The sequence below is a fragment of the Bos indicus x Bos taurus genome, chromosome 18 (genome assembly GCF_003369695.1).
Source record: "Bos indicus x Bos taurus breed Angus x Brahman F1 hybrid chromosome 18, Bos_hybrid_MaternalHap_v2.0, whole genome shotgun sequence".
NCBI lineage: Eukaryota > Metazoa > Chordata > Mammalia > Artiodactyla > Bovidae > Bos > Bos indicus x Bos taurus.
The window spans coordinates 14,764,967-14,871,665 of record NC_040093.1 but is presented as its reverse complement, the minus strand read 5'-3'; the positions used below and the strand labels follow the sequence as shown (position 1 = coordinate 14,871,665).

The 106,699-nt window shown below is 55.9% G+C and overlaps 7 protein-coding genes across 22 annotated transcripts; 4 read left to right on the top strand and 3 right to left on the bottom strand.

Moving 5' to 3' along the window:
* Positions 1 to 1,476: 1,476 nt before the first annotated feature.
* PRR19 (proline rich 19) lies at positions 1,477 to 5,178 on the bottom strand. 7 transcript variants are annotated; one of them, XM_027515684.1, is made up of 4 exons: positions 4,266 to 5,178; positions 3,618 to 3,809; positions 2,108 to 2,732; positions 1,477 to 2,021 (listed from the first exon to the last, which is right to left on the bottom strand). In XM_027515684.1, exons 3-4 carry the CDS (start codon positions 2,724 to 2,726, stop codon positions 1,549 to 1,551), a joined length of 1,092 nt encoding a protein of 363 aa, XP_027371485.1. In that variant the 5' UTR covers positions 2,727 to 2,732; positions 3,618 to 3,809; positions 4,266 to 5,178; the 3' UTR covers positions 1,477 to 1,548. The 7 variants fall into 7 exon arrangements, with proteins under 7 accessions (XP_027371485.1, XP_027371482.1, XP_027371483.1 ...); XM_027515681.1 differs by having other exon boundaries at positions 3,311 to 5,178; XM_027515682.1 differs by having other exon boundaries at positions 3,618 to 5,178.
* A 119-nt stretch (positions 5,179 to 5,297) lies between these two features.
* On the top strand, positions 5,298 to 8,170 carry PAFAH1B3 (platelet activating factor acetylhydrolase 1b catalytic subunit 3). Of its 6 annotated transcripts, none has more exons than XM_027515693.1 (6): positions 5,298 to 5,392; positions 5,781 to 5,878; positions 6,085 to 6,174; positions 6,850 to 6,966; positions 7,045 to 7,149; positions 7,839 to 8,170. In XM_027515693.1, the coding sequence occupies exons 2-6, from the start codon at positions 5,801 to 5,803 to the stop codon at positions 8,127 to 8,129; spliced, it is 681 nt and encodes a 226-aa protein (XP_027371494.1). In that variant the 5' UTR covers positions 5,298 to 5,392; positions 5,781 to 5,800; the 3' UTR covers positions 8,130 to 8,170. The 6 variants fall into 6 exon arrangements, with proteins under 6 accessions (XP_027371494.1, XP_027371493.1, XP_027371496.1 ...); XM_027515692.1 differs by having other exon boundaries at positions 5,300 to 5,392; positions 7,045 to 7,167; XM_027515690.1 differs by lacking the exon at positions 5,298 to 5,392 and adding an exon at positions 5,499 to 5,584.
* A 797-nt stretch (positions 8,171 to 8,967) lies between these two features.
* CIC (capicua transcriptional repressor) lies at positions 8,968 to 36,172 on the bottom strand. Of its 5 annotated transcripts, none has more exons than XM_027515677.1 (21): positions 36,075 to 36,172; positions 30,108 to 32,903; positions 18,226 to 18,375; positions 17,904 to 18,138; positions 17,671 to 17,800; positions 17,390 to 17,572; positions 17,144 to 17,309; positions 16,105 to 16,307; positions 15,791 to 16,016; positions 15,104 to 15,207; positions 13,635 to 14,850; positions 13,358 to 13,545; positions 12,860 to 12,981; positions 12,596 to 12,762; positions 12,205 to 12,495; positions 11,786 to 12,108; positions 11,250 to 11,503; positions 10,997 to 11,151; positions 10,771 to 10,902; positions 10,063 to 10,194; positions 8,968 to 9,959 (listed from the first exon to the last, which is right to left on the bottom strand). In XM_027515677.1, the coding sequence occupies exons 2-21, from the start codon at positions 32,890 to 32,892 to the stop codon at positions 9,592 to 9,594; spliced, it is 7,530 nt and encodes a 2,509-aa protein (XP_027371478.1). In that variant the 5' UTR covers positions 32,893 to 32,903; positions 36,075 to 36,172; the 3' UTR covers positions 8,968 to 9,591. The 5 variants fall into 5 exon arrangements, with proteins under 5 accessions (XP_027371478.1, XP_027371479.1, XP_027371477.1 ...); XM_027515678.1 differs by lacking the exon at positions 36,075 to 36,172 and adding an exon at positions 35,629 to 36,043; XM_027515676.1 differs by lacking the exon at positions 36,075 to 36,172 and adding an exon at positions 35,289 to 35,390.
* An 11,823-nt stretch (positions 36,173 to 47,995) lies between these two features.
* ERF (ETS2 repressor factor) lies at positions 47,996 to 55,441 on the top strand. The gene is made up of 4 exons (XM_027515675.1): positions 47,996 to 48,163; positions 52,565 to 52,799; positions 53,182 to 53,297; positions 53,432 to 55,441. Exons 1-4 carry the CDS (start codon positions 48,142 to 48,144, stop codon positions 54,715 to 54,717), a joined length of 1,659 nt encoding a protein of 552 aa, XP_027371476.1. The 5' UTR covers positions 47,996 to 48,141; the 3' UTR covers positions 54,718 to 55,441.
* A 3,459-nt stretch (positions 55,442 to 58,900) lies between these two features.
* On the top strand, positions 58,901 to 68,845 carry GSK3A (glycogen synthase kinase 3 alpha). The gene is made up of 11 exons (XM_027515673.1): positions 58,901 to 59,918; positions 61,653 to 61,840; positions 63,139 to 63,222; positions 63,386 to 63,496; positions 65,091 to 65,221; positions 65,316 to 65,422; positions 66,356 to 66,453; positions 66,532 to 66,627; positions 66,985 to 67,171; positions 67,484 to 67,576; positions 68,162 to 68,845. Exons 1-11 carry the CDS (start codon positions 59,636 to 59,638, stop codon positions 68,233 to 68,235), a joined length of 1,452 nt encoding a protein of 483 aa, XP_027371474.1. The 5' UTR covers positions 58,901 to 59,635; the 3' UTR covers positions 68,236 to 68,845.
* A 2,061-nt stretch (positions 68,846 to 70,906) lies between these two features.
* ZNF526 (zinc finger protein 526) lies at positions 70,907 to 75,914 on the bottom strand. Its single transcript, XM_027515672.1, has 3 exons — positions 75,828 to 75,914; positions 73,672 to 73,772; positions 70,907 to 73,582 (listed from the first exon to the last, which is right to left on the bottom strand). Exon 3 carries the CDS (start codon positions 73,563 to 73,565, stop codon positions 71,532 to 71,534), a length of 2,034 nt encoding a protein of 677 aa, XP_027371473.1. The 5' UTR covers positions 73,566 to 73,582; positions 73,672 to 73,772; positions 75,828 to 75,914; the 3' UTR covers positions 70,907 to 71,531.
* A 1,785-nt stretch (positions 75,915 to 77,699) lies between these two features.
* DEDD2 (death effector domain containing 2) lies at positions 77,700 to 92,985 on the top strand. The gene is made up of 5 exons (XM_027515671.1): positions 77,700 to 77,864; positions 78,473 to 78,839; positions 80,653 to 80,775; positions 83,872 to 84,012; positions 91,785 to 92,985. The coding sequence occupies exons 2-5, from the start codon at positions 78,512 to 78,514 to the stop codon at positions 92,174 to 92,176; spliced, it is 984 nt and encodes a 327-aa protein (XP_027371472.1). The 5' UTR covers positions 77,700 to 77,864; positions 78,473 to 78,511; the 3' UTR covers positions 92,177 to 92,985.
* The last annotated feature ends 13,714 nt before the right edge of the window (positions 92,986 to 106,699 follow it).

The window sequence follows — 106,699 nt, the reverse complement described above, 5'->3', positions numbered from 1 at the left end:
GACCCACAACCCCCAGGCCCCAGCTCTGTTCTGACCTCCCCTCAGTTTAGCTCCCAAATAGCTCTTTGATTACCCATCCCCGCCCCCATGACAGCCAACACCAGCTGTGGCCACTCCACATCCCATGCACCCTGTGAAGTTCCTACAGAAACACAGAGGCAGAGTGGGTAAACCACCAGTTCTGGGTCACACAACTCCGAGGTGGTAAAGAGCCCTCAGCCACAACCGCTACAGCCTGACCCTGTCCTGTCACTGCTTACCAGGGTGTGAAAATCAGTTGCCATGAGGCAGAGGGGGTGGTGTTACAAGAAACCCACAAGCAGACTCTGAAATCAATTGCTTGGGTTCAAATCCCAGCATTGCCATAAGCTTCCTAAAAGACCTCAACTGAGTCACACCTGTGTGATCTCCCAGCCAGTCCCCTACACCCTGGCACTGACTTTACGGTTTCCCTGTGGGCAATGGGGAGCCCTGGAAAAGCTTTACAGAGTACAGTCCAAGCCCCTCCGCTTCATTTTCCCAATCAGATTCCAACACATGTTTAGCTTCATCCCTCCCCCTCCACTGAAGAAAATTTGCTGCTCCTCAAAATACCATTTTAAAAAAATTTCCAAGTCAAGAGGCCAAGCAGGGAACATAAGCGGGTGAAATGCAGAGTGTTGACCCCACAAAAAAGGAGCCTCTGCAACTTAGCTTCAGCCAGTTTTTGACAGGAAGGAGAGTAAGTCTGATATGCCAGTTTCTCTGCTTTCATTCTGGGTTTTTTTTTTTTTTTTTTTTTGAGAGAGAAGCCAGAAAAAAATTTTTTTAAAAAGCTGATTTGTAACAGTAGATAATTGATTCAAAAATGTTAAATATATTGTAGACCAAAGAAAAAAGTCTGCCACTATACCCAGGCTTCATCTGTCATTCCTGCCCTGATCCTGCCCACACACTGTTCTTCTGCCCACCAGACCAGAAGCCTCTCATACGCAGAGCCCAGATGTGACTCATGCTAAGTCCCAGCATGGTCTAGGGATACAGGCAGAATGGGCCTTACACGTGCTGGTCCATAGAGGAGCATTTCTAGATTGCCTGGAATGTTCTGTTTCTCCTCTACTAGCAAATTTTTACCGAACTTGAAAAATACAAGGGTCTTTTGTCAACTCCTCGTCAGCAGAGTAGAGTCATCACTCCCTCCTTGGACTCCCCAGCCCCTGGACTTCTCTTTCAGATGCCACAAGGGCTGAAACTGTGTTCACCACTGTACTGGGAGTCCCCTGGAGGCACAGCCTCAGTCTCATTCACTCTGGAGCCCCAGCATCACCAGAGTCAAGCACAAAGTTGGCCTTAATGGGTGGATCTGTTAAGACTGACTGGAGGTCTCTGGGCCGAGGACGGTGACAAATGACAGTACCTTTCCTTCCACTTTGGACCCAGAACTCAAAGCTAGGGAAAGCTGCTGTCCTGAGCCAGCCACTCACTAAAAATCAAGACGACTGTGAAGAAGACACTTTATTGAGGTGATCAGAGTTGGAGATTCCTGCCCCCAACCCAGCCTCAGCCTGCTCAGTACAGTCTCATGGGTGGAAAGGACCAGGCCTCTGGGCTGCTCTGAGCCACCATCCAGGAGAGGCTGGGCAGCGGTGCTGGGGGGCTGGGGCTCCAGTCCAAGGCAGAGCTTCGGGGCAACAAGGGTGATGGTGGCTGGGGCAGGAGTTGTGGTGGGCCAATCCCCCAAGGCCGGGGAGGAGGCGGTGTGGCTACCAGCCAGATGCTTTTCAGTAGATCAAAGGCTGTTGGGGGGCCCCAGGCTGCCCCAGATGGCGAAGGCAACGAGGATAATGGGGGTGGCCAGGGACCTTTCGGTGGTGCCAGGCTCACTTGGTGCACAGTAGGAGTGCTGGAGGTGGGAGGCACAGCAAAGGTGAGCTCCTTTGTTCCCTGCCGCCTCCTCTGCCTCCCCTCCCCTGGGGCCTGCTCAGGACTGTTGATCCAGGAAGGTGTCATTCTTTGCCTCTTAAGGGCCCCAGGATCAGTCCCTGGCACAGAGGAAAGAAGCATGAGGGACAGCTGAACAAGAGCAGACAAAGAAAAAGGGAGTTTAGGAGGCAGGAGGTAAGCTCACCTGGCAAGTGTGGCTGGCAGCCCCGGAGCACCAGGGTAAGGTCAGGCACACAGCCATGGCAGGCCTGTAAAGTGCCCACAATAGCATCCCTGGCCTCTTGAACTAGGTTTCTCCTAGGGAAGGCTCGTGGCAGAATCAGCTGACATTGCAGCTCCCCCAGCAGCTGCTCCAAGTCAGGGAGCTGTGGGGGACTGGGGGGGCCTGGGCCCGAGCCTCCAGGCACCTGGTTTTCCTTGCCCCTTGACTGTAGGGATGGTTGTTGGCCCCTGCCTGGGCTTGGGGAGGACTTGGTGGTGAGTGCAGGGGTGCCCAACTCCAGAGACTCACTGCTAAGCAGCCGGGCCACGTCCAGAGATTTCACCTCATGGTTGAAGAGACCCCGGTGGTCCCGGCTCAGGCGGCCCTGGGTTATGACCACAAGCTTAGCAGCAGTAGGGGCAACAGAATTCCGCAATACCATATGTGGATCCCGACTGGCCACGGGAGGGTGCTGATAGGTCAGCGGCTGCCGACTGCCCGCCAGCGCCTCGTTACGCTCCCGCCTGGTCTTCCGACGGCGGACACGACCAGGCTTCTCAGGCTGCTGGAAAGGCTTGGGGGCTGGCTCCCCGGGATCCATGGTGCCCTGGAAGATAAGGACAGGATAGTCATATGAGAAGAGATGATTTAGGGTGAAGTGGGAGTACTATTTAGAGACTTAAAATGAGAGAAATGGATTGGTAGAGAGCAATCAAAAAAGGTTTGGTCAGGGAAAGATGAGGGAAAAGGCAGAGTCATAGGGGCAGGATGGGGTCAAGGGAGTCATGCTGAATGGGAAGATCTGTCAGAAGATAAAGGGTTAGATGGAACGAGAATGTGAGGAAATCATGGATGAGGGATGGGAAAAATGAGGGATGGGAAAGGGATCATGATACTGGAGAGATCTGGTGAACCAGATAGGGACTTTGGACAGAGGAGAAATCCAGGGGGAGAGGAAGTACTGGAGAATGCAGAAAGTGGAGAGACGGTAGCAAGAGAAAGGCAGCAAAGAGAAGAGAAGTTGGAGACACAGAGTAAGCCGGCAGGACAGAAAGGGCAGCAGAAGAGTTATCAGGGACTGGGGCCTGGTCATGGAAGGGGCGTAGACCTCAAGGCTGGGTGAGGCACGTGAGGTAGGGATGGGGGTACAGTTGATGAGGGTATAGCGGAGGAAGGGCACCTCACCTTCTCCTATCCCCAACGAACCCCGCCCCGCCCTGCCCACTCCACGTGGCTCTGGGGGACAATGGCTTCTTTTCCGCCGTGACCCCAGCTCTCTCGATGCGCCTGACGCTCTTCCGGGCCTCACACAAGGCCTCCTGCACGCACGCACGCACGCACGCACGCATGCGCGAGCCCCTCCCACGCCCTTTGGCATCCAGTTCCGGAGAGTCACAGGCCCAGAGGCACGTGCCAGCTGCCCGCGGTGCCGGTTATAGTCCCGCCCCTCCCAGCCTCACTTTCAGAAATCTCTTTCATTTGTCCTAAGCACCTTCTATCCACCTTCAATCTACCAATTGGCCTAGGTCCACTAGGCCCGCCCCCTTCCTCAGTGCTGATTGGTTTAGACATCTATTGGCGGATTTTCTCTGTAGAGCGGCAAGGTGCGGCGAAGCCAAAGGGGAGAAGGGCCGTTGCAGCCTCTATTCACAGCCAGTCCCCACGCAGTCAACAGGATTTATCCCTAGGGAATCAATATAGTGTCGTCATTTGGAGCTAGGCTTCAGAGCCACACTACCTAGGTTCCTATGCCCAGACTGGCACATTTGAGCTCTGTGACCTTGGCAAAGTATGCAACTGCTCAGAGCTTCAGTTTCCTAATCTGTAAAATGGAGTTGATAATCTTCTCCTTCTTATAACTGCTGTAAGTATGTTATAAGCGTCCAGCATCCAATTTGAAACAGCTCTTGTTGACTGGATGCCTCTAAACTTTCCCACTACACTTGTCCCCCTCAGTTCCCCCCCAACCCCACCCCGCTGCTTGCGGGATCTGTTCCCTGACCAGGGACAGAATCCCAGCCCGGGTTGTGAAAGCCTGGAGTCCTAACCACTAGTGCACCAGTGAACTCCCCCCTCAGACTCTCAAATCGAGCTATACCAGGGTTTTCCCCATACCCTAATAAGCTATATTGTGCATTACCTGGTAATATTGCTTGTCCAACCTTCATAATCTTACAAAGCCAAAAGCCTTAGGTACTACTCATAAGAAATCCTTCACCCTCAGAGTCCATCTCTTTCTCCTCCCACAAAGGTCCCCTGTACCTTTCTTAATCACAACCTTGATCCTTCCCTCAGTTGTGTGTCTGGAGTCTGCCTCCTCCAACATGGCTAGATGAAGGTCAGAATCAGACCTATTCCTTTAACACTCATTCAGCAAATACTTGTGAACAGCCACAGATAGTACTTGGTACTCTGAGTCAGGCTCTGTTCCAGGCAAGTGGATTGAGGCAAAACAAACATAATAAAATAAAATGCAATGCATCTCTGTATCTCAGCATCAACGTTCCTAGAAGGAATGAATAACTATGAAGGTCTCATTTGGGAGTGGAGCTACAGGAACATGATCAGGATTTTTAGGGGGTGGAACCCCGCCACCTGGTCCCCCAGAACAAGGAGATCTGGGAAGACTTGAGGTCTGAGATTAATTTGGGGCAGGAGGTGGGAGTCAGCGACCTTAGATGACCTTGGCTATGGATGTAGGTTTCAGAGCCCAGACACACCCAACTGAAGTCGGTCAGCCATAGGTTTAGGGAGGGGAGCGGAGGCCACAGATCTGTAAGGTGAGCTGCGCGGGAGGGGCGCCAAGCTAGACTTGGCCCTTGCAGCATCTCTAATTTCCCTTATCTTTCTGCATCTTCTACTACCCTCTCTGCAGGGTCAGTGATGTCTCTATTGCTAAAACATATAGTTTAGCTATTATGTCACAAAAACTGGTGGTTTTGAGCAGGGGAGGGCCATGAGCACAGAGGCTCACTAAAGTCCCAGCACTGCCTTACAGCTGAGCCGCTAATTTTCACATTTTGCCATCCTCCTTTTCTCTCCCCTACGTCTGAAGAAAATGGGCGCGTCCCTTCCTGGCCAGGTGCTTACGAGCCACCCCCTCAAGGGATCCAAGGAATGGACTCGTCCACTCCCCCACCACCACGTGAATGAGTGACACACATAACACCCCAACCCTGGCCCCTCCCCACACTTCTCGCCCTACAGCAAATGGTTTCTTCCCCCAGGACTGGCGCTAGATTTCCCCCGCCTACTCTCGGCCTTCAGGTATTTCGCTCCTCTCCGTGACCCCGGTAGGGTGGTGCCCCACCCCCCGCCCCCCCGGTATGCGGGATGGTCTCGCCTGCCCCCGCGCCCCCCGGTGCCTGGGTGCGCCAGCCGCCGCCGTGGCCCGAGAGACCGGCCGGAGCAGGAAGCGCCGGACGAGCCCACTGCGCGGTCGCCGTGGGGGAAGCGAAGGTTCCCAATTCCACCTCCCCGCCTAAGTGAAGGTTTCCGCCCCGGGAGAGGGGGCGGTGCCCGGGAATCCGTCGCGCCTTCCGCGGGAGTGCGGGCTTCGGCACCGTCCATTGTTGCCTGAGGGGTAGGGGTGGGCGTGGCGGCGCCACCTCCTCCCGGAACACTCTCCCGCCGACCGCGCTCGTTCGTCCTGCAGGAGCGGAGGCGAGTGGCAAGATGAGTGGAGACGAGAACCCAGCCAGCAAGCCCACGCCAGTGCAGGACGTGCAGGGTGACGGGCGCTGGATGTCCCTGGTGAGCGACCCCGCCCGCGATACTCCGGAGTCCGGGGCTGGGGGCGGGGAGGGCGGGGAGACGCTTGGGAGAGCTGCTGGTTCGCGCCGCTCTCGCTAGGAGATTGGGAAACTGAGGGCAGTTGGGGTGGTGCTGGCTAAGGAAGCGGGGTGGGGCGGGCACCGCAGCGTGCATGCCATTGACTCCCCTCCTTTACATCCCCAAAGCACCATCGGTTCGTAGCCGACAGCAAAGATAAGGAACCCGAAGTCGTCTTCATCGGTGACTCCTTGGTCCAGCTGATGCACCAGTGCGAGGTGAGGCCCGTCCCTCTCCTGCCCCACCCAGGCCTGTGCCTTCACCGACTCTCCTGAACCAGAGCCCGAGCCAGGCGGTGTGTGGGGTACTCAAAATACGTAGCACCGGACACCCAGAATTTCTGTATAATGTGCCACGTTCTACTGAGAAGGAAGTGTGTTGTATCCTGGCTTTTTGTCACATTGGGTTTGTGTATAGTGAGACTTAAAATGAGGCTTCTTGCAAGAAGATTGCCTACCATGAGGTTCTTTGTTTGCTTAAATTAGCGCACAGCCCTAATGGATTTCCAGAAAGCTATAGTTGTTTCCACAAAATGAAGGTCAGTAGGTCTCTACTAAGGGAGCTCAATTATTCTACCTATTCACTAAGAGATGTTAAACCATGACTTTCCTCAAAGTGAAGCTCAACTGGAATGCTGTTGGTTTGATGCCTGGCTCAAGCAGAATGAGTTTTCGTAGAAGGAGTCTTGCTTCTATGGGGATTCATGAAAGTGAGACTGTGATGGGTTTGCGTAAAGTGATGTTTGACCATATTGGGGTTTACTTAGGGTGAGATTTAACGAGACTGCTTTCATAAAACAAAGCTCTAACATGACGACATTTGGTTAAGTTTTGTATAGAGAGCGGTGGTCCGTGCTGATGATGCCCCTGTGCCCACACACTTCTTGCCCACAGATCTGGCGGGAGCTCTTTTCCCCTCTGCACGCACTTAACTTTGGCATTGGCGGTGACAGCACACAGCATGTGCTGTGGCGTCTGGAGAATGGAGAGCTGGAACACATCCGGCCCAAGGTGAGCACGGCTTGGGTGGGCAGCCAGAGCCCCCTCAGCCTGCCCCCCACACCACTGCTCCATCCTCTCTTTCCACAGATTGTGGTGGTCTGGGTTGGTACCAACAACCACGGGCACACTGCAGAGCAGGTGACTGGGGGCATCAAGGCCATAGTGCAGCTGGTGAACGAGCGGCAGCCCCAGGCACGGGTCGTGGTGCTGGTGAGAGAGGGGAGGGCAGGGGGAGGAAGAAGGGCTGTGGTCTGGGACCCCTTCGGGTGTAGCCACAGCTGCAGGGCTCTGGGCAGTTCAGCTCAGAGCAGTGGCTTTCAGGCAAAATCTCATGTTGAAGCTTTCTGTGCCCATCAGAAGTGCTGTGGCGAAGGACGTATTCGGGGGCAAATAGCCCCTTTTGTCCAAGGGACTGCTGGACACTCTGAAGGTCACTCAGTTGTGTCTGACTCTTTGCGACCCCATGGACTATACAGGGACTATACATTCACCAGGCCAGAATACTGGAGTGGGTAGCCTTTCCCTTCTCCAGGGGATCTTCCCGACCCAGGAATTGAACCAGGGTCTCCTGCATTACAGGAGGATTCTTTACCAACTGAGCTATCAGGCTGTTGAAAAACACAAAACACTTAAATAGCCAAGAGTGGTCAGACATTCCTAAGGTGAACCTAGCTTCCATTGCTTCTAAAAGGTTCCAAGTCTAGAATGAGGTGTCAGGACCATAGTTTGGAACCTGTGTTTCCAAAACCCCCATTTTCCCATCCCTAGTGTATTCTGGAGCTTAGGACTTCCTGATGGGGGACAGAGAAATCTGGCACAGAGGAACAGGACACCCAGATGCTGGTAGGATGCCTCCTCACAACCCCTTGTGCCTTCCTCAGGGCCTGCTTCCTCGGGGCCAGCACCCCAACCCACTTCGAGAGAAAAACCGACGGGTGAATGAGCTGGTACGGGCAGCACTGGCCGGCCACCCTCGGGCCCACTTCCTGGACGCAGACCCTGGCTTTGTGCACTCAGATGGTACCATCAGCCACCATGACATGTACGATTACCTGCACCTGAGCCGTCTGGGGTACACACCTGTTTGCCGGGCCCTGCACTCCTTGCTTCTGCGTCTGCTAACCCAAGACCAGGGACAGGGTGGTGCCCCCCTGCCGGAACCCAGCCCCTAAGCATCTGTCTTCCTACAACATTAAATTTTCATTTTTCAGTCTCCCATGTTCTGCTTTATGGCCAAGCCCATGTGGGTATCTAACTCCGACGTCTATCACCCTGCAGCTCTGCCCAAGGGAGGCCTCACCGATCCATCAAGGTATTCTGGTCCGTGTAGTCAGGCAGATTTCTGCCATCACAGTAGTGCTCCAAACAGGCACTGCCCATCAATAACCCACTAGGTGAAACTGGTTTGCTAACATGACCCTGTAGCATCAAGGTCAAGCGAGAATTCTGGGTGACCCAGCAGTCAAAGCCCACCCACTGCTGCACTCCAACCTGAGCTTACCTGTGACTTCCTGTGAAAGCTTTCTGACCTTCCCACCCCCGGCAGTCAGGCCTCCACAGTGTATGGGTCTTGTCTCCCCAGAGAAGCACTTTCCAAGGCTGTATGATAGAGCTGGAAACCAGGAGAGGATTCCTCTGCCTTGGCTGCAGTGCTGGCTCAGGCCACACAGGGGCAGCAGGGTTCACTGGGGACAGGGAGGTACTCTGATCCCACCAGCCTTCCCACCCAGTGCCCGCCCTGGTTCAGACCTTGAGAGTTCACCTGGAACATCAAGGGTGAACTGCCCTTCTCACAGCACCCAGTCAAAGGCCTTCCCCAACCATGCCTGGCCGAATGGCTGAGTAGGCATGACTCTGCCCACCAGGTCCCTCTGATGTAGGGGATGGTACTGGAATGGCACCCCGCTCCTCACAGTGGTTGGGGGCAAAGCCTGTAACCCCATGGCCACCTAGGGGCCAGACTGGTATGACCCACATCCCTTCTCCCTTGAGAACTAGCAGCCACACAGGTGTGTTAAACAGCTTTAATCTCGGTCATTGCGTCTTCTCAGCACAGTAAGAAATATTGCACATGATCAACATGTTTTGTTCTGGGGATGGGGACAAGGGTGGGGGAATCACCTTCTTAGAAAGTACAACCCAAGTTGGGAGGGCAGAGGGGGTGGGGAGAGAACCCTCCCCGTGCCTGTGGCAAAGTGCAGGAGCCCCCACCCCCAAGCTAACCTGAGTCCAGCCCCTCTGGGGAAAAAAGGGGTACATGAACTCCCCCCTACTTCACAGGCACCTCCCTGTGGCCCGAGGCCCACACTACCCTCCAGCTGGCAGCCCTCACACGAGCCATTTTGCATAAAGTACAAGTGAAAAGGTCTGAAGGTAACACACTCCAGGTTATATACAGGGGCTCGATGGAGGGAGACTGTGCCCCACTTCCCCTCAGTCGCCCCCGTCACAGGGAGGGAGCTGTCGGGGGAGGGGGTAGACAAGGGAGCAGGCCTCATTTCGCCCCCAACTGGAAAGGACGAAATGGCTTTACTGGGGAGGAGGCAACCATCCTGCCCCCCCATTCCTGCCACCTAACATACTGTCCATGTCCTGAGGGGGGTACTGTGGGTCTGGGGTCTTCTCAGGAGCCCCTCACCTGCCTGTGGCAGCTGTGGAGGAACCAGAGGCGGGTGGTGAGGGTTGGGGGGGCCCCTCCCAACCAGGCTGTCCAGGCCCCGGCTCTGGGGGTGGAGGCAGTGGCGGGGCAGCCGGGGCTGTGCCAGAGTCCGAGCCAGGTGAGGTGGGGTCGGGGCCCCCTGCGGGGCTGGGAGTGGGGACAGGGGCAGCAGCAGTGCCAGTGGGGGGCGGTCCAGGGAGGGGGGCCTCGGCTCCCGGGGGCTGTTCTGAGGGAGTGGCCGCCTGCATGATCTTCTGGCGCACCTCACGGATCTTCAGCTGCAGACAGACTTTGGAGGGGAAGATGTCCGCATAGCGGGCCTGGAAGGCTGCCGTGGCCTGGGCTGTGGGCAGCAGGGGCAGGCAGGGAGAGGAAGAAGGGCAGGGTGAGATGAGTAGGTAGGCCCCCTCCAAGTCCCTCGCCCTGAGACTCCCAGCTGTGCTCACCTGATGGGAAGAAGCCGTGGTCCTGGAAGAGCTGCATGACCAGGGCCCGGCGCTGGTCCAGGGTGCGCCGCAGCGACGAATAGGGCACTTTCTCGTACTCCAGCTCCCCAAGCACGTCCTCCGCTTCTGTGCCTGTGAGCAGTACAAGGAGCCCAGTCAAGCCTCCCGCCACCGTGCAAGCAGATCCACTCAGCCCTCACTGAATCCTGTTTCACACTGGAGTTCAGAGAGGGAACCTGCCCAAGGTCAGGTGGGAATTTAGGGGCCTGTGAAACTCCAGAACCGGGCTTCCCTGGTAACTCAGCAGTAAAGAATCCACTTGCCAATGCAGGGGACGTGGGTTCGAACTCTGATCTGGGGAGATCCCACATGTCCCGCGTGGAGCAACTAAGCCCTCAAGACACAACTACGGAAGCCGTTGCATCCTGAGTCTGTCCTCTGCCGCAAGCAAAGCTGCCACCGCAGTGAGAAGCCTGAGCACCTCAACTAGAGAGCAGACCCCGCCCGCCGCAACTAGACAAAAGCTGTGCAGCAATGGAGACCCAGCACAGACAACAGAGCAGAGCACCTCCAGAACCCACCCTTGGCCTGCTGTCCTCGCTCTCAGCGACTCCTGCTCACTCTCCCACCTTTAACCCTGTTCCTGAGACCCCACCCCTATTGGAGGCCCTGGGTCAGCCACAGCTCTGCCTGCCACCACGCCGGCACCTGTGCGGTCAAAGGTGAAGATGTCGCCCTCGCACTTGGCACTCTTGGGGGTGTTAGGCTCCGAGCTACAGCTGGAGCGCCGCCTCATCTTGCGCTTGGGCGAGGTGGGGTCCTCGGGGGCCGAGTCCAGGTCTGTTCAGACAGAAGCAGGCTCAGTGGCCGTGCTGAGGCCCCTGGGGGGCCTCATCTGTCCCCCACCTTCCCCGGGTACCTGGCGCTTGCCTACCAGTGGAATTCTTCCTCTTCTTGCGGTAGGAGCCCAGGATGGCCCGGGGTGAGGTGGCCAAAGACTGCAAGGTGGGCGAGGGCAGCACCTCCTCAGGCCGGAACTCAGGCAGCTCGGCAAAGCGCTCTTCGAAGTCCACCTCTGACAGGACCCTGCTGGAGAGCAGGCAGGGTCACCTCCTCTGCCCCCGCCTGCAGCTGCCCCCTCTCCCAGCAACCCGCACACTCCACCGGGTCCCCCAGCCCATGCTCACTTGTCCACAGAGTCAAAGGTCTTCTTCAGGGGCGGGGGCCGCACCTTCACCTTCTTGCCAGCACCAGCCGCCTCCTTGCGCTCGGGGGCGTCGCCGGCCGCCCTCCCACTGCTGCCCTCGCTGCTGCCGCTGCTGCTGCCAGGAGCTGGGGCTGGAGCCAGGGCCGGGCTGGGAGGGGTGGGAGGCTCCCCCCGGCTCTCCAAGCCCAGCCCGGGGACACGCCAGTCTGAAGACGAGCTGGGGAATTTGGTGGCCTGGAGGGTGGGGTGGGGAAGGAGATGGAGAACACTGGGGTCAGACTCACCAGGGCAAGACCCAGAAACAGAGAGGGATCACAGAGATGGATGCTGACCGCCGAGATACAGAACTGTGGGCAGGACCCAGTCATGCAGACATACTAGCCCAAGGCCAGAGGAGAACCCACGAGGGCATGGTTCAGATGGGTAGAGGGAAGAGCAGTGGGACAGAAGGGCAGACAGGAGACAGAGGAGCAGAGCCAAGCAGTGGTGGCCACCCCCAGGCTGCTGGGCACTCACCATGGTCTCAGGGCCCTTGGTGCTGGCCTGCTCCTCGGCAGGTGGGGGCAGCGGGGGACTGCTCCGGGCTGTGGGAGTCCAGGTCTCATGGGGCAGTGGAGGGGCTGGTGTTGCTGGCCGCCCCTCAAGCTCTGACTCGGACGCTGGGGGCTCACGGGCTGGGCCAGGCTCCAAGGGCTGCCGGGGTGCAGGGCCTGGCCGCCCAGGAGCACCAGCCTCGAAGGAGCCCACAGGAATGCTGGCGATGGCCGCCTTTACTTTCTGGGGGGCCTTAGGGGTGGGCCGCTGGGCCTTGGGGGCCACTAAACTGTAGGTCATGGAGCCTGCGGGTGTAGAGAATATTTGCTAAGCCAGGCTTGACAGGAACCCATCCCCTGGGTCCACCCAGTCAGCCCGTCTTCACCTAGCCTGACACCCACCTGTGGCACTAGGGAAAGGGCTGGCAGGGGCCGGGGTGGCAGCAGTGGGTGCCGGTGGGCCCTTGGGCAGGATGGGGGCAGCAGGTGGGGTGGTGCTGGTGGCCACAGTGTAGACCAGGCCTGGGGGAGCCTGGGATGGCTGGGCCAGGGGTGCTGAAGAGGTGGGTATGGGGCTGCCAGGGTAAAATGCTGTGATGACGGGACCACTGGCGGCTGCGCAGGTGGGAGGTAGCTGGGGGCTGGGCACAGGCGACACGCCCACCTGGCCAGGAGCCAGCAGTGGGGCTTGGCCTGTGGAGAGAGAGACGGCAGAGGCAGGGGACCAAGTTAGGGCCTGGGCTGCCTCGGTCCCACCCGTGGTCCCCAGATGCCAGCCAGGCCCACTCCTCACCTGAAAGCAGGGGCTGCACGAAGGCGGGGCCACTGGGCCCCAGTGAGGTGAAGCCAAGGGTGACCGAGCTCGTGGGTCCGTACGAGGTGACTGTTCCAGGCTGACTGGACGCAGGACTGGTGCCCAGGGGCAGTGCATGCCCACCTGCTGACTGCACATAGGTGATTCTGCCATAGGGAGAGGCAAGGGGAAGGTGTGAGGAGAGCCGGCCCCCCAGAAACCCTCCCCTGCGCTGACTCCCAGATGAGGGCTCAACTGCTGTACCTGGTGGAGGAGGGCAGCAGGACTTTCTGAGGCTGCGAGGCGGGGCCGGGGAGTGGGGCCGGGCTGAGGGGCGGCACCAGGCCGCTGGGTGTGCTCACAGGCACTGGAGTCAGCTGGATGATCTGTGGGCAAGGGAACCACAGGCAGAGCTGAGCTGGGGCCCCAGAGTGAGGCAGGGGAGGCCTGAGACCTTGGAGGCTGGATCTCAGCAGAGACATGGAAGAGAGACATCGGGCTGGGGCTAGGGAGGATGAAATCAAGGGAAAGACAGCAAGAGGCTGGAGACACAGAGAAGGGACAAGGGACAAACGATGAGAGCAGAATCAAGATGCTCAGAGACATCAAGCCAGACAGTGAGACAGAGGCCCAGACACCAAAGGGGACAAAAGGGAGAGCGCGAACAACAGGCAGACACAAAAACCACGGGACGCAGAGACCAACGCCCAGAAGGGAGGAGCAAGGGACAGGAGCAAGAGGCCGCCACCGAGGTGCCCTTACCTTGCTGGGTGGCTGAGCACCGTTCTGCACAGGTACTGAGAAGGGCGGGCTCACCAGGGGCAGTGGCTGGCCAGCCCCGCCTCCCCGCACTGACATGCTGGGGGTGGCCAAGGGCACGAGTACCTTCCCGGGCAGCAGCTGGGCTGAGCCACCTGGGGGCGGGGCCTGCACGGGAGACACTGACTGGGCTGCAAGTTAAGAGACAGGAGAGCAGGTGGTCACACAGGAGCGGAGGCAGCTGGGGCCCGCTCCTCGTGCTGCCCGGCCCGGGCCTCACCTTTGGGGGGCGGGGCGGAGGGTACGGACTGCAGGATGGGGATGCCAGGAGTGGGTGCGGTGGCAGCCAGGACTTTGCCGTTGGTGGAGGTGCCCGGCGGGAGGGTGAAACGGATGCTGGTGGTGGGGGCAGGGCCGCCGGGCGCCGCTGCCTTGGTCCCAGGGGCCGGTGCCACTTGCAGTTGCTGGGGCAGCGTGGGCAGAATGTACTGCACCTGGGTGATGCCCCCAGCCTTGCCCAGGGGACCCGGCTGCAGGATGCCCAGGGGCATTGGCCCATTGGGGCCACTCCCAGCACTGGCCCCCGAGCCTGCAGCCGCCCCACTGCCAGGGCCCCCCTGGGCAATGAACTGGACAGCAGGTGGCGCTGGGGCCCCGTAGCCTGGGGTGCCCACCAGCAAGTTGGTGACAGTGGCCGGCGCCTTCCCCACAGTGCCCAGGAGGGGCCCAGCCACCAGGTGTGGGGCCGTGGAGGTGGCAGCTCCTGACTTCTTGTCCGAGTACACTAAGCTGACGCCCAGCGGGGAGCCCCCCAGTGCTCGGGACCCAGTGGCCGCCTCAGTCCTGGCACCAGCTGTGTCACCAGGAGACGCTTCGGCCCGGCTCGGAGCGGGGAAAGGCTTGGAGGCGATGGGCACAGGAGTGCTGCTGACGGGCCGCACCACGTTGGTGACCATGGTGGCAGCCGGGCGGGACAGGGGGGTTGCTGGGGCCCCGTAGGCCAGCGAGGGTGCTGGGGCTGAGGGCACGCGAGCTCCGCTGCCCTCCCGTTCCTCCTTGTTTGAGGGCAGGACCAGTGTCTGCAGGACGCCTCCTCCCCCACTGGGAGGCGCCGCGATGACTGAGGGGCCTGGTGGCTCCAGGCCGCCCACGCTTTCAGGTCTCTTGCGACGGAAGGTGGCAGGATCCGTGGGGAGAAACCGGGTGGCCTTAGAAGGTGTTGCTGGGCCCCCAGTTCCAGGGGGTGGGGGACGGAGGGGGCCTGTGGTGCTGCCCTGACCTGACTCCTGGGCCTTGAAGGTCCCTGAGCCCAGTGGGAAGGAGGTGGTGGCTGAGGAGGAGGAGGCAGCGGGTGAGGATGCGGAGGAGGTGGGCCCATAGCCTTTGCCGAAGCCTGCAGGTGGATCTGGGGGCCCTGGAGGCTCAGGGTCCAGCGACGGACGGCAGTGAGTAAAGGAGGAACGGATCACAGGCGAGAACACCTTCCGGCCAAAGCCCTGTGTGGAAGGAAAAAGGAGACACAAGCACGTCAGGGGAGCCTGGATACCCACACCCTGCCCATCCCCATTTCCACGTCCTGCTGGCAGCCAGGCCAGTTGAAGGCCTCCACTCATCCAGGCTGAGACGCCCATGGGGCAAATAGCTCGCCCTCTCTGGGCCTTAATCTTCCCCACTTCTTGACACACAGAAAAGGAACATTCTCCCACCCAGGACATGTGGACCAGACAACAGCAAGTCCCAAGCCCTCACCTTGCTGCCCTCCGGGTCCTCCCCAGAGCTGTCTCCACTCTCGCTGTCAGTCACCCGCTCCTTGCACTTGAGGTCAATGTCAGTGGTGCCGAAGCCGTCATCAGCTGAGGGAACAGACGCGACAGTGTTGGCAAAAGGCTGGGCGCGGTGCTGCCCAGAATAGAGGGTCTGAAGTCTGGCTCTGGCCTCAGCTCTGCCCTGTGTTGGCTAAGTGTTGTCCGGGAATGCTGTTCCTCAGCCCAGGTGTGCCCAGCCTGCCACCAGACCCTGAGAGCAGGGAACGGCACCTGATCCTATGCCCCAGTGGCCCGGCCATGCTGCTGTCCTCAGGCTTCCTGTCTGGCCTGCAGCTTCTTCTTTTTTTTTTAACATTTATTCATTTGGCTGCACTGGGTCTCAGTCACGACACTTGGGATCTAGTTCCCTGACCAGGGATCAAACCTGGACCCCCTGCATTGGGAGGGTGGAGTCTTAGCCACTGGACCACCAGGGAAGTCCCTGACCTGGGGCTTCTCGAGGGCAGGGCTGGACTACCTCGGTAGGGCCTGAACTGAACAGGCCCAGGATCACAAACAAACGGGGAAGTGAAAAAAAAGGGGCCTAAGGACCTGAGCCAAATCTCCACCTACTTTCCCAACCTGAGCCTGCTGCTCCCCGGCTAGGACTCTGGGTCCTGAGACAGCTTACCAATGACATCGTCATCCCCCTCCTCCTCACAGATGACCATGCGTTCCTCATCACTGGTCATGTCCTCACTGGCTGCACGCTGGGAACGGGAGGCCCGGGTGGGGAGCAGTGGGGGCCGTCCACTGGCTGCCAGGGTGCCTCCCTCCCCGGGCGCCGCAAAGGGGCCTGGAGTCCCGTACTGGGTGGAGGGCTTTGGGCCAGCGTAGGACGCAGGGCCAGACACCATCTGCAGGGCAAGTGCAGGGAGAGTTCAGCCAGGGCAGTCACCTCCCTCCCTGCCCGTTGCCCCTACTCCTGCGGCCTGCCCTCCAGACCTGAGTCAGTTCCTGCAACGCCTGGCTGTCTACCTCCCCACCATCCAGGCTGTGGACCCCGCTGTGGGAGAAGGCGCGGGGCCGGGCTGAGCCAGGTCCCCCGACAGCGTGCAGACGCTCTGCCCCACAGGAGCTGCTCCCCGGAGCCTTGGTGTCCGAGCTCAAGAGTGTCTGGGCCGTGACAGACAGGAGCTCTGAAGACACTGCAGGGAGGGAAAAAGACAGGGTTACAGTCAGGAAGCCTGCTACCAGCACCTAGGCTGGCCAAAACGTCCACAGACACTTCTAGACACTGGGTGGAAGCAGGTGGGACTTCTTGGGCCACCAGGCAGAAGAGAGGCACCACCCACCAGCCCAGCATTTCCCACTACTTCCTGTCCTCTGGGGTTTCGAGGAATGAGCCCACTGCTCCCCGGGAGGCAGCCCTTCTGAGGGGAGAAAAGCCTGGAGACAGGTACGTGCAGCACCGCTTAACAGACAGCCACTGGACTGTCTTGAGCCTCTGTTCCCTGGTCTCAGAGCAAAAGGAACATCCCTCGCAGGGCTGTGGCCCAGAACCCAAGGGATCTCCAGAAAAGCGCCTCAGGGCAGTGCACTCTATAGACACCCTCCGTCAGTAGCAGTAGCCAATAAGAGCCTTTTCTGACTGCGGCCCTGAGAGCCAACAAGCTGGGGTTTAAATTCAGACTCGGCCACTTCCTAGTTTTTTGTGACTTCAAGTAAGTGATTCTGCCTCTCTGAGCCTCAGTTTCCTCATCTGGAAAACGGGCTTTGGTTTTGAATGCTAGACATTATGCTCTAAGAAGTGCCTGTCATGTAGTAAATGCTCAGTAAATGGCACTTGATGATGAGATTTCTGTTCGGATGTGTGACCTCCCTGGACCTCCCTGACTCCTTCACCACAGTTCAGTGTCAGGGCCTTTGCGGTGAGGGGCTCAAAAGCAATGAAGCCGAAAGGAGCTTCTGGGGAAGTGGGCTGAGCAAGCGAAGGGAAGACTGGTGGCCCACAGGAGGGAAGAGGCCAGAGGGGCTCACTGACCTCCGGGGGCAGCGGCAGTGCCTGTCTCTGACATGCTCCGCTCCCTCGGCTCCTTGTGCCCTCCTGCCAGCCCCAGGCTCGTGGGCTTAGCCTCTGAGCTGGACTTCTTCCGGTCCTTGTTGCACCACTTCCAATCTGGGTGGGCCTTAAAGTGGGCCTCTTTCACCTAGCAGGAAAGGGCAAGGAGACCCTTCACTCATCTGCCCGACAGGAAGAAGCTGAGGAGCCGAGAGGTGGCGGCGTTACCTGGAAGGCCAGGTCATGGTACTTCTGCTTCTCCTTGGGCCCCAGGGCGTACCACCACTCGCCCAGGATCTTACTGACAGTCCGGTTGTCCTGGTTGGGGTGGCGCTGGTGGACCAGGGCCCGGTGCCGCTTGCTGAAGATCATGAAGGCATTCATGGGCCGCCGGATATGGTCCTTCTCCCGCTGCAGAAGACACCGGCCCGCAAGGGATTATTAGAACCCAGAGGATGGCCTGGGTGGCCTTGGGGTGAGCTGGGGACGGACAGGTGGAGATGAGACACCTTGTTGGGGCTGCGTCCGTCCTTCTCTGAAGAGGAGTCCCGTTCCTTGGGCAGGGCGCTGAGGGACTGGGTCCGGCGTTTCCCGGGCGGCAGGGGCAACTGGATCTCAGGAGACATGATGGAGAGGAAGCTGTGGGGAATGAAATGTGATGGAGACAGAGCAGCGGGGACAGGGAGAGCTGAGTCTCCGGCCACGCCCCCTCCTCCCTGGTCCCAGGCCTCAGGGTACTCACGCATCATCGTGGTCACTCTCTGTCTCGCTGTCCAGCCGCGGCTCTCCTGGAGGTCCAGGGGCCTCATCCTCCGTGGTGGGAGGGGGGCCCTTCCCAGGTTCCACCACCCCCAAAGTGTGGGGGGGTCCAGGCCCTGGGCTCTCAGGGCATGTGGCTCCAGGGGGCCGCCCCGGGTCAGCATTCCCTGTCCCGCCCGGTGGCTGCTCGTGAGCAACGGCCGCCGACTCAGCAGGTTCTGGGGGCAGAGCGGCGGGCCAGTCAGAGGGCTCCGGGGCCATCCCGACCCCATCCCCAGGCCTCCCCACGGCCCCTCGCCCCTCACCTTTGCTCTGGTTGGAGGCCACGGGGTGGCTGGCAGGTTGCTGGGCCTCACTTGGCTGTACAGAGGGGTCAGGCTGGCTGGGGGCCAGGAAGGGGACTAAGGAGTGCCAGGGGAACACGGCCACAGAGCGAGGTTCCACATTTGTCCACACTGTGGGAAGGAGTCAGCTGAGTGGTGCGGCAGGAGAGCCGGGCCTTGACACCCCCCTCAACCCAAAGCAAGCTCTCTTCCACCCTGGACAAGGCGCCGCCCCCTCTTCTTTACACCCTCTTCCCTCATCCCAGAGCACCCTGGGCTCGGGCGTGCGACATCACTCAGGAAGAGCTCCTCGCTGACAGATTTCTAGATTTATAAGAACAAAAACAGAAGCAGGGAAAGAGCCCTCACACCCCACGCCCTCCCCCACCTCCACCAGCCTTGCCACCAGGGACCAGGCCAGAGGCACAACTGGCTCCTGTCACAAACCAGGCCATGTCTGCTTGCCATCTCACTCTCTGAAGACCTTAGCGAGGCTGGAGACCCTCCCCCAGTCGCGCCCATTCCCGTCACCACGCCTCATCTGACAGAGCCCCTCACCTTGGCCCCACATTCCCTTTCTCTTTTCTTGAAGCAGATGGCCCAACCTCCTCTCCCACTCCTCTCCTTCCCTCCTCTCCCCACTACCCACAGGGCATGGGATCTCAGGCCTTTCTCCTTGCCTCCCTCCCCCTACCACAGACCCCAGGGACCCAGACCTGCCCTTCCCAGGCTGGGCACTGGTGGCTCCAGAATCCTTCTCTTTTCTCCTCACAGAGAAGTCTACTAATTGTGAAGAGGCCTCCCCTCACTTGAAACTCCTGCGCTTCCCTCCAGTATAGTGGCCAGCCCTCTTGCCCAGAAAGATGGGAGGGTGTGGTAAGCTCCTCAGAAGAAAAGGCAGGGACAATAGAGCAGACAAGAGAATTGTTAAGAGACCCTGCCCAGGCAAGGCAACAGCGCCAGGTGTTTCCTTGAGAATATGCACAGGAAGGTACCTCCCGCACCAGGGGCCAACCTTCTGTTCCAGGAGCTGGGTGATAAGAGAGCCAGCCTGAGGCTGTGGCCCACCCCTGGCTAGACTCCTGGGGCTGGCCCAGGCTGGGAGTGGGTCTCCTTCTCACTGCCAGCTCCCTGGGGGAAGTGGAACCCACAGAAAAGGCCCCTGCTAGGGGAAGACCATGAAGACAGGAGGAAAACGCCCTAGCCCCGGTCCCCCTCACTCCAGGCTCCCCCTGATCTAGATCAATTTGACCTCAGCTGACCGCCCCCCCCCCCAACCAATGCCTTTGGAAGGCTAGCCTCGTGGAGCCCCTATGGGAGACACTGGCCTCAAGACCTGCTTCTGTGAGATGCTGCCAAAACAAGAAGTAGACATCAAGGCAACAGGAGACGGACAAAGAAGCCAACACTGGAGATGACTCTAGATACTATGAAAATCCCATCCCTACCACTGGGGCACTGGAGCCCCACAAGCCTGCTGGGCCTTCAAACCCACAAGAGCCTTTAGAGACCTGGACAGGTCCCACTCTTCACAAAGATCTTGCCTCCTGATCTGCTGGATGAGAAAGAAGAGGCCCAGCAGACAATGGGAGGACAGTCCTTTGGTCCTGTCCCTCCTGAACTCCTCTCCAGCGCACTACCCTCCAGGTTCCTAGGTCTCGCCCTCTCTCTGAAGAGCACACCACAAACACATCACTCTTGAGCAGACAGTGCCTCACTCACAAACCCAAGACCTGTCCTTAGCCCACTTCTCAATCACAGCCCCCAGCGCCTCCCCACTCTGTTTCACACCTGGAACCAGGTCTCACGCTGCTACGATTCTAACCCATGCTCTGGACCAAGGTACTCTGCACCCTTCACCTCCTATGACAACATACCTGTTCCACCCCGCACCTAAACCCCACAGCTGTCCCCAGCTACGCCCCACTCTGCACTCTTATCACTCTGCTACACTCCCACCTGCCGTCACTAACCACTTGGCCCAGCCGAGCTCTGTAACTTTCCCCTCTACTCTGCCGCCACCGTTCTCTTACTGTAACCCCATCACCATTACTCTGCACTCAACACCCCGACATCTTGACCCCTGCAGTCCCAGGGCCCAGGCGCTACTGACCGAACATGCCGAGGCCACGGGAGGCCGCGCCGGACGCGGGCACCAGGGGCCTGTGGGCTGAGTACATGGTCCGGCGCGGGGGGGCCCGGCCGGGGCTCGCGCCTCCTCAGCGGCCGTCGCCGTTCCGCCCGCCGCCGGCTCCTCGGCCGCCGCCACTCGGGCCCGGGGGGAGCTGGAGGCCGTTGCCACATGCCCCCCCCCACGCCGCCCCCCTCCGGCCGCCCCACGCGGGGGGTCTCTGCCGGGCGCGCCTGCGCACAACGCCGCCTGCCTCCCGCCGCCCGGGGGGCGGGGGGAGGTCAGAGCGCGCCGGCCCCGCCCCGCCCCCCAGCGCGCGCGGGGGCCGTCACGGGGCGCGCGGCACGGGGGCCATCGGCACCGCCCCCTCCTTCTCCCTCCTCCCGCGCGGAGCCGGGCGGGCGGGGCAGGTGGGGCGGGGCGCGGCGCGCGTGCGCGGGGGCGGCCCCCTCCCTTCCCCGTTCGCTGGCTCGCTCCCTCCCTCCCTCGCAGCTCCGGCGGGTAACGGCTCTGGCCCCGCGCGCCCCGGCTGCCGGCACCGCGCCCCGCCTTTCCGGGCCTGGGGCCCGCGGCTCAGCGCGGGGTCGGCCTCCGGCCCCGGACGGGCAGACGGACGAGCGTGCGTGCGTCCGTGCGCTCCGAGCGAGCCCCGCGCCGAACCACCGCCGCCTCCCCGCCCCGCCACTACTACGCGCTCCCCTCCCCCCGCCGCACCTCCCCCCGCCCCTTCCCCGCTTCCCCCGCGGCCTTCCGCGCAAGCCCGGCCCACCGCGCGCGAATCCATTGGCTGCCGCCGCCGCGCGCGGGTCAGGCCCCGCCGCGCCCGCCCCCATTGGCCGCCCCGGGGGAACGTCAGTCATATGCAAATAAGGGCAGGGCGGGGCGGGCTCCGGTTGGACCCAAGCCGGCCCGGGGCGGGACCGCGGGAGGAGGGCGGCAGGGAGGGCGCACTGCAGTAAAGGCACCGAGCCAGGGGGGCGGTTCGGGGCGCCGTGCTGCAGAGGCCCGGGGCTGTGGGTGGTACTTGTGTGTGTCCAGTCCGCGCGAGGAACACGCTCACGCGCGGCTCGGCCCACCTCCCTCACGCACACCTGGGGCGCGCACGGCCCCGCAAGGCAGACGAACTGCGTGTAGGGTTGGGCCAGCCACCCCTGAGCCCTCACCAACTCTCACAACAGCAGTCACAAACTCACACACACACACTCCTAGACAGACTTTCCTACCACACCCTTTACCTTATACACAGCCCAGGGTCACATGTACCCTCCCTCTTACACTCTCACACGAAGTCACACACCTAAAACACTTCCTCACATAATGTACTACCTCCCATACTAACCGTCCATCATGCCCCACCCACAGTCACACTCGTTCTCACCCATCCTCTTCACATCACCCATTTCATACATGCCCTGTCATACATGCTTCATCAAAGCATATCCTCACACATCCCTGTGAATCATACAAACACACGACATATTAAACAGGCAGAATTTTCTCCTACACCTCATCACAATCACTGTTTGTCCACTGCACATACCCTATGTCCCTCTAACACAACCAACACTCGTGGCCTTCCTGGCACTCCCAATCCCAACACAGGTAACTCTCACAAGTGCCATCATACTGACCCCACACACTATATAAACTTACCCCAGTGAGCACTACTTCAGTACCCTGGCTCATCAGGTATACAAAGTGCCATGGCTGTTCACCATCATTGAGCAACCCTACCTGACACTTAGCGGCCACCTGGGGCCCTCCACCTCACAGTGTAAGGCAGGAGGCCACCACTCTAGGTTGTGAGTCACTCTTTTCAGAAGAAGGAAGAGGGGAAACTAACACTGGGGCTGCTCCGTTTGGGGAGCTTGTATGTATGACCCTGTGCGTTGAATCCTCACAATCACTAGGAAAGTACACTTTATTATGCCCATTGTTCAGATGAGAAAGTGAGGCTCAGAGAAACAATAAATGGTGCAGATCATGCAGTTGGGACATAACAGCCCAGCACTCCAACTCAAGTGCTCTGTCCGCTACTGAAAATTCAACCTCAGGGTGGACACAGGCAGAGACTCCCAATCCAAAGGTCTGGGAATATGTTCAAAGATTCGGAGAGACTGATGAACTATAGAAAAGTCAGAGGGTACACAAAGAGTCACAGACAAGGTCTGGGGCCTACCAGGCAGAGAGGCAGTGGCCTTGGATCACGCAAGGGGGCCCTGAGGTCACATCCTGTGAAGGCAGAGGCCTGGGGTCACAACTGGGCAGATCAAGACTGCACAGGCTCAGATGGACCGAGACTGAGCTCCTACACAGGTAGGGTCAGTGACAGGCACAAACTCTTCCCAGCCTTCTGCACCTACAGAGATGAAGGCATGGAGAGGGGCAAAAACCAGGTAACCTGAGCCCAGAGGGAAAGGGGAGGTCTGTAGCCCTCTGACCTCCAGTGACTGCAGGGCCAGACTCTTGGCTGTGAGCCTGGAGAGACCAACAGAGGGACTATTAGGTGACCACCCCCTCCTCCCTATGCAGCCCCAGACTCAGACCCTCCATTACCTCACTGCCCCAGGGACTGCAATGTGAAGCAGAAATCAAGGCTGAAATCAATGTGGCCTGCTCTATCTCCCCATGGCTGCCCCCTCCTCTCCCCACCGGTGAGTCACCTCCTGGCAAGTTAACCCCTTCCCCACTGCAATGCAGCTCAGGGACTGAGCTCAGAGGAACCCTGCCCCCAGTACCCCCACTTCTGCTGCATGAGAAAAGGAGCTAAGCCTGGCACAGGAGGGAAAGAGGGCCCCAGACATCTGGGAGGGTTGCACATCTGGTAGAAGGCAGTGCCCACAGAGGAGGGATGGGAAGAGGCCCCTTACAGGGTAGGGGACAGCCAAGTGGGGGCCCAGCCTACCAGGGAGGGGCCGGAATCTGGGCGGGAAGGGCCCCCCTGCCCTGGGCACTGGGCCAGCCCTATACTTAGTTTCCATTGTTTGGAATGGAGGAACCCTGGGTGGGGGTGATTAGTAGAGAAGAGGGAGCAGTTCCGCGTCTTCAGCCATCCCCAACTCTAATTGGGGCCTCCCTGGTTGGAAAATGCTGAGGAGGTTCCCCAAACCAGGGCCTCAGCCCCATCTGAGAGGGAGTGCTTCACCACCCTTCACTCAGAGCAGGTAATGGGCAGAACCACAGTGCAGCTCACCCCTGCACTACCCTGTAACCAACTCCACAAAAGGTTTGGCCCCAAACAATCCCCAGGGCACCACCCCACCCCAGCCTGGGGACCAGGAGCCCAGACAGAGACAGCAACTGCCACCCAGGGTGGCACAGGCTGAGGCCTGCCCAGAGCCCTGGGGCGCACAGCCAGGGATGCTGACAGACTGAGGGACAGGCAGACATGCCCTGAACTCACGGGCCCCCGTTTATTGAGCCCGAGAGGCACCGCGCCCTGCCGCCTGCGGCTCCCCACCCTGCTCTCCAGGCCCGGGTCCCCGCCTCGGCTCACCACCCCGGTGTCCCCAGCTCCCCTCACCCGCTCTCCACATACACACCCACCCACCCACCCCGGGCGGAGTTGGCGACGGCCAGGGTTGCCTGGGGAACGAGCCCAGGATTGGGCTGGTGCTGCTCGGGAGGGATGGGGGCCTAAAAATAGCGCCGGGGTGAGTCAGTGTGAGTGGGGCTGGGGTAGGCAGGGGGACCAGAAGGGAAAGAGAGGCAAGCGAGAGGTGTGGGGGAGGCTCCCCAGGGATTGGGAGATGGGCGGGATAGGATGGAGAGAGGGATGTGGATTTGGGGGTAGAAAAAGGAGTCAAGGGGGAGTGTACAAGCGCCGGGGCTGAAAGGGCTGGTCCGCGCGGGCTGAGGGAGGCGCCACTGCCTGGGCGGAGGAGGGGGCGCCGCCCTGCGTTCTCCTCCCCAACCCCGCGCTCACGAGATTTTCCACTCGCCGCCTGGCCCCTAGCCAGCCCTTGGCGGGCCCCACAAAGCCGCTTTGTGCTGGGAGGGCGGGCGGGCGCCTGGCCGGCCTGACACCCACGCGGGCCGCGGCGAGGCGCGGGCCAGCTGGCACCCGAACTGTCTGCTGGGGGGGAGGTCCCCCACCCAGCCCGAGAACGCGGCCGCGCAAGGGTTAATGGCGCAGGGGCGGGGAAACAGATCTCGACCAATCGGCGTCGGCGGGAGCGACAGCGGCCAATGGGAAGACCCGAGGCCAGACGCCCCGGGCCTACCCCCTAGGGCGCGGGAATGGGCGCGGCCCTCACTGGGCGCAGGTCTGGATCCACAAAGCCCCCGATGCACCCTCCTTCCCTGGCTGCTTCGCGTAAAACAGGCTCAGAAGGGGGTAGGATCTTGCAGTCAGGAGGTGGCACGATCAAGATTTGAGCCCCGGTCTGCCTGGCTTCACGATTAGCTTTTCCACCGAAATGTGGAGACGGGGGTTCCCTGGCCAAGGCCCCCAAGCGGAGCGGGAACAGGGTACGGGGTGCGGGCGGAGGCGGCGGCGCGGCAGGCGAGGGTCCAGCCGCCTGCGGTGCAGCCGCTGCCGCCGGTGGTAATGGGAGCCAGACGCCGTCGTCGCCGCTAATGCGCCTCCCTCCCTGCCACTAATGGAGCCATTAATGCCCGGGCGCCGGGGGCTGCGGGCCACACACCACCGCGACGTTGCGCATGCGCGGGCCAGCAACCCCAGCCACCCGCCGCCACAAGGAGGCAGCCTGACCCCTTGCAGTGCCTGGCGCTCGGGGCTCTTCCAAGACATCTCCAAGACTCACTCCTGCTACCTCAAAAGAGCCTCTTCTCTCCTCTCTCCTGTAATTCACCCTCTTCTTCCCAGGCGAGGTCTCCTTCCTATCCAGGGGTCCTGGACAGCCTGATCCAACCCTTTCCCTCTGCTCTGAACCGTTTCTAGGCTCTTCACGGGGCTGACACTCAAGTGTGGCTCGGCTGTACCTGTCTTCCTTGGCACCCTTCTGCCAAGCCTAGGCCCCGTGTCAGCTCCAGCCTCAACTGGCCACTTCAAGGCCATGCACTTTCACCCCTCCTGGCCTTTGCTCCTGTGGTTGCCTATGCCTGGATGGACCTTCTCTTCTACTTCCCTGAAATCCACTCATTCTTCCTGTTTTAGCTCCAATGTCACCTCCAGTGAGAAGCCTACCTGAACCTCCCTCATCACCTCATTCATTAAGCCAGAGTTGCCTCTCTCCTCTGTCCTCCCCTGGCTCTGGGCCTCCCTCTGCTCATCCTTGCCTGTGCCTGCATCCACATATGCCTTTCTAACCCACTTTACCCCAGGGCTGCTCAGCCTGGGCCAGGGAGAGAGGTGAGGAGGGACTTCTGGTGGGAGAGAGGGGGGTTATTGTTTGAGACAAAACAGAAATTCTGGTTGGGCAGAGTCTGGATCTGCAGAGTCAGGAGGATTCCCCACTCCCACCCCGCCGCCCCCCTGGCTCTTCTTGGGGCCTCATTTTCCCAACGCACCCAAGCACAGTGGATGGATACTGCTTGGTCTCTGAGATTCTGCCTGTTGGGAAGGACTACTCGTGGGACTCAGTTAAATGGAGCTGGCACCAAAGTGTCTTCTGAAAGGTGATGGGGGTGGGGGTGGTAGGGGTGATCCGGATCATGCCCTCAAGCAGGTGGGTGGGCAGAGGAACTGCTTTCCTGCTGCTCCCCCACAGCCGGATCTCCTAGCTTGGCCCCCAAAGCCCCCGCCTTCCTGCCTGTCTTGGAAACAGGTGCTTGGGTGTTGATGGGTCTGTAGGATAGTTCCCGACAACTCTAAGCAGCTTTCAGGACAGGAGTGGACATTTAATTTGTCAAGGACCAAGAAGGGGCCTTCAGGCCTAGACATTATTCCAACATTCCCCAAAGAGGGAGCAAGAGACCTAGTGCTTAGCAACTCTCCAATGACTTAGAGGAACAGAGTTCCTGATGTGCACAGAGTGGAAGTGGGGACTAGGATAGGGAAAGCAGGTCTGTCTAAAGAATGGGAGGAGGAGGACCAGAGATAGAATCCCACAATTGGGGCGGGGGGTGGGGGGCAAAAGAGAAAGAGGGTGAAATGAAAGCTCCAACAAGAACTGGTATCCAAGGAGGTACAAACCAGGAAAGCTGTAGAGAGACTCAGGGAAAGCCAGACAGAAGTCCACAGAGGAGGACTCTGAAATGGAGACCTGGGCAGAGACAGACATAGGCACCCAAGGAAGAGACAGATACACAGTGGCTCAAACAGGCAGATGGGAAGACAGGCCCAGGAGAAGGGGCACTGCCTGTCAATACGGGGAACCCAGGCAGAAGCCAGGAGCTGGAAGGCAGGCCATGCCAAGTACAAGGCTGAGACATCTGGCCTCCTAGGCCAGGGCTGTAGGCCCTGGGGCGGCTTCCTCTCTGGGGGAGCAGGCGGGAAGAGTCAGAGGGAGGTGGCGATGGCAGCTGGCTGGCCCGGCCATGCACAGAATGCGGAGAATGCCGGCCCGCCTGCTCCAGCAAGTCCCCCAGCGGAAGCAAATGCCTGGCGGGGGGCAGAAGCAGGCAGGCTGCCCTGGGCCACCCCCTCACACCTGCTGTCCTGACGGAGGGTCAGGCCCTGGCATGGGCAGGCCAAAGGGTGATAGCTTCACTGTGCCCCTGGGCACGGTCTGCCCTGTCTGGGCCTCAAGACAGAGAAGGCCCCAAGGTGCCTACCTCCCAAGGCTTTAGGGAGGCCTCTGAGAGAACAAAAGGGCCCACTGGCTGGGAACCTGAGGGCAGCCTGGATACCTCAGCATGGGTGTAGTCAGGAAGGCGCGGCTCAGAACCGCCAGGACAGGCACTGGACAAGTTCTGACGATCAGGTGGCTTCCAGCAAGGGGCCTCCCCTCCCTGAACCTCAGTCCCCCTCCTGCTACCGACGACAGGGCTGGAAACTGGTAATCCCTATTTTGTAGTGTCAGGAAGTTTCAATCAGACAGCCCCATCCGTGAGGCTGGGCAGTGGTATATGCTCAATAAAGCGAGCTACTGTTACTGTTATCATTATCATTACTGAGAGTAACGGGCTCTGGCGCCAAATAGTCAGGGTTCAAATCCTGGCTCTCTCTGTTCCTAGCTGGGTGACCACAGGCAAGTCACTCTGCCTCTGGGACTGCAGTTTCCTCCTCTGTCCAGTGGAACTAATGGTCCTGCTGAGCTGGGGTGTGATCACGACTCAGTGAGTAAAAGTGCACTGAGCACTTACTGAGCAGTGTGCCAGGCACATGCATGAGTGGTACTCAATAAAGCATTATTACTCTTACTTCTGGTAGCAAGGGTCCTGTGATCTAGATCGAGAGATCTGATTCAAGACACAGTCCTGCCCCTCCCTGGCTGGGTGACCTCCATCAGGTGACCACCACCTTCTGTCAGGGCCTCACTTTTCCTCATCCGGAAAATGGTAGCAGGAACCCTGCCAGACCACCCTGGTAGGCCTCAGGTCACCCTCCCCACGCAGCTGCAGTGAGGGTCATGACCCTGAGGTGCTATATGTGAAGGCAGTGTCGGGGCTGCAGGAATGTGGGCGGTGGGGGGCTGAAGGGGATGGTTATAGAGTCCTTCTGCTTCAGTGTCTTCATCTGCCCAAGGACAGAAATCCCTGCTGTGCCCACTTTGTGGAATTTTGCTCATATCAGCTACAAAATAACAAATGTAACAAATGTTAGGGGCGAGCAAAAAACACCTCAGTAAATGAGCATGAGGGGAAAGCGCTATCCCTGTGTCCTCTGCCCTGGGTCTGGGCTGGAGCTGAGTGAGGGCAGGGCCTGGGCTCCTTCCTACACTAGTCTTTGCTCCAGCCCAAGACACAGCGGCTCCTACCAAGATCCACACGTCCACCTCCTTCCCTGGGCTCAGGGGCTGGAACTCACCCTATATGGTACAACCCTCCAGAGTTTCCTAGTGCCTTCAAGTCTTTGAAGGACCTTCTATGATCTGACTTTGATGTGCTGCTCACCTATGCAGCCACACATCCCAACACTCACCCACGGTCTAGAACCCTTGACTTTGCAGATTCAACTTCCTTTAAACTTTGGCTCTCGCCTCAAGGCCTTTACACAAACTCTTCCCTCTACCTGACGGTCCTCCTACCAGCCTTGCCAGGCTCCCTTCTGCACACCCTTCAGGCCTCACTTTAGAGGGCTTTCCTGGTGGCTCAGACGGTTAAGAATCCACCTGCAATGCAGGAGATCTGGGGGTTCAATCCCTGGGTTGGGAAGATACCCTGGAGAAGAGAATGGCTACCCACTCCAGTATCCTGGCCTGGAGAATCCCATGGATAGAGAGGAGCTGGCGGGCTATAGTCCACGGGGTCGCAAAGAGTCGGATATAACTAAGCAATTGAGCATGCACTCATGGCCCCTTCTCCAAGAAGTCCTCCCTGACCACCCCAGCCCTGACCACGCTGGACAGCCACTATCTGGGGACAGGTCTGTCTACTCCAGGAACCATGAGCCCTGTGAGGATGGGGCTGTGTCCTTAGCATCAACCAGCACAGGGCCAGGCACAGAGGGGGCCCTCAGTCGACAGTAAATGAATAGGTAAATAAGAAAAAGATGCTCGGGAAGGGGTGAGTGACGTGTTTGTCGCCCTCCATGAAAGTTCCTCTGACAAGGCCCAGGCCAGATGGCTCTCCAGCCCCATCTCAGAAATGCCTCACCCCCTACCCCTGGCCTCAGCCCTCTAGCCACACCGGCTGTCCTCAGCTGTGCTCCTTCTGACCTCAGAGCCCTCCCATCAGCCTCCCAGGAGGTTCTTCTGTCCCAGGGTTGCAGGTTCCAACTTCTCCTCCAACCCCTGGCCTACACGCCCTGTCCTGAGGGCAGCCAGACTAGGTTCACCTTGGGAGGCATGCCCGCCACACCCCCGGCTCCCCGCCAGGGCACTGACCACACCTGTGCTATTTACCAGGTACAGCAGCGAAGATGAGGTCTCCAGGCCTGGGCCTGCTACCACCTGGCAGAAGGACCCACTGGAGCCTCAGTCTTCCCATCTGTAACCAAGGACTGTGGCCAAGTGGTCATGAGCCAGCCAGCCTGGGTTTGAAGGCTGGCTCCGGGATTTACTAGCCCCGTGACCCTGGGCAAGTAACTAACCTGACCTCAGTTTCCTCTTTTTTTTTTTTTTGGCTGCACCATTCAGCAGCTTACAGGATCTTAGCTCCCTGATCGGAGATCAAACCAGGGTCCCCTGCAGTGGAAGCGTGGATTCCCAGCTACTGGATCATCGAGAAACTCCCAGTTTCCTCCATAGGAGCCTACTCACAGCAATATAGGAGCCTACTCACAGCAAGGTTCAGTATGCTGTGAGTGCTACGTTAAGGGGTGGGTGTGAGGTTAGGAGAGATAACCCACTCACAGTGCTTATCACGGTGATGCCCCTGTCATTTCTCAGGCCATGAGAGTTGTCATCATGATTACCATCTCTGTTACCCCATCAGCTCTATTGGGGGCTGGGGGGGGCGGGTGCTGGCTTTGAGCCTGCACTCTCAGGAAAGTTCTGCTGACTGGTAGACCCCAACCAGGAGGCCTCTGGAAACACTGCACTGAGCCTTCGAAGTCCACATGCTCAGCCTGACACAGGAATTCCCATGGGAACTTCTGTGCAGATGGGAGGGCAGCCTCCCCTTGAATGCCCCCTGGGGTGGGGAGTTCACCTTTCTCGAGAGCCACTTTGCCAGTCACCTAGTACAAAATGAGCCCTCACCCAGCCCCTCCAGCAAAACCTCTTACCTGTCCCAGGCCGGCCCATGATGACTTCCTTTTTGGGGGCAGGATGGCTGGTATAGCTGCTGGGCACCAGGACAGGCAACAGAGCAGCAGGTGAGGGGTGGAAGGCCACCGGCTGGAAGGGTGAGGAAGCCAGGCCAAAGGTGGGCATTGGCTGGGCCACGGCAGTCGGCGCAGCTGGAGGCACAGTGATGGGTACGGGGGCCGGCAGAGGTGGGGGCAGACCAGGCTTCCCACTGGCCACCCCTGGGGGCACTGGGGTCTCTCGGCAGCCCCGCCCGGGTCCCCCGGCCCGGGCCTCACTGCCAGTGCCCACCTCCCCGGGGAACTTGGAGGGCAGCGGCACGTCCGGGTTACGGACGATGACAGGTGAGTCCCGCTGCACGGCAGGCACCCGGCGCACGGAGGGCCCAGGGTCCGAGGTCAGGCCAGCAGGTGGGGGCAACAGCAGCAACGGTGAGGGCTGGCGGGAGCGGGAGAAGGGCATGGCGGGCGACACGGCTCGGAAGCCAGCTGGCGCGGAGGGTGCAGGTGTGTGGGACACCGAGTCCACGCCAGCGTCTAAGCTGTCATTCTTGGGGAAGTCTGGGGCGGCTCCTCCACCCGCTGCGCCGGGAGCCCCCAACGCCCCTGGGTGGGGCAGCAGCTCTGTCTTCCGTCGCCCAGGGCTGATGGGCACAGTAAAGGTCAGGTTGGTCTGGAAGGTGGGGAGGATGCCAGAGGAATGGCGCTCTCGGGGGGCAGGTGGCGGCGGGTGGGGGCCCAGGTCTGGTGGCGTCAGCACGCCCGCCTTAGGGGTGCTGGCGCTCAAGTGGCGGCTGCGGACAGCGGTACGCTGGATGACGGGCGAGGCGTTGATGGGGCTGAAGTTGGCAGGGCGGAAGCCGAAGAGTGGCGAGGGCGAGGGCGACGGGGCTGGCGAGAAGGGTGACTGCGTAGACACGGGGGAGAAGGAGGGTGTGCCCGAGCGAGAACTGCCCAGGGACACCAGCATCACCGCTGCTTCGCACTCGTCAAACTCAAAACGAGACAGGTCGGCGGGGGCCACCAGGCGTGGACGGGAGTCTCCGCGGGCTGCCACGCTGCTGGCCTCACTGTCCCGCGACGTCTCATCCCCCCAGTCGAACTCGGTGCTGCCCTCACGGGCCGCCACGCCCGCCGGCCGCCCGGCCCCACCCGGGCCACTGTCTGCCAGGCCCTCCATCTCCTTGGTTCGCATGGACAGGTGACGGGAGCAGTAGCCCCGCCGCTGTGACTCCTTCATGCAGCCATCTCTCGAGCACAGCCGTCTCCACTGCTTGCCGTTGAACTTCTTTCGGATTCCATTGGGCGTGCAGACCACGTCGCCCTTCTTGTACTTCTGCTGGGCTGCTGTCAGGGGTGTGCGGGCCCGGGCGGCCGGCGCAGCCCCTTTCTCCAGTGAGGCCACGCTGCTGCTCCGGCTGCCACCCTGGCTCCCCTCCTGGCACGGGGAGGGCTGCTCACCCGGGCGGCCTGGGCCTGCGAAGGCAGGGGACTTGGGTGGTGGTGACAGGAGCTGGGGCGGCAGTGGGAGCAGAGCCGGGGTGCCCAGGGCGGGCGGGTGCTTCTCCTCACCCTCCTCACAAGCCCCAAGGTTGCCACCGAAGCTGATCTTGGAGACCTCAGCATCCTCAGGCTGCTTGGGGTCCAGGGCAGCAGGGCAGGGGGGCAGGGTGGCCCCGGGCTCGGCCTGCTCCTCCTCAGGGCCTGCCGGGGGCTTCCTTGGCAGGGCTTCGGGCTCCCAGGGGGGCCGCAGCAAGCGGAGGCTGGAGCGGGCCACCCATACCGCATCCTCGGGCTCCCGGTGTGGTGGCTGAGGTGGCTGCGGCAGGGCGGCTGGGCCCAGCTGGGAGCTGGGGCCAGGGCCGAAGCGGACCTTGTAGGCGGCGGGCTTGGTGGCCACCTCCACCACCACACCCTCCCGGTAGGCCGCCATGCCGGGCTCCACGCAGGTACAGACTGCTGTGCCCACCGCCAGCGCCCCCGGTGGGGGCGTGGCATCCAGAACCACATCCACACCCCCGCCAGGCACCCCCTCATAGAAAGTCAGGGCCCGGTCCCCGTGGAACTGCACACCCAGGTCCTGGCTTCGGCGCACCTGGCGCACCACAGCCGGCAGGAAGAGGCCATCCCCGCGCCGAGCCAGGACTCGCTGGGACCGCAGCTGCCGCAGGTCGTAGCCCCCGCTGGTGCTGCCAGGGGTCCAGGGGCCCAGACCACAGGCTTCAGCCGGCTCATCCTCCAGGTCGGCTGAGTGCTCGCTGGCTGTGTCGGTGGAGGAGGAGCGCGTGGAGGTGGGTGGCCGTGGAGGCACCCCCAGGGCGCCGGCTTCCTCGGGGGTCCGTGCCTGCTCTTCAGGGGCACCCACCGCTGCACTGCTGCCACTGCCGGCGCCGTGCTCCTCCACATACTTCTTCTTGGGCGCTCGTGACTTGAACGTGGCCGTCTTTCGGCTGAGTGATGGCTCCCAGCGGCCCGCCTCCCCCTCCACCTTGGGTTCTTCAGCTGGGCCTGGGGCCGGGTCATCAGCTTGCAGCTCCGGGGGCAGCCCCTCGGCCCGCGGGCCCTGCTCAGCTTCCTCCTCCTCACCCTCCTCAGCCTCTTCTGGCCCCGGCTGTTGCTGCTGCGCCTCGTCGTCTTCCTCCTCTGGCTTGTCCCCCTCCCCAGCCCCTCGCCGCCTCAGGGCCTTGGCCCTGGTGGCTGGTGGGGACTTGCCACTGCTGCCAGAACCTGGAAGGCTGGTGCACGCCTTTTTCATGGGCTTCATCTTTTGTCCACCTGCCGGGTGAGAGGACAGACAGGGATCATTGGGAGCAACCTCAGGAACACCCCCCAGACCCAGTGTCCCCCAAGACTTCCCACTTGCTGGGGCTACTGCCTCAACTCCATGATCCCCAAGGTCTCCCCAAGGTCTCCCGCCTGGCTGTGTTCCTGTGGGCCCTGGCCGGCACCCAGACACAGACTGGCACCCATATGCCCTGAGCTATACGCTCTGGTTCCTTGGGAACCCTCACATACTCTGCTTTCTCTGCAGAGGACAGTAGGTGCAGGCACACACTCTGACTGCCTCAAGGGAACCACGACTAAAAGTAACAGTTCACACCTATGGAGCACTCACTCTGTGCCAAGCCCTGGGCTAAACTTGCCTTTATTAACCCATTGCATCCTCACCACAGCCCTAAGAAGCGGATGCTACCATCAGCCGCATTTACACAGGAGGAAATTGGGGCACAGAGAGATCAAGCCACTTGTCCACATCCATCCGGCTGGGAAATGGCAGAGCTGAGATCTGGACCCAGGTAATCTGGCCCCAGAGTCTGTGCTCCTAACCATTTCAGTGTGCTGCCTGTCACATGATCCAGAGGGCACGCTTCCTTGCACTGTCACTGCCCAGAGAACACACGCACTCACACACACAAATGTACAAGCACACAGTCACAGAAAAGGAGGTGACTGGGCTGCGATGTGAGCCTCTCTCTACCACCCCCACCCCAGCCCCGGGCAGCCTGGAATGGCCGGGCATTGTGGGAAGGAGTGGGCAGCTGCAAGGCCCAAGGGACAGCTGCCCACTCTGTTCTGCACCCCAGGCCTGGCAGGTACAGCCATCTCCCCAGATCCTGGCGGAGAACAGGCAGGGGCACGTCTGGGGCAAGAGCTCATACCCAGTGCTACCACAGGGCTGTACATAAGCGCGCGCGCACACACACACACACAGAGCACACACACACAGAGACACAGACATCACACAGTGGGACACAGGGCTACACCCCAGGGTTTCACGGTCCCTCTGGATGGGAGCCTGCCCCTCCCCCCACAGCACCCAACGTGATACCCGAAAGCCCAGCCACCCCCCTTCTGGCCTGCTTGCATCCCCGCCCTGCCCGGGCTGGCTCTGGCAGGGTGGCTGAGCCGACTAGGCCCCCCTGGTCCCCAAATATGCCCTCGGACTCCAGGTGGGGGTAAGTGGGAGAAGGTCAAAGACGGCAGGACAAGCCCAGCAAGCCAACCTCACCCACTTCCTGAACAGTCATTACTGCCCGCCCCCTTTCAGGCTGCCCTGAGAGAAGAGAAGGGAAAAAACTTTACTCTGAAGTGACTAAAAGAACCTGAGAGGCCAAAAGGGGGGCCCCCGGGAGGGTTGGGGGACGCAGGACCATAAGCCAAAGAAGATCCGAGGCACCCCTGACTCAGCCTTCAGGCTCCTACGGGACCCGGACCTCATGCTCTCCCACTTGGGGCCTGCTGCTGCTTAGGAGCCTGCAGTCCCAGGCTGCCCCTTCTCTGAGCCAATCCTGGGGTCCTCTCGGGCAGAGGCTGGGGGCCCTGGGGCTTCTCATAATGAGGCAGGCACCCAAGTATCCAGGAGTTGGACAGCCACCACCACCTTCTCCCACTGACCCGCTGGGCCACCATCCTGGGCACTGAGACCGGGCCCAACACAAACCTTTGCATACCCCACCCAGGGCTTACAACCACACTGCCTGGTCCAAGTTCTTCACACCAGAAACCAAGCCTCTTTTTTTCCCCTGGGGCCTACTCTCTTCCTGTCCACCCTCTCAGGATAACTCCCACCCAAGGCCCTCTTGGGCCCTCACCTCCCTCAGAATCTAAGCAATAACTCCTGAAGCCCAGGCTGGCCCAGGCTTCTCAGGGTCTCATGTCCTCTGCTCCCATCAGGCCTCCTGACACCAGCGTCTCTGCCACTCTCTTTCCCATCCTGTCACCATCTCTATCTCCACCTCTCTCTTCGCAGGCCCTAGGCCCCCTCCTCTGTCACTCCCTCCTTGTCACCCTCATCTATCTCTGTCACCCCCTCCTCCCAGTCACTCTCATGTCAGCCATCTCTGGACCTGTCACCTTCTCCCCCCATCACCTCTCCTTGTCACCCCCCTCCAACTCTGTCCCCTCTCTCTCCCTGTCACCCTGATCTAGTCCTGTCACCCCTCCATTCCTGTTACCAATTCTCTGCCCACCACCCCCTCCTTGTCACCCTTTTTCTGTCACTCCTTCTCCCCACCACTTCCTCTACTCCGTCCCACCTTCCCACCATCCCACTCACCTCTTTTCCCCTGTACCCCTTCCCCGTCCCTGCCACCTGTCCCCTCTCGGCCCCCAGCACCCCAAATCCCCCCTGCCTGTGTCAGCCCTGGCCCCGCCCCTCACCTCGGGCTCAGCGGGGTTTCGGGGCGGGGGGCCGTGGCCCCGGCTCGGTCCGGTCCGGTCCCTCCCCGCCCCCCCTCCGGCTCTCCCTCTCGATTCTCCCTTTTTTTTTTACTCCAACACACAAAATGGTGAATGGACCTGCAACAGCTGGAGCAGTCAGCCAATCAGCGGCCACAACCCCGCTGACCGGCGCCGTCCTAGGCCAATAGATACTCAGAGCCTGGTCGGCTCCGCCTCTCAATGACGAGCGACGCTTGCCACAGCCAATCGTGCCCACCCGGCAGCGCGAGGGGGAGGGGCCAAAGTCCAAGATCGGCCTCCCTCTGGGACCGACACCAACCTGAGCCTACGATCGCCCGATCAGCCTAGGGTCCTGCCCTACGACAAGTGATGGACATCAACGCTGACCAACCGTAGTCTGTCTTAGTTCAGAATGACGAATACAGTACCCAGTCGTCTTGCACTCTAGGCCGGAACCCAGCCTTTATGAAGGACAGTAGCCAATGAAATGCAGGAAGGCGGGGCTAAGGGACCGGCTCTCCAATGAGCAGGCTTAGAAGGCGTGGCCTGAGCGTTTGTTGACCGGCTGATCGCAATTCCTGCTGGGAATGGTAGTCTTCTTACGTCTCTGGCCCATAGTCGACAGTACATGGCAGACTACAACTCCCATGTGACAGAGTGCCTGGAGCTCTGAAGAACCCGTGCGAGGAGAAAAAGTCGAAAGGGCAATTCCTCGTGAGTCTCACTGGACGCCAGGAGCATCTTAGACCCAGGGCCCCGACTCACCCGGACTCCCGGCTCTGGCGTCGCTGCTGGCTCCTCTCAGTGGCGGCGGTAGCGGCACAAGGGGGAGGTGCGAGGAGCAGCCAACCGCCACCCTCGAGCCCCGTAGCCAATCAGCAGCAGTCGGGGCGGTGCAATGACCTCACCGGGTTCTACTCTCTTACCCCTCCCCCACGTGGTTGTTGCTGCTGGTAGCTGGGAGTAGGGAAGTTTGCGGGGGGGAGGGAAGGAGAATAAGTGATGTCACCTTTCCCCCGTTTGATTGGCCGCCGGGTGGCCGCGACTACAACCAATCAACAGTCTCAGAAAGTCTGGCGCGGCCCCGCGGAAAGCCCTGTTGCCATCGGGAGGGTAGAGAACTATCACTTGTGTGGTGGCGCGCGCTGCGGAGTAGTCTCCGCGCGTGGCCTGGGGCTTGGTGACCCTGGGGACAGGCCACCTTCCCCAAGACTTTGACATTTAGGGCGGCTCAGTTTTCTGATAGCCCCCCTGGGCGTAGGGTGAGAGGAAGGCTTGAGATGGGGAAATACAGCACTTCATGGAGCATCACACTGCATTCCGTGAAGAGCTTACACTTTGTAGGTGTTCACACCTGGTGGGGGGCGGATCACACTGGGGTTGGGAGGAGAGGGATATGCCCTGTTGGTAGTAGATTCCTGCTGCCCAGATGCGGGGTTCACACCAGGTGTGAAGAAAATGCACCCAGACTATTGCAGGGCCGTATGCCTGTAACATTCACACTACAAGTGAGAGAGTGTATTGTGACGTGGTCAGTCCACTTTGAGCTATAAGCAAATATCAGTTGTCCAATGGGATTCACTGAATATGAAGGAGATTGACATTATCCATGACATTCACATTATCAACTGTCCACAGATTTGCCTTGAGAGTGGCGCAAATTTCACTGTCTGCAAGAAGTTCACACTGGGAAAGAAGCTTACACTATTTCTTATGCTATTACATTACAGGGTTTCCCATGTGGCTCAGTGGTAAAGAATCCGCCTGCCAATGCAGGCGATGTGAGTTCAGTCCCTGGGTCAGGAAGATGCCCTGGAGAAGGGAATGGCAACCCACTCCGGTATTCTTGGAACATCCCATGAACAGAGGAGCCTGGCGGGCTACAGTCCATGGAGCTGCAAAGGGTCGGAGGCAGCTTAGCAACTGAGCACACTATATTATGTTATGACTTATACTACCTTATACCGTCATATTATTACTGCTATTTTAATATCATTCCAAAAGAGAGTTTGCACTTCCATATTGAGTGGGCCCATACTGAGTAGTCCCATATTGAGTCCCTGAGTTGAGGAAAGTTTTACAGAGCTGTTTATACTGTACCCATAGGGTAGACATTAGTTCAGTTCAGTCGCTCAGTCATGTCCAACTCTTTGCAACGCCATGAACCACAGCATGCCAGGCTTCCCTGTCCATCACCAACTCCCGGAGTCCACCCAAACCCATGTCCATTGAGTTGGTGATGGCATTCAACCATCTCATCCTCTGTTGTCCCCTTCTCCTCCTGCCCTCAAATCTTTCCCAGCATCAGGGTCTTTTCAAATGAGTCAACTCTTCACATCAGGTGGCCAAAGTATTGGAGTTTCAGCTTCAACATTAGTCCTTCCAATGAACAGCCAGGACTGGTCTCCTTTAGGATGGACTGGTTGGATCTCCTTGCAGTCCAAGGGACTCTCAAGAGTCTTCTCCAACACCACAGTTCAAAAGCATCAATTCTTCGGCACTCAACTTTCTTTATAGTCCAACTCTCACATCCATACATGACCACTGGAAAAGCGATAGCCTTGAGTAGATGGACCTTTGTTGACAAAGTAATGTCTCTGCTTTTTAATATGCTGTCTAGGTTGGTCATAACTCTCCTTCCAAGGAGTAAGCATCTTTTAATTTCATGGCTGCAATCACCATCTGCAGTGATTTTGGAGCCCAGAAAAATAAAGTCAGCCACTGTTTCCACTGTTTCCCCATCTATTTGCCATGAAATGATGGGACCGGATGCCATGATGTTAGTTTTCTGAATGTTGAGCTTTAAGCCAACTTTTTCACTCTCCTCTTTCACTTTCATTAAGAGGCTCTTTAGTTCTTCTTCACTTTCTGCCATAAGGGTGGTGTCATCTGCATCTCTGAGTATGGGTGGGTCTGAACAAACTTACATTCATCAGAGAGTTCCCACAGCCCATTTAGGTAGACCCTTGGAAAATTGTTCATGCTGTCCCACAGGGGTTCACAGCAGCCACAGAAAGTTCCCCATGCTTAGTGATGTTCACTGTCTTTGTTAACTTTGTCACAGATATGAAAGAGATTAAGTATACTGTCCATGGGGAGGTGCGTATTGGGCCGAAGTTCACATAGCCCATGGGAGCTTACGTGGTGTTGAGGACGGGAGGATTTCCATTGACTGGGATGGCGTTTCATGCTCCACAATCAGTCTGCATCAGGCATGAGGGAGAATTAGACTCAATGAGATCTGCAGTCTCCACAAAGAAATTCACCCTGCCTAGGGAGCACAATGCTACAGTGACAGGGGTTCTCTCCTGCCCAGGCTTCCCAGCTGGCTCGGTGGTGAAGAACCAACCCACTTGCAGGAGACAAACATTCCATCCCTGGGTCAGGAAGATCCCCTGGAAAGAAGGAAGGAAATGACAATCCACTCCAGTATTCTTGCTGGGAAAATTCCATGGACGGAGGAGCTTAGTGGGCTACAGCCCATGGGGTCACAAAGAGTTGGACAGGACTCAACGACTGCGTAACAACATCAACTGGCTGTTCAAGATTGTCTCTGAGTGTGGTATGTGTTTAATGTCCACAGAGGAACCTCCACTGCTTATTCTGGTTACACCATGCATAGAGGAGACCCGTCTGTGACAGTTCACACAGTCCAAGGCCTATTTCACATGTCCCTGGAAGAATTACATAAAATGTAGTTAACTTAGTTACACAGTTCATCAAAATTCCACTGTCCTGTGGAGTTGGGGGAAGTGGTGCTATAGGAAGTGGGATATCAGGCTTAGCCAGGTTGCTCAGGGTGGAACCGAGCTGGGCTTCTTCTCAGCTGTATGGGCAAGTCATGAATCCCTTGTGCCTCAGTGTCTACATCTGTTATGGGATAATTTTTTCCCAATCCTATGGCATAAGGTTGCTGCTGCTGCTGCTGCTGCTGCTAAGTCGCTTCAGTCATGTCTGACTCTGTGCAACCCCATAGACGGCAGCCCACCAGGCTCCCCCGTCCCTGGGATTCTCCAGGCAAGAACACTGGAGTGGGTTGCCATTTCCTTCTCCAATGCAGGAAAGTGAAAAGTGAAAGTGAAGTCGCTCAGTCGTGTCCAACTCTTCGAAACCCCATGGACTGCAGCCTACCAGGCTCCTCCATCCATGGGATTTTCCAGGCAAGGGCACTGGAGTGGGGTGCCATTGCCTTCTCCGATAAGGTTGCTACGGAAATGTAAAGAATTAAGATGTGCAAAGCTGAAATTAAAACCTGATATAGCCAAATAAATAAATATTTTTTTTAAAAAAAGGATGTGCAAAGTATTTTTTTGTCTCCTCATGTCTTTTGAGGGTAAATCCTCAGAAATGTCAAGTATTGGACTTCCCTGGTGGTGCAGTGGGTAAGGATCCACCTGCCAATGCAGGGGACGTAGAATCAATCCCTGGTCCAGGAAGATTTCATATGTTGGGAGATTCCGCAGGCTGTGGAGTGCCACAGCTATTGAGCCATGTGCTGCATCTCCTGAAGCCCGCGGGCTTAGGACCTGTGCTCCACCGCCACAGGAGAAGCCACCGCAGTGAGAAGCCTGTACTTCACATGGAAGAGTAGCTCCGGCTCACAGCAACCGGAGAAAGCCTGTGCCCAGCAATGAAGACCCAGCCCAACCAAATAAAATTAATTTTAAACATATTAACTCCTGTGGTGATTATTCTTATTCAGAAGGAACTTATCACCACCTGAAGAGTTTATGTTCTCACAGCCTTACTGGTGACCTTGTCCATAGTTTGTGCGTGTTGTGGTGCTGTGGTAGTGCTTTCTGAAAGAATTCCAGGGTGCAGCGTATCTGTGGGGCATTTATCAGTCCATCAGGAGGCATTACGGTCTAGTGCTTGAGGTCCCTTTGTAACGATTTTTAGCTGTGTAGCCTTGGGCCTGGAACCTCTCTCAAGTCTCACTCTCCTAATCTGAAAAATGGGAATCATTCAAGTATCTATCTCATTAAGTTGAGCTGAGGATGAAACAAGATGGTGAGTCTAGGGCCTTGCGTATAATAAGTGCTCAGTAAATGGGAGCAGTGATTTTTATGTGCTCTGTGCTACACTAGACTCTGGGAATCCCTGCTTTTCAGGAATTCACTGGGGACTTACCTGATGGTTCTGTGCCTAAGACTCCATGCTTCCAATGCAGGGGGCCCACGGTTCAATCCCTGATCTGGATACTAGATCCCACATGTGCATCCTGTCCCTAAACATTTCATGTGCTACAACTAAAAAAAGATCCCACGTGCTGCAGCTAAGACTGGTGCAGCCAAATAAATTTTTAAAAAGAATTCATCATTTCTTGGCCTTTATTTGAGGCCTATTCTCGGTGATGGGTTACACCACACCTTAGGGAGTCATACTGTTAACACAAGTCATAACACCTTGTGTTGAAGGAGAGTTGGGTAAATTTCATTGGAGAGTTAAGGCTTTCAGGCTTGGGAGGATATGTGAAGTTGTATGAAAATTACACGGGCTTCCAAGGGGGTGCAGGTATAAAGAATCCACCTGCCAATGCAGGAGATGCAAGAGCATGCATTCGATCCCTACGTTGGGAAGATCCCCTGGAAGAGGAAATGGCAACTCCAATATCCTTGCCTGGAGAACCCCATGGACAGAGAAACCTGGCGGCTGTAGTCCATCGGGGTCACAAAGAATCAGAAACGACTGAGCAACTGAGCTCATTTCATGCGCACACACATGAAAATTACAGAAGCCCAGAGGGATTTTAAAATGTTAATAGTCTTTCAACTTTATTGAATTTTTTAAAAGAACTATTATCAGTAGATTTAAGTCCAGACACAAGCAATAGAAATCCAAACAACAGTGGCTTAAACAAAACAGAGAGGTGCTTTTCTCTGTCCTCTAAAGAGATTGAATCACCTTAGGCTGTCTTTTCAGTCACACTTAGTTCTTCTACCTCAGTGGCTGCTGAAGCTCTTGCCGTCGGCTCCAAGTTCCAAGCAGGGATATGGGATGTAGGGGGTTGACACTGAGTCTTTTAACAGCTTTTGTGGAAGCCCCAGTCTATCCATATGTCTTGTATCTTATTTGTCAGATGTATTCGGCCACCTCTATTTGAGCCCAGAGGGTTTGAATGGAATAGGCAGTTTCCACCTGTCTGTGGGAGAGGGTTACATTATCCATGACTTGGTGAGACTGACAGTGACAGGACTTCCCTGGTGGTTCAGTGGCTAAGATTTTGGTGCTCCCAGTGCAGGGGACCATATTCAGTCCCTGGCCGGGGAACTAGATCCTGTATGCTGCAACTAAAGATCTCACATACCTCAACGAAGATCAAAGATTCCACAGGCTACAACTAAGACCCCGCAGAGCCAGATACATAAATATGTTCTAAAAACCTGACAGTGATATTGGTGTTTACTGCACCTGTTGGTTGCGTGTTAGTCACTCAGTCACGTCTGACTCTTTGCCACCCCATGGGCTCCCCACCGGGCTCCTCTGTCCTTGGGATTTTCCAGGCAAGAATACTGGAACGGGCAGCCATTCCCTTCTCCAGGGGATCTTCCCAACCCAGGGATGGAACCAGCGTCTCCTGCACTGCAGGCACATTCTTTACCAGCTGAGCCACCAGGGTTGAGGCTACACTGTCCACAGAGTGGTCCGCCTAATCCGTGGCAGTGTCCACATGGGGACACGTGGTAGGTTACCCTGCCTGAGGCCATACTATGGGGCCACGCTGTTCACATGAAGACTCCCGCTGCTGCTTGAGGTGACCCTGTTTACATGCTTACCTGCACCATACATGTGAGGTTTACCCTGGGGTGGGAACTGACCCTACCGCTAGAGGCATTCACACCATGTTAAGCAGGTGATGCTGCCTCTGTGGCAGCACACACTGAAAAGGGAACAATTCATTTGTACGGAGAACATCATCCATATTTATTTGTTATTTATTTGTTTTCTCACCATCTGTATGGGGCTCATACTGTTTATGAGGGTTATACTACCTCCGTGGGGTTTATACCATTTACGTGGGTTGCCCTGCTATATGGGTCCACCCGGTTTACAAAGTTTGAATGGAGCTGTTCAAATGGAGCTCGGATCACTTTATGAAGGTGAGCATATCTGGACAAGGCTAAAAAGGGCCATGCTGTTTAAACTGGAGTTCATACTGTTTTTGAGCATTACAATGTTTATTGGGGCTTTACACTGTCCATGCAACCATACTGTATATGGGCTTTACATCCGTCACAGACACTCTGTATGGGTTCTGACTGTCACCTTATCCCAGCTGTTTTCAGACTCAGTTCACTTCAGCAAGTACATATTACCAGCCTACTCTATGACTACAGCCTACGCTATCTATGGCTACAGCCTACTCTTTAACGGTGACCAGAGCCATGAAATTAACAGACGCTTACTCCTCGGAAGGAAAGCTATGACAAGCCAAGACAGTGTATTAAAAAGCAGAGACATCACTTTGCCGACAAAGGTCTGTACAGTTAAAGCTATGATTTTTCCAATAGTCATGTATACATGTGAGAGTTGGATCATAAAGAAGGCTGAGCGCCGAAGATTTGATGCTTTTGAATTGTGGTGTTGGAGGAGACTCTTGAGAGTCCCTTGGACTGCAAGGAGATCCAACCACTCCATTCTAAAGGAAATCAATTCTGAATATTCATTGGAAGGACTGATGCTGAAGCTGGAGAGCTAACGCTTTGGCCAGGTGATGCGAAGAGCTGACTGATTGGAAAAGACCCTGATGCTGGGGAAAACTGAAGGCAGGAGGAGAAGGGAACGACAGAGGATGAGATGGATAGACAGCATCACCAACTCAATGGACATGAATTTAAGCAAACTCCAGGACACAGTAGATGACAGAGGAGCCTGACCTGCTATAGTCTATGAGGTCAAAAAGAGGTGGACATGACTTGGCGACTGAACAACAGCTCTATGACAGACCCTGGTCTAGGCACTGGCTTAAGACTTCATGCTTCCCATGCAGGGGGGTGGGCGTTGATCCCTGGTGGGAGAAATAAGATCTCACATGCTGGATGGCACAGCAAAAAAATAAAAGGAACCCATGGGGTCTAGGAAGGGGCTTCCAATATAATAGTGGTCAGGGACTTCCCTGGCAGTCTAGTGGTTGAGAATCCATGCTTCCACTGCAGGGGGAGTGGGTTCAATCCCTTGTGGGAGAACTGAGATCTTGCATGCCACACAGTGTGGCCAAAGTATATAGACATACATATAGGTATATATCTGGGTTTCCCAGGTGGCGCTAGTGGTAAAGAATCTGTCCACTAGTGCAGAAGATGCCAGAGGCGCAGATTCAATCCCTGGGTCAGGAAGATCCTCTGGAGTAGGAAGTGGCAACACACTTCAGTTTCCAGGCAACTTTTGCCTGGAAAAATCCCATGGACAGAGGAACTTCGTGGGCCACAATCCATGGGGTCACAGAATCGGACACAACTGAGTGCACACACACAGATAGTTATATATCTATTTCTACATAGTGGTCAGGCATAGTACTGGGAAGATGGTGTTTGTTTTTTAATATTTTGTTTTATTTTAAAATTTTTGGCCATGCTGCGTGACTTGCAGGATCTTAGTTCCCTGACTCACCCTCAGCAGTGAAAGCTCAGAATCCTAAACACTGGACCACCAGGGAACTCTTGAGAAGGTGGTTTTGGCGCAGAAACCTAAAGGGAATGAGGGACAGAGCTATGCAGACTTCTGGTGGAAAAGCCTTCAAGGCAGATAGAATAGCATGGGCAAAAGCCCTGAGGGAGGAATACGCCTGGCAAATTCAAGAAATAGCAAAGAGGCTGGAATGCACTTGGAGGAAAAATGAAGTGGGGAAGGTGGGAAGTGAGGTCAGGAGGGAAAAAGGGCATTGCAGGCAAGGAGTTGAAGCCTCCCAGGGAGTGGAGGGGCTGATGGAGGGTTTGGGGGCAGAGAAGGGATGTCATTTGGTTGACTGGAGCACTTCTACCTGCCAGTGGAGCACAGACTATGGGGACAAGGCAGCAAGGAGTCCAGTGAGGAGTCATCAGACCAGGGTGGTGGTGGGGGATGTGTGTGTGGGGAGGGTGACTGAGTCTGAAAAAGCTGAAGGAAGACCTGATGGGAGGAGTTCCCTTCAAACTGGATGTCAGAGAAGAGAAAGGAGTCAAGGATGACTCCGAGGTATTCTACCTGTGCAACCAGGAAAATGGTGCTGCAATTTCCAGAGATGGGGAAGATTGGGGGTGAGGTCACTTTGGGGGAGCTCTAAGAGATCTTTTTTACTTGGAAAACTTGAGAAATCTAAATGGAGATACCGGTGAGGTGGTTCAATGTGTGAGATTGGAGTTTGGGGTAGAGTCCTGAGATGGAGACAGAAATTTGGGTGTAATCAGCATAGTATATGGTGTATAAAACCATGGGCCTGGTGGAGATTGTCAAAGGAATGTGTGTAGATGGAGAAGAGAAGAGGACCTAGGACTGAGTCCTTGAATCCTTCAGCATTTCAAATCAGAGAGACCAGCAAGGGTGATAATCTAATGGAGTTACATTTTCTGTTTGGCAATGGTTACACAGTTTAGGTGGCTTCAGTCTCTAAATCAGGGGTCTCCTACCTCTGGGATCTAACGCCTGATGATCTAGGAGCTGATGTAATAATCACAGAAAAAAGTGCCCAATAAATGTAATGCACTTTAATCATTCAGAAACCACCCCCCTCTCCCCCATCCGTGGAAAAAATTGTCTTCCATGAAACCCATCCCTGATGCCAAAAGGGTTGGGGACTGCTGCTCTGAACAGTGTGGGTGGGTCCCGCTATTTCTCAGGGAACGGCAGTGCTCGTAGAGCAGTAGTGGTTCGTCACTGTTCATAGGGGCGATGGGCAGGCGATGATTATGATTTTTATCGTCCACACAGTCTCCTTTCTAGGCGTGACTCTGTGAAGAGTTGTGACTTCTGTAGGGGTAGGTTTTGTAGGTTCTGTCCATGCCTTTGCCTGACAACGATAGGATAACTGTTTTATCTGTGTCAGGACAGTAAACTGGAACAAGAACTACTAGGGCCATGGGAGTGGGGGGGGTCTCCTCACTGTCCAGACAGAGATGTTTTCTCCACGGAGTGTTACACTGTTCATCCCAAGCACCTCTGAGGTCTGGGAGAGGCTGGGCTTTTTACTAGCCTCAGGGGCATTTGTGAAGGCTTTCTGGGGCGAGTTGGGGGGGGGGTTGGATCCTTGCCCACTGGAGTTCACATGGTCTTGGTTGCATAGTATGTCTTCAAGGATTGACCAGCGGTGAGAGTTCTCATCACAAGTTCACAACCTCTGGGTGTTTCACACAGTAATTGTGGGGTTCACCGTTCCTGGGGTGGTTTCCAGTGTTCACAAGGCAACTGAACTGTCCAACACAGTCCACACTTCCATGATGCAGTCATGTTAAAATATCTGTGGACATGTCATTTTCACCAGCGGTTCCCATTCTCTGTGGATGGTTGAAAGTCTCCCCTGAGGCACGCCCACCAATCCATGACTGTTTCACAGAAACTGTGGGATTGAATTATCCAGCTGAGTCAGGGTAGAATTCTGCCATTAACAGGCGATTTCACTGTCCATACTTGTGTGTTTGCTGCCTACAGTTGGAATCTCTAGGCTTATATTGTCCACAGGTTATGCCGCTCACTTCTGCTAATAATCACCAGTATTTATTGCCTACTTATCTCAAATCTCTGATTTCTCATAACAACCTAATCATTAATATCCCCATTTTACAGATGATGAAGCTGAGGCTTAAAAAAATCAATTCACTTGCTCTATACAATCTCACTCACATACAGGAAATAGCAGTTTGGGTTGCCACCCTGGTCTCCATCTTCTGATGGGAGTAGAGAGGTCTTTGAGGCTGTAGTATGGATCTATTATCTTTTAAACTTGGCATCATCTTTTTCTGAGGGGTGGGGCAGTAAAAGACATAATAAACTATACTGGTTAAGGGTGGTGGTTTTGAATTGGATAGATTGGATTTGAATCCCGGCTCTGACAGTTTCTGAGCCTTGCTTTATTAATCTGTAAAGGGGGCTAACAATAGGAATTCCCTTCTTTGGGGTTTTGTGAGGCTTCAGTAAGAAGCTGTCCCGACAACGCTTGGCCCAGCGCCGGGCACATAGTGAGCGCTAGCAGTTCGGGAGCTGTTATGATAACAGTGATGATGGTTATTATTGCTGGACCACACTGCTCCCAGAGGGTTACAATATCCGTGGGGGAGCTGCACTGTCCGTAGGCAAGGTTACATAATTCCTCAAGGGGGAGCTGCTTCCTGGGAGGCCCTGGTCTCCCCGAGGAAGAGGCCCGAGAATTCTTCTGAGGACTGCTTAGGGACTGCCCTAAGGCCTCTAGGAACACACCAAAGGAGGGTGGGCTTGAAGCCCTAAGCACCCAGAGCCTAACCCTTCAGGCCTTTCGTCTCTGTGGCCCGTTCACTTCTCCCTATCTTCTTGGTTTCATTCTCTCTGAGCATCTCCTCCCCACCCCCTTTCCTCTCCTTCGGTACCTCAGAGTCTTTTCTGAGATTGTTTCCAGGATCAGCCTGTGAATATAACTGCTATTTGCCCTCTACTGTTGGCCATCTGATCATTGCTGATTTCCTGTTTCCCAAAGCCTCAGGCTCTGTCCATTCCTCCCAGCTGCAGAAAGAGACTTAACACATCCCTACGCACTGGCCTTCATCCTTAAGCCCTGTCTTCCTCTCTCCTGGCGACCCCCTAGTGTCCCTCGGGAGCACATTTGTTCAGACTTTGGTCACCCCCTCGCATCCTGGCTCCACCCCCGGAACCCCCCTGCCCTGGAGGTGGAAGTGGGGGTACCTCCGGCGCCAGCCGTGTTCCCAAGACAGCTGCAGTCTGCGGATGGGGGGGCGGCTCTTGCGTGCTTTCTCTCTGGTCACTTCCTCCCCAGATGGGACTGGGGCTATCTGGAAGGCCAAGACCCTATCCCTGGAGGAGCGGAGGAGGCAGCCGCCTCCCCATTTCCGACGCAGGGAAATGCTTCCCACCCATTCCACCCCACCCCTGGACAGCTGCCCCTAGTCAGGCTCAGGGTTGGGGGGGGCGGCGCATGGTAAGGCCAGCCTGGGAAATGTTGTGGTCTGGATCATCCTCCGACCCGACCCCCACCCCGCGCCCCCCGCTCCTGCAGAGAAAGTTCTGCCTCTTCCGAAAAGGTCCATACTCCTCACAGAAGTTTCTGACACTCATCATAAGGTATCCCTCAAACCCTCTTACAGGCTTCCAAAGAAAATGTGGACCCCGCAGTGGGCAGGAGAGGAGGAGGAGGGGCGGCAAGTCGCGGATCCTGAGGACTTAAAGTTATCTTCAGACTTGAAGCCTCAGAGAAAGGTCATGACCCCCAGGACCCCATCCTATCCCAGCCCCTCCTTCTCTCCTCCCCCGTCGCGCGGCCCCTTTAAGCCTAGTGCCGGCCGGTCCTCAGTGGCAGCGCGCCGGCGAGTGTGTGTGTGTGTGTGTGTGTGTGTGCGTGTGCGCGCGCGCGCCCGCGCGCGTGTGTGTATGTATGTGTGCCTGTGTGTGTCTGTGTGAGTGCGCGGGGAGGGGGCGGGCACAGTGTCTCCATGGCGACGCGGCGGTGACGTCGCCGGCCGGGGGGCGTGGGCGTCCCGGCCCCGGAGTGCGATATTAACCCGGGAGGCGGCGGCGGGGAGGGGAGAGGCTCTGAGAGGCGAGGCCGGGTGAATCGGCGAGGGCGGCCCGACGTGCTCGGGACGGGACGGGGCAGCGCGGGCGCCGGGAGCTGCGGCCCGGAGTCGGGGCGCCTCGCCCCGGGCCCCCCAGCATGAAGACCCCGGCGGACACAGGTGGGGGCGGGGGCAGCACGTGTGGGGGAGACTTGTTGCCCCGGGAAACCAGGCGGAGAAACTTTGGGGGGGCTGAAGGGTTCTGGGGGAGCCCGAGTGTTCCCCAGTTGCGGGGGACCCCCCAAGCACTCGAGACCTGTTGCTTCTTGTGGTGCGAGCGGGGGTGTGCACCGAGCCCCCAATTCCTGGTTCTGGGCGCAGTGGTTGGGTGCTGCGAGTCTTGGTTCTTTCCTTGCCTGGACCCCAAAACCTGGGCTCTCCCTGACACCCGGGATCACGGGGGTGGCTGGGTTCCTCCCAGCCGCTCTGTCACGTTGCACTCTGGGGGCCGGGACGTGTGCGGGGTGTGTGTGGGGGGGGCGCTGTCCACAGGGCCCGCTATTCCCGGTTCCGCGCTGCACGGTCCGGCCCGTGACCTTCACCGCGATGCGTGCCCCGCACCGGCTTAGAGGGGGATACGGGATGGCCTCTAGGAGGAGGGCGTGAGTGGGGAGCCCGGGAGTCGGGGTCCGGGCTGCGCCGCCCCTCCCCCGCCCGTCTCCGCCGGCTCCTCGCTCCCCCGCCCGCGCCGAGTCGCAAAGTTCCAAAGCGCAGCCCGAACGTTCGAAAAAGGAACTTTTTGTTTCCGACCTTAGAACGCGCGGCTTTAAGGTCGCTCCGGAGAGACCTGGGAACTCTCCTCCCTCGCCGCCGGGGACCTGGGGTTGAGGAGGGTGGGGAAGGTGGGGGGGACGCGGAGGCTGCCCCCCTTGTTCCCCCTCCCTCATCCAGCTCTTCTCTTTCAACCGGCCGTCTCTTCCCTCCGCCCCCCTCTTCCCCGCCAACTTGCTCCTCCTTAAGGGACCAAGGTTCCCCTCCCCCCCCTCGATCGGCGGGCCGGGGGGCAGCAGGATTAACCCCCCCTCCCACTCGGACTTTCCCCCTTCCCCTCCCCCGCCGCCCCCGGGCTCTCACAGGCTGGACTTTGCGCCCGGGCGCGCTGGGGGAGGGGTCCCAGCCGCCCCCTGCCCGTCTACCCCGTCGGAATCCGGCCCGGGGCGGGGACGGGGGAGGGGGAAGGGGGCCGGGCGCCGCTGTTCAAACTTGTTTCCTTCCCCCGGCGGCGGCCGCGGCTACGGCTCCTGTGTGCGGGTGTGTGCCCCGACCGGCCCACCCACCCCGCCCCCCCTCGCTGGGCGGGTGGGGGCGGCTCTTAAAGGGCTCCGAGCCGGGCTCCGTCGCCTGGGGATTGGGGGCCGAGGAGGGGGCTGGGTGTGGGCAGGGGCTCGGAGTGCTGTAGGGTCAGTCACGTGCGTCCCACATACTCTCTGGCTCCTAAAGGCTCCAGGGCCGCTGGGCCTCGGGGGCAGCCGGAGACTCCCCTCGCCGGAGGAGGGGGCCGAGGGACCCAGACAACCCCGCCTCGTCTTCGCTCCCTGCTATGGGCCTTCTCCTGGTGGGACCGGCTGGGCCGCTCCCCCATCCCAGTCTTGGGGCCGCGCCGTGTGTGGGTTCTCTGGCTGGGGGAAGGGGCGGGAGCCTTTTCTGGCCTCCCGATGGGTCCATGGGTCCATCTGCCTCCTGGCTGGCCGCTGCGCGCCCCTCCATCCGATCCTCTATCCCGGCCCCACTCTCCTCTGCCGCGGCTGTTTCCCACTTCCTGTTTTCTTCCCGGCCCTGGCGCCACCGAGGGCTGCCTGGAGTGGGGGAGGTGGTGGGGCCCCCCAGGAGGCCGGTGTGTTCTTCCTCTACTACTGCCCCTCCCTTCCGACCCCCATAGTCCTTTTGAAATAAGTTTGGGCAGTTAAGGTGAATTTGAGGGGTGCCCGAGAATTCTGCACCCCCCCCCTCCGCCCCAGGTTTCCATAGTCTGTCTGGGAGATTCCCTACCCCGCCTGTGTGGGATCCAGGTGTGTCTTCTGGGACCCCGCCATCCCAGCCCTTCCTGTCTGCTGCCTCTTCTCCACCCTGTCTGGCAATGTCCTCAGTTCTTCTCTCTGTCAGCTGCTCTGTCTCTGCCTCACTGTTCCCCCCCGCCCCGTGCTCCAGAGGTCCAGCATCCCCAGGCTTTCTTGGTGTAGGCCGGGTGGTTCCCTGTTTTAAGCACGTGGACTCATACACAACACACACTCACACATGCTCCCCTTGCCCGTGCCTGGCTCCTGGCTCCAAAGCCTGGGGAACAGAGCCCCATTGAGACACCCTGACGTCACCCCCCATCTTCCTTCTCCCCCCAAAGCTGGGAACAGGCCCTCATGTATGCTGTGTCCGATGAGGAAAGCTGGCTTTGGGGTTGGCCTGGGAATGGGGAGGGTCCCTGCCATGAGTGGGAGCCAGGGTCCTGGCCCCGGAGCAAGGTTGTTCAGGGAGGGGGCTTAACTAAGGGGGCCTGGGTCAGCCCCCGAAATGCAGCTTGAGGCCTTTCCAGAGCCCCCCACCTCCATTCTGAGTTCCCTTTGTGTTGCATGTAGTCTCTCTCACTCCTTCTCTTCTGCAAAGTTTATTTTTAGCCTCCTGCTCCCCCGCTCCCAGGACTGTCGCTGCACACACGTTGCCTGGTTACCGGGACAAGGAGGCTGGGGCGGGTGGGCTGGGAAGGGTGGCTTTAATTTTGGGGGGAGGGTGAAAATCAGTACACCCTCCCAACCCTATACTGATGTCTCAGGGGCTTCGGCCCCCACCCCGAGTCCAAGAGCCAAACTGGGGCTTGTTGGTGGGGGCGGGGTCTTGAAGCTTGGTGCCATGAAGGGAGACAGGAGTTTTTTGGAGAAGGTTGGCGGGTACATGAAGCGGGCAGTCTCTTGCATTCCCAAGAGCCTCTGGGCCCTGAACAAGACTGTTGGACCTGGTTTTCTAGCAGGGTGAGGATCAAAGGGTGAACACCTGGATTCCCAAGAGAGGGATGGGGCTGTGGATGTTGGGGTCCGTGGAAGGTGTTGTCAGGGGCTGTCACTTGTGAATGGAGCAGGAACTGCTGGTACAGGACCCTGGGTCTGTGACCAGCTGAGGTCATATGGTCATATCCCTGGAGCCCTGAGGGACTGACTGAAGCTGGGATTTCTGAATGGGGCAGGGACCAGGTGGGGAATGCTGGCCATCCCAGTCTGCCCAAGGCCAGGGGTCAGGGATTAGAGTCAGCTCTGATTTAGAGGGAGTGGTCCCTTTGGGACCAGGAGCTGCTGATCTCCGGCATCCCCATGGGGAAGGCTCCCTGTTGGATTCCAGACTTGGGGCTTTCAGGGAGGTTCCATGTTGCCTCAGGTTGGGTTGGTACCTGCTTCAGCTTGAGCCAGGGCCATGGGAAGAAGGCTGACCCTTGCAGCCTGACTGGGACTTGGGACCCGCCCATCCTTAACTGTCCACCTTGGCCTTCTCCCTCTAGTGGCACCAGGGCTCCTGTCCTGCCTCCCCCCCTTCTCTTCCTCCCTTTTCCCTCCTCCCACCCCTCCATTACCGGCTGCCTTGTGCTGAATTATTGATGGTCCCTGATTACCCGGGGGTTTGGGAAATGACAACAACCGCAGCCCCCCCAACTCCCCTCCTCAGGCTGCCCACCCCCTCTAGGGACCAACCAGCCCACCACCAACCTCTACCCAAGGTTAATGCTGGGGGCGGGTAGGTAGGTGGGCAGGGAAGAAGCTGAAGATGAGAAGGCAGAAGGGGGAACGGGTTGCAGCGAGCGATGCCTGTTCAGTGTTGAGGCCCTCCAGCCAGGTTGGGTCCATGTGCCCGGGTCTGGGTAGGGCAGTGTAGCACAGAGGGTCCCTGGCTTGATGGGGGGGCGCTCTCTCAGACAGTCTGGGTTTCACTCTCCAGGGAAGACAGAAGCCTCTGTGTGTGCAAGCGCTGACCTCATCGTCAACCAGCCACCCCACCCCTCCTGGTCCTTTTAAGAAAAAAAAAAAAAAAACCTTCTCTTGGGGGCCTAGGGTGGGAGTAAGGGCTCCGGTAGGTCTTGGGAGGGAGACAGTGTATGTTCCTAGGAGGGGAACAGAGGAGGTTGGGGGGTAGGGGCGTGGTAATGACTAACCCTGAATGGGAGTGAGGGTGGGCTGGGGGTGGCTAGCCCCAACCCGTCTGGCCACGTGTGCCCCTTCCTGCCCCTCCCCCACTGGCAGCCCTGCCCGCCGGCCTGGCTTGGTGCCTGGCCCCCTGGCACTGGCCCCGGGACCCGCCGCCGACGGTTTCCTGTTTCTCCCGGTGTCGCTGGAGCAGGCTCCGGCTTCCCCTCCCCCCAGCTCCTGTCTAGCCCCCCTCACACACACAGACACACTGTCTCCCTCTAACAGGTCTTGGCTTGGCAGAGGGGAGACGGGTTTCCCCATGGTAAGGGCGGGGCCAGGAGGTGGACCCTGGGATGGGCCCCAGGGCCCTGGACTTGGCGCCCTGACCCAGGGCAGCTCCCCTGCGTCCCGTCTCCAGGCTTTGCCTTCCCGGATTGGGCCTATAAGCCGGAGTCGTCCCCCGGCTCCAGGCAGATCCAGCTGTGGCACTTTATCCTGGAGCTGCTGCGGAAAGAGGAATACCAGGGTGTCATCGCCTGGCAGGGGGACTACGGGGAGTTCGTCATCAAGGACCCCGACGAGGTGGCTCGGCTCTGGGGAGTCCGCAAGTGCAAGCCCCAGATGAACTATGACAAGCTGAGCCGGGCTCTGCGGTGAGGAGGGCCGAGGCCCCGGGGCAGACTTGGACAGCCCCCCACACACACCGGTTGGGAGCCCCCTGGCCCGTGGGGGTAGACATTGGGTTTGACTTCTGGCTGTGCCACATGATGGCTGTGTGACCTCAGGCCAAGTTCTCACCCCTCTGAGCCCACGTGTCACACTGAGGCGAGAACGTGGTCATGGATGTGGCCTGTAGTCTGGCCCCAGAACTAAGGGGAGAACTGGTCCCCCACCCTCTGGACCTTGATTCCTCTCGTGTGGCCCACGTTTCTCAGTCACCCTTTGCGAGCAGCATTAATATGGGTCAAGGTTTGGGTTCTAGATTCGGGTCCCCTGTGACTGACCCTCCGGTGAAAGGTGTTTGTGCACCCCCAGCTATTACTACAACAAACGCATTCTGCACAAGACCAAGGGGAAACGGTTCACCTACAAGTTCAACTTCAACAAACTGGTGCTGGTTAATTACCCTTTCATCGACGTGGGCTTGGCTGGTGAGTACCAGGGCTGGTGGGTACGGCCTCAGAGGGAGAGCAGGGTCTACCTGAATGTCCAGGCGAGGCGGAGTGGCGGGGGGTGGGGGGCGGTGGGGGGGGGCCTTGACATCACGTCTTCCCTCTCCCGTCAGGGGGTGCGGTGCCCCAGAGCGCCCCGCCAGTGCCGACAGGTGGCAGCCACTTCCGCTTTCCTCCCTCGACACCCTCCGAGGTGCTGTCTCCCACTGAGGACCCCCGCTCACCGCCGGCCTGCTCTTCTTCATCGTCATCCCTCTTCTCGGCCGTGGTGGCCCGGCGCCTGGGCCGGGGCTCGGTCAGTGACTGTAGCGATGGCACGTCAGAGCTCGAAGAGCCCCTGGGAGAGGACCCCCGGGCCCGACCGCCTGGCCCCCCGGAGCTGGGTGCCTTCCGTGGGCCCCCGCTGGCCCGCCTGCCCCATGACCCTGGTGTCTTCCGTGTTTACCCCCGGCCCCGGGGTGGCCCTGAGCCCCTTAGCCCTTTCCCTGTGTCTCCTCTAGCTGGGCCTGGCTCCCTGCTGCCCCCGCAGCTCTCCCCGGCTCTGCCCATGACCCCGACCCACCTGGCCTACACCCCGTCCCCCACGCTGAGCCCCATGTACCCCGGTGGTGGCGGGGGCCCCAGCGGCTCGGGGGGAGGCTCCCACTTCTCCTTCAGCCCCGAGGACATGAAACGGTACCTGCAGGCCCACACCCAAAGCGTCTACAACTACCACCTCAGCCCCCGCGCCTTCCTGCACTACCCCGGGCTGGTGGTGCCACAGCCCCAGCGCCCCGACAAGTGCCCGCTGCCGCCCATGGCCCCCGAGACCCCACCGGTCCCCTCCTCGGCCTCGTCCTCCTCTTCCTCCTCTCCATTCAAGTTTAAGCTCCAGCCTCCCCCCCTGGGACGCCGGCAGCGGGCTGCTGGGGAGAAGGCCCTGGCGGGCGCTGACAAGGGCAGTGGCCTGGCCCTCAGTGGTGCAGGCGGGCTGGCCGAGGGTGCCGGGGCACTGGCCCCGCCACCGCCACCGCCGCCACCACAGATCAAGGTGGAACCGATCTCCGAAGGCGAGTCGGAGGAGGTGGAGGTGACTGACATCAGCGACGAGGACGAAGAAGACGGGGAGGTGTTCAAGACGCCTCGTGTGCCTCCTGCACCCCCAAAGCCTGACCCGGGCGAGGCGCCCGGGGTCGCCCAGTGCATGCCTCTCAAGCTGCGCTTTAAACGCCGCTGGAGTGAAGACTGTCGCCTCGAAGGGGGTGGGGGCCCTGCTGGGGGCCTTGAGGATGAGGGTGAGGACAAGAAGGTGCGTGGGGAGGGGCCTGGGGAGGCTGGGGGGCCCCTCACCCCAAGGCGGGTGAGTTCTGACCTCCAGCACGCTACAGCCCAGCTCTCTCTGGAGCATCGAGATTCCTGAGGGCTGTGGGCAGGGGACCCCCATTCCCCCCACCCCCCATGCCTCTTTTGCTGCCTTAACCCCCCCCCAATTCCCTGGAGGCGAGGGCAGCTTTTTAGTCTCGCTTCGCCTCCTCCTCTTTCCCGTTCCCCATGTTTTGTATAAAACTTTTAATTTTTTTTTTTTTAATGGTGAGGGTGGGTGGGTGCCCAGGGGTGGGGCCATCCCCTGTCCCTGTGGGTTTCTAAGCTCCAGGCAAAGTGGTGGGGGTGGGAGGGAGGGGGGAGTTAAGGGGGCCACCTCCATTCTGGGGAATTTATATTTGAACTGAGGCTCCAGCCTCAAAGCCCAGGAACTTTTTTTATTACAATCGTTTAGGAAGTAAAGCCTGTCTCCCTCCCTGTTCTCTGCCTCCTGTACCGCTTTCTCTGTCCATCCCCGGCTGTCCTCAGCCCCAACTCTGCCTTCCCCGCCCCTCCAGGGGCCGTGAGTGCCTGGGTTTCTCATAGCCCCACAGGGTTGCAGCAGAGGGAGGGACATTTTATGATGAACCAAAAATTCCGTGTTGAGGGGGGTGTTGGGGGCGGAGGAGGGTGAGGGGTGCCGCCCATAGGCCACAAATCTCTACAAGTGCCTGCTATCCCTCTCCTGGTCCCCACCCCAGTGCCAGTCCAACCCCTTCACCCCCCAGCTGCTCCTAGGACTTGCCCCATAGGCAGGCGGGTGGGGAAGGGGGTGCCCTGAAACCAAACTGGAAGCCCCCTCTGCCTCCCAGCTGGGGCCCCTGGGGTGGGGGTCTGTGGTCAAGCCTTATTCTGTATTGGGGATGGAGGGTGGGTGGGGAGGGAAGTCGGGGGCTGCTGGAGAATGTATTCAAAACAATAAAAACTTTGGACCTTTGGATGCAGTGATTGAGTGTTGCATGCAGCCACCTCAGGGCCACATCCTTGGCTCTGAGTGGATCCATGGCCAGAGGGCCTAACCCCATCTGAATGGGTCAAGTCCAGTCCTGGAAAATGAACTCCTGGCCTCGGGGGGCACTAAACCTCTGGGCCTGGTGGTGAAGCTCTTGGGCATTCTCTGGCCCTCTGACTGCCCTCTCTCGTGGGGATCCACTCTTCCTGGGAGCACTTTTCGGCTCTTCAGTGCCAGGCCATGGCCCTTGTTCTGTCTGCAATGCCTCTCTTTGTGAATTACTGTTCAACCCTCCAGGCTCTGGTGAAGGCCTGGCGCTCCTTCTGCACTACCTTTGGTGTCCTCACACGTCAGCTCTTAGAGGTGCTTATGAGTTAATCTGGGAGTCCTTTGGTGACAGGCTTGCAGTGTCTTGCAATGTAGATCTTTCAAGGCACTTTAGTGATCCTCCCATCAACCCATGGGAGCACTCCACTAGTAAATTAAGAAGAGACTGGCTTAATCGCAGTTGCAGTTCACCTACTGTGTGCCAGGTACTTAGGAGCTGGAGTTCTTTATCTCCAAGGTGGGAGCTGGCAGCTCACTTAAATGACTTGCCTAAGGCCTTAAGCCCAGCTGGGACTTTAATGAAGTCTGTCTCTGAAATACATGTTCTTTCAACAAATCAATTCTCCTAAAGTCAGGATGGTTGGATCTAGACCAGGATCTCAAGTTCCTAAGATCTGATAGGAGAGGTCATAAAGCCGGAAGCCCAAGTTGGAGAGCTTGAATCAGAGATGAATCAGGAGGAGGTATCCAAGCTGGAGGTGCTTTTAGACAGCACAACCCATCCAGTGCAGGTGAGGTGCCTGAGGCCCAGAGAGGGAAAATTTTCCAAAGGCCACACAGCGGCTAAGAAAATTGAGGGCTCGGCCTGCATGGCTTCACCATGAAACCCCACCCTGTGCAACTCGGGGGGAAGGAACTGGAAACTCCTACCCACTCATTTCATCTTCATTTCAAGCCAGCCCCGGGTGGGTGGTCCCTCATGATGCCCGTTGGCAGTGAAGAAAGGATCCAGGGCTGGGGTACTGTGAGGCTCCTGTGGAGGCCTGCAGGCAACTGCTCCCTCTCCTGGGTGATGTAAGTCACTCCCTTGGGGTGGGGGCCACTGGGCTATTTCTGGAAGTAGGGATGAGGCATGTCTCCTGGCAACATAGATGCAGCTAAGTTGGTGGTGGTGTGATGGAGAGAGGGGGATGTCATTACTGAGGTAGGAGGGAGGACCCTGACTAGTAGTCTCAGCACCTGATTCTAGTACCTTCAAAGCACCTCTAAACCGGATCTAACATGGAGTCAAAGGCGCTCAGCTCCAGAACCCCTCTCCAGATCAGACCACAGCCCAGCCAGATTTCTTGCCCCAAATTCTGGCTAAGTGGGACGTCACAGGTGGCCTCTGGTCTTGAAAACTCCAGCAGCTCCTCTCATCTTTAAAGTGGCCCATCTAAATCTATTCAGTTTTTGCAAGGTCATACCCTTGCTCCCTTCCACATCCTCCAAGATCTCTGATACCAAGTAAAAGCTCAAGACACTTCCATCAATTAATTCATATAGTCAGAGACTCTCTCCTTACCTATAATCCCCAGCACTCCCTCAGTCCCCGGAAATTCCTTTCTTAGGCTTCTCAACCATCGCTCACTTCTTCAGGTCCCTCAAAGATACCATCAGTTTCTCACAGTCTCCCACAGACCTTTTACAGACACCTCAAGTCCTTTCTGACTCCACTCCTCTCCAGGAAGACCATTTTACCTCTGAGCACCTCTGAGCACCTCTAGACACCCAGAGGTCCCTCGTAGCCACTTACAAACCGCTCTAGCACCCCTCAACAAACGTTCTCATCTCGTACAGACATTCGGATAAGATTCCTTCAGACTGACTCCCTCAGGCTCCCAAGGACCCCAATATCCTCTGGCGGTTGCACACGTGCGGCCCAAGCCGCACGTCCCACGGGTTCTGGCCGTTAAGTAACCGCCGCTATTCTGCCCTGTTCTCCTGCCCTTGTAAGCCTTCTTGGTCCAGGTTAAGATTCCCCAGGATTTGGGGCTTGAGTCAGATTTTTGCTTTTGGACTCCGAGCCGCCGTCAGAGGGCAGCAGGAACTGTTTGACTGAGGAACTACTACAACTCCCAGAAGCACCCGCTCTGGACTGTGCAGTGATGTAGCCGCATTCATTGCGAAGAGAGCGTTAGTGTGACTGTGCTTTGCCTTCTGGATAATGTAGTACGAAAGGCTTCAGAGTTACTATCCGTCTGCCCCAGGAGTTTGTGTCCGCTGGGAATTGCACTCAACTACAGCGTGGACGAGACTTTTTTCAAAGGGCAAGGCAATTAGAGTGATCACAGGATCTGATTAAAGTGAAGCCTAGAACTCCATTTCCCGTCATTCCACGAGACAGGAGAGGAGGGTGACTTCATTTCAGTTACAAATACTTCCGGAACACATAGACACATTCACATGAACTCTTATTTCCCAGCACACACTCACACGAGCTCTGTACACACACACATACACACACACACACACACTCAAACGAACTCCGTTTCCCAGCGCGCTTTGGACTACCGTCCTTCCGGGTATTAATCGCTAAGTGGGGGCAACATAATGCGAGCACAAAACGCGAGGCTACGCCTAGCAGCTGGCTTCCTTCTTTTGGGCCTTCCAGGATCCTGTAATTTAGGAAGCCTGAGGATTCAAAGAGCTTAATGGGATCTTCAAAATAAATTGTGTTTTCCTTTCTTTCAACCTTCAGTTCAGCCTCCAGGTGCAACGTACATTGTTAGGAAAAGCTAGACAGTATCCGAAGACTGTATTGTCTTGAAAATCCACCGGAAACTTTGTTTCCTAAATCGTTGGCGGAGAGGGTTTTCCTTCCGGATTTGTGGAAACCTGGGAGTGTTTGCACTCCATTTTCCAGTAGTCCCTAATCGACTTCGGCTCTTTCTTGGGACCTGGCGTCAGGAGAGGAGGCGTTGAAACTTTTTGCAGTCTATCTTAGGCGACTGTCTTTCCCTTTTCGCTCACGCTCTTTCCGGCAAACCTCAGCTGTTTTCTCACAAAGGGTCGGGATCCGGTCTGGACTATTCCCCAGCATGCTTCAGGATTACGGTAGACCCCGCCCCCTCAGTCAAAGGTAAGGCCGCCTTGAACTCCATTTCCCAGAAGACACAAGGCTCGCTGTAGCAACTACCCTGAAGCCTCGGTGTTGACTACATTTCCCAGCAGGGATTGCGGCCTAGCGAACGAGGGTGGAGGAATGCCCTGCCTCTCCATTTCCTAGCCTGTCTCCGGAACTGCAAAATCCACTTGGGGCTTAGGAATCACATGGGACTCCATTTCCCGGCGTGCTTTGGAAGTAGCTTTATACCTGCAATGCGGTGAGGGCGTGGCGACGACTACATTTCCCGGCTTGCCTCACAGCCCGATAGCGGCGGGTCCACCGGCTCCGACTCAATTTCCCAGAGTGCACTTGGCGCCAGTCGGCATACAACCAATAAATTAAGTGAGCGACTGGACTTCGTTTCCCGGAGTGCATCGGGCCTATACAGCTCACAGATAGAGTTGCCTGAGACTACATTTCTGAGGCACACCTGGGGACGCGCGATTGCCGCAATGGAGTGAGTGTGCGACTCTGACTCTGCTTCAGAAAGTGCTTCAGAGTCCGTTTTGGGCAGTTGTCCAACTTATTGCCCGGGACTCTTTCCCGAGGTGCAGCGCGACTCATCATCGCCGCAGCCCTGAGGTCTTTGTGGACTCCATTTCCCGGCGTGCCACGCGGCTCTCTGTGAGGGCTTTGAGCGGCGACGGCGTCGCGTAGGGCCGGCGGACTGCATCTCCCAGCGTGCCCCGCGGCGGGCGCTGGGCCGGAGCCGGAGCCCGAGCGGCGCGGCCTGGAAGAGGCCGGAGCCCGGGGGAGGCGGCGGCGGCGGCAGCGGCGGGGGCAGCCCGGGCAGCCCGAGCCCCGCGGCCTGGGCCTGCGCTCGGCGCCATGAGCGGTGGCGCGCCTTCGGGGGGCGGCCCTGGGGGCTCGGGCCGGGCGCGGACCAGCTCGTTCGCGGAGCCAGGCGGCGGAGGAGGCGGCGGCGGCGGCGGCCCGGGGGGTTCGGCCTCTGGCCCAGGCGGCAGCGGCGGCGGGAAGACGTCAGTCGGAGCCATGGGCGGGGGCGTGGGGGCCTCAAGCTCCGGGGGTGGCCCCGGCGGCAGCGGCGGAGGAGGCAGCGGCGGCCCCGGCGCGGGCACCAGCTTCCCGCCGCCCGGAGTGAAGCTGGGCCGTGAGTACTAGCGGCGCCCGTGGCGGGTGGAGATCGGATCCCTGAAGCCACTCAGACGTCGATCAGGTTCTTCTTTATGCTCAGGGAGGAGCTCGAGGTCACTGTGCCTTCCCAAACTGGGATCTGAGATCTACGCCCTCCCGGAGAGAGGGATTCGGGGGGGTTACCATCACTTGGAGTTTAGAATTCGAATTAGTAATCCTCCAAAAGACAGGGTCACAGGTTCCTGTTCTTCCAGTCCCGAAGTCTTGGGTCCGTGAGCCTTAAAAACAGGAATCTGATGTTGCCATCCATTCGAGAACGGATCAGGGGTCATTGTCGCTTGCAAATGGGGCTCAAGGGTTATTGTTTCTCAAGAGAACACGAATAAGATCATCACCACCCAGAGAAGGGATCTGAATTGCTCCCCTTTAGAGCATGGGGATTTGGAGTGAGTATCACTTAGAAGCAGGGATTTGGGCTTGCTGTGGCCCCAGAGAACAGAACAGGGCCAGGGCTTTCCAAATCTGATACCCAGTCATCTTCCCTTTTAAAACACTATCTGTCCATAATGTGTAGAATTGTACACCCAATGGTGGAAATTAATGATTGCTGCTTCTCTTGAGGACAGATTGGAAGTCAGCATACCTTTCAGACCAAGTTCATAGTCACTAATATTCAAGCAAAGATGTCTGTCTTGAAGGGTTTCCTTTCACAGAAAACGGAATGGGGGCAGGGGCGGTTACCAGTCCCTCCCCTAGAATAAGGATGTGAAGTTATACCCCTTTCATTATTCTGATGTATGATGTCATTGACAGTGGATAAATAGCTATATAGGATCCTCTCCCTCCCTCTCCCCTCTGAATGGATCTGATTCATCACTGACTTATTTTCTTTGGGGAACCTTTCACCAGTTACCCCAAGAAGAGGGATCCCTGTCCTCCAAGAATGCCAACTTTTGCTGCCATTCGCAGAATGCTTTGGGAATTTCCTTTAAAGGACTGAGGCCAGGATAAACCCTTGATGATAGAGATCAGGTTCACCATTCTCACTATTAAGTGTTCATCCATTAGGGACCAGTTACGTACAGGATGGGGTCTGGGGCTCCGAACCTCACGGGTGAGGTCAGGCCAGTGCCTTTTTCTAGCCCCAGAGTATTTGGGTAAGAGCTAATTGTCTCAAAAGTGAGAGTTAGGGCGCTGGCACTCCCTACAGGAGGAGTCATTCTTTTCTGTCACCAGAAACCAGTGGTGAACTTAGGGAGGACTTAGAGATCACTGTCCCCCAAGCTGTGGGAAAGGTTAGGGCTTTACTGACATAGAAGTACCTCAGGATTCCTGCTCTCAAGTGGAAGAGGTTAGGTCAGGCTCTCCCTAGTGAGTAGGGAGCAGAAGGCAGTTAGCTCTCGTCATGGATGGATTCAACATCTGGGAGTGGTGGTGCCTCCTCACATCAGGAGGGACCAATAATTTGCTGCTCACCAGAAGTGGAAATTAGAGGTTACCAACCCTGGTACAGCAAGAGGTTTTATGTGTCAGTATTCTCCCCTATGGAGGAGTCAGGATTTGGGGTTCCCTGAAGGGAAGAGAGGAAAAGGCAGCATCTAGGAGCCACCTTTGAAGATGGGGGAGGGACAAAGACCGTCCCCCGCCCCATGAGCTTCCTGTAGAGACTCCCTGCCCTCTCACAGCCCCAGGATGGGGTGGTGGCCCGAGGGGAAAGGTCAGTAGATTGTGTGTTCCCTTTGCTCCCCAGGTGACAGTGGGAAGGTGACCACAGTGGTAGCCACTCTAGGCCAAGGCCCGGAGCGCTCCCAGGAGGTGGCTTACACAGACATCAAAGTGATTGGAAGTGGCTCATTTGGGGTCGTGTACCAGGCACGGCTGGCAGACACCAGGGAATTGGTGGCCATCAAGAAGGTTCTCCAGGACAAGAGGTTCAAGGTAGCTTGCGGGGAACGGGGATCAGGAGGTTTGACTGCACATGACTGGTGGGGGAACTCCAGCAAGAGTGCTGGACTTGGGTTTGTACAGGGGGTCTGAGCATGGGCCAGAGGAGAAGAGTGAGCTGTGTGGGGATGTGCATTCCAGGAGAACCCAGAGCTAACTTTTATTGGGCTCTTGTTCTTCGTAAGTGCTTTTGTAGGCGAGTTTAACTTAACGCAAAGATTCTCTGAGGGTAGGTACTGTTGTTACTCCCATTCTAAGTAAGCAGAAGCTGGAAACTGACACTCAGATAAGAGAATTGCACAAGGTCAAGTCTAGAATCTGATTCCCAAGCACTTCACCTTAACCACTGAGTTACTCTGCTACCCAGAAGAGAAAGGAAGCTGGTGGGGCTGATGATTCTGTCTGCGAAGGTCAGGCTTTGCCCCCAGGGTCTGGCACTTGCTGGGAGAAATCCTGCCCGTGCTATAGATGCTTGGGTGTGGGGCCCGGTCACCCCTGAGGAAGGGGTCCTTTACCTCATTCATATATAGTGCCCTGTGAGCTGGTAGAGGCCCTTTGGATCCTGTATAGTCGGGAGGTAGGAGAAATTGAGCCTGGGCTGAAGAAACCAGGTCAGAGTTTAGGTCTCGGGCAGTGAGGACTTCAGGGGCAGGTCTTCCTCCAGGGTGCTGGTCAGAATTTGATTATAGGTGAGTCCCGAAAGTGAGAGGAATCTGAGGATAGGGGCCTCTGAGGCCCCAGGGGGGAACAGAGGAGAGGGAAGAGTGCTAAGATAGGTCTTCTGGGAAGAGGTTGAGGCTGGATCTCTACTGGGAAGGTGAGGATGAGAAGCCTGGAGTCCAGGACTCAGGATCCAAGTGCCCAGATGCCTCCCGTGAAAGCAGTGGAGTGCCCTGGGGACTAGGGGCATCTGGATGACCTCTCCCTGTCTAGTGTTGCTCGTGCCAGGCAGGGAGGTGGGCTTCATGTGGCCACATCATGTGATTTTCAAGAGAAGCTGAAGAACTTAGATTTATATGTGAAGTCATTTGCTTTGTAAACCTGAGCAAAAAATCAAACATTGTTAAGAAGTAGGCTGCAGGAAGCACATGTAAGTGGTCTGAGTTTAGTTGTGAGGGGAGCTAGGGGTGAGGAATTAGGGGCTGCTTCATATAGGGCCTTGGAGCTAACCAGCGGAGTGGCTGCTTGGCCCTGCTGGCAGGAATTGGAGTAGAGCTGTGGCGAGGGGTGCTCGGGAGGGGAGGCAGGGAGAGTGGCTTGTCTTCTGAGGCTCTCTTCCCTTGCCTCCCAAGAACCGAGAGCTGCAGATTATGCGTAAGCTGGACCACTGCAATATCGTGAGGCTGAGATACTTTTTCTACTCCAGTGGGGAGAAGGTGAGACCTGGGTATGGGGATTCCTCCTCTGCGTGGGCTCCACCCGTCTGCTGCCTTTCTCATGGCTGCGCATCCCTTCCCCCGTTATTCCCCACACACCTTCCTCCCCCTCTTCCTTGCTCATTTCTCATGACGCCTCACACCTCTCCTTTGCTCTCTGCAGAAAGACGAGCTTTACCTAAACCTGGTGCTGGAATATGTGCCCGAGACAGTGTACCGGGTGGCCCGCCATTTTACCAAGGCCAAGTTGAGCATCCCTATCATCTATGTCAAGGTAGGCAGGCTGGCGGGCTGCGGGGGTCCTGGCCCACCAAGTCAGGTGCTCCAGACAGACTCTCCCATCATTTCCAAGTTTACATTGGTCTCTAGAGGCCTCACGTACCTTGCCCTTGTCCCTACATCCCCAGAGATGGAGCTCCCCAAAGGCAGCGCAGCCCAAGCTGAGGCCTGATGCAATCCGGGAGGCAGGCTGACCAGGGCTGGGGAGGCTGCACATTACCGGCTCGTGTCCACACCAGGAGCCCACACACCAAGTGGTGTTGGTGCGGTCAGCTCAGAATCGAGGTGGGGACTTAGAATGCAGAGGCACAGTGAGGTCAGAGTCCTGGCCCTTGGAGCCCTGGCAGAGGGGGATGGGAAGGAGGCAGGGTTGGAGGAAACTTAGTGTCCATGGAACCAGGGACTCAGGCATCTTCATTCATGGCCTGCGGAGGCTCATTCCCCTGGTGCTGTGCCCTGTGTGTTACTGTCCCTAAGGACGTATTTGAGTGAGTGACTGAGTGAGTGGGCGGGCTTCGCGATGCTGTGGAGAACGGGACCCGAGCAGCCAGCTGCATGGCAGGAGGAGGGTGGGCTCACGTTTGCGGAGGTTGCATGGGCCGTTTTTCCTCCCGCTGGCTTTAAGCATCCCAGGCCTAGGGTGGTGCTGTGGGACCGCACCTTCTGGGGGGGGCGGGTGGTGGTGGTCTGGTTTGTGGACTGTGTCCCGGACCCAGCACTGAGCAGCTGTAGAGGTCCCACTGACTGAGATGCAGACTGCTCCTGAAGAGCTCTCAGTTTAGCAGGGTAGACAGGCATCATCACAGAGAACTCTAAAACTGCCAACAATGGCCGACCCGGAAGCAGCACAGGGATTCTGCAAACAGGAGGCCCCTGGCCCTGCCTGCTTTGGGAGTGAGAAGGATTAAGGAAGGCTTCTGGGAGAAGACTGGGCACAGGACAAGAAGGTGGCATCTCTGGCCACAGGCACTGGGAACAGAGGAGGTGCTGCCCAGGAGGCAGGCCTGAGCAGTTACACATGCCAGGCTATGGACAAAGCCCTGGGGCTGCAGCAGCGATGGAAACACAGAGATCCCTGCTCTTGGCACTTAACATCCTAGTCAGTAGGAAAGAGAATAGCAGAAAAATCCAGGTGGAGAGGGGCTGGCGTGAGGGTGGTTTTGACTGCTGTGTGAAGGAGGCTGAGCCCTTCCTACAGCCAGTGGTTTTCTTGGTGAGGCTCCCCAGCCTGCTTTAAAACAAGGCCTTCCTGATGTATCTGTCTTGTCCATCAGGCTTCTGCCAAAGTGTGTGTTTGAAGCAGTGGTTTCCAAAGTGTGGACCGGCACCAGCACTAGGGGGCTGGTTGCAGAGCCTCATCCTGATCTACCAAATCAGAACCTCTGGGAGTGGGCCCTGCAGTCCTTGTTTTACCATGGCCTCCACGTGATTCTGGTGCTCACCAAAGCTTGAGAACCAAGGGGCAGCGGAAGTGTTTTCAAGACAGGGAGAGTGGGCCTGGAAGGGCTCTGCAGGCCGAGATGGTGGAGCAGGGGTGTGCTCTGCGGGGAGAACTGGGCTGGAGTTCTGCTGTCCCCTGCCCACCCCAGGTGTACATGTACCAGCTCTTCCGGAGCTTGGCCTACATCCACTCCCAGGGTGTGTGTCACCGCGACATCAAGCCCCAGAACCTGCTGGTGGACCCCGACACTGCTGTCCTCAAGCTCTGCGATTTTGGCAGGTGGGCCTCACCTGGGGTGGGCTGGGTGGCTGAAGGGGCGAGGAGGGATCCCGACCCTTGGCCCATGTTGACTCCTGCCCATATCTTCCCACAGTGCAAAACAGTTGGTCCGCGGGGAGCCCAATGTCTCCTACATCTGTTCTCGCTACTACCGGGCCCCAGAGCTGATCTTCGGAGCCACCGATTACACCTCATCCATCGGTCAGACTTGGGTGGGGTAGCAGTTGTGGCAGTTTTTGAGGTCCTTCTGTGTGTCTGCCAGGCTCGGTGATAAAGCGTAACACCTGTTCCTTTAGCTGGTCCTCACAAATTCAGGAAGGTGATGCTGTCATAGGTGTATTTTACAGTCTAAAGCTTAGAGTGGTGAGGTCACCTGCCCACAGTCAGGTGGGACTAGGCAGGGCTGGGCTTTGAAAGCAGACCTGACTCCAGAGTCCATAGAGCCCTGGAACCTCCCAGGAAGTCCTTTCTCCTCAGTCAGCAGGAGGGGCTGACAGTGACCTTGGGGGAATCCGGAGGTGAAAGGCTTTGCCACCATGAGGGTGTGACCTGTTCACAGGGCCTCGATGTCCTTCCCTATTGCTGGGGGTGAGAGTGCCAACTTCCAGGCATGAGGAGAGGGTGTGAAAGTGTTCGGAAGAGCAAGTTCATCAGCTTTGCGAGGAAACATCATGGTCCCTAGGTGTGAACTTGTGCTGTGGGGGTCAAGGTACAGGACTGGAAGGGGTGACTAACCAGGCCACGGCTATTTCCGAGAGCGAGAGAGAGGCCAGAAGTGAGTAAGGCAGCTCATTTAATGCTTTCCCTCCGGGCCTCCCTGAGGCCCGGAGAACATAGGTGTCTGTTCTGGGCCTGTTGATGTGTCCTCTGAGGCTGCAGAGAAAAGGCTTACTGGGATCAGAGTGGAGAGAAGCGATGGAAACCTCTAGATTGCAGAGTACAGCACAGTCAGGCAGACTTGGAGGTTCAGAGTCAGGCTCTTGTGTTCCTATGCTGTGTGACCTTGTGCAAGGCCCTTTCTCTCTGAGCCAAGAAAATGGGTCTCTTGGCATTTCTCAGGGTGATCATGAAGGACAGAAATGCTTGCCTGGAGATGGGCATGGTAGCTCTGACCCTCCCCCCGTTCCTCTTCAGATGTGTGGTCGGCTGGCTGTGTACTGGCTGAGCTCCTCTTGGGCCAGCCCATCTTCCCTGGGGACAGTGGGGTGGACCAGCTGGTGGAGATCATCAAGGTGAGGGCAGGGCCAGGGCGGGCAGGGACTGGGCTCAGGGCCAAGGACCTTGGCTCAGACCCCTTCCTTTCCCTACAGGTGCTGGGAACACCGAGCCGGGAACAGATTCGCGAGATGAACCCCAACTACACGGAGTTCAAGTTCCCCCAGATTAAAGCTCATCCCTGGACAAAGGTGGGGGAGGGCTCAGGGTTCAGGCAGCGTGGCTGAGGTCCCCACCGGAGGCCAACTGGTCTGGGGACCTGGCTATAGTCACGGCTCAGTAGTGGGTCAGTTAACTTTGATCACATGGCAAAGTTTAAAGCTGAGGACCCCCAGTAAATCCCAGAGGCTTGCTTTCTGATGGGGAAACGGGCTCACAGCACAGCAGGGCCCAAACAGTCATGGGACCCGAGCGGGTTGCTCATCTGATACAAACTCACCTCCCCTTAAGAGGCTGCGCATCATTTTCCTCATCTGAAAGCGGGGTTGTGGGGGCGAGCAGGAGCACACCAGTACCCAGGGCCTCAGCCGTCTCTTCTGCACCCCCAGGTGTTCAAATCGCGAACGCCGCCCGAGGCCATCGCGCTCTGCTCCAGCCTGCTGGAGTACACCCCCTCCTCGAGGCTCTCGCCGCTGGAAGCCTGCGCCCATAGCTTCTTCGATGAACTGCGATGTCCTGGAACCCAGCTCCCCAACAACCGCCCGCTCCCCCCGCTCTTCAATTTCAGTCCTGGCGGTGAGAGCCCAGCCTGGGATCTGGGGTGCTGGAGGGGCAGCCAGAGACGGCAAAGAGCTTGGTGTGGAAGACCGGAGTAGAGAGCTGAGTGTGGGCTGCAAGACAGTCCTGGGGCTCAGAAAATACACCCCTGATGCAGGGAGACCCCAACCCACCTCATCTGCACTCTGCGATTTCCCGTGTTAGGCTCCTTCCAGTTTTATTTAAAGTGTTGAGTGGCTACACCTGTCTTTATCTGGTGCCCCTTTCTAACCGGGACTGGGTCGCCAGGTGCCCTGTCCCCTGACTAGACATGTCCATTCCTGTCTCTAGAACTCACCATCCAACCATCTCTCAATGCCATCCTCATCCCTCCTCACTTGAGGTCCCCAGCGGGCACTGCCTCCCTCACCCCGTCCTCACAAGGTAAGTTGGGGGCCATCTCCTGTGCAATAAAGCTGCATTTCTCAGTGTATGGGGGGGAGGGTTTGTTCTCACAGCCCCTGAGTTTACTGCAGATATGCAGAAATTGTTGACAGAAAGCCATGTTTCCCATGTGAATGGGCACCTTTGTAAGGCATTATTGCCTGTATTTTGTGTTCAGATGCAAACTGGAAAATGAAAGACATACATCTGGTCTGCACAAACAAATAGTTAAATTTGTTCCTCCCATTTAAAAATGAGAGCTATTTTATGTGCAAATCCAGATTTCCTGTTTCTCTTGGGGAAGAAAATCAGACTGGGCAGCAGTGGGCCTGCCTCTGCTCAGGGTGGTCCTGCCAGCTGGAGCTGAGGTCCAGCTGCCCCCTGTGCTAAGGGGCTTCGCTCCCTTGTGAGTCACTTAGTGACCAACCTGGCCCTTTGGCGTCTGAGTTTGAAACCCTCGACCTCAAGTGACAGCTTTCGGTTTCTAATGTAGCATCTCACACCAGCTTCCTGCCTTGGGGTGGCGGGGTGGCGGTGGGGGGCCAACAGGCCCAAGTTAACCATTTGCTCTTCCCCGCCCCTCAGCTTTAAGTGAGGCTCAGACCAGCTCGGACTGGCAGTCGACCGATAACACAGCCACCCTCACCAACTCTTCCTGAGGGCGCCACCAACTACCCTTCCATCTTGGAGCCCTCTGTGGGGCTGGGAAGGGGGGCCATAGCCCACCAAGTTCCTGCCCTGACTGGGCCCCTAGACTAGAGGGCAGAGGTAAACGAGTCCCCACCCCACCCCCTAGTCCCTCCCTCACCAGCCTCACCCCTGTGGTAGGCTTTTTAAGAGGATTTTAACTGGTTGTGGGGAGGGAAGAGAAGGAAGGACAGGGGATGGGGGGCATGAGGACCTTCCACCCCCTCAGCCCCCCACCCTCCCCCCAGGTCTCCACCTCCTCCAACCCCCTCACCTACCGTGTCCCTTGTAAATAGAACCAGACCAGCCCCTCTCCTCCTCTTCCCTCCCCTCGCCCCCGGGTGTAAATAGATTGTTATAATTTTTTTCTTAAAGAAAATGTCGATTCACACCGTCCAACCTGGCCCCTTCCCCTCCTACAGCTGTGTCCCTGCTCCTGTCCTCTGCCCCTAAGGCCTCCTCCCTCCTCTCCCCACTCTGGAGGGCAGGGGCAGTGGGGGAGCTCCTGATGTCTTAGTTTTCACAGTAAGGTTTGCCTGTGTACAGACCTCCGTTCAATAAATTATTGGCATGAAAACCTGCTTCCTGTCTAGACACCTGTTTTCACAGAGGTGAGGGGGGGCTTGCGGGGGGGCGGGGCGCTGGGACAGAGTGGGCTGCGTCTCAGGCAGGGGAGCAGGTGCAGTGAACCCAGGCTGGCCCAGGCCTCCTGTGCCTCAGCTCTGTGCACGTGGTGAGCCGCGTCTGGCTTATCCACCACAGCACACATCATCTGCTTCTACTTAGGGAGGGAAGCACCGTCATTCCCAGGTGACTGGTGAAAGAGCTGGCCATCAGATAAGTCAGGGCCACAGAATGTAAGTGGCAGAGTCAAAGTTTGAATGAAGGGCTCCCTATATCATAGCCTGAGCTACCTGCCGCTTAAGGGGGACACAGGGTGATGAGGCGGGTCACTTGGGCCAAAACAACCTTGATATAGACTCTTGGTGGCCATGGATGGGGGCAGAGGAGCCGTTTCCAAACCCTAGCAGAGAGCCCCAAGCCTTCATTGCTGTCTTAAACAGGACCCTACTGTGCCCACCTCTAGGGATGGTGGGAAGTGACACCTTTGGGAAGGTTGTTGCAGAGGGCCTGATTTTTCTCCTTGCTTTGTAAACATGCTGGGGCCAGATGGTGGGGCTGTGGCAGAGTGAAATGGCATCTCCTCCACATGGTGCCAATGGTAGCGAAGGCAAGAAGCCCTAGAGAGGAGCAACTGAACTATCCAGTACTGGACTCCATTTGTGAAATGGGAGAGTTCCGAACACACCCCTGAGGGTGTTCAGGGACTGTTCCTATGGTATCTGCGCTCTGCTATCTCGTGAGGTGAGCACCAGGGGCATCTGTATACTGACGGCCCAGAGCAAACCCTGCCCCTCCCTGCTCAGCACCATCAGCTGTCACCTTGTTCACAGGATGAACACCGAGAGCAGGTGGACTGGATGAGGGAAGGAAGGGTCTGGACAAGGGGCTGAACTTGGGTTCCTGGGGGCCCCTGCCTGCTGCTCACACCAGTGGGCCATGAGGTTCCCAAGGGTGTCCCTACACCCTCCGCCCACCTCCCTGGCCTCTGTCCAGGTCTGGCCCCATCCTCTCCTTCCCGGCCCATCTTCAGCTTCCTCCTTGCCCCATCCTGATGGATGCCAAAGAGCCCTAACCCCAGAGAGAACCCTCACCCCATCCCACCCCCTGCACTTCCCTAACTTCTAAGGCTGGTTTTCAAGGCCTTCCCAGGTCTAGACTTCCCCCAACCCCCACCTCATCACCCCTCCTTCGCCCGGCCTCCCTCCCGGACACCTCAGCCACAGCCTGTCCTGCCGCACCTGTCCAAGCACCTCGGTCTAGAGGCCTGAGAGGAGCCTGCCCCAAGTGATCTGCTTTCTTCTGGACAGCAGAGCACTATCAGCCCCACATAACCTCAGAAAACGTTGGGGATTCCTTCCTGCTCCCAAGACCTTTTTATCTTTTGCGGCCCCTTAAGTCCAGTCACTTTCCCTGCAGTTACACTGACTCCTCTGAGCCGCCGCCCCCTGTACTGGTTTCAGGTCACAGGCACTCAACAGCACTGGTTACAGATGTGGGCTGAAAGCACCACCTGGATTCAAATCCCGGCTGACGCCTCTGCCGAGCTCTGAGACCTTGGATGAGTCTGTCCCTATTTCCTTGGGATAACATTGGGATGGCCTCACAGGCCTGCTGGGATCACATACACACACAGTGCTAACTGCAGCGCCTGCCCATAGCTGGGCAGCGGAATGCCTGCTGTCACTGTCGTCAGTAACTGGACAACCTCCGAGTGCACCGAGAACTCAACGCCTCACGGTGGTGTCTGCCTGTAGTATTTCCTTCTTCTTCTACAAGCAGATGTTTGCCTTTTCAAGGACTACCTCCTCTAGAAGTCTCTGACCCCCGATCTACCATGGAGGTTTGTTTCCTGCTCCGGGCTCCTACTGTCCCTACACCTCCCCACTGCCGCCCTGGGGACCCTGGAGCTGAAGTGTGCCTGCCCCGCCTCAGGCACCGCAGACGCCTGACTCGTCTTTGGGCCCCAGCACACAGAGGGTGGGCCTTACGACACCCAGGCTCAATAAATCAACAAGACACTCAGGGAACAAGGCCATCTGTACTTGGGTGTGTTCCTCCAACCCCTGTGTATGGCTCTTGGGGCACAGCCCCTGTCTTGACTCATGTCTGGGTCTCCAGTATCACCCATCTGCAGCTGAATACCCATCTTTCAGCTGGAAGTGAGATGAAAGAAGCCCAGAGAAGTCAAGTACCTTCTTCCACCAGGCAGAGCCAAATGCAGGGATCCCAGAGTCCAGGGAAGGCAAGGGTAGGGGCGGGCGGTGGAGAACAAGCAGAGGACCTGAAGAGGAATGTGACAGTGCCCAGCAGAGACCTGGCAGATGGTCGGGGCTCAGGAAAGGTTACCTGACATTCCTAGGCACCAGGGTGACACGGAGCAAAGAGTCTTGGAGAACCCCACTTTGCAACGCAGTAGGGTGGCTTAGGACACATTGTATGGTGTCTCAGAGCTTCAGTGTCCCCTCAGGCAGAGAAAGGTGACACCTGGTGGGGCCGTTCTGAAGAGTCAGTAGGGAAGAGGCCAGGATGGATGCTGGCACCCAGTGGGCACCAAAGTGGCTTTTCAGGGGGTGATCCCCTTCTCCCCAGAGGTGCCCATACTTGTTTTGCAACCAAATTTTTTTATTGTTGATCTTTAACTGTGTCACATGAAGGCTGTGTCCAACTGCAACAGCCCACTTGCTTCAGAGGCCCCCAGGGCTGCCTGGCACAGCTGCAGCGTGTCTGCAAGGGCCAGTGGCTGGGACGTCTCAATGATGGCAATGGTCTCCCCGAGCTCGGTGCACATGATCGTCTGCTGAGGCTCGGGGGGTGGGGGCGGGGCAGGAGGGGGCGACCGGGGAGGCTGCAGTGTCAGGGTCCGTGCTTGGGCGTGGACCCGCTGATGCAGTCGCAGGCCCGCCATGGCACGGAACCAGCGGCCACAGGTCCCGCAGTAGTAGGGGCTCTTGTTGTAGAGTCCAGTGATGGGAAGGCGAGGCGCGCGGGCAAATGCCACTGGCCGCAGGTGCAGTCTCCGGTGCTGCTGCAGGTTAGAGCTCTGTGTGAAGCGCTTACCACAGTCCAGGCACTGGTAGGGACGCACGCCTGTATGGGTCAGCTGGTGGCGGCTGAGGTTGGCCAGAGAAGCGAAAGTCTTGCCACAGGCATGGCACTGGAAGGGCCTCTCGCCCGTGTGTGTCCGGAGATGGTTGCGCACGTGGACCAGCTTCTTGAAGCCCTTGCCACAGACGCCGCAACGGTGCCGCCGCTCAGGGGGCCCGTGGACGGCGCGCCGGTGCCGGGAGAGCCGGGAGGCCGAGGCAAAGGATTTGGGGCACTGAGGGCAAGGCAGCTGGGCAGGTGGGGTGGGAGGGGCTGGGGGGGGAGGTGTGGGCTCGGCTGGAGCCAGGGAGGCCACCGCAGATGCTACCGTGGGTGGTGCTGCTGAGGGGGGTGCCCCACTCTTGCCTGCGTGCGTGCGCCGGTGGTAGAGAAACTTGGTCATGTTGCTGAATGTTTTGCCACAGCGGCAGCGATGCAGTGGGTTGGCAGTATGGGCCCGCCGATGGGCCACCAAAGTGAGCTCCGTGCCAAAGCCACGGCCGCAGTCCACACAGAGGTAGCGGGCTTCACCGCGGTGCAGCCGCAGGTGCTGCTCCAGGGAGGCTGCTTTCTTGAAGACCTTGGAGCAGGTCGTACACTCATGGGTGCCACCCACGTGCGCCCGCCCATGAGCCAGAAGCCGGTTTGCAGAGCTGAAGCTTCGCTGGCACTGGCTGCAGTAGAAGGGGTGAGCCGCTGAGGCTGGGCCGTGGGATGCCCGCCGGTGTCGCCGGCGTGTCCCTGCTGAGGTACAGTGTGGGGGACCATCCCCACTGCCCTGGGCCTGGCCAGCTGCAGACTTGTCACCTCCCTTTGCATCGTCACCAACCTCGGCTGCTGCCTCTTCCTCTTCCTCTGTCTCTTCATTGTCGTCTTCATCATCTTCCTCCTCCTCCTCTAGCCCATTGTGCTCTTCTTTCTCTAGGGAGTCAAAGTGGGTGCCTTGATGCTCCAAGAACTCCTCGGGGGTGGTACAGAGGGTAGAACACTCGGGGCACTCGTAGGGCTCCATCTTGACTTCGAGTGGAGCAGGGGGTGGAGGTGGTGGTGTGACGGGAGGCAGAGGCGGTGGCACCGGAGGTTTAGCTGCTGCAGTGGAAAGGTGCTGGGCCTTGCGGTGAGCCACCCACAGCTCAGGTGAGGGAAACAGCTCCTGGCAGTCTCCACACTGGTACTGGATCTGGCTTGCAGACTCCCGCAGGTGGGCATCTTGGTGAGCAAGGAGCTCCCTGGGGGAGAGGATGAGCTGGCTGCACTCACCGCACTGGAAAGGCCCTTCCTCAGTGCCTGGCACCAGCTCCGGCTCCAGGCCAGTGTCCTGGGTGGTCAGTGCCTCCTCCTCTGTGACAGTGGGCACGTGCTGCTCCTGGTGTGAGAGGACTTCTTCCAGCGTGTTGTAGAGGTTGCCACATTCAGAGCACATGAACTGGAAGAAGAGGGAGGAGGCAACGGCCTCCCCAGGTGTCATCTCAGTCAGCTCCGTTGACAGCTCCATCTTCTCCCCTAATATCGGTGCTGACATCTCCATTACCCTTGGTGACATTTGTGTCGGCATCTCAGCTACCTCAGCCACTTCAGCCACCACCTCTGCCATTGCGCGGAAGGTGGTGCCTGGAGAAAGGAGGGGGGCCTAATGAGACACCAGGAACTCAGGGGAGGGGGGATGTCTCAGGAGTTCCCTTGCCCACGTCATCACTCACCAGTCTCTACCAATCAGCAAGTCTGGATCCAATGTTTATACCTCAGTCTTCAGTGAGCCCATGACTCTGTAGTTGAACTGCACCCCATGGCGCCCAGGCATCTGCAAGAGGGAGACAGCCCTCCTCAGTCTGGCCTCTGAGGCCACCCTCCTTACCCAGAGGGCTGGTCACACCCTTTCCAAGAACATAATGTATCTTTAGGGGCCTGCTGGCTTTTGCCTGTGCATGTCCTCTCTTCGCAGCATCTTTCCTCCATCTATGTGTACACAAAGGGATGCAGCAAAGTTTAAGAGCACAGGCTCTGGAACCACACTGCCCTCGGCTTGAATCTGAGCTCCACCACTTACTTTGTCTCTCTGAGACTGTCTTCTCACCTGTGAAATGGGCTAAAAGTACTAATGACCACAAAGTCCCTGGTACTTGATCAAGGTTAGATAGAATCATTACTTGTAATTCTCCAGAAATGTTTTCCTGTTCTAAGTCTTTGATGCTGCTATTCTTTCTGGCAAGAAAGTTTTCTCTTCTTGTCTAACAAACTCCCACCCAGCATTTCCTTTTGTGAAGTCTTTTTAAATAACATATCTATATCCACAGGGTGGTGGCCACTCCCTCTTCCTTGGGGTTCTTTTTTTTTTTTTTGGCTGCATCTCTCAGCATGTGGGATCTGCCCTAACCAGGGGTTGAACCTGTGCCCCCTACACTTATAACTACTGCAACACCAGGGAAGTCCCTCCTTGGGGTTCTTATAGTATTCTGTGCCACCTCCATTATAGCAAATATCATGAACTTGAGATAAACTCATCAGACTGAGAAGGCTGGCAAGGCAGATGTGATGCATTGTAGGGGCTGCTGTCATCAACAAAACCACTGATCAAGTGCAGGGATTTTAACTTTTGAACTTCCCTCTATGTGCCCCCTATCTCCCTCTATTGGTGTAGGCTCAACCCAACCCAGGCCCCTTCACACAATGGGGGTACAGAGTCCTTCAGACTGCCCCCACGCACGCCTCAGTAGTAATTTTCCAAATATAATCCCCACCATCTCCATTTCTTCTTCAACTCATCTGTTAGTGCCAGAGTTCAGCTTTCAGGTGTGCACACAAAAGTTTCTGCACCTTTTAGCATGTGGGATCTGCCCCCGACCAGGGGTCGAACCTGCCCCCTCCACTAGAAGCATGGAGTTATAACCTGTATTGCCAGGGAAGTCCCTCCTTGGGGTTTTTATGGTATCCTGTGCCACCTCCATTATCATAAATATCATAAACTTGGGACAGAGTTAAAAATGTTAAGCTCCCAGAGGTCTCATCACAATAGGCACTGAGTATATTTGCTGAATGAATAATGCTCCTTTCAGGAAGTGAGGCTCTGAGAATTTAAGGGTCTCTGTGCACATTCCACTTTTCCCACCAGACCAGCCCTCCTATTAAACTGTGAATTCCCACAATAACAAGGCCCATCACTGGGCCCTGCTATCAGCTGGTGTCCAATATATCCTCCTTGCGTAAATGATTCATTAAAAGCCCAAGAGCTAACTTTTTGACTCCTTCCCTAATTTTGAGTTGCCCGGGGCCCTGGCACACAAAAGCCATTCAACGGATCTTCCCGGAAACCAGGGGCCTGAGAGTTCAACTTTTCATTGTTTACAGCTCTGGTGCCAAAAGAGAATTCCCCTTTAGCGAGGCCCAGCGCCTGGTGCAAGGCTTTTACACAGGAGGCACCCAGTAAATGTGTAAAAAGACCCGAAGTGTGGACTTTCCTAGTCAACATTTCCCATTTCCCAATCTTGGATTGTGAACTACTGAGGAGAAAGATGGGTTTATTTAGGGAATCAACAAAAGTCCTTCAAAAAAGAGCCCCCCAGGGGTCTGGAAGTTCAACTTTTCTGAGACACAACCCTTTTCTCTGACCAAACTTATCAACGCCGCAGCCTGAGAGAGCCCTGCAAACAGCGGGGGGCCTGCACGCCACAGGCGCTCAGTCAACACTACAGGGCACCGAGGAAGGAGCGCTCTTTCCACTCCGCGCCGCTCCCGCCCTAGCGCAGGCCCCAAAGCTCCTCGACCCTCGGTGTCCCCTTCGTTCTCCCTCCGCCCTCTCCGTATGCCCAGCGTTCTCTTCCCCGGCCCGCCCCGGGGCGCCCTCACCCGTCTCTCTCACCTCCTGCAGCCCCCGCCGCTCTTGACACAGACCCTCAGTTCCAGGCGTGCGGGACCCCTCACTATTCACACCTCCCATTGGGCGGCTCCCTTACCCCTGACAGCCAATCAGAGCCGAAAGCGGAGGGCACGCGCCCTTGCGCCTGCGCGTGGACGCTCAGGCGGGGCTCGGCGAGTTTCTCCACGCACGCAACTGTGCCCTGTGGGCGGGGCTCCGGGCTCGGAGAAGCGCCTGCGCAGTTCTCCCGGGTAGCTCTACCGCCAAGTCTGAAAGTTGAGTGAAAAGAAATGGCATCACGGGAAAGCAAGGGACCCTGGAGTGGACTGGGTGGCAAGAGACCTTAACAGAAGTGTAATTTTATAGCTGAAGAGACCGAACATGTCTGAGAGCACAACTTTGGAGTCAAACACACTTGGGGTATTTCCCCTCTGTGGACCTCACTTTTACTCCTGAATAAAATGGGCTTGAATCAAATCTACCTCAAAGGCTGTTGAGGGGGTTGGATGAAATCAATCAGGTAGAAATACTCAACACAGGGCCTGATACAATGCGGATGCTCACTATAACCCATCTAACCTGGACATAGTCCTTCCCTGTTTGTAAAATTGCTTTCCCTTCCCTCCCACTCTTCGGTGAATTTAATGATATTCACTTATTGGACGCCTACTGTGTGTCTGGCCCAGGACTGGGTTTCAAGAGGTGACAATTGCCATAAGAGAGGGGATTCCCTGGTGACTCAGAGGGTAAAGAGTCTGCCTACAATGCGGGAGACCTGAGTTAGATCCCTGGGGTGGGAAGATCCCCTGGAGAAGAAAATGGAACCCCCCCCCCCAAAAAAAAAAAAAACAACAAAGAAAATGGCAACCCACTCCAGTGTTCTTGCCTGGAAAATCCCATTGATGGAGAAGCCTGGCGGGTTACAGTCCGTAGGGTGGCAAAGAACCATAAAAGAGAAGGGAAGGAACTCTTCCGAGGTTACTGCTATAGCCAGTGCGAGGCAGGACCCAGGAGTCCCAAGGGGATGGGAACCGGTCCCAGAACCTGTCCCAAGACACTTGAGGGCCCTCACCTTGAGTCACCCAAGTGGGGAAGGGGCAGGATGGCCAAAACGTCCAGGGCTCTGCCGCAGGATTGGTGGGGGTGGGGGGTGGTAGTACTTAGACGTGCAGCCTTGACACCAACTCTCTTGATATAGACCTGCTTTTGTCAGAGTGAAATTGGTAGGTGCAGATTAGAGGCGTATTGAGAGTTCCCTGTGACCTTGGAGGTCAGAGATTTTAAAGGGTTTGGGGGGCAGGGCGTTAGAGTTCCTGGAGGGGATTCTGACTGTAACGGGGGAGTCATGACGGACACCATCCTGAAGTGCACAATCAAGATGTAGGGGCCTATTGCAATCAAGAAGGAGGTACTGGCTCCTTAAATGAGACGGAGAGTCCTAGCCTTGAGTGAGGAAGGAATTTATAGGGTGGGATGAGGTGGGATTCCAGTCGGGATCACGAGATGGCACAGATGGGGTATAGGTTGCCAGTAGAAGTAAGGGGCAGTCTAATGGAGGGAAGTCCAAGTCCTGATCATAAGGAGTCTTGGCACTACCCAGAGCCAGGACGATCGTGATTATGATCCTTTGCCACGGGCAGGTGAAAACAGTGGTAACGTGGGCTTCTAGGTCGTGATTAGGAGGGGGTTGTAGTCCATGACATGAGTAGTTTCAGCAGGTCGGGATGTGGGGCAACAAGGACACTGTAGCTCGAGTCGACCCTGCAAAAGGGTACCACCAACTCCAGCCCAGTTGCGGCTCCACTTTCGCTCTGCGCAGGCGCAGCACAGGCCTGCCAGACACTACGGTTGGGGGCGGACCCAGGGGAGGGGCCTGGAAGCTCTGCGCTTGCGCTTAAGGGGCGTGGCGGTCGCACCTGCGCGAGTTGGGCGAAGGAGGAGGGGCGAGGTGACGCAGGCGTAATAATAGAGAAGGTGCCAGAAAGATCCAAAACAAGTGGCTGCAGCCGTCGCCTGGGAGTCGTGAGACGCCGGAATTCGGTAAGGCTATAGAGAGGCCTACAAGCGACTAGTGGCGGGTAGACGGGACCACCTGGGTGCTGGGGAGAGGGAGGTACCGCCCTTCCAGGGCAAGAGGGTCGGATTCGGACAGCGCCACCTGTGTGGGGCGAAGGGCGGCTTTGGTCGGTCTCATTGTAGGGGACAGAGGGTCACTTTCGGGCGGTACCACTTAGGTTGACCTGTATGGCCGATCGGACAGTACCTCTGGACGGAGCCAAGGAGCATGTCCGGACAGTATTGCTCACAAAGGGCGATTGGCGGGGTGCCCCGCGTCGGGCCCCCAGGCTTGTTCGGACCGAGTCACTTGCTGTGTTGGGAGGCTTGTTCGGAACATACCACCTAGGGAGGGGCCCTCGGGTCTGGCCAGTCCGAGTGGTAGGAGGATGAGCGGGGTCTGGCGTCTGGACCTGTTACTAGGGGACCTCGGGCGATACCATTCTCTTGTGGCAGAGAGGGGAGGCTCCAAGGGCTGGGACTGAGGGTGGCCCTGCCCGGCTGGACGCGGCTGGGGACACGCACAGGCAGGGGTTGAGGTCTAGGTCCCCGCGTCGCTGACCACTGCCTCCTGCTCGCTGTGTGGGTTCTAGGCCCTGGTTCTGAGCTTGTTCTGCCCCGCTCCCCCGGGTATGGCGCTGACCGGGTCGACCCCGGCCCCGAGCTGGGAGGAGGATGAGTGTCTGGACTACTACGGGATGCTATCGCTTCACCGTATGTTCGAGGTGGTGGGCGGGCAGCTGACCGAGTGCGAGCTGGAGCTGCTAGCCTTCCTGCTGGACGAGGTCCCGGGTGCCCCCGGCGGCCTGGCCCGCGCCCGCAGTGGCCTGGAGCTGCTGCTGGAGCTGGAGCGCCGCGGGCAGTGCGACGAGAGCAACCTGAGGCTGCTGGGGCAACTCCTGCGCCTACTGTCCCGCCACGACTTGCTGCCGCACCTGGCGCGCAAGCGGCGTCGGCCAGGTATGGTGGAATGGGAGGGCGACCGACTTCCGCTGGGGAGAGGGCCTTGCTTTCGCTGGGCCTCCCCAGTGCCTGATATGAAGACAGCCATATCAGACAGTATGTGTCTCATCGCACTTTCCTCCTCCCAGGGTATCAATGAGAAACACGAGAGGGAGGAGGCATGGCTTTGGGAGGGGTGAGCTTGTGAAATTTGGCCACGTCAGTAGTGATGTTTGTGGCCACTGTTTACGGAGGGCTTACTTCATGCCGGGCATAGCAGTAAGTCCTTCTTCATGTGTACTATCACCTTATGACTCCCCACCCCCACCCCAGTAATCCTAAGTGGAAGTCCCGTCAGTGTCCCCACTGTACAGGGAAAGCACAGTAGGTTCAGAGAAGTTAAGCAGCTTGCCCACATATAACAGTTGAATCCTGTGTGTCTCTGGGAAATAGGGAACAGGAGGTACAGCTTGATGAGACTGACAAAATGTTTGTTCCCTGAGGTTTTCATTTAGTGGGGGTATCATACTATAGAGGGCTTCCCTAGTGGCTCTGTGATAAAGTATCCGCCTGCCAATGCAGGAGACACGGGTTCAATCCCTGGGTCAGGAATATCCTCTGAAGAAGGAAATGGCAACCCACTCCAGTATTCTTGCCTGGGGAATCCCATGGACAGAGAAGCCTGGAGGGCCACAGTCCATGGGGTCGCACAAGAGTTGGAGGTGAGCAGCGACTAAACGATATCAGACTATGAGACAGATGAATGACTTATTATTACTGTTATTTTAGTCTATGAAGATAATTTTATTTGAATGATTTACTTTTAGATGTGGTTATGGAAAGACTGAAGCAGAAGAGTGGAGCACAGAGAGTAGGAACTGTGGAGTGTTTCAGAGTGAAACGCCACCCCCTTAAGTTTGTATAACCAGTTAAGTCCTTTCCGAGAAGGTGACGTTTGAACTGAGGCTGCTGTACTGCCCGAGTGTCTAGATCTCAAGAGGAAAACATTCTAGGAATAGGGAAAGACAGACTGTCTAGTCCTGAGGTGGGACTGAGTTTGGCACTATCTGAGGCCAATGTGGCAGGAGCAGAGATGGAAATAAGGGCAGAGAGTAGTTGAGAAGCCGTGTCACACAGGAGCTTGCAGATAACACAGCTGGAATTCAAATCCTGCTAGTTTGTCTCCAGAGTTAATGCCCTTAACCCTTGTAAGGGAAGGACTCCTAGAGCAGTCCCGAGCAGGTGAGGAGCCCCTTGTGTGCTGAGGCTGTGAACTGTTGAGCCCTTGGCTGGGTTACTGGAGGTGCTGTGGCTAGTTTGGGGAGGGCGTTTGTGAACTTCCCTGTCTAGGGTAAGCCCATGGGGTTTGGATAACCAGGAGAAGGATAACCTTAAGGCAGAACTGACAGCATTTTGGGAAAAATGTGTCTGGAGGTCAGGCTCTGGAAGAGAAGATTTGGGGAGCTTGCAGGGGCCTGCCTACTCCTTAGGGCCTCAGGGAGACCCAGGGGTGGTTGGGAGCGCGTAGGCAGCGTTGCCTGAATCCTGACCATAACTCAGCTTACAGAATAGCTCTGACAGTTGGTGCTGCTGTAGACATGGATTGGGTGGCCCCAGGAGGTGATGAGTCTGCTATCCTGGGAGGCACGGAGCAGTTACTGGGCTGGAGGTGTTTGAGGAGGAGTGGCTGTCTGGGCTTTGACCTCTGGGGAACTCAGGCACCCTGTGGGGCAGGCTTTCATCTTTGGGGGGAGGGGTGAGAATTGGAGGCTGGGCCTGGGAGAGGCTGGAGGTTTCAAATACTTTTTTCCATCCCCTGCCCCATCCCCAGTGTCTCCAGAGCGCTACAGCTATGGCTTGTCCAGTTCTTCTTCACGGAGGATGGAGGGCAGCTGCCGTCGCCGTCGCCAGTCAAGCAGTTCTTCAAATGCTGAGCAGGGTCAGTGGGAGACAGGTGCGTGTCCCTCACTGGCCCTTCTGAACCCTCATGAACCTACCTTATCCTGACCCATCAAGAAAGGAGCCTGAGGGGTGATTTTGCCTGTTTTTCTTTTAAATGTATATATTTATTTTATTTTTGGCTGTGCTTGGTCTTCATTGCTGCACTCGGGCCTTCTCTAGTTGTGGCAAGTGCAGACTGCTCTAATTGGGGTGTGCAGGCTTCTCACTGCAGTGGTTTCTTGTTGCAGAGCGTGGACTCTAGGGTGCACGGGCTTCAGTAGTTGCGCAGATGGTCTCTGTAGTTGCAGCTTGTGGGCTCTAGAGCACAGTCTCAATAGTTGTGGTGCATGGGCTCAGTTGCCTCAAGGCCCATGGGATCGTCCCAGATCAGGGGTCGAAGCAGTGTCCCCTGCATTGTCAGGCGGATTGCTTGCCACCGGACCAACAGGGAAGTCCCAATTCTGTCTCATTTTCCTTTGTGTTTGTGTGTGGGTTTGTGTGTTTATTGCTGCAAAGACCTGGGTCCAAAAGTAACCTGTGCAGTTGTCTCTTGTGGTTTTTTGTCGTTTAAGTGGCATCACCTTGTAGGTGTTATCCTTCACATGGCTGCATTTATTGGATGTGTTCCTGAGATTTATTCACATTGGGTTTCTAACTGGTTTTGTTACATTGCCATGGCAGTGAATTTATCTATTCTCCTCCCCTCTCCCAAGTTTTTAATCATTCAAATGTAATTTCAAATACACAGAGAAGTTGAAAGATTAGTACAGTGAACTTGTTCATATCTTTCACCTTGATTCAGTAATTTTAACGTTTTGCCAGTTTTGTTTTGTGTGTGTGTGTGTATGTAACTCTGTGGTTTTTTATTGAACTCTTTGAAAGTAAATTATAGGCATCAGGACACTTTACCCCTAAATTAGCAGGCATCTCCTGAGAATCAGGAGATTGTCTGATACCACTTCAAGACCATTATCATACCTGAGAAAGGGTATGAGCACTAATCCTCTGGTATCCTAATGAGCCTGTCTCAGATCTTCTCCATACTGTCTGGACTTTCAGGATCCACTGACAGATGTGTTGTTGTGCACTCAGTTGTTAGTCACCTTAATCTCTACTATAGAACCCCCACCCCCTGCCACCGGGTAGCTTTTTCTTTATTTCCTCATGACATTGACCAGGCCACTTGTTTTTTAGTGTCCTGATTGTTTCTGGATGTGTCTGATAATTTCTTGAGAGTATCTTTTAACTTATACCTCTGTCCTCTGTATTTTGGGAATGGTGTTTAGAGAGTTGGTTAGATTCAGGTTATGTGGATTTGGCCAGGATGTTCCTTGGTTGATGCCGTCAGCTTCACGTTGGAGCACATGAGGAGACCTGGTTTTCCTTTTGTGAGCGAGCAAGTTTGTTTACCTGGTTATCTGGTATATTTGCCCTTAGTACAGAGGTATTTTTCCCTTCGTGGTTAGTAGATAATCTGTGGGATGACATTTTTACCCGTCCTGTTCCCCAGCAGCATCCCCAGTGGGTTTAGCAGCCGTTGGAAATCTTTGCCTGAACCAGTTGTTGTACTGGTGTTCTCACGGTGATGATTTTCTGATTCTCTCCTGTGTCTGTTATCTGGCATTTTCTCAAAAGGAGTTTTAACTTTACTCTTTGCTTCCATCCATCCCTCCCTCTCTTTTCCAAGTGAGGAGTGTCACCATGGACTCATATATACTTGTGTGTTTAAAGTGTTAGAATCAGTTATTCTTCCTGATGTTCAAATTGGCTAGCTCCTGTGTCTTTTTGGTGTGTCTGCTTCGTTCTTTGAGTGCTTCTTGGTTTGTAGGTAGGACTGCAGGATGTCCTGGGTTCCCTTGTATTTTCCTTCCCCAGCCCTGGAATCAGCTGTTTCCAGAAGCCTGGTTTCTCTTAGAGGCAGTGGTATTTAGAGACCAAGATTCAGGGGCTGAGTAGGTGCATTGTTTCTAGGCTCTTACAGTGAACCAAACTAGAAACTGTGCCTTTAAATACAAATTCATGTTAGTATTTTCAGTTCAAAATTAACATTACAAGGACCTTTTTTTTTAGTTTGTTTTCCTGACTGCACTGAGCTGGCTTGTGGGGATTTTAGTTCCCTGACTAGGAATTGAACCTGCATCATTGGCAGTGAAATCACAGAGTCCTAACCACTGGACTGCCAGGGAAGTCCTTACAAGGACATTTTTATCTTAGTCTGAAAGTCTTGGTAACATTAAGACATGGACTTATTTGCTTCATTTTACAACAATAATAAAACAATTTCAAACTTAAGAAGTGCTAACCATGTCTATTGAATGAAACATAAGATTTTTTTGTGTGATTTTTGTTTTCAGAGTATATCCTACTAAGAGTTTATGGTCACAATATTCTTCCTAGTTACTTAAAATCCTTTTCTCCTGTTGTGTGTTACTTATTCTATATATGTGTAGATTCATTTGTTTCTGTTTAATTTTATGCTCTATTTTGCCTCCTTATTTTTTTGAGTATGTCATAAAACAGTTACATGATTCCAAAGTCAAATCTAAAATATGCAGAAAATATGTTCTTAGAAGTATCGTTTCTTTTGTTGTCTCTTTTTCCTCCCAGTAGATAATCAATTTCATTTCCCCTATAGACTTATAGTGTTTCATCTTGCAGAAATAGCAAAAAATGTATACATCTTGTTTCCTCTCCTTTTTTATATAGAATGTAGCAAACTGTAGCTACTTGCTTTCTTTCACTCAGCAATCTATTTGGAAACTCCCCTGTGCACTTTTTGTCAGACATTTACATTGTTTTCAGGTTTGCATGGTTAGAAACTATAAACAGAGCTCCAGGCTCCCGCAGCTGTTGTCCTGCCTGTTTCCTGGTGTGAGTAGTCAGGGTTTCTCTAGGGTCACACCTGAGGGTGGAACTGCCAGGTGGGGTGTGCTCACCTGTCCTACATGATGCTTACTTGTCTGTACTCTCCATCTTCTGGCCCAGGAAGCAGAGGGGCTCACCCAGGGTCCCCCAGCCCAGAGTCCAGACTTGAGCGCTTCCTTGGGCTCCCATCTTGATGCTCCACCTGTCATCTGGTCCTCAGCCTACCTCATCTTTCTCTCCTCAGGTTCTCCCCCAACTAAGCGACAGCGGCGGAGTCGGGGCCGTCCCAGTGGTGGTGCCAGACGGCGGCGGAGGGGGGCTACCACCACTCCCCAGCAGCAGCAGGAGCCAGCCCGGCCCACCTCAGAAGGCAAAGTGACCTGTGGTAGGTGTTGGTGTGTGCCTCGGGGAGTGCATGTACAGTGTAGAGCTGGAGGCGGGTGAAGCACCCCCCCGTCTGACACCCAGGGGGTGGGCAGTGGCTCGGGCACCTGTTCAGCACAGCAGAATTCTTGCCCTTTCTGTAGCCATCTTGGTGGTCTACCTCCCACCCATAGTTGAAGGATTATGTTGTGTGTAGCCTTCTCCAGGAGGCCTTTCCTGACAATCCCTTACCTTCATTTTCATTTTTTATTGGAAGAGCCAAGCAGAGCCTGAGAGGTTGGGCTTGGCAGGCCTCAGGGCAGATGGGAGTTAGATTTTATATTAGAAGTCAAGTCTTTCCAAGGGAGTTTTTCTTTTAGCGTGGCAGTAAGGTGAACTCTGATTCCATCTAGAAAATCAGTGAATGAGTTAGAATTTGCACAGTGTTTAGAACACTGCTGGACAGGCACATGCCCTGCCAGGTACCTGGGAAATACAGGCAACATAGGGGAAGCAGGGACCTGAGTGGAGTGGCTTCAAGTCTAACACGGATGGGGCTGAGGTCTGGCCTGGGGTAGTGGCATTGGAGAGGCGAGAAGGAGGTGAACCTATGGAAATAAACCATAGAGCTGACTGGACCTGCAGACTTGTTGGGTTGGGTGGGGTAGGGGACTCCGTTGTGCAGACTCATGAAGACCTTCCCATGAGAAGTTCTCACTGGTTGTGAGGAGAGGACTCACTCTCTCACACTTCCACACGCTGCTCTGGTACCCCTTCTGAGTGGGACAAGGCTCGGTCACAGGGTATCAGCTAGTGAGAGGCTCAGGCTGGACTGGGTGGGGATGGGATCACAAGTGGGAAGATTGAGGGGGAGTGGCAGCACTCTGCATTCCCCAGGAGACCTCAGCCTCCAGTGGGGGCGGGAGGCCTTCCTCCTCACCTGCAGAGCCTCCACCCCTCAGGAGCGCATGCTCTGCTTCCTCTCGGTGCCCAGTTCGGCCCCCCAGGCCCTGGGCACCAAAGCCACCCCGTAGCCGAGGCTGCAGATACCTGTCCTGGGTGCTGTCAGGAGGAGCAGACCAGCAGAACCAGCCGTGACCCCAGAGGGCCCCCACGTGAGGGGGTGGCTGCTTGGTTGTGACTCTTCCCTAGTCAGGTGGTAATTAGGGCCACCCCGTGGCTGGGAGCCCGGAGAGCCTCTGCCTCCCTGGGGAGCAGGCCAAGCTGAGGCCAGGGAGCGGTCTTGCTGCTGGAGGCTTCAGCGTCTTGACTGAGGGTGGGGAGGTGGTTAACCTGGGTGTGACCGGTTCCTGATGTAGGGGATGAGTGAGCAGGTCTGACTGCTGACTCACCAGGCAGGGTGGGGCCGGCGTGAGGCTCTCCCCTGTAGGGCCCAGGTTTTCTCCCCTGAAAATGGAGATGGCTTAGTCTTGGGGTTGGAAGGAGGCCCTCCAGACCTGAGGAAGGGGGGCCCCCCTCCTCACCTGTGCCACCCGTGGGGTTGGAGCCTCCAGTCAATGGCACTCCGCTGAGGGATAGAACCAAAGTGAACTCCTGAGGGCCCCAGAGTGTGAGGAATGGGCCCTGGGGGATCCTGGACTCAGCCACGGGACCTCTGAGTTTCCTCATCCCTCGTCCACTGTGCTCTGTGCTGAGCGTGCTACTCCGGACCTTGAGTCCTCAAGATGGCCCCTGAGGTAGAGATACCGTCCACCATCGTGTGGAGCGGACAGGCTGGGCAAAAGCCTGGGTTTGTTCATTTGGTTGTCACACGCGTTTATAGAGCACTGACTATGTGCTCACATCCCATAGACGGGACTGGAGGCCCTGCCCTCAAGGGGCTTGTATTCTGGTGGGAGGAGAAAGCTAAGAGAAGGAAGAGAGAGACTGACGATGTCAGCTGTGGAGAGAAACCAGCAGGGACAGGGCATAGAGAATGATGGGAAATGCAGTTCTAGATGGATTTTCAGGGTAGGGTGGTCTAGGAATGCCTCTCAGAAGACAGGGAGAGAGGCAGTGGGTGTGGATGGCCGAGGAAGGGTGTTTCAGGTTGAAGAGACAGCGGGAGCTGAGACCTGAGCAGGAACATGTCAGTGGTGGAGCGGAAGATGGCGAGCCTGGAGCAGGGGGAGTGCGGGGGCGGTAAGGAGGCCAGGGCAGGAGAGTGACCAGGGGCCTGTCCTGCAGAGCCAGTGAGCCTCAGGCCAGGCCTTTGCGTCTTTTAAATGATGGGAAGCAATTGGAGGGCTTGAATGACAGGCTGAGCTTTGCTTCCACTTCCCCCCGCCCTCAGTCTCTTTGCCCATCCCCTCATCTGTTTCTGGATAAGAAACAGAAGCAGACAGACTAGCATTAAGAACCTCAACCCCGGGCTCCCCAGCACCCAGCCTCTGCCACTGTCAGGCCATGGTTTCATTAGCCACGTTGTTTTGGAGTCAGTTCCAGGTGTCCTGTAGTTTCAGGGGTAGGTTTTTCACTGTGTATCTCAAGAAGATATGAATTGAGTTCCCTGGTGGTCCAGTGGTTAGGACTCAGACTTGGCGCTTTCCCTGCAGTGGCCCAGGTTCAATCCCTGGTCAGGAAACTAAGATCCTGCAACCTGCACAGCTCAGCATCTGCCCCCTGCCTTCCCCCCGGCCAAAAAAAAACTCACAAAGGAAAACCCAGTAACTTCTTACTCTTAAATGTCTTCTCAGTGCCTAAATGTTTAATTATTCTAAATATTGGTGCTCTTGAGTCTCTCCTAATCTATCGGATCCACCCTGCCCACGCACCACCACCACCCCCCACCCCCACCCCCTGTCTTGTTCCTCCCCCACCCGCCTTGCATTGTATTTGTTGAAGGTAGTTGTGTGGTTGTGTTTCCCAAAGATTGGATTTTGCCAACTACATTCTGCGATAGGATTGACTGACCATGTTCCTCTGTTGTCTGTTTTTCCTAAAAATTGATAGTTGGGCCTGGAGAGGCCTGATCAGATTCTGGTTTGATTTTTTTTTTTTTTTTTTTAATTTTGGCTGTGCTGTGCGGCTTGCAGGATCTTAGTTCCCTGACCAGGGATCAAACCCCCCGCCCTCAGTAGTGAACGCGTGGAGTCCTAACCACTGGACCGCCAGGGAAGTCTCTTTTTTTTTCCCAAGTTCACTTCAGTGGCCTGTGTCCCCACAGTTCCTCCCTGTCCATTAGTTCAGGAAAGTTGAAGGACTTCTGCCTATGCCTTGGGGAAGAACCTGGAGCCGGGGTAGGGCGGGCTGTTGTCCAGAGGAGGTGCTGGCGTTGGGGGACAGAGTCTGTCCCGGCTGCTCTCCACTGGGTACCCATCCCGTTGGTCCCCAGCTTTTCCTGTTACTAACTCCCGGAGGGGGGACCTGAGTGAGAGTCGTCTCTGGGCTCCAGCCATATGCAGCACACGGTCTGGCACGCACGGTGGCTTACCTGCTCTCCCGGGGCCTGTGTCCCTCAAATGTTCCCCGATTCCCCACTGGAAAGCCCCTCCCATTCCCTTCTGGGGCCCATTTTGCCCCTGAAGAGAGACTGATGCAGTGTGGGGTAGGGGAGCCAAGGGGGTGCTGGTGCCCAGTTGAGTGCAGGAGGCAGGAGCAGCTCTCTTCTCTAAGAAAACCTGGCCCCGCCCTCCACCCTGGGGGCAGGCAGTGTTTCCTACCTGTGGAGAGGGACCGCAGGCAAAAGCTCCATGTTCCTGGCCCGAGGAAACTATTCAGCTACTTCTGGCCTTCCCCCAGTGCTCCCTGGCTCTGTTCCTGACCCCCCTGCTTCTTGGTGTCCTGAGGCCACTTCCTTCCTGCTGCTTGCAGAGGGCTCATTACCTGCCAGGCACTGACCTCAGTCTGCCCTTTACCTGCATCCAGCCTTGTCATCCTCACAGTGGCCCCATGAGAACAGGTGCTGGGGTGAGGTGGTTTTATGGAGGAGGCCACCAAGGTGCGGAGATGTGCGGTAAGCTCGGAAGACCCCAGACTTCCCGCCTCCCCAGCCTACCAGGGCGCAGTCAGCCCGGCCCCTCCAGGTGTCCCCTTGTACCCTTTTCCAGCGTGATCCGCCCGTTCTGTCCCCCGGCCTATGAATGCCCCAAGTTCATGCTCTGCCTCTGGGCTTTCACAAACACTGATCTCTCTTGTGGGAAAGCCGCTGTTCTCTTTTCACTGCTTGTTTGCCTCGACCTCCTTGTCCTCCTTCACGTTGCATTTCCAATGTCATTTCCTGGAGAGGTTGTCTCTGATCATTCTGATCTAAATTACAACTCGCACTCTATACTTTTCTCTCCTGACCCTTGGAATGTCTTTTAATTATAGACTTCTGTGTATGGTTGTGTGAGAGGCAGCACACGGTTTAGGGATAGTTGAGAGCTTGGGCTCTGGAGGCAAGCATCTAGGTTGGAATTCCAGCTCTGCCATTTCCTACCTGTGTGGCCTGGGGCAGGTGACTCACCCTCTCTGCCTGAGTTTCCTCGTCTACAAAAGGGGACAGCAGCACAGCCTCATAAGGTTGCAGGCATCATCAAAAGGGTCAGCAGGTGTGAATGAGTACTTGGTGCAGTAAGTACTGAGTGTCACGTGTGTGCGGTGGGCTTCCCAGGTGGCACAGTGGTAAAGAATCCGCCAGGCAGTGCAGGAGATGCAAGAGATGTGGGTTTGATCCCTGGGTTGGGAAGATCCCTTGGAGTAGAAATGGCAATCTGCTGCAGTATTCTTGCCTGGAAAATTTCATGGACCGAGGAGGCTGGCGGGCTACAGTCCATGGGGTCGTGAAGAGTCAGACATGACTGACCAAAGCACAGCACGCAGGGTGTGACCGCACAGAGTGCTCCTTGGTTGCGGCTCACAGGTCTTACAGTCCCACTTGTGTCTCCCCAGCGCTCCTGGCACTTAGTAAATGTCTGTTAAACGGAAGAATGAATGGGATGTGCGGGTCCCCCCTGGTCCAGTCCTCCTTCCACCCCAACCGTGCCCGTTGGGCTCTGTGTGAACAGATAGGCTTTCCCACATGTCTAGTAGCCAGCTGTGCTGAGGAGAAATGCCAGCTGGGGGGCGGTTCACCTGGGCGGCTGCAGGCCCCAGGCTGCCGGTGAGCCAGGCCTTGGTGGGTGACGGGCATTCTGGGCAGAGGAGATGGCCAGCTCATTCTGTGAGTAAGGCTTGTGCTGGGAGCACTTCCCTTGTGACTGGAGGGCAGGGTATGGAGGATGGAGCTGGGATTGCAGGAGGAGACAAGGGAGGACATTGGCTTGGGCCCAGGTGAGCAGGCACAGGGCTTAGGCAGGGGCCATGGGGGTAGAGGGGAGTGTCGAAATCACAGTTCCTGTTTTTGGGGTGCCTTCTGTGCCTAGGCTCTGGGTCGAATGCTTCATGCGTTGCCTAATTTGATCCTCATGACCCCGTCGTGCAGCAGGGACCTCTTGTTTGTTTATGTTTTTCAGATGGGGAAACAGGCTCAGAGAGGTGAGGTCACATGCCCAAGGCCCCACAGCTAGAGAGTCGCAGAGCCGGGACTCGCCTCAAGGTCTGTCATTCTCCGCCACCTGGCTCTGTGCCTCTGCTGCTGAGCACCCCCGTGTGGCCTTGGACAGGTGCTGCTCCCCCCACCCCACCCCGCCCCCTGGTCCCCTGCTTCCCAGCTCATGCCTATTGAGGGCCTGGTCAGATACTCAGAGGCGTCAAGGATGTGGGCCCAGAGATCTTGTCTGATCCTAGGATGGAGGGAGCCAGGCCTGAGTGTCGTGGGAAGTCTTGGGGGTCCAGGCTGGACAGGTTTTCCTAGGCCTCGAGCAGAGAGGGTGAGTTTCCCCTCGAGGCAGAAAGAGGAAGCGTTTGGGGTTTGGGGTGGGAGGAGGAAGTGGGTGGTGCTGAGAAGTTGCCTGGGGAAGCGGGGACCTGCCTGCTGCTTTCTGCTCTGCGGCTGACACAGTCTTTGAAAGGTGAAAGGAGTCAGGGGCCTGACACTCCCCTCCCAGAGCTTCAGCAGCCTCATCTGTCAAAGAGGGTGAACGTGCCCCTGCATCCGTGCTGCTGGTGCCTGCCGTTCTGTAGCACCCACTGATGGATGGTCGTCTGAACAACCCTCTCCAGGAGGGACTGTCCTCTGGTTTAGGCAAGACCCTGGGCTCAAGAGAGGTGGTGACTCATTCCAGGTCACATAGCTAGTGCCTGAAGGCTCTTGGGGCGGGATCAGCTCCACTGACCTGAAGCTGCTGTCTGGGCCTGGGAGGGTCCCTGCCCTCTGACCCTCGCACTGTCACGCGCTGCCATTCCCTGCCCGTGGGACCTTGGGCAGGTCACTTCTCCTTGCTTTCATTTGTTGTTCAGTTGCTAAGTCATGTCTGACTCTTTGCGACCCCATGAACTGCAGCAGGCCAGGCTTCCCTATTCTCACCATTTCCTGGAGTTTACTCAAACTCATGTCCGTGAAGTAAGTGATGCTATCCAACCATCTCATCCTCTGTTGTCCCCTTTTCCTCATCTGGCTTCATTTCCTTATCTGTAAATTGGGGGGATACTAGGGCCTGCCTCACAGGGTCCTTTGAAGATTAAATGAGTTCATATGACTCTGCTGCTTGTCATTTCCAGCTTACACCTGATCATCAGGGCAGCCTGTGTTGTGAGTGGGTATCAGTAGTCAGCAGTCAGATTCACAGGTGGGAGTTCAGTCATTCCACTGAACTGAGGGGAAGTGATACGCCTGAGGTCACATTTATAGGGATGGCCTTGGAAGTCCCACGTCCCACCCCCTGCCCAGAGCTGCCACCTCATTTGGGTGGATGTGGGCAGGGTTATAAGTGACAGACACACCTCAGACTGGCTTAAGCAGAAAGGAAATTGATCAGAGCTGAAAATCCAGGTGCTCCATGTACACATGATGAACTCAGGAGTCTTTTCCTGTCTGTCCCTGGCCTTGTATAGGTTTCCTTCTCCCCGCCCCTGGCAGAATAGCCCCCAGCAGGCCTGGGCTCAGAGCCCACCTTCTGGGCAGCCTTTGTGGAACTGAGAGTGCCTGCTTCTGTAGAGCCAGCCCAGTTTGGCCTTGAGTCTCCTGGGCCTGGTGACTGCCTGGTGGGTGGGGGGCTGGGGATATGGTTGGCCCCACATGAATCTCACTGTTTGGGGGCAGAAGAGGGGGACGGCTGGTTACCTAAAAGCCAGTCCATTCATTCATGCGTTGGTTCTGTCACAAATGTGTATTGAGTACCTACTACGTGCCACGGGGCTACCTATACAAGCGAACAAGAAACAAAATTCCCTTCAGGGAGCTCACATTGGGGGCAGATAGGTGATTAGCTTGACAGTGAATGAAAGCTCGGGGTGGGTTAGAAGATGCTAAGTGCCGGGGGAGGAAATGGAGCAGAAATGGAATGGGGTCTGGGAAGTGCAGAGGCCTGGGGGCGGTGGTAGATTGGATGGTCAGAGTAGGATCACTGGGAAGGCGGCGTTTGAACCTGAAGGAAATAAGAGAGTAAGTCCTGCAGACAGTGGGGAGAGACCATCCCTAGCTGGAGGATGGGAGGGCCAGAGCCAGGTGGAATCTGCGGGGTGTTGGGGGGAGGAGCACGGAGGTGGCGAGGCTGGAGTGGGGCACGTGAGGGGAAGCGCAGGGCCACCAGGTCAGGAGGTAGCAGGTCAGACCACAAGAACAAAGCTGAGTGAGGGTGTCACCCACACTTGGGTGTGGTTACCAGGAGGAGGAAGGATGTGGGGCCAGGGCAGTGCTACTCACGCTGAGGCGCAGTGGGGAGGGGAGGGCAGGTGGCGGCCCCTCCCTGACCAGTCCCTCCTCCTCCACAGACATCCGGCTCAGGGTGCGAGCAGAGTACTGTGAGCACGGGCCAGCGTTGGAGCAGGGCGTGGCCTCGCGGCGGCCCCAGGCACTGGCACGGCAGTTGGACGTGTTTGGGCAGGCCACCGCGGTGCTACGCTCCCGGGACCTGGGCTCCGTGGTGTGCGACATCAAGTTCTCCGAGCTCTCCTACCTGGACGCCTTCTGGGGTGACTACCTGAGCGGTGCCCTGCTGCAGGCCCTGCGGGGCGTGTTCCTGACTGAGGCGCTGCGCGAGGCAGTGGGCCGGGAGGCCGTCCGCCTGCTGGTCAGCGTGGACGAGGCCGACTACGAGGCTGGCCGGCGCCGTCTGCTGCTGATGGAGGAGGAGGGGGGCCGGCGCTCGCCCGAGGCCTCCTGATCCTGGATGCGGCAGGACTGACCCCACCTCCTCGCCTCTGGGCCGCCTCCTCCCTGGAGGACGTCGACCATCTCTGCCCCTAGAGGACTGTCACTCCAGCGGCGCGCCGAGGACTGCGACAGACACCAGGCCCCTCGCCAGACCCTCCCACAGGATGTGGGCTCTGAGGCCTAAACCACTTCCAGCCGAGTTTCCTTCCCAGCCTCCCCTACCCCCCACTCCACCCTGAGGTGTGTTCCTTCAGCTTCAGGAGGCCAGGGGCTCAGGCATGCAGATCTGAAAGGAAGGGAGGCATAGCCCCTCTCACCAAAGGCCCCTTGCACATTTTCTCCCAACCCTGGGCTGTGTGTGTGCACCCACACTACCCTCTCTGAAACCACCCCTGGGCGCCTGCCCTGGCCTGCTCCACTTACTTCTTTGGCCTTCGGGCTTCTCTCTCAGGATCTCTGATTATACAGTCCCTTAGCCCTGAGCTTCAGTCACACCAGTGGGCACTGGAGCTGGGGTACACCTGGGGCCTGCTCACGTTGCCCACACATCTCTACAACCAGCTGGGGCTCCACCCACGAACCTGGCCTCCACTTTCTCCTGCTTCCTGAAGCTGGACACAGACTTGCACACAGATCTATGCCCAGGGTGTCACGTGTGTGTCGCAGCCACATCAGACCAAATGTGTTATTTCCTAGGAGGCCAGGGCAAGGATCCAGCTTCCTTCTCAGAAAAGGGGGAGGCAAAGGCTTGGGGCTATTGGCCAAGGCCTTGTACCAATGGCACCAATAAAACTGCCCTGGCTGGGGCACAGGTGGGCAGCAGGGCTGTATTCTTTCTTCATGGGCTGGAGGAAGGAGCTGGCGAGAGCCAGGGCCAGGCATCAGTCCCAGAGTTCCTGGCCTGGTGTCGGGCTGGAGGGTGGGCAGGATGCTGGACCATCATGTGCTGGCTGCTGCCCCAGGCTTGCCCTCCTCTGCTTGGCTTCAGTTTCATCTATCGAAGGAGGAGATACTGCCTTGGAATCACAAAGGCTCTCCCAGGCTTACTCACACATGCTTTGCTCCTGTGTATTCTGGGGAGTGCTGGCATTTTTAACCCTCAGTGAGGTGGGCCAGCTTCTTATCTCCCAAGGCCAACAGAGTTCCAAGGGTTTGGAAACCAAAGGGCTCAGCAGCCAGTTCTCTGCCTAGAAAGCATCTCCAAGTGGCTCTCCACCCCTCACACCTTCTAGGCAGTTATCTTAAAACCTGGATCTCTGTTCCTCCTCCTGAGGGCAAGCATTTCTTCCTGGTATCCTGTGGCTACAGCTGAAGTTGTAGCTTCTTACTCTTTACCCACTCCTTGTTTAAGACTGTAGGAACTCAAGTTTCTTACACAATATCCAGGGTTTTACTTCCTGAGGGAGAAGGGGCCCAGGGCTGGGGATGGGGTGGGCAAGGGTTCCCAACTGCTGGCTTTTCTTGGGGGAAAGGATGTGCTTCCCATACCTGAGAGTCCCTTGGACTGTGGGGAGATCAAGTCCTAAAGGAAATCGGTCCTGAATATTTATTGGAAGGACTGATGCTGAAACTCCAATACTTTGGCCACCTGATGCAAAGAACTGACTCATTAGAAAAGACCCTAATGCTGGGAAAGGTTCAAGGCAGGAGGAGAAGGGGATGGCAGAGGATGAGATGGTTGGATGGCATCACCAACTGGATGGACAGGAGTCTGAGCAGGCTCTGGGAGTTAGTGAAGGACAGGGAAGCCTGGCGTGCTGCAGTCCATGGGTGGGAAAGAGTTGGACACGACTGAAGAGACTGAACTGAACTGAAAACCTGCACATGGGAACCTGTCCTGGACTCCTTACCTGTGTTGATAGACAGGGATACAGTGGCAAGTCCAGGAGTTGAATCCTGCCCGGGAGTCAAGACCTGGTCCATCCCAGACTGTCTCCATTTATCTTCTCTGGGCTCCTAAATAAGATTTATTTAATACTTTGCCACTCTGTGTAAGGTAGGGATTTTACCATTTTTGACAGGAAATGGGTTCAGAGAGTGAAAGTGACTTGCCTGAGGAGTAGAGAAGTACTGAGATGGAAAACAGCTCTCCTCGCCGTTGCAGGCAGGTTGGGGAGGCAAGCTGGGGCTTCCACGAGCTTTCTCCTTCCCTCAGCTAGAGGGCTCGGCTGGGGTGGGAATAGGCTTTGTTTTCACGACCTTTCAAGATTTGGAACCCCTGCGGTAGTCGGGTGGGAGCTGCTGTTTGTCCTCGCCTCCCCCGCATTTCACCTCTCCCTCAGGCTCCCACCCTGAATTTAGGAATGGTGGGCCCCGCCCATTTACTGTACAAGATTCAGGCCCTGGCCCTGCCCCAACCTCCACACCTAGGCCCCCTTCAGTTCCCTGTTAAAGCTCAGCCCCGCCCCATTCCTTAGGCCTTCCCTACAGGCCCCGCCCCATTATTTAGGCCCCGCCCGCTCCACTTTTTTCATGGGGGCCGTTGGGAGGGAAGTGTGTATTTTGTGGCACGTGCACACCGGAAGTAAGTGATCCTGACCTCGAGGCCAAGCGAGCCTGAGGCCTCCGGAGCCTGCACAGGCGCAGTGCATGCCGGGAATCCATGGTGGCGGGAACCTCGAGGCAGTGTCTCGCGCTTCCAGAATGTCCCGGAGCGTTGGCCTGGGCTTGCTGGAACCCGCGTCTGGTGTTTCCCAGAGTCCTGAGGCTGAGAAGTGGATAAAACTCAGGTTCTGAGAACAACCGGAGAGTTCAGAGAGCTTCGGAACTCTAGAAGGATTCTTTGGAGCAGGACGTAGACAGGCTGCAGCCAAGAGAAATAGGGGCCTGTGGGAGTTCAGAGGAAGGCGGACCATGATTTCACAGAGGAGATGAACCGGGAGCTGGCTCTTGAAGGACGAGTAGGAGTTCAGTAGACTGACAGAGAAGGGCCATTTCAGGCAGAGCGCGTTCCTCGAGGAGGCCTTGGGAACGTTCCTGAATGGGATGTGACAAGACAGAGTCAAAGGTAAGTTGCAATGCAGTCAGCCCCGCCCTCTTTCGGTCAGCAGTCATCTGCTACCACAGTAACGGCCGACACCCAGGGGCCCCCGACAGTGACCCCAACGGTGTGAGGTGGTTGGGGAGGCAGGCTTGGTGTGCCTGGAGCTGGGCCTCACATGTTCCCCTACTCCTAAGGGGGCCCCGGCCTGGGGCTGGCTGACCCCTGCTGGGGACGCTGAGAGGACTCTAGCCTCAGGGTGCTGGTTCTGGACCGCTCCTTTTCTGATGGGGGAGCCAGACAGGACACCGTGGGTCACAGCCCAGAGTGGCCAATGACTGAGATGACCCCCAGGAAGGCTTCATGGATTAGAAAGCTCCCTTTTCATTTGATGAAAAGTTACCAGGACTTCCCTAGTGGTCCAGTAGCTAAGATTTCAGGGTCCCAATGCAGGGGGCCCAAATTCCATCCCTGGTCAGGGAACTAGATCCCACATACCACAACTAAAGATCCCACATGCTACAACTAAAATCCAGTGCAATCAAATAAATAAAATATTTTTTAAAAAATTACTGCCACCAGCACCAAGATACTTTTTAATTGTGAAATATAACATTCATAAAAGTGCATAAAAATAAATGTACAGTTAAAAAGCTGTTGTAAAACACCTGCCCCATGAGAAGACATCCATTAGTAGCACCCTAGTAGTCCCCACCCCCTTTCTGTCATGTGCTCCCTCCTGATCACATCCCTCCTGGTTCCCTAGCTAGAAATACTATCCTGGCTCTTAGAGTAATAATTCCCTGCTTTTAAGTTTTTAGCTTTGTGTCACTCAATGAAATAGTTAATTTTCTCTTTTTTAACTTGATATAAATAGAATTGAACAATATGTGTCCTGTTGCCTTTGGTTTCTTTTGTTCAGTGTTGTGCTTGTGAGATTCTTCCACGTTTTGTTTATTTGTAGTTGACCCATCTTTATTGCTGCGTAGTATTCATTGTGAGCTTCGCAGGTGGCTCAGTGGTAAAGAATCTGCCTACCAATTCAGGGTTTGATCCCTGGGTCAGGAAGATCCCCTGGAGGAGGAAATGGCAACCCACTCCAGTATTCTTGCCTGGGAAATCCCGTGGACAGAGGAGCTGGGCGGACTATAGTTCATGGGGTCAAAAAGAGTTGGACCCAACTTAGTGACTAAATAGCTGCAGCAGTATTCACTGGATGATTATCCCACAGGTAGTTCATGCATTGCACTGGGGGTGAACATTGGGTTTTTAGCAGTTGGAGCTGTAATAAATAATGCTGCTGTGAACATCTGTACACTTTTTTTTGATGGACAAATGCTTACATTTCTGTTGGGATGTACTTAGAAGACTTGGAGAATTCCTGGGTATGCACAAGGGTTTTGGTTGACACTGCCTGATTAGTTTCCTATGACTGCTGTAACAAATTGTCACAAGCCTAGTGGACTAACTCAACGTAACTGTGTTCTCTCACTGTTAGGCAAGAGGTCTAACAGTCAAGGTGTTGGCAGGCCCGTATTCCCTCTGGAGTGTCTAGGTGAGAATTTGTTCCATGCTTCCTCCAGCTTCTGGTGGTTTCCAGCTGCTGGTGGTTTCCAGCATCCCTAGGTTTGTGGCTGCGTTACTGCAATTTCTGCCTCTGTAGTTACACTGCCTCCTGTTCTGTCAGTGTTAATCTCCCTTTGCCTCTCTTTTATAAGGATACATGTGATTGCATTTAGGGCTCATGAGAATAATCCAGAATACCAGAACAGTCTTATTTCAAAATCTTTAATCACATCAACAAAGTCCTTTTTGCCACGTAAAATAACATTCACAGGCTCCAGGGATTAAGCCATGGACATTTTTTTTCTTTTTAAAATTTATTTTTATTTTGTGGCCCTGCTGAGAGACATGCAGGATCTTAGTTCCCTGACCAGGGTTTGAACCTGTTTCGCCTGCAGTGAAAGGGCAGAGTCCTGGGACTTTCCTGGTGGCCCAGTAGTTAAGAACCCACCTGCCAACACAGGGGACTTGGGTTCAATCTTTGGTCTGGGAAAATTCTACATGTCTCACGGCAACTAAGCCTGTGTGCCATAACTGCTTATCCCACACTCTTTGCCCAAGAACCGTGACTGCTGAAGCCCGGAAGCCTAGAGCCTGTGTTCCACAACAAGAGAAGCCACCGCACCGGAACTAGAGAGCAGCCCCCACTCGCCGCAACCAGAGAAAGCCCATGCACAGCAACGAAGACCCAACACAGCCAAAAAAAAAGGGGGGGCAGATTCCTAACCACTAAACCACAAAGGAATTCCCTTGAGGGATGTTTTTTGGCCTGCTACACTAAAAAACTTCTTTTCTAATGTGTTTATAGCAATTTACTATCCCACCAGCACAGAGTTAAAATTCTCTTTGCTTCACGTCCTTGCCAATACCTGGTGCTATCAGATAGTTTTTAAGTTTTTAAATTTTTAATTGGAGAATAATTGCTTTAAAATATTGTATCTGGAGAAGGAAATGGCACCCCACTCCAGTACCCTTGCCTGGAAAATCCCATGGACGGAGGAACCTGGTAGGCTACAGTCCATGGGGTTGAGAAGAGTCGGACACGACTGAGTGACTTCACTTTCACTTTTCACTTTCATGCATTGGAGAGGGAAATGGCAACCCACTCCAGTGCTCTTGCCTGGAGAATCCCAGGGACAGGGGAGCCTGGTGGGCTGCCGTCTGTGAGGTCACGCAGAGTCGGACACGACTGAAGCGACTTAGCTGCAGCAGCAGCAGCAGCACTGTGTTGTATATACAGTATATCATCATGAATCAGTCGTAGGTATACATATGTCCCTTCCCTCTTGAACCTCCCTCCCACCCATCAGACACTTTTAATTTTGCTAATCTGATAGACATGTGGCAGTATATCATTGTGGTTATCTTTCTTCTCCCTGATAATTAATTTCTGCTTATTCTTGAATGAGGAATAGTAGATATTTGGGTGCATAGAATGGGCTATTATAGACAGGTGGAATAGCGTGTATGAAGGTCTCAGTAGTCATTTGCTTAAATTGAGTAAGAGGTTGCTTTTTTTTTAAGCATTAAGTTATTAAAAGCAAAAAAGTATGCAGAGAGATAAATGGAACAAAATCAAAGATAAATAAGATGGTCCAGAATGAGGCTCTGGCTGGGCTGGTCAGAGAGAGGAACCAGGAAGGGGTCTGGCCAGCTGGCAGAAAACAGAGGGATCAAGGGAGTGGAGCTCTCTCTAAGAATTGATGCTATAGGTGTGATGACAGCAGAGGCCTGCCAGACTTGGAAGGCAGGTGCTGGGATCAGAGCCCAGGGTACAGGATTTTGAACATGGAAGACAATACTGTGGTTCAAACCAGGGATTTTTGAATTTATTTTTTAATTGAAGTGTAGTTGATTTACAGTTTCGTGTTAATTTCTGCTATATGCAAATGATTGTTATACATACATATACATTCTTTTTTTTATATTCTTTTCCATTATAGTGTAACATAGGATATTGAATAGAGTTCGCTGTGCTATACAGTAGGACCTTGTTGCTTATCTATTCTATACATAATAGTTTTCGTCTGCTAATCTCAAACTCCCAGTCCTCCCCATATGTCTTTGAGTCTTTTTCTGTAAAACCAGGGGCTTTTAATTTGGGATCCAGAGAGTCCTGTGTTACTATCGTGGCTCTGTCCCTTTATTAAATGTCACCCATGACTTTTCTCCTTCCCTCATCCCCCAAGTCATTCAACAGTCATTTACCAACATGTACTTCTCTTGTAGGGCAATGCCAAAGAATGTTCACACTACCGTACAATTGTGCTCATTTCACATGCTAGTAAGGTTATACTCAAAATCCTTCAAGCTAGGCTTCAACAGTGCATGAACTGAGAACTTCCAGATGTGTGAGCTGGCTTAGAAAAGGCAGAGGAAACATATCAAATTGTCAGCATTCGTTGGATCAAAGGGAAAGCAAGGGAATTCCAGAAAAACATCTACTTCTGCCTCATTGACTCTGCTAAAGCCTTTGTGTGGATCATAACAAACTGTGAAAAATTCTTAAAGAGATGGGAATACCAAACCACATTACCTGCCTCATGGGAAACTTGTATGCAGGTCAAGAAGCAACGGTTAGAACCTTATATGGAAAAACTGGTTCAAAACTGGGAAAGGAGTAAGACAAGGCTGTATATCGTTACCCTGCTTATTTAACTTCTATGCAGAGTACATCATGCGAAATGCCAGGCTGGATGAATCACAGGCTGGAATCAAGACTGCCAGGAAAAATATCAACAACTTCAGATATGCAGATGATATGACTCTAATGGCAGAAAGCGAAGAGGAACTAAAGAGTCTCTTGATGAAGGTGAAAGAGGACAGTGAAAAAACTGGCTTAAAACGAAGTCTTCAAAAAACTAAGATCATGGTATCGGGTCCCAAAACTTCATGGCAAATAGAAAGGGGAAAAGTGGAAACAGGGACAGGTTTTATTTTCTTGGGCTCCAAAATCACTGTGAATGGTGACTGCAGTCATGAAATTAAAAGATGCTTACCCATTGGAAGGAAAGCTGTGACAAACCTAGACAGCATATTAAAAATCAGACATCACTTTGCCAACAAAGGTACATATATTCAAAACTATGGTTTTTCCAGTAGTCATGTATGGATGTGAAAGTTGGATCATAAAGAAGGCTGAATGCAGAAGAATCGATGCCTTCGAACTGTGGTGTTGGAGAAGACTCTTGATAGTCCCTTGGACTACAAGGAGATCAAACTACTCAATCCTAAAGGAAATCAACCATGAATATTCATTGGAAAGACTGAACGTTGAAGCTGAAGCGCCGATGCTACCTTATGTGAAGAGCCAATTCACTGTAAAAGACCTTGATGCTAGGAAAGGTTGAGCGCAAAAGGAGAAGGAGGTGGCAGAGGATAAGATGGTTAGATAGCATCATTTACTCGATGTACATGAATGTGAGCAAGCTCTTGGAGATAGTGAAGGACAGGAAAGCCTAGCATGCTGCAGTTCATGGGGTCGCAAAGAGTTGGACACGACTGAGCAAATGAACAACAGCAACTTCTGTTGTAGCTACTACAGGATGGGTTAGATCCTGTCCCATTCTTGACATGCTCTGGCTTTGTGGGGGATGTGATCACTGTGGGCATTTCCTTGTCTTTTTAATGATTTAAAAAATATTTATTTATTTATTTGGTTGCATCAAGTCTTAGTTGGGTCTTGCAAGGTCTTTTGTGGAGGGGCACAGACTGTGATTGTGGCAGGCAGACGCCCATGGTCTCCAAGCCCGGGTTATGGAGCACAGGGACTCAGTGGTTGGATTGTGCAGGCTTAGTTGCCCCATGACATGTGGGGTCTTAGTTCCCTGACCAGGGATCGAGCCCATGTCCCCTGCATTGCAAGAGGAATTCTTAACCACTGAGCCACCAGGGAAGTCCTGAGGGCATCTGAAAGGGACATTCAAGGGGCCATGGGAACTCAGATGAGGCAGACACTGACTCTAATCTGGCTTCACAGAACCCAGGCTTCCTTGAGCCTTATGTCCTCGGGTTCTACCACCCTCTGTTCCACCTCCTCATTGACATCTGTGGACTCCTCGGTTCCTTCTCCTTCCTGAAGACTCTAGCACATCGTCACAGACCTCCTTTCCACGCCAGCTCCTGCCATTCTGCTGGGATCCTTAACCTCTGTGTGATGACCCATCCTTCTAATTATCTGGTCTCTTGGTCTTTCCCACCTCATCCTCAGTGACCTTCTTCCCACGCCAGCCACCACTGCCATGACCACACCTTGGCCTTAGTCATTACCCGGAAGTGCAGGGCACATAGTGAGCGTTTACCATGCACTTACACCACATGCCAGGCCCTGTGCCAAATGGTTTACATGTTTACTCCTCACAAAAACCTGTAGTGTTGGTATTTTAAAGATGAGGATACACACTCAGAAAGGTGAAGTCACTTCCCTGGGTGACACATTTAGTAAAGGGCTGAGCCAAGATTGTATTAATAACACAGAACTCTCTGGGTCCCAAATTAAAAATCCCTGGGTCTTAACCACAACCCTGTTCTGTCTTCCATGTTCAAAATCCAGTACTCTGGGCTCTGATCCCAACACCTGCCTTCCAGGTCTGGCAGGCCTCCACTGCCATCACACCTGTAGCACCAACTCATAGAGAGAGCTCCACTGCCTTGATCCCTCTGTTTCCTGCCAGTTGGCCAGATACCTCCTGGCTCCTCTCCCTTCTCTGCTCAGCCAGGATCTCACGTTGGACCATCTGATCTCTCTGGCTAGCTCTCTAGCTGTCAGGGTCCCAGCGGGAAACAGAGGGCTCCTACAGCTGGGATTTTGAAGATAATTTAACGAAGGGACTTTTGCAGAGAGTGTGGGTCAGGTTGAGAGAACCAGCAAGGGAGGTGAAGGCAGTAGGATGTTGGGGCCCCTCCGTGGTCTGCAGGGGTGAGGAAGGGAAAGGGTGTTACTGGAGCATGGTGAGACCATGGAGCATACCTGAGCGGTGTGGAGGGTACGGTACTGATCCAGAGCTGGGAGCAGGAGATGAAAAATCCAGAACAATGCTTCCCCACCCCCTCACCCCACTCTCTAATGTCCTGCTGGTGCTGTCCCTGAAGGACCCAGTTAGAAGTCAGGGGGCAAGGGAGCCCGGATAATGCTGTCCATATGGGCTGAGAAGGGCGGAGGTGGGCCTGGAGGGGGCAAGGGGAAATGGCCAGCACGCTCTTGACTCCTGTGCGCCCTAGCCTCTGCCTCATCATCAGCACGCCCCTACCCTTGCTTAGAGATTGGCTCAGAGGAGAATGCTGGCACGTCCAGTGGTTAAGAACCTGCCTTCTGATGCAGAGGACACTGGTTCAATCCCTTGTCTGAGAAGATTCCACATGCTGTGCAGCAATAAGCCCATGCGCCACCACCACTGAGCCCACGCTCTGGAGCTCATGCACCGCAGCTGGAGAGTAGCGCCTGCTCTGTATAACTAGAGAAAGCTCAGGCGCAGCAACAAAGACTCTGTGCAGCCAAAAAAACACAAATGGTGAGAAATGATACATACAGGTGCCACTCCGACTTCTTGGTCAGCCCTCTCTCTCTGTCACCACTCTCCCATGAGCATCCCCCAGCGCTCCCCTTTCAGTCTCAACACATAAAAGTAAGGCTAATCAGTCATGCATTTCCTTCAGCTTCCTATATACACCCACAGGAATTCACACCCAGATTTACTTCACTGCTCCATGCTCTGTGCGAGTGCAGCCTCTCCACCCATGCATCACCTGTCATCATAACTCCCAGAATATCACTCCATCGTTCTTCCCTTCTCAGCTTCAACAGTCCTTCCTTCCCTCTCCTCCTTCTTAGCTATAAATATGTGCAAATTTTTACCATTAAAAAAAAAAACGAACTGAAAACCTCTCCCTCCCTTTACTTTGTGCTCCCTCTAGTGCCTGTCCTTTGTGTTTCTCTTCATCCCACCCAGAATTATTCTTCTTTTTAAAAATATTTATTTGGCTGCACTGTGTCTTAGTTGCAGTATGAGGGAATCTTAGTTTCAGCATGTGAACTCTTAGTTGCGGCAGGTGGGATCTAGTTCCCTGATCAGGGATTGAACCTGGGCCCCCTGCAATGGGCGCCTTAACCACTGGACCACCAGGGAAGTCCCCCGCTAAATTTCTTAAAAGAACAAATGTGAGTTAGCGTTCTTTGGCTACAAACAATAGAGACTGACTTGCTAATTTAAGCAAACAAGGAATTTATTAGAAGGAAATGAAGGTGACACACACAGTGGAGGAAAGATGGAAAAAACAGGCTTTGGAAAAGGCTGGAACCAGGGCAGGGGCAGGAATCAAGAAAGGAGGAAAGAATAGCTGTATGATTCAGCTCCAGCCAGGTTCAGGCATCCTGTCACGTCAGCTCACAATTCAAATTCCAGGGAGAGCTTCTGATTGGTGCAGTTTGAGTCATGTGGCCCTCCCTTTGGCCTGTGGAGGGGCTGGGCACCCTGACGGACACAGCCTCATGAAATCCTATCCCGTAGGCCATGGGTGGTTGCTCAGAGAAAAATCAGGGAGCTGTTGTAGCCGATGGGGAAATGGACGCTGGGCGGGCAGAATTAACAGACGTCCACTGCTCGCCGGCCCCAGCTTTCACCTCCCATTTGAGTCTCCACTCACGGAAACCATTTGCACCAAGCGTGTTAATGACCTTCTCTTGCCAAACCCAAGGACATTTTTCAGTTTTTGTCTGCAGTTTTTAATTCCATTGACCAGTGCCTCTCTTTTGAAAATTTTTCCTCCCTTGGCTTCAGCATAAGAAATCAACCCAAAACTTAGCTTCTCAAAATAACAAACATTTGAGGACTTCCCTGGTGGTCCAGTGGTTAAGAATCTGCCTTGCAATGCAGGGGATGTGGGTGCGATCCTTGGTTGGGGATCCACATGTCGAGTGGTAGCTACTGAGCCCACATGCTCTAGAGCCGGTGCTCTGTAACAAGATAAGCCTGTGCACCACAACTGGAGAAGCCCGGGCACTGCAAGGAAGGCCCAGCACAGCCCCACCCCCAAAAAACCCTAACATTGATTATCTCATAGTTTGAGCAGGTCAGAAATCCATGAACAACCTAGCTGAGGGGTTGTTGTCTCTTCTGAAGGCTTGGGTTGTGTGAGTGTGGATGGATAGCGTGGCCTAGGAGAGAAGGGGAAAAATAAAGACATGCACACATGCCAGGAAGCTGTGCACGTTAAGTCGCTTCAGTCATGTCCAACTCTTTGCAGCCCCTTGGACTGTAGCTTGCCAGGCTCTTCTGTCCATGGGATTCTCCAGGCAAGAGTACTGAAGTGGGTTGCCATGCTCTTCTCCAGGGGATCTTCCTGACCCAGAGATCAAACCTGCATTTCTTACGTCTTCTGCATTGGCAGGTGGGTTCTTTATCATTAGCTCCACGTGGGAAGCCCACAAGGCAGCTGTGGTCCTCTTTTCTTTTTTTTTGGCTTGCAGGCTTTTAGTTCCCCAACCAGGGAATGAACCCCGGGCCCTCAGCAGTGAGAACAGGGAGTTCCTCACCAGGGATTTCCCAGTGTGATCTTTTTTAATAGCCTAATCTTGGAAGTGACACCCCATCACTTTTGCCATATTCTATTTATTAGAAGTGAATCACGGGACTTCTCTGGTGGTCCAGTGGTTAAGACTCTGCACTCCCAATGCAAGGGGCCCAGGTCTAATTCCTGGTCAGGGAACTAGGTCCCACATAACACAAGTAAGAGTTCATATGCTGCAACTAAAGATCCTGCATCCCGCAACAAAGATCGAAGACCCTGCGTGCCACAACTAAGACCCAGAACAGCCATATAAACAAGAAAAATAAATATTAAAGGAAAAGAAGTGGGTCATTAGGTCCAGCTCACACTCACAGGGAAGGGATCCCAGAAGTGCACGAACACCAGGAGGTGGGGGTCATGGGGCCTCTTAGGGGCTGCCTACCGTAGTTTCCCTGGTGCCTCAGATGGTAGAGAATCCACCTGTAGTGTTCGAGATGCAGGTTCGATCCCTGGGTCGGGAAGATCTCTGGAGAAGGGAATGGCTACCCACTCAGTATTCTTGCCTGGAGCATTCCATCCACAGAGAAGTCAGGCAGGCTACAGTCCAGGGGTGGGGGATGCAAAGAGACGGACACAACTTTCACTTTTCAGCATAGCTTCCATGATGTAGTGATTCTCCTTCCTTCCCAACAGCTTTTCTAGTCCAGGTAGGGGTTCCTCTTACTCTGCCCACCTTTGAAATATGGCTCTTCCCCTGGGCTCCTTCCTTGGTCCATAGCTCTCAGTCTACATATTCTTCCTGAGAGGCATCATCCATCCTCGTGAATTCAGCTATCACCTGTCTGCTGCTGATGCCCAAATCTTCAGTGCCGACCTGTCTCTGTGATACTGCACATAAATATATCCTAATGTTGGCTGCAAAGCCAACACAGACTCATATCCCATGAGCACCTCAGACATAAGAAGTTCCATAAAGAACTTCATTGGATAAGTTCTGTGCCACCTTTCATTTTCTCCCCAGTCAGCAGATGGGACCTCCACACACTCAGGCATCCAGCTGAAGAGTGAGGCCCTGACACCATCTGCCCCTCACCCTCATATCAAACACGAAGCCTGGCTGATTTGGTTCACCTCAAGGTTTTTCCAGCCCACGCCCTCTTCTGTGTCCTCGGTACCATTGTCGTAATACCAGCTTTTAGCACCTCTAGCCTGGGCTATTGCAACAACTTCCAGATTTTTCAGGCTTCTTCCTCCTTATGCTTGCCCCCTCTCAAAAACGCAAAGCTGCCTTGAAACAAACTCCATGGCCTCCGAGATCAAAAGATGCGTAATGCCCGGGCCTCCTCCAGCCTTTCCAGAAGCATCTTTCCTTCACAGCTTGTGCTTTAGTGATAGCCCTGACTGCCCGCACCCAGCCTGCTCTGCTTCAAGTGTCTTTTTGTTGTTGTTGTTGTTCATACCGTCTCTCTGAGTTTCATGCCACCTCCAACTCAGGAGAATGAGTTCCCCTTGAAAACTGAGGAGAATTTGAGCTCTTTAAAAAATATATTTATTTATTTGTCTGAGCTGGGTTTTAGTTGCAATGTGTGAACTCTTACTTGCATTACATGGGATCTGGTTCCCTGACCAGGGATCAAACCTGGGTCCCCTGCTTTGGAATCACGGAGTCTTAGCCACTGGACCACCAGGGAATTCCGAAGAATTTGAGTTCTTGAGGGCAGGAATTATATTCTCTCCTGCTTTGCATCCCTAGCAGCTTCCATGGAAGTCACACGTATAGGTCACTCAGTTTGTGTATTGAGTGGAAGAATGTATAAACTGGAGATGGACAGTAGCATAGGATATGGGAGCTGGCTCTTCAGGTCTAATAGGTTAGCCAGTGGGCAGAAGAGTGGGAAGGACATCCTTTTTTTAAAAAAAATTGTTTATTTGACTGCCCCAGGTCATTTTTGTGTGTGTGTGTGTGTGTAATAAAGTTTTATTAAAGTATAAAGGAGATAGAGAAAGCTTCTGACATAGGCATCAGAAGGGGGCCCAGGTCATTTTTAATAGATTTTTAAAAATTACTTAGCTAATAAGTTGGTTTTGGCTGTGCTGGGTCTTCGTTGCTGCCTACAGTTTTTCTCTGGTTGCGGTGAGCGGGGGCTGCTCTCTGCTGCTCTCGAGTTGTGGTGCTCGGGCCTCTCACTGCAGGGGCTTCTGTTGAGGAGCACGGGCTCTAGAGCGCAGGCTCAGCAGTTGTGGTGCATGGGCTCAGTACTTGCGGCACTTGGGCTTAGTTGCTCCGAAGCATGTGGGAACTTAGTTCCACCGGGGATTGAACCTGTGTCCCTTGCACTGCAAGGTGGATTCTTAACTACTGGACTACCAGGGAATTTCTGGGAAGGGTATTCTAATTATAGGGAACTGCATGTACCAAGGCCAAGAGGTGAGAGGAGGCAGATTCAAGGAAGTGATGGTGGTCTGGTGTGGTTGATAGGATAC

What these genes read in the sequence shown, in the direction of transcription:
- CIC (XM_027515677.1), bottom strand. Translation starts at nt 32,892, where the DNA reads ATGAAGCCCATGAAAAAGGCGTGCACCAGCCTTCCAGGTTCTGGCAGC. An exon ending in ACCATGACCTGGCCTTCCAG is followed by an intron (nt 17,310 to 17,389) that starts GTAACGCCGCCA and finishes CTTTCCTGCTAG; the next exon opens with GTGAAAGAGGCCCACTTTAA. An exon ending in CTGCTGCCCTCCTCCACCAG is followed by an intron (nt 12,763 to 12,859) that starts GTACAGCAGTTG and finishes TCCCTATGGCAG; the next exon opens with AATCACCTATGTGCAGTCAG.
- PRR19 (XM_027515681.1), bottom strand. Translation starts at nt 2,726, where the DNA reads ATGGATCCCGGGGAGCCAGCCCCCAAGCCTTTCCAGCAGCCTGAGAAG. An exon ending in CTGCCAGCCACACTTGCCAG is followed by an intron (nt 2,022 to 2,107) that starts GTGAGCTTACCT and finishes CCTCTGTGCCAG; the next exon opens with GGACTGATCCTGGGGCCCTT.
- GSK3A (XM_027515673.1), top strand. Translation starts at nt 59,636, where the DNA reads ATGAGCGGTGGCGCGCCTTCGGGGGGCGGCCCTGGGGGCTCGGGCCGG. An exon ending in GCCCGGAGTGAAGCTGGGCC is followed by an intron (nt 59,919 to 61,652) that starts GTGAGTACTAGC and finishes TTTGCTCCCCAG; the next exon opens with GTGACAGTGGGAAGGTGACC. An exon ending in CCTCACCCCGTCCTCACAAG is followed by an intron (nt 67,577 to 68,161) that starts GTAAGTTGGGGG and finishes CCCGCCCCTCAG; the next exon opens with CTTTAAGTGAGGCTCAGACC.
- ERF (XM_027515675.1), top strand. Translation starts at nt 48,142, where the DNA reads ATGAAGACCCCGGCGGACACAG. An exon ending in AAGCTGAGCCGGGCTCTGCG is followed by an intron (nt 52,800 to 53,181) that starts GTGAGGAGGGCC and finishes GTGCACCCCCAG; the next exon opens with CTATTACTACAACAAACGCA. An exon ending in CATCGACGTGGGCTTGGCTG is followed by an intron (nt 53,298 to 53,431) that starts GTGAGTACCAGG and finishes CTCTCCCGTCAG; the next exon opens with GGGGTGCGGTGCCCCAGAGC.
- DEDD2 (XM_027515671.1), top strand. Translation starts at nt 78,512, where the DNA reads ATGGCGCTGACCGGGTCGACCCCGGCCCCGAGCTGGGAGGAGGATGAG. An exon ending in GCAGGGTCAGTGGGAGACAG is followed by an intron (nt 80,776 to 83,871) that starts GTGCGTGTCCCT and finishes TTCTCTCCTCAG; the next exon opens with GTTCTCCCCCAACTAAGCGA. An exon ending in AGAAGGCAAAGTGACCTGTG is followed by an intron (nt 84,013 to 91,784) that starts GTAGGTGTTGGT and finishes CCTCCTCCACAG; the next exon opens with ACATCCGGCTCAGGGTGCGA.
- ZNF526 (XM_027515672.1), bottom strand. Translation starts at nt 73,565, where the DNA reads ATGGCAGAGGTGGTGGCTGAAGTGGCTGAGGTAGCTGAGATGCCGACA.
- PAFAH1B3 (XM_027515692.1), top strand. Translation starts at nt 5,801, where the DNA reads ATGAGTGGAGACGAGAACCCAGCCAGCAAGCCCACGCCAGTGCAGGAC. An exon ending in ACGGGCGCTGGATGTCCCTG is followed by an intron (nt 5,879 to 6,084) that starts GTGAGCGACCCC and finishes ACATCCCCAAAG; the next exon opens with CACCATCGGTTCGTAGCCGA. An exon ending in AGCTGATGCACCAGTGCGAG is followed by an intron (nt 6,175 to 6,849) that starts GTGAGGCCCGTC and finishes TCTTGCCCACAG; the next exon opens with ATCTGGCGGGAGCTCTTTTC.